At 46.4% G+C, this 144,179-nt stretch overlaps 1 protein-coding gene and 2 pseudogenes across 1 annotated transcript; 1 reads left to right on the top strand and 2 right to left on the bottom strand.

Moving 5' to 3' along the window:
- LOC100981857 (Y-box-binding protein 1-like) overlaps positions 1–815 on the bottom strand; it is a 3,600-nt pseudogene extending 2,785 nt beyond the window's left edge.
- Positions 816–40,204: 39,389 nt separating this feature from the next.
- On the bottom strand, positions 40,205–88,301 carry PARP1 (poly(ADP-ribose) polymerase 1). The gene is made up of 23 exons (XM_003814928.5): positions 86,903–88,301; positions 81,306–81,471; positions 71,275–71,390; positions 69,485–69,699; positions 67,731–67,830; positions 65,393–65,509; positions 64,571–64,747; positions 62,103–62,250; positions 60,137–60,277; positions 59,006–59,248; positions 58,656–58,724; positions 58,225–58,357; positions 56,180–56,375; positions 53,305–53,433; positions 49,516–49,599; positions 47,279–47,401; positions 46,560–46,688; positions 45,036–45,134; positions 44,108–44,260; positions 43,049–43,176; positions 42,210–42,271; positions 41,089–41,203; positions 40,205–40,743 (listed from the first exon to the last, which is right to left on the bottom strand). The coding sequence occupies exons 1-23, from the start codon at positions 87,020–87,022 to the stop codon at positions 40,662–40,664; spliced, it is 3,045 nt and encodes a 1,014-aa protein (XP_003814976.1). The 5' UTR covers positions 87,023–88,301; the 3' UTR covers positions 40,205–40,661.
- Positions 88,302–117,722: 29,421 nt separating this feature from the next.
- LOC100982528 (small ribosomal subunit protein eS1-like) lies at positions 117,723–118,539 on the top strand (annotated as a pseudogene).
- The last annotated feature ends 25,640 nt before the right edge of the window (positions 118,540–144,179 follow it).

Genomic DNA, 144,179 nt, shown 5'->3' with positions numbered 1-144,179 from the left:
GGTCTTGCTTGCTGTTGCCCAAGCTGAAGTATAGTGGCCTTATCATAGCTCACTGCAGCCTAGAACTCTTGGAGCTCAAGAAATCCTCCTGCCTCAGCCTCTGGAGTGGCTGGGACTAGTGTGTGCCACCATGCCTGGCTAAATTTTTTTTTTTGTAGAGACAGGGATCTCATCATGTTGCTTACGCCGGTCTTAAATTCCTAGCGAGAGGTGAAGCCAGCACGCCTTCCGGATGGGGTGGGCACTTGGAGAACCTTTCTATCTAGCTAGAGGATTGTAAATGCACCAATCAGCACTCTGTGTCTAGCTAGAGGATTGTAAATGCACCAATCAACGTTCCATAAAAATTGACCAATCAGCACTCTGTAAAATGGACCAATCAGCACTCTGTGAAATAGACCAATCAACAGGACATGGGAGGGGCCAAATAAGGGAATAAAAGCTGGCCACCCGAGTCAGAAGTGGTAACATGTGTTCTGCCTTGTTATTTTGCTCTTCAGAATGATTCTTGCTGTTGCTTACTGTTTGGGTCTGCGCTACTTTTAAGAGCCGTAACACTCGCTACAGAGGTCTGTGGGTTCGTTCTTGAAGTCAGCAAGACCACGAACCCACCGGAAGGAAGACACTGTGGATATATCTGAAGGAACAAACTCTGGACACACCGTTTTTGTGACTTTTTAACACTCAACACCAACGTCCGCAGCTTCATTCTTGAAGTCAGTGAGACCAAGAACCCACCGGAAAGAACCGACTCCGGACCCGCTGGCCTCAAGGGATCCTTCTGCCTCAGTCTCCCAAAGTGCTGGAGCCGCCATGTTCAGTCCACTGTACAGGGTTTCATTTTGGGGTGATGAAAATGTCTTGTAATTGGCCGGGTGTGGTGGCTCACGCCTGTGATCCCAGCACTCTGGGAGGCTGAGGAGGGTAGATCACTTGGGGAGAGGAGTTCAAGACCGGCCTGACCAATACGGTGAAACCCTGTCTGTTTTAAAAATACAAAAATTAACTGGGTGTGGTGGTGGGCAGCGGTAATTCAGATACTCGGGAGGCTGAGGCTGGAGAATCACTTGAACCTGGGAGGCAGAGGCTCAGTGAGTTGAGATCGTGCCACTGCATTCCAGCCCGGGTGACAGCAAGACTCCGTCTCAAAAAAAAAGTCCTGAAATCAACCGTGGTGGTTGCACAACTCTGTGCATACAGTAGTCCCCACTTCTCCAGAGTTTCTCTTGCCGTGGTTTCATTTACCCATGAACAACTGAGGTCCGAAAAGAGATGAGTACAGTATAAGATATTTAGAGACACAGTTACAATATACAGTAACTTTTATTACAGTATACATTTGTTACAGTATATTGCTGTGATTGCTCTGTTTTATTATTATTTTTGAGACAAGGTCTGTCATCCAGGCTGGAGTGCAGGGGTGCAATGACGGCTCACCATAGCCTGGACCTCCCCAGGCTCGGGTGATTTTGCTACCTCAGCCTCCATAGTAGCTGGGACCACAGGCATGCATCACCACACCCAGCAATTTTTGTATATTTTATAGAGATGGGGTTTTGCCATGTTGCCCAGGCTGGTCTTGAACTCCTGGGCTCAAGCAGTCTGCTTGCCCTGGCCTCCCAAAGTGCTGGGGTTACATGCGTGAGCCACTGTGCCCAGCCTGTTCTATTTTATTATTAGTTATTGTTGTTAATCTCTTACTCTGCTAATTTACAAATTAAACTTTATCGTAGGTATGTATGTATAGAGAAAACAGTATATATAGGATTCAGTACTATCGTCAGTTTCAGGCATCCAATGGGGGTCCTGGAATGTATCCCCCAGGGTTAAGTGTCAACTAGTATATACTAAAAACTATAGAATTGTGTATTTTAAATAGGTGAATTATGGTCTGTGAAGTATAACTCAATAAATGTGTTACAAGGAAAATCTTGTTTTCAGACTAGGTTTTATCCCAGTCTTAAAATCTTTGGTAGTCTTTTTGTGCTAGACCCATTCCTAGGCACTTAATGAAGATGTGAAGTCAAAGAGGCACTCTACTAGGCAATTTTATTTATTTATTTATTTATTTATTTTTTGAGACGGGGTCTCACTCTGTTGCTCAGGCTGGACTGCAGTGGCGCAATCACAGCTCCTGCAGCCTCAACCTCCCAGGCTCAAGCCACATCCTCCCACCTCGGACTGCCAAATAGCTGGGACTGCAGAGGCACGCTACTACAGGGGCACACTATTTTTTGTAGAGACAGGGTTTTGCCATGTTGCCCAGGCTGGTCTAGAACTCCTGAGCTCAAGCAATCCGCCCTCAGTCTCCCAAAGTGATGGGATTACCGGCACTTGGCCTGTTCAGAATTTCTTAAATGAATTAGCACATATAAGCTAGAGGAGCCCACCAGCCCAGGCTACCCAAGGAGGAATACCTTGTCATCAGAACTGCCCAAACCAGAAAGATTGGATGACTCAACACAGTGCAGATTTGTGAATTCTAACCCAGAAAGATTGCCCCTTCAGGACCTGTATGTGTCCAAGGAAACATTACGAGTTTAATAGCCTGGGCAACATAGTCAAACTCTGCCTCCACAAAAATTAGCTGGGTGAGGTGGTGTGCCCCTGTAGTCCCAGCTACACAGGAGGCTGAGGTGTGAGTATCAGTTGGGCTGGGGAGGTTGAAGCTCCAGTGAGCTATGATTGCACCACTGCAGTCCAGCCTGGGAAACAGAGCAAGACCCTGTTTCAAAAAAAAAGAAAAGAAAAGAAAAGAAAAAGGTTTATAGTCATCAATTCTGCTGTCTTTTCATAACCCCTAGTATTCTAGGCAATTTAATAGGGTACGATTATCCAGTAATTGGCCAGCAAATACTTATTAATTAAGCACCTACTATGTGGCAGGAACTAAGGTTGCAAAATTCAATGTGACATAGTGCCTTGCAGAGCTTTCAGTCTAAGGGAAGACACAGACACATTCCATAAGCAATTGCAATAGTTTGACAGTAGCTGTCCTAGGGCTGAAGTCAAGATACTGTAGGAGCATAGTGGAGTGCGGGATGTAGGGGAGGAAAAGAAATATTTTTTCCTTGATCATCACAGGGTTTGTGGCTGAAGCCCCTATAACAAAAGATAGTTTAACAAGAAAAGTATACACATTTATTTATTTAAGTTTCATGTGACATGGGAGACTTTAAAAGGAAATGGCCGGGTGCAGTGGCTCGCGCCTGTAATGCCTAGGGAGACTGAAGTGAGCTGATCACCTGAGGCCAGGAGTTTGAGACCAGCCTGGCCAAGATGGCGAAACCCAGTCTCTACTAAAATTACAAAAATTAGCCGGGTGTGGTGGCATGCGCCTGTAATCCCAGCTACTTGGGAGGCTGAGGTAGGAGAATCACTTGAACCCGGGAGGCAGAGCTTGCAGTGATTCAAGAGCAAGCCACTGCACTCCAGCCCAGACAACAGAGCAAACCTCCGTCTCAAAAAAACAAAAAAAGGAAATGGCCCAAAGAAACAGGTAAATCTGTGTATATTTTATGCTAGGTTTGATGGAGAAGTGGAGGGTCCTGGAAAAATATAATTGGATAAAAAGTATGCTCTAATGTTAATAAAGTGTGAGGGGACCACTTAGCAAGACCTATGTGTTCCGATTTGTCTTTGTGTCTCTGTGTGTTCAGAGATAAGGATGTCCCTTTCCTCTAGGTATAGGGAGGGACCTCTCCAATGAGGTCTCATGACCTGCTTCAAGGGAGAAGGCTGAGAGGAAGATGAGAATGACCTACTTGCTTCTGCTGTTTTCTCAAATACCAAAGTGCTGTATTTGTGGGTAGCATGTCCTGAACTCAATCAGAGGTTGATAGGGGGTGAGGTAGGAAATGTTTCCCAGTCTTTGAACTGAGACCTGAAGGCTGAGTAGAAGTTAGAGAGAGGAAGTGGAAGAAGAAAGTACTGTGATTGGCAGAAAGTCATGTGCAAAGGCCCAGGGGAAAGAAAGAACAGAGCTTTTATCCCAGGAACTTTAAGTAGTTGAGGATAGTTGAAGAGTTTAAAATTAGATGTGGCAAAAGCTAAGACTCAAGAGATAAACAGGGGCCTCACAAGTGTAGAGGGCTTTTGAAACCTTTCCTGAAGTGGGTTTTGATACCTATGGAGGTGCACCACTGCTAGTCAGGGTTCTCTAGAGAGAGAACCAACAGGGGATGATTAGATAGACAGATAGATACATATACAGACAGAGGAGAAGGGATTTATTAGGGAATTGGCTCACATGATTCTGGAAGCTGAGAAGTCCCATGACAGGCCATCTGCAAGCTGGAGACCCTGGGATGCTGGTATTGTGGCTCAATCCAAGTCAAAAAGTCTTAGAACCAGGGATGCCAATGGTGTAATTCTCAGCCCAAGCCCCAAAGCCTGAGAACCTGGTGGGGTGGGTGGTGCTCATGTAAGCCCTAGAGTCTCAAGGCTGGAGAGCCTGGGGTCCTGATATCCAAGGACAGGAGGAGAAGAGTAGGTCCCAGCTCCAGGAGAGAGAGGAAATCCTTTTCTCTTCTTTTTTTGTTCTATCTTGGCCCCCAGCCAATTGGTTGGTGCCCAGCCACATTGAGGGAAGATCTTCCCCTCTTAGTCCACTGACTCACACGCCAGTCTGCTCTGGAAACCCAGACAGACACACCCAGAAGGAATGTTTTACCGTCTCTGTAGGTGTTCCTTAATCCAATCCAGTTGACACCTTACCTTAACCATCGCAGCCACTGAGATCTCCAGCCTCCAACTGCTGTCGCTAAGCTCTGCCACAGTATTCATATCAACACCATGCTCTCCCCAAGCTACTCCTAGCCAATAACTGCGCATGGCAGAGCTGCTCAAACCAGGCCATTCCATGCCTCCTCTAATGGGCTTTCTTGGCTGTGGGGGCTCCTGTGTGGTCTGGTCAGGATAGGCCGCACGCTTACCTGTAGAGCTGCCTGGAGCCTGATGGTGACCCTTGGCCAACACTATGGAATATATCAAATGATGTTCTGTAACCATCGGTCTGTGGATTGTTTGGGGAACAGGACATACCAGCCCATCAGCACTGTTTAATAATTGTTTCTTTGATGGAGCCTGGAGGATTTCAATATTAAGGCTGGTCATGGAGCTAAAACATGCCTATGTGACCAGTTCACTCCAAGAGATCCCACCATGAGCGAGCTTTGGACTTCCTGGTATGTACACACATGACGGTTCAAGACCTGAACGTGTAGCACAGGCAGTGGGAGTCAGCAGAGACAGAACAAAGAAGCCTGTGCCTGAGATCTCTAGCCCCTTCTTTGCATAACGTTGCCTGCTATTACCATACTGTATCCTTTGCCTGTTAAAAACTGATATGTGAGGGCTGGGCTGGGTGGCTCACGCCTGTAATCCCAGCACTTTGGGAGGCTGAGGAAGGTGGATCATGTGAAGTCTGGAGTTCAAGACCAGCCTGGCCAAGATGGTGAAACCCTGTCTCTACTAAAAATACAAAAATTAGCTGGGCATGGTGGTGCACACCTGTAATCCCAGCTACTCGAGAGGCTGAGGTGGGAGAATTGCTTGAACCCGAGAGGTAGAGATTGGGGTGAGTCGAGATCTGCCACTGCACTCCAGCCCGGGTGACAGAGTGAGACTGTCTCAAAAAACAAAACAAAACAAAACAAAACTGGTCTGTATGAGTATAGAAACTGTTGGAGTCCTGTGAGTCCTTTCAGCAAGCAAACATGGAAGGTAATCAGAGCATGATGAACACAGCCTCCCATTGGCCTAGCTGTCTCTCTGCTTTATCCCTCAAAAGCATTTCCCCAAATAAATAAATCTATACATCTGATTGTGTCCTAGCCTCTGTTTCTCAGAAAACTTGAACAGGAACAGGGTATCAAGAGTGGCTGGAAAAGCACACAGTTTAGGATTGACTAATTTCTCACCTGGCTGGCAAGGAGTATCCCATCCCAAGTGGAATGTGGGGCACGGATAATGCCTGATTCAAGGTGGCCCAAAATATCCGAGTGGAGGGGAACACCTTTGCTGGTGAGATGATTCAGGCATTGAAAGACAGGGGAAAGACACTGCTTAAAAACACAGTGGAGTTGGCTGGTTATTAGTGCCCTGTATAGGAATAATGAAAAGCGAGAGTTAAACACATACCAGCTAAGTGGAGAGCCAGAGCCCTCATTGGTAGCTTACAAAGAGGCCATCATTGCCTTTACGAAGAGTGAACACAGCTAAGAAGCAAACTCAGGTCTTAATGTTACTGAACAGAATTGGGGTCCGCTTACCTGGTGCAATAAGGCCAAAACAACCACACTGAGGTTTGCAGCAGGAGAAAGGAGGGAGTTTATTTGCAGGGTGCCAAGTGAGAATCAAGCAGCTCTTGCTTAAATCTTGACCTCCCTGATGGGTTGAAAGTAAGGACGTTTTGTTTTGTTCTTTGAGACAGGATCTCGCTCTGTCACCCACACTGGAGTGTGGTGGTGCAATCATAGCTCACTGCAACCTCAAACTCCCAGGGTCAAGCGATCCTCCCATCTCAGCTTCCCAAGTAGCTAGGGCTATAGGCATGTGCCACTATAACTGGCTAGTTTAAAATTTTTTGTAGAGATCCGGGGCAGGTGTGTAGGGGGGTGGGGTCTTGCTATTTTGCCCAGGCTGATCTCGAACACTTGGCCTCAAGAAATCCTCCTGCCTCAGCCTCCCAAGGTGCTGGGATTACAGACATGAGCCACTGTGCCTGGCCTGAAAGAAAGAATTTTTAAAGGCAGGGGTAGATTTTAGGAAAGCAGAAGTTACAGGCAAAATCATAAATCAATACATGGAGATTATACACTGTTTTGGCCTAAAAGGGTGGGATATCTTGAAGTGGGGGCTTACAGGTCACTGATAGACTCAAGATTTTCTGATTTGCAATTGGTTGAGGATGAGAAGTTTTGTTTAAAAATTTGGGGTCAGCAGCAAAGAATGTTAGCTCTGGCTTGTGGGCATGACCTCCTCCAGGCCCCTCAGGAAGAAATTGAGAACAAAGAAGTCCAGTCCTCAGCTCCCTGTTCTCTGAGGTCTAAAGTGCCAGCAGATCCATTTGATAGGGGTTTGAGTTCCTGAAAAATAACCCAGTGACATATGTTAAGATGTTATCTTTAGTTTCTGTAGGGGAACCAAACATCCTGTGATTCTAACTACTGTTTTAAACTACCATTACCTTCTTGCTTATCAAGTTGCTTATTTACTTCTCAGGAGTAGCTAGGAGCCTGGAATTTCCCTTGAAGGAATTCACCATTTTCCTTTATTTCCATGCTCGAGGTGCCTGAAGGCTCAAAAAGGGGGGGGTCCCTGCTCCCTCTCATTAATAGTTAAAGTCATTGAGTTCCAGAGGCATTTAAATGGTCAGCCAAGGCTGGGCACGGTGGCTCACACCTGTAATCCCAGCACTTTGGGAGGCCAAGGCAGGCAGATCACTTGAGGTCAGGAGTTCGAGACCAGCCTGGCCAACATGGTAAAACCCAGTCTCTATAAAAAATACAAAAATTAGCTGGGCATGGTGGTGCGTGCCTGTAATCCTAGCTACTGGGCAGGCTGAGGCACGAGAATCACTTAAACTGGGGAGGCAGAAGTTGCACTGAGCTGAGATCACACCACTGCACTCCAAACCTGGGCAACAGAGCGAGATTCCATCTCAAAAAAAAAATAAGTAAATAAGAATAAAAAATAAATGCTTAGCCAAGACAAGTTGTTTACACAACCTCAGAGCCCTGGTTGAGGAAGCCTGGGACCCGGACACACAGGATGGAGACATCTGGGATGTGCCCTAAAGGATTCGTCTCTGCAGACTCAAAGGTCACATACAGAGGTATCCAGCCTCCTCCCCGGCCCGGCGCGCTGGCTCACACTGTAATCCCAGCACTTTGGGAGGCCGAGGCGGGTGGATCACAAGGTCAGGAGATCGAGACCATCCTGGCTAACACGGTGAAGCCCCGTCTCTATGAAAAATACAAAAAATTAGCCGGGCGTAGTGGCGGGCACCTGTAGTCCCAGCTACTGGGGAGGCTGAGGCAGGAGAATGGCGTGAATCCGGAAGGCGGAGCTTGCAGTGAGCCGAGATCGTGCCACTGCACTCCAGCCTGGGAGACAGAGACTCCGTCTCAAAAAAAAAACAAACAAAAAAATTGAAACATACAATTCAGTAAAGTGCACAAATCTTTAGTGTATAACATCTAGACAATTTGTTTCTTTTTAAAATCAACTATTATTGAGATAAAGGTTATATATAATAAAATGTACCTATTTTTAGTGTATGGTTTGATGAATTTTGACATCTATGTATATATCATCATAATTAAGATATATAACATCTCCATCACCAACAAAATTTTCCTCATACTCCTTTGTAGTCAGTCCTACCCCTCCCAGTACTAGACAAACACTGGTCTGCTTTTTGTCACTATATAGTACTTTTTCCTGTTCTAGGACTTTATATTAAAAAATCCTACCATATACATGTATTATACACACACACACACACACACACACACACACTTTTTCGGATCTGGATTCTTTAGCTCATCAATAAAGTTTTCAAGATCCATTCATGTTGTTGTGTACTGTGTCTATCAGAAGTTTGCTCCTTTTTATTGCTGAGTAGTATTCCCTTGTATGGACAAACCAATTTGCTTATCTATTTGCCTATAGATGGATATATATATTTTTGAGATGGAGTTTCATTCTTGTCGCCCAGGCTGGAGTGCATTGGCATGATCTTGGCTCACTGCAACCTCTGCCTCCAGGGTTCAAGGGATTCTGCTGCCTCAGCCTCCCAAGTAGCTGACATTACAGGTGCCCACCACCATGCCCAGCTAATTTTTGTATTTTTAGTAGAGACGGGGTTTCACCATGTTGGCCAGGCTGGTCTTAAACCCCCAACCTCAGGTGATCCGCCCACCTTAGCTTCCCAAAGTGCTGGAATTACAGGCATGAGCCACCTTGCCCGGCTAGATGTGTATTTGGTTTTAATACCCATCCACAAATATTCATGGCAGCTATTATTAATAAAACTATTATTAATAAAGCTGCCATGAATATGCATGTACAAGTCTTTTGGGGCTCATGGGATTTCATTCTCTTGGGTAAATACCTAGGAATGGAATGGTTGGGTCATATGGTGGGTACATATTTAACTTTATAAGAACCTGCCAAATGGATTTCCAAGGTGGCTGTGCCATTTGACATCCCTATCAATTCTGGCCGCTCTATATTCTCTTCAGCGGTTGGTAATGTCAGATTTTTGACTTTTTTAAATGTGTGTGCCCTTCTGATAGGTATGTAATGATATTGATTTCTAGATTCTTTTGTGGTCAAATAAAATATTCTATATTGTGGGCCAGGAGAAGTGGTTCACAGCTATAATCCCAGCACTTTGCAAGGCTGAGGCGGGCAGATGATTTGAGGTCAGGAGTTTGAGACCAGCCTGACCAACATGGTGAAACTTCCTCTCTACTAAAAATACAAAGAAATTAGCTGGGCGTTGTGGTGCACACCTGTAGTCCCAACTACTTGGGAGTCTGAGGCAGGAGAATCACTTGAGCCGGGAGGCTAAGGTTGCAGTGAGCTGAGATCGCGCCACTGCATTCCAGCCTAGGCAACAGAGCAAGACTCCATCTCAAAAACCAAAACCAAAACAAAAACAAAACAGAACTCTATATTGTGACAGTCTTTTTCACTGTAAGATTTGTTTCATGCCCAGGACATGGACTGTCTTGGTGAATGTTACATTTGCACTTGAAAAAAAAATGTGTTTTTGCCTTTTTTTTTTTTTTTGAGACGGATTCTCACTCTGTTGCCCAGGCTGGAGTGCAGTGGCACGATCTCGGCTCAATGCAACCTCCGCCTCCCAGGTTCAAGTGATTCTCCTGCCTCAGCCTCCTGAGTAGCTGGGACTATGGCATGTGCTGCCATGCTTGGCTAATTTTTTGTTTTTGTTTTGTTTTGTAGAGATGGGGTTTCTCCATGTTGCCCAGGCTTCCATCCATTTATTCTTTTTTTTTTTTTTTTTTTTTTGAGAAGGAGTTTTGCTCTTGTTGCCCGGGCTGGAGTGCAATGGCGCCATCTCGGCTCATCGCAACCTCCACCTCCTGGGTTCAAGTGATTCTCCTGCCTAAGCATCCTAAGTAGCTGGGGTAAAAGGCATGTGCCACCATGTCCGGCTAATTTTGTATTTTTAGTAGAGATGGGGTTTCTCCATGTTGGTCAGGCTGGTCTCGAACTCCTGACTTCTGGTGATCTGCCCGCCTCGGCCTCCCAAAGTGCTGGGATTACAGGCGTGAGCCACCTTGCCTGGTCCATTTATTCTTAATCTGTTGTCTTTATATTCAAATTAGATTTCTTTATAGAGTATATAGTTTTGTCTCACTTTTTTTTTTTTTAGGGTCTTCCTGTGTCGCCCAGGCTGGAGTGCAGTGATGTGATCTTGGCTCACTGCAACCTCCGCCTCCCGGGTTCAATTGATTCTCATGCCTCAGCCTCCCGAGTAGCTGGGATTACAGGCATGTGCCACCACACCCGGCTAATTTTTGTATTTTTTAGTAGAGATGGGTTTCACCATGTTGGTCAGGATGGTCTCAATCTCTTGACCTCGTGATACGCCTGCCTCAGTCTCCCAAAGTGCTGGGATTACAGGCGTTAGCCACCGTGCCCAGCCTCATTTTTTTTTTAAAGGTCAATGAGATACAATTCGTTAAGAATAAAAATATATTGTTTCGCCAGGTGCAGTGGCTCATGCCTGTAATCTTGGCACTTTGGGAGGCCGAGGTGGTGCATCATTTGAATCCAGGAGTTTGAGACCAGCCTGCCCAACATGGGGAAACCCCATCTCTACTAAAAATACAAAAATTAGCTGGGTGTGGTGGTGCATGCCTGTAGTCCCAGCTACTCAGGAGGCTGAGGCACGAGAATCGCTTAAGCCTGGGAGGCGGAGGTTGCAGTGAGTCGAGATTGCGCCACTGCACTCCAGCCTGGGTGACACAGCAAGACACAGTTTCAAAAAAAAAAAAAAATTAGCCAGTGTGGTGGCCTGTGCCTGTAATCCCAGCTACTCGGGAGACTGAGGCAGGAGAACCGCTCGAACCTGGGAAGTAGAGGCTGCAGAGAGCCAAGAGGGCACTGCATCCAGCCTGGGTGACAGAGCGAGATTCTGCCTCAACAAAAAAATAATAATAATAATCAATAAAAATACATCGTTTCAAACTTAGAATAATTTAATATTCTCTTTATTATTTCACATGTATCTGGAAATGGAATAGATACCTGTTCTCATCCTGTCCCGAGGCAGCGTTCCAGCAACTGGTACACGGTTCCCAGATAGAGTCAAAGTGACTTTCCTCTTGCAACCATTTTCATTGTCAAAAAAAAATTTGTTTTCATATATTTCAAGAGTAGCTTCAGATTAATACCTCTCAGAACAATCTCGTCCTAAAGGCCAACTTGGTTTAGAGCCTTTAACTGCAAATAATTTCCAGGCGACACTGACGACCAACATAAGGTAAATAACATATAGGCACATTTCAGTTCTATGGATTTCACTTTCATATTTTAAGTCTATCACTTTATACCTTCAGCATCAACATTAAAATAGAACCTAAGAAGATTTCTGTTTGAGCAACATTCTATATAAGTATCTCCACCTCTACCCCACTTGCAATCAGACTAGATTAATTTGCTTTCAATTATAATAACTGATAACTTTAATAGATTTTTAATCTAATAAACAGCTTTTAATTATAAAACTTATTCTCAATTATAATTTATAATTTTTTAAATTTAATTTTTTTTTGAGACAGGGTCTTGCTCTGTCACCCAGGTTGGAGTGCAATGGCACCATCACAACTTACTGCAGCCTCAACCTCCTGGGCTCAATCAATTCTCCCACCTCAGCCTCGCCAGTAGCTGAGACTACAATTGTATGTCATCATACCTGACTAATTTTTTAAATTTTTTTGTAGAGACAAGGTCTCACTATGTTGCCCAGGCTGGCCTTGAACTTCTGGGCTCAAGTGATCCTCCCACCTCAGTCTCCCAAAGTGCTGGTGTTACGGGCATTAGCCACTGCACCTGGCATGTAATTTACAGTTAAAAAGACTAGTTCAAGTACTTACGTTGATGAATCCCATACAACGCCAAAACAAAGGAAAATTATTTTCAATATAATTAACTGCAGATACATGGCTTAGTAAGACTACTAAAACAGCTCATGCCATGTATTTAAAAACAAAAACAAAAACAAAACATGCCTGAGGCAAGGAGATTGCGGCTGCAGTGAGCTGTGATTGCCCCAGCCTGGGTGACAGAGTGAGATACTATCTCTTAAAAACAGAAAAAAAATATGAGAAAAAAAAAGCTGTACTGAGATGGATTTTAAAATAATCTCAGAAAATAGAAAAATTATTAATAATCTTTACAGCTTTTGATTACATATCTTCATAATGATAATTTTAATCACAGGTCTCAAATTTTGTTGCAAATATATTGCCATTAGGTCTCTAATCGTAGATTATCTTTTGTTGAATATTCTGCTGATAAATAAACAACTGCTTAACATTCCAATCAAATGTATTCTCACAATTAACTACAAGACTGGTGCCACTACTGGGAAACGAGCTGAGTTAATCAGCAGTTACATCAAATGTAATGAATCCCAAATCACTTCTTTCTCTCGGTCCGTTGAAGTCATCTACGTTTTTCAGCTTGATCGGCGAGTCATTGCCACCACACCGGGATGCTTCCGTCTTTGAAGGCAGTGGTGATGGTGAAAGCAGCTAAATATGAGCGCCACCATCAGGCTGAGAAGCGGCAGAGAGTTCACCTGCGACACCACCGCATTCATCTCCCACGACCCTGTGTCCACATGCACGCTTGGGCTCCTGTTTCAGGAGTGTATCACATATCTTTAAATATTGTTATGCTACTTTACATATCATGTGAGAACCTTTTAATAATGCAACTCCATTTTCCCTTTGGAACCTTTGTGCTATTGTTTTAAGACATTTCATTTCCATTTCCATTAGAAAGTCCAAAATATATTTTTATATTTGCTTTAAATGGTCAATTATCTTTTTAGAGAAATTCTTTTAAATGAAAAAAGTATTTTATATTTACAATGTATTTACATCTCTTTCTTTCTTTTTTTTTTTTTTTTTTTTTTGAGTTGGAGTCTTGCTCTGTCGCCCAGGCTGGAGTGCAGTGGCACAATCTCGGCTCACTGCAAGCTCTGCCTCCTGGGTTCATGCCATTCTCCTGCCTCAGCCTCCCGGGTAGCTGGGACTACAGGCGCCCGCCACCACACCCAGCTAATTTTTTGTATTTATAGTAGAGATGGGGTTTCACTGTGTTAGCCAGGATGGTCTCGATCTCCTGATCTCGTGATCCGCCCGCTTTGGCCTCCCAAAGTGCTGGGATTACAGGCATGAGCCACTGCGCCAGGCCACATCTCGTTATTTCTTTGTGTAGATCTCATTTTTCTATCTGTCACCCATGCTGGAGTGCAGTGACACAATCACGGCTCACTGAAACCCCAAACTCCTGGGCTCAAGCAATCCCTCTATCTTTAGCCTCCTGAGTAGCTGGGACTAAAGGTGTGTGCCATCATAACCAGCTAATTTTTCTCTATTTTTGGTAGAGATTGTGTCTCGCTAGTTGCCCAGGCTTGTCTTGAACTCCTGGCCTGAGGCAATCCTCTCCCTACTGCCTCCCAAAATGCTGGGATTGGCTGGGTGCAGTGGCTCATGCCTGTAATCCCAGCACTTTGGAAGGCCGACGGGGGCAGATCACTTGAGGTCAGGAGTTCAAGACCAGCCTGGCCAACATGGCGAAACCCCATCTCTATTAATATAAAAAATATTGAAAAAACAAGGCAACAACAAAAAGCCCAAAGTGCTGGGATTACATGCATGAGCCACCGTGCCCAGCCCAAAAAATATTTCTTATAATGCCATTCTCTGGAAATGACCTCACAGCTTTTATTTATCTGAAAATGTCTTTCTTTTCTTTTCTTCTTTTTTTTTTTTGAGATGGAGTCTTGCTCTGTCATCCAGGCTGGAGTGCAGTGGCATGATCTCAACTCACCGCAACCTCTGCCTCCCAGGTTCAAGTGATTCTATTCTCCTGCCTCAGCCTCCCCAGTAGCTGGGATTACAGGCGCATGCCACCATGCCTGGCTAATTTTTGTATTTTTAGTAGAGACAGGGTTTCACCATTGTTGGCCAGGCCGGTCTCAAACTCCTGACCTCAAGCAATCCGCCCACCTTGGCCTCCAAAAGTGCTGGGATTACAGGCGTGAGCCACTGCACCTGGCCACAACATTGGTACTTTTGATATTTGTCCTTTTTTTTTCCTTCACACTCACAGACTCAGGTCGCAACTTTTGACATTTGGATTGACAAAGGCTTGGCACTTGTTGACATGTCCTTGTTGTGGAGGCCTTTCCTGTGCACTGTAGGATGTTTAACAGCATCCCTGCTGCTATGGTCTGAATGTTTGTGTCTCTCCCAAATTAATATGTTGAAGTCTAACACTAATAGTATTAGAGGAGGTGGGGCATTTGGGATTGGTGTCCTTATGAAAGAGGCCCCAGAGAGCTGCCTTGTCCCCTTTCGCCATGTGAGAAAGCAGCGAGGACACATTCTCTAAACCAGGAAGCGGGCTCTCATCAGACACCAAATCTGCCAGTGCCTTGATCTAGGTCCTCCCAGCCTCCAGAACTGTGAGAAATACATTTCTGTTATTTATAAACCACCCAGTGTTTTGTTATAGCCACACAAATGGACTAAGACACCTGGCCTCTACCTTCTAGACAATGGTAGCATCTTCCCAGTCATGACAATATAAATTATCTCCAGATATAGCAAAATATCCTCTGGGGAGTAAACTTACCCCTGGTTGAGAACTGCTGTTCTAGGTCTATTTCAGTTCTACTCCTAAGGTGTAACCCTTCACGGATCTTTACCACATATCCTGAGTGTTTAATCAGGTCTCTTCACTCAGAGTTGGAACTCAAACATACCCCAGTAGTGTGTGGGCTCTGGGAACTGTCCAACTTACATTTCCCCATAGTGATTTTTTGCTTGGCTTTGTGGAGTTTCCTGTTAGAGATACAGCTTAATATTTAGCACAAGACTCCAGGGCACTGTTATGCAGATTTCCTGGGCTCTTTTCTGGACTCTTTTCTCTGTGTTACTTTGCCTTGCAAATTCCAGCCACCTTAGCCTCCTGAAACCAATCTCTGTCCTTCAACTTGGTGAAACGACTATATTCTGTTTAGGTTCCCTCTTCTTGCACCACAGCAGTCTGGGAAGTATCTCCAGGCAGACAGCCTAGGTCATTTTTGGACTCATTCCATTTATTTTCCTTCTCACAGTCTTGAATTGCCTATAGTACATGTATGCACATTTATAGTACGTGTATGAACATTTGTTTCATATACTTTGCCCAGTTTCCTTATAGCAGGAGGGCATGTTTGGTACTTGTTACTCTGTCAGGGCTAGAAACAGAAGTCTCCCTCAATAATTACATTTTTAAACATTTCATCTACTAACATGCCCTGTTGATGTTGGTCTTCCTTCCTGTCACTCTTTACTACTTATCTTTTCTAAACACATAATTACTGAGTAGGCCAAGAAAGACATTTTGAGTAAATGCTACTTTGTTTTCTTTGAGATTACCTTTTCTAAAATGCGTCAGATCTCTATTTTGCTTTTGGGCAATCACATTCATCCTTGGGTAAATACTGACCATATCCATTATTCGCTGTACCCAAGGCAGATACACTTGCATTTCAAATTAGAGGTAAGCAGAATGGTCCTCTGTTCATTGATATAGGAAAATGATGGGCCAGGAAAATGATTAGCCAGGTGTGATGGCTCCCACCTGTAATCCCAGCACTTTAGGAGGCTGAGGCAAGAGGATCACTCGCATCCAGAAGTTTGAGACCAGCCTGGGCAACAAAGTGAGACTTTGTCTCTACAAAAATTAGCCAGGGATGGTGTTTGTACCTGTAGTCCCAGCTACTTGGGACGCTGAACTGGGAAGATCAGTTGAGCCCAGGAGGTGGGGGCTGCATTGAGCCATGATCATGCCACTGCACTCCAGGCTGGGTGACAGCGAGAGCCTGTCTCAAAAAAATAAAATAAAATAAAATAAAAATAAATAAAATAAAAGACAGACTTCAGATTGAGATAGACCCCTATCCCCTTCCACCGTTTGAGGACATAACAAGAAGGTGGCATCTATGAACCAGGAGACAGGCCCTCACTAGATACTGAACCCGCTGCATCTTAATCTTGGTCTTCCCAGCTCCAGAACTGTGAGAAATAAAGGTCTGTTGTTTATCAGCTACCAAGTCCACGGTATTCTGTTATAGCAGTCCAGACGGATGAAGACGATAATAGTAGTAGTTAACATTTACAGACTACCCACCACACACCAGTCACTAGTTCACACTTTACCTACACGTTTCTCAGTTATCCTCACAACCTTTTGAGAGGGCCAGCCTTATTATCTCCATTTTACAAATGTACCAAGAGTTGAAGCAACTTTCCAGGGTCACACGGCCAGCAAGCAGCAGTCAGGTGGCTCATGTTCCTCACCACGGCATGGCTGTGACAGCTCCACTGTCTCTACAACATGGGCACTAAGCTTTACAAAGGCTCCCTCTTTCAGCGAAGCTTCTACATGGTGCCCGTTTATTAATTTAAAAATGTAAAAGTCCCTAACATTGAAATGAGTGATATAAGAATTGTATTAGTCACTCTCGAGCTTTTTCATACATTTTTCTGTTTGAATGGAATAATTTGCATTTTTTGAAATGGAAAACAATTAGTCACACATCAAATTCTACTGCATCACTAATACACTGTCTCACGAGCATACTACTAGGAATTACTTGGCCTGCCACGGCTGCCAGGGATCTACAATTAAGAATTCACCCACCATGTTGTCTTTAAGTCTCATTGCATTTCCTATGCCCAGATAAATCCTCTGTCCCTAGTTGATTCATGAAATATTGATTGCATGCATCTTGCATGCAGGATAAGTACTCTCCGGTTGTTGTTGTTGTTTTTTTTTTTTCTGTTTTGAAAGCAAATCTTGTACTTTGGTTGCAAGCGTTCTTAAATTTATTGTGTCACCTGCATGAGCAAGTGTATTTAGTATTTAGTAAATACAGACTAGGTATTTAGTAACTATCTGTGCATTCACTGACTCCCACCCCTAGTCCTGGAACTTGTTCTTTCTCCTACTACCTTAGTTCTTTAATTCTAATCCTTCCCCTGGGCCTCTGTGTTGAGGAAACCATATTACATCTCCATTAACCATCAGTGTCCTTAAGTTCTCAGTTATTTAGTACCTCCTCTTAATTTGTTCCTGTATCATTCTCATTCTACTTCTAAAGCATAATTTCCTCTCAAACTATATGGATTTTTCTCTATATTTAGCTCTTGGTTTTTCTAATCCCCTCCCCCTCCCTTCCCCTCATGTTTTGCTTCGTTTGCTCCTCACACATTCCCATTCCTGTTCCTTTAGGGAGAAAACTGACACACATACACACTCACTGAGGCCTCCCTCCAGTAGGGATTTTTTTTTTTTCTTCTGAGACAGAGTCTTGCTCTGTCACCCAGGCTGGAGTGCAGTGGTGGGATCTCGGCTCACTGCAACCTCCGTCTCCTGGGTTCAAGCAATTGTCCTGCCTCAGCCTCCCGAGTAGCTGGGATTACAGGCACGCCCCACCATGCCCAGCTAATTTTTGTATTTTTAGTAGAGATGGGTTTCACCATGTTGGCCACGATGGTCTTGATCTCCTGACCTCATGATCCGCCCACCTCAGCCTCCCAAAGTGCTGGGATTACAGGTGTGAGCCACCGTGCTTGGCCCTTTTTTTTTTTTTTTTGAGACAGAGTCTTGCTCTGTCACCCAGGCTGGAGTGCAGTGGCATGATCTAGGCTCACTGCAACCTCTGCCTCCCAGGCTCAAGTGATTCTTGTGCCTCAGCCTCTTGAATAGCTGGGATTACAGGTGCATGCCACCATGTCTGGCTAAATTTTGTATTTTTAGTAGAGACGGGCTTTCACCATGTTGGCCAGGCTCGTCTTGAACTCCTGACCTCAAGTGATCCACCTGCCTCAGCCTCTAAGAGTGCTCACACCACCACGCCTGGCTTTTTTTTTTTTTTTTTTTTTTTTTGAGACAGGGTCTTGTTCTGTCACCCAGGCTGGAGTGCAGTGACGCAATCATGGCTCACTGCAGCCTCAACCTCCTGGGCTCAAGTGATCCTCCCTCTTCAGCATTCCAAGTAGCTGGGACTACAGGTAACTGCCACAACACTGACTATTTTTTGTAGAGATGGGGTTTCATCATGTTGCCCTGGCTGGTCTTGAACTCCTGGGCTCAAGTGATCCACTGCCTCAGCCTCCCTAAGTGCTGGGATCACAGGTGCATGAAACTATGCCTGGCTAATTTTTAATTTTTTGTAGAGATGGGGTCTTGCCATGTTGCCTAGGCTGGTCTTGAACTTCTGGGTTCATGCAATCATACAGGCATGAATCACTGCACCCAGCTGGGAAATCTTTCTAAAGTCCTTTATGTATTGAGAATTCTTCACTGTATCAGTTATACCTTGTGTTGTAAATAACAGAATCCCCTCACTTGAATGGATTTGGTTTCAGGTAATGAGAATCCTGGAGGAGGACGTCTTCAGGTTGGTGGATGTGCAGTTTGGGGAGGCTACCAGGGACCTAGGTGTACTCTCTCCTTACTCTCCCTTCCCCCAGCACATCAGCTTGTCCTCGGGAAAGCTCTTCTCAAGGCACTGATGGTAATGACACATCTAGGAATCCCGACATCAGCATGCCCTTATTGAACCATCTCAGCTCACTGGAGCCTAGACCTCCTGGGCTCAAGCGATCCTCCCATCTCAGCCTCCCAAGTAGCTGGGGTCACGGGCACATGCCACCATGCTCGGCTAATTTTTTAATTTTTTTTTTTTTGTAGAGACAAGGTCTCACTAGATTGCTCAGGCTGGTTTTGAATGCCTGGGCTCAAGTAATTCTCCTGCCACAGCCTTCCAAACTGCTGGGATTACAGGCATGATGAGCCACCACACCTGGCCACATGCACTTTTTTAACTAATGCACTAGTAAGGGCGATGGGACAACCATGATTGATTTAGACCAGAGGGGTCAAGTTAGCAACCAAGTGCCGGGGGTATGTGGAATCACCTGGGTAGCTTTAAAAACCACTGGTGCCTGAGTGTCCATGCCCTCATCATCCATTTTCATTGGTGATATGGTTTGGCTGTGTCCCCACCCAAATCTCATCTTGAATTCCCACATGTTGTGGGAGGAACTTGGTGGGAGGTAATTGAACCATCGGGGCAGGTCTTTCCTGTGCTGTTCTCGTAATAGTGAATAAGTCTCACAAGATCTGATGGTTTAAAAAATGGGAGTTTCTCTGCACAAGCTCTCTCTTCGCTTACTGCCATCCATGTAAGACGTGACTTGCTCCTCCTTGCCTTCCACCATGATTGTGAGGCTTCCCCAGACACATAGAACTCTAAGTCCAATTAAACCTCTTTCTTTTGTAAATTGTCCAGTCTTGAGTATGTCTTTATCAGCAGCATGAACATGGACTAATACAGTAAATTGGTACCTGTAGAGTGGGGGTGCTGCTGGAAAGATATCTGAAAATGTGGAAGTGACTTTGGAAATGGGCAACAGGCAGAGGTTGGAACAGTTGGAGAGCTCAGAAGACAGGAAAATGTGGGAAAGTTTAGAACTCCCTTTAGTTTAGACTTGTTGAATGACTTTGACCAAAATACCGATAATGATATGGACAATGAAATCTAGGCTGAGGTGGTCTCAGATAAAGATGAAGAACTTGCTGGGGACTGGAACAAAGGTGACTCTTGTTATGTTTTAGCAAAGAGGCTGGCAGCATTTTGCCCCTGCCCTAGAGATTTGTGGAAGTTTGAACTTGAGAGAGATGATTTAGGGTAGCTGGTGGAAGAAATTTCTAAGCAGCAAAACATTCAAGAGGTGACTTGGGTGCTGTTAAAGGGTGCTGTTAAAGTTTTATAAGGGAAGCAGAGCATAAAAGTTCAGAAAATTTGCAGCCTGACAATGTGATAGAAAAGAAAATCCCATTTTCTGAGGAGAAATTCAAGTTGGCTATAAAAATTTGCAAAAGTAATGGGGGGCCGAATGTTAACCTGCAAGACAATGGGGAAAATGGCCCCAGGGCATGTCAGAGGTCTTCACAGCAGCCCCTCCCATCACAGGCCCAGAGACCTATGAGGAAAAAATGGTTTCATGGGTTGGGCCCAAGGTCCCCATGCTGTGTGCAGCCTAGGGACTTGGTGCCCTGCATTCCAGCCACTCTAGCCATGGCTAAAAGGGGCCAAGGTACAGCTTGGGCTGTTGCTTCAGAGGGTGGAAGCCCCAAGCCTTGGCAGTTTCCATGTGGTGTTGAGCCAGTGGGTGCATATAAGTCAAGAATTGAGGTTTGGGAACCTCCACCTAGATTTCAGAGGATGTATGGAAACACCTGGATGTCCAGGCAGAAGTTTGCTGCAGGGGCAGAGCGCTCATGGAGAACCTCTTCTAGGGCAGTGTGAAAGCGAAATGTGGGGTCGGAACCCCCACACAGAGTCCCTACTGGGGCACTACCTAGTGGAGTTGTTAGAAGAGGGCCACCATTCTTCAGACCCCAGAATGGTGTATCTACAGCTTGCACCATGTGCTTGGACAAGTCGCAGATGGTCAACAACAGCACATGAAAGCAGCCAGGAGGGGGGCTATACCCTGCAAAGCCACAGGGGCAGAGCTGCCCAAGACCAAGGGGACCTACCTCCTGCATCAGTGTGACCTGGATGTGAGACCTGGAGTCAAAGAGATCATTTTAGAGCTTTAAGATTTGACTGCGCTGGGTGTGGTGGCTCACGCCTGTAATCCCAGCACTTTGGGAGGCTGAGGTGGGCAGCTCATGAGGTCAGGAGTTTGAGACCAGCCTGCCCAACATACTGAATCCCTGTCTCTACTAAAAATACAAAAATTAGCCAGGCGGGGTGTCGGGCACCTGTAATCCCATCTACTCGGGAGGCTGAGGCAAAAGAATTGCTTGAACCCAGAAGGTGGATGTTGCAGTGAGCCAAGATCATGCCATTCACTCCAGCCTGGGCGACAGTGCAAGACTCCATCTCAAAAAAAAAAAAAAGATTTGACTGTCCCAGTGGATTTTGGACTTGCATGGGGCCTGCAGCCCCTTTGTTCTGGCCAATTTCTCCCATTTGGAATGGCTGTATTTACTCAATCCCTGTACCCTCATTGCATCTAGGAAGGAACTAACTTGCTTTTGATTTTACAGGCTCATAGGTGGAAGGGACTTGCCTTGTCTTGGGTGAGACTTTGGAGTGTGGACTTTTGAGTTGATGCTATAATGAGTTAAGATTTTGGAGGACTGTGGCTGGGCGTGGTGGCTCATGCCTGTAATCCCAGCACTTTGGGAGGCTGAGGCGGGTGGATCACGAGGTCAGGAGATTGAGACCATCCTGGCTAACACAGTGAAACCCCGTCTCTCCTAAAAGTACAAAAAAATTAGCCAGGCGTGGCAGATGCCTGTAGTCCCAGCTACTCTACAGGCTGAGGCAGAAGAATGGTGTCAACCCAGGAGATGGAGCTTGGAGTGAGCCGAGATCACACCACTGCACTCCAGCCTGGGCGACAGAGCTAGACTCTATCTCAAAAAAAAAAAAAAAGATTTTGGAGGACTGTTGGGAAGGCATGATTGGTTTTGAAATGTAAGGAGATGAGATTTGGGAGGGGCCAGGGGCAGAATGATATGGTTTGGCTGTGTTCCCCACCCAAATCTCATAATGAATTCCCACGTGTTGTGAGAGGAACCTGGTGGGAGGTAATTGAACCATGGGGGCAAATCTTTCCTGTGCTGCTCTGGTGATAGTAAGTCTCATGAGATGTGATGGTTACTATAAGGGGGAGGTTTCCTGCAGAAGCTCTCTTTGCCTGCTACCATCCATGTAAGACATGATTTGCTCCTCCTTGCCTTCCACCATGATTATGAGGCTTCCCCAACCACATGGAACTGTAAGTCCAATTGAAACTCTTTCTTTTGTAAATTGCCTGGTCTTGGGTATGTCTTTATTGGTAGCATGAAAATTGACTAATACAATTGGTTTGGGATGTGCCTGGATTGGGGGGGAGGGATTAAAAAATCTCCCCAGGTGATTCTAATGTATAGCCAAGGTTGAGAATCATTGGCTTAGATTCCTCAGGATTTACCCTGAGTTGAGAGGGGTGAGGAGTAAATATCAGGAAAGAAATGAGACCAGGAAGGACAGAAATGATTGTTGGGACAGATGAAAAATAGTGTCTGCTTCTCTCATGCATCTTTTTCAAAAGTAAAGTATGCTTCATACATTTTTTCATTGATTCCTTTCCTCTTTCAGTATTTTTGGGGCTTCTACAATGTTCGGGAGATGAGAAATCAAAGGACACTGTTAGGAAATTAGAAGAAGTTATATAGGTCAAATAAAATAGAAAAAGTATACTGCCCCCAGGCAAACACAACCCCAAGGCAAGGGACTCGACTAGGGAAGAAAAGGCTGGATTTCAGCCCTCATTCCCTCCTTTGACTAGGCATCCTCATGCAGTGTGCAAACTCAGCTGTGCAAGGAAGCCAAAAGCATCCAAAGATAAACAAGACACAGGCCCTGCTTGTCAAGACCTCATCATCTGAACCAGGGAAACAACAGGTAAACATACCAACTGCTTTTGATAGTTTAAGATCCATCCTAGGGGTAGCCATAGAAAGTAGAAGGCATCTGAAAGTTATATTGTTAGATTACATCTTGTGGTTTTTCAGGAGACAAATGCTTTTAATTTTTTTAGCCAATTTTCTAACAGAAGAGTGATTATATACGCATATATATTTTAGGAAACAGGTTCTCACTCTGTCGCCCGGGCTGAAGTTCAGTGATGTAGCGGGGCGATCATGGCTCCTTGCAGCCTCAACTTCCTGGATGCAAGAGATCCTCCCACCTCAGCCTTTTGAGTAACTTGGACTACAGGTGCTCACCACCACACCTGGATAATGTTTTAACTTTTGTTTTGTTTTGTTTTGTAGAGATGGGGTCTCACTGTGTTGCCCAGGCTGGTCTTGAACTCCTGGGCTCAAGTGATCCTTCTGCCTTGGCCTCTCAGAGTGCTGGGATTACAGGTAGGAGCCACTGTACCCGGCCTTGCATATCCTTATGTAATGACATCCTGCACAGCACTAATTCATTAGAAGGTTTTTTGTGTTTTTGAGACAGGGTCTCACTCTGTCACCCAGGCTGCAGTGCAGTGGTGTGATCTCAGCTCACTGCAACCTCTGTCTCCCGGGTTCAAGCAATTCTCCTGCCTCGGCCTCCTGAGTAGCTGGGATTACAGGTGCGTGTCACCACGCTTCGCTAACTTTTGTATTTTTGGTAGAGGTGGGGTTTCGCCATGTTGGCCAGGCTGGTCTTGAACTCCTGACCTCAGGTGATCCACCCACCTCAGCCTCCCAAAGTACTGGGATTACAGGCGTGAGCCACTGCACCCAGCCCCAGTCTTAAAAAATAAAATAATTTTTAAAAATTTAAATGTTAAAAAAATGAAAACCAAAACTTTTCACAGTATTTTTTAAAAGTCTTTCTTCTCCCTGTTCTGAGGGTACTGAGCATGGATGCATCTCTGCCAAGGAGAGCTGGCGGTGTCGCCCACCCAGAGCCATTGAGCCTAAACAAGTGCGGCGATGGCACAGCTCTCAGCCAGTCCCCTGTGCATTCTGCCTGGTTGAGTGAGTTCTGCGGCTCTCTAGCTTCTCTTTTTGCATTTGTTTTGTCTCTGGCAAGTAGTTCTAACCCACGAAGGCTGGCTGTAGAAGTAATAGGGCTGGAACTATTTCAGAGAAGCTAAGGGAAAATATGTTGGATTTTAACAGAGACTGAAGGGGCTTGCAAAGAAACAGTCCAGGAAGACAGATAGGCAGGTGAGTGAGGATTGTGAGAGTGCTCTGACTTCATGAAGGAAATAGAGATGTCACTGCCCCTCAAGAGAACTGACAGGAAGAATTATGGCTTCAAGTATGATATGGTTTGACTCTGTGTCCCCACTCAAATCTCATGTTGAATTGTACTCCCATAATTCTCACATGTTGTAGGAGGTACCTGGTGGGAGATAATTTGAATCTTGGGGGAAATTTCCTCTGTACTGTTCTTGTGGTAGTGAATAAGTCTCACAAGATCTGATGGTTTTATCAGGGGTTTCCACTTTGCATCTTCCTCATTTTCTCTTGCCACTGCCATGTAAGAAGTGTCTTTCACCTCCTGCCATGATTCTGAGGCCTCCCCAGCCATGTGGAACTGTAAGTCCAATTAAACCTCTTTTTCTTCCCAGTCTCGAGTATTCCTTTATCATCAGTGTGAAAACGGACTAATACAAAGCATGTCCATGACCTCAGGAGATTTGGAGAGAAAGGACGAGCAATTGGCAGTGGCTAATGCCCAGAACACCAGCAGAGGCCTGCACCAGCAGGGACTACTCAGAAGTGATTTGCTTAATGCTCCTATTTCCAGAAGTGCTAAACAGAATATGCTCTAGCTTTTGCCAGCTAATACTTTCCTAGTAGCAAGAATTAGTTCACTCAGTTAACATGGGTTTAAAAAAAAAAAGCAAGGGGCTGGCATGGTGGCTCAAGCCTGTAATCCTAGCACTTTGGGAGGCTGAGGCCGGGGGATCACCTGAGGCCAGGAGTTCAAGACCAGCCTGGCCAACATGGTGAAACCTTATCTTTACTACAAATACAAAAACTAGCCAGGCATGGTGGTGCACACATGTAGTACCAGCTACTTGGGAAGCTGAAGCAGGGGAATTGCTTGAACCTGGGAGGAGAAGGTTGCAGTGAGCCGAGGCCATGCCACTGCACTCCAGCCTGGGCAACAGAGCAAGACTCCATCTCAGAAAAAACAAAAAACAAAAAACAAAAAAAGAGTAAGCCATAGAAAAGCTAAGTCTTGATAGGGACTGGGGAGCTGGGAAGGAAATTTGAAAAAAACACAGGTCACCTGCCACACAGATGGGAGCTGAGGTAGTAGATTTGGTCTCCATATAAAATAAATTTTTCTGGCCAGGTACGGTGGCTCACTCCTGTAATCCCAGCACTTTGGGAGGCCGAGGCGGGTGGATCACCTGAGGTCAGGCGTTCGAGACCAGCCTGGCCAACGTGGTAAAACCCCGTCTCTACTAAAAATATAAAAATTAGCCAGGTATGGTGGCAGGCGCCTGTAATCCCAGCTACTCGGGAGGCTGAGGCAGGAGGTCGCTTGAGGCAGAGGTTGCAGTGAGCCGAGATCGTGCCATTGCACTCCAGCCTGGGGGACAAGTGTGACTTCGTCTCAAAAAAATAAATAAATAAAATAAAATAAAATAAATCTTTCTGTTTAACAACAAACGGAGCCTTATAAGGTATGATTATTAGAATTATTCAATTATAACTGACCTTATAAGGTATGATTATTAGAATTATTCAAGCAGTGTTGGTTTGACCAACACTCAAGGAAGCCATGCAAAGGAGTCACACACTGGCTAGAAGGCTGGCCTATATCCAGGGTTCTTACCCCTGAGACCCCAAAGAAAGGTAAAGTCCCAGCTGGATGCAGTGGCTCAGCCTGTAATCCCAGCACTTTGGGAGGCCAAGGCGGGTGGATCACTTGAGGCCTGGAGGTTAAGACCAGCCTGGCCAACATAGTGAAACCCCATCTCTGCTGAAAATACAAAAAATTAGCTGGGTGTGGTGGCACACGCCTGTAGTCCCAGCTACTCAGAAGGTTGAGGCATGAGCATTGCTTGAACCCAGGAGGCTGAGGTTGCAGTGAGCCAAGATTGCATCACTGCTCTCCAGCCTGGGTGACACAACGAGACTCCGTCTCAACAAAAAAAAAAAAGAAAGAAAAGAAAAAGAAAAACAAAGGTGAGGACCCTTCTTTTCCTCTGAAAAATTCACATACTTATTGAATTGATAATTCATTGCTGCATAATAAATCACCCCAAGAACATAGTAGTTTCTTATCTCACAGCTTCTGTGGGTCAGGAATTTGGACGCAGCTTAGGTGGGTGATCCTGGCTCATGAGATTGAAGTGAATGTCGACCAGGGCTGCAGTCATCTAACACAGCAGCTGTCAGCTGGGGTAGGGGGGTGATTTTGCCCCTCAGGGGACATTTGGCAACATCTGGAAACATTTTTTATAGTCACTAAGTTGGGGGAGTATGCTACTGGCATCTAGTGGATGGGGGCCAGGGATGCTGTGATGGCTCCTACAGCATACAGCACAACTCCCCGCAACAAAAATTATCCAGCCCCAAATGTCAATAGAGGCACCCTGATCCAAAGGCTCAAATAGGGCTGAAGGATCCCCTTCTGAGAAGGCTCACTCACACGGCAGGTAAGGGCTGCTGGTGTGCTCCCAACATGGCAGCTGGCTTTCCCCTGAGCAAGTCAGCTAAGAAAGAGGGCAAGGGGGCTGGGCGCAGTGCCTCACGCCTGTAATCCCAGCACTTTGGGAGGCCAAGGTGGGCGGATCACCTGAGGTCAGGAGTTTGAGACCAGCCTGGCCAACATGGCGAAACCCTGTCTCTATTAAAAATACAAAAATTAGCCGGGTATGGTGGCGCATGCTACTGGGGAGGCTGAGGTTGGAGAATCACTTGAACCCAGGAGACGGAGGTTGCAGTGAGCTGAGATTGCGCCATTGCACTCCAGCCTGGGTGACGAGAATGAAACTCCATCTCAAAAAAAAAAAAAAAAGGGCAAGGGCCAGGGGGCGTGGTGGCTCACACCTATAATCCTAGCACTTTGGTAGGCTAAGGAGGGCAGATTGCCTGAGGCCGGGAGGTCAAGACCAGCCCGCGGAACATAGTGAGACACCTGTCTCTACCCCAAAAACAAAAACAAAAACAAACAAACAAACAAACAACAACAACAAATATATATATATATATAAAGAGGGCAACGAGGAAGCCTTTTATGATGAGTTTATTAGAAGCAAGTTACTGAGTACAGCCTTCACTGAAGGGACAGGACCTGGCTTCCACCAGTTTTTTTGTTTTTGTTTTGTTTTTCAACCCCTCTCCCTTGGCTTCCACCATTTGAAGAGGGAATCATCAAAGAATTTATGGACATTTGAAAACCAGCAACCCTATCCACAACACAATTCTACACATTAAGTTCAGTGTCACAGATTCCAGAGCCTGCCCATGGAATCCCTAAATTAAATAACTCAAGGTTCCTTCCAGCTCCAACAGATAAAATCTAATAACTTCCGATCAAGACATCTTCAAAGACAGGTAAAAACTAACAAAGCAGCAAAAACCTCAGGATTCTATCCCCAGCCCCTGTGTTCACATTATACCCTTCCTTTCCTCCTCCTCCTGGCTCTCCATCCAAGGTCCTTGCAACTTACTGTGTCACTGTATTTCATTCCAAAGCAGGACTGAGGGGCTGACGTTTACGCATGAACCTTGAGACTCCAAGAGAAAGATTAGCTGAGGTTTCAAGACCCCCCCGCCCACTCCCACCTTTTAGACTTAATGCAAGTAGGACTGACAATGTTGCAAGTAAAGGTAGTTCTTATTGTCTGGTTAGAGGAAATGAGGTACAGCCAGGTTCAGCAATGGACCCATTCATGGATGTCATGGGTTGATTCCCTGAGGCTTTATTTAATTTCAGTCCATTCATTTACTTGCTTTCCATTAATCATGAGCAATATCCCCCAGGAATGGTGGTCCTAAGACGGTTCTTGGAAAAAGAAAGCAAAGTCCATTTGATTTTTTAACTTAGTTCTCAAGATTTTCTAGAGAATCATTTCTTGGTAATGATTTTCTGTTTTCAGAATGGAGAAGGAGATGCTTATAGGCTTCTGGGTGTAAAATGGCTTCCTCAATCCAGCGCTTTGATGGATCAAAGGGAGACAGTAATAGACTATTCCGTGACCCGCCCTTGAAGCGTCAGGCGAGCTCAGCTGAGCACTTGGGGAAAAGTACTGATGGAGCAGAGGGTTTTTAAAAACAGGGCCCAGGTGTTTTTCCTGGCCTGGAAATGCTGCCAGTTTTACTTCTTGCCACCCCTTTGATCACCTTTGGAACAAGCAGGGGCTGTGAAGAGAACAGTCAGGCTCAGGCACCACCATCCCTTGCCTTAGAAGTCTGAGTGTTACTGGGAGGTGCTGACCAAATGGCGTCTGTGTGTTGGGGTGGTGGGGGGGCCTCCCTTCCTGGGGCCTCTCAGGATGGGAGAGGACAGTGCTTTGTGGCGTGAAGGCACTGCGGAAGGGGAACAACGAGCCTACTCCTTGGGAAGCAGATACGACCTGTGGGTCTGTCACACATGGGCAACGAAACCTCTGTGTGTCCTCGCCCCTGGGGCTCACCTGCTGCAGGCCCCATTCATCACCCGAGAGTGAAAGAAAGGACAGAGCACAGCATGGCCAGGTGGGTTCATTGCACAAACAGGACCCAAAACAGAGAGGTCCCGGGGTTTATTTATCAGTCAGGGTCTCGCTCTGTCACCCAGGCAGTGGTGCAAACACTGCTCACTGGAGACTTGACCTCCTGGGCTCAAGCAGTTCTCCTGCCTCAGCCCCCCGAGTAGCTGGAACTTAAAGGCCTGTACCATCATGCCCGGGTAATTTTTTTTTTTTTTAGATGGAGTCTCGCTCTGTTGCCCAGGCTGGAGTGCAGTGGTGCGATCTCAGCTCACTGCAACCTCTGCCTCCCGGGTTCAAGCGATTCTCGTGCCTCAGCCTCCCAAGTAGCTGGGATTACAGATGCTTGCCACTACGTCCAGCTAATTTTTGGTATTTTTAGTAGAGACAGGGTTTCCTTATGTTGCCCAGGCTTGTCTTGAACTCCTGAGCTCAAGTGATCCACCTGCCTCGGCCTCCCAAAGTGCTAGGATTACAGAAGTAAGTCTCCGCGCCCGGCCTCCGGCTAATTTTTTTAATGTTTTTATTTTTTGTAGAGACAAGGTCTCGCTATGTTACCCAGGCTGGTCTCAAATTCTTGGCCTCGAGCCATCTTCCTGCCTCAGCCTCCCAGTGTTGAGATTAAGGCATGAGCCACTGCACCTGGCGAGATCCTGGGTTCTAAGGAAGACTTCTCGGGGTTCATTGAGGGTGTGGGGTTGTGCTGGGAACTCCACCCTGAACTTTGCACTCCTTAGGCCCATCCTGCCTCCTTCTCTCCTCTGCCGGAGGCCCTGACCCAGGCCTCCACCCACGCTTCGCCTCCAGGGCTGCAGCATGGGGCTCAGACTCCCCTGCTTCCCCTTCTCGTGGCTATTAAAGGCAAATAAACAGACCCTTTTACAACTCTAGAGGTTTCCTGCCTGTTGTTACAGGGAGCAGGCAGCTGTTAGCAATCAGCAAATGTGGGCAAGTTCCTGAGGTGCCAGAACTGTACAGCGTTCTTATGGGGAGCCCTGCTCCGCAGGCCGCTGCTCCCTTATCTTCAGTCAGCCGGCAGGTTTCCTGATTTCCTTATCTCAGAGCCTACCTTTGGCCAAGGGGACCTTCTCCTCCACAAAACCCAACGTCCCAGTCAGAAATGACAATAAGCCCTTTGGAAGTGATTCAAGCAGAAAAATAAGTGCCGCTTTGTTTCTCTCCAGCGGGTAATTATGCTCCGCCAGGGGATGAGGCCTGAAGAAAGTTTCCTTAGAAACCGAGGCCAGCAGCAGTCTTTCAGGTGTGCGTTCTGGGAGTAAAGGCCAGGAGCTTCTTGGAGGTAACCGGCACTGGCAACGAGCTTGGCAACCTCGATCTGGCCAGTGCTACGGAGCCGGAAGAACCAGGAGAAGCTTGCTGTGGAGAGGAGGCACCAGCAGAAGCCACCCCTGGTGCCCACGTCCCCAGCCACAGTGCCTTCCATCCAGGGCTGAGGGCACCACAGTTAACAAGGGGAAAGTGAAGGGACTTGGGGAACCCAAGCCCAGTGCTTATGTGTGCTAAACAGTAGGGATAATGAGAGTGTGACAGGAAAATAGAGACTTCCCAATCCTATTTAAAAGGTTGATGGTTTTTATTATCTGATTTTACAGGCTTATTGTAAAAAAATGTGAAAAACCCCAAAGATTAAAATTACTCTTATGTTTACCACATACAGACTACTACTTTTCCATTTTGGGGTTTTCTTCTCAATCCTTTTTTCTAAAATGCATATATATATATTTTTTTTTTTCTCACAAAATTGCATCATGCATCAGGCAATGATGTGCCTCGCCAATTTTTATATCTTTTTAGTGGAGATGGGGTTTCACCATGTTGGCCAGGCTGGTCTTGAACTCCTGCTGGGATTACAGGAGTGAGCCACAGCACCTGGCCTAATTTCCAAATTTTATCAAATTAATGTATGTACATATAGTGTGATAAGCAAGTGCAGTAGTTGAAAGGTTTAAAATAGAACAAGGGGCCGGGTGCTGTGGCTCACGCCTGTAATCCCAGCACTTTGGGAGGCCGAGGCAGGCAGATCACCTGAGGTCAGGAGTTGGAGATCAGCCTGGCCAACATGGTGAAACCCTGTTTCTACCAAAAATACAAAAATTAGCTGGGTGTGGTGGCATGCACCTGTAGTCCCAGCTACTTGGGAGGCTGAGGCAGGAGAATCGCTTCAACCTGGGAGGCGGATGTTGCAGTGAGCCAAGATTGTGCTACTGCACTCCAGCCTGGGCAACGGGACGAGACTCTTCTCAAAAAAAAATAAAATAGAATGAGGGCTGGGCGTGGTGGCTCATAGCAGTTTGGAAGGCTGAGGTGGGAGGATCCCTTCAGTCCAGGAGAGAACAGTGTGGGCAAAATAGTGAGACCCCCCCGGCCCCCGGCCCCTGCATGCTGCACACACGGTCAAGGCTCTTGGATGGAGAAGGCCCCCAGCTGGGCTGACTCAAGTAAAGAGGAAACTTTATGAGAAAGTGACGAAGACTCTGGGTATCCAAAAGAAAGAAGCAGAGGATCAGGTCCGTGGGAAACAGGAAGTGGAAGCAGAAAGTCCCATCTTCTCTCCCCTGAGGTGGGAGGGGCATGGCCTCTGGAGAGCTGCTGGGCTCCCTCTTCCCTTTGATGACTTCTACCAACTCACTATGCAGAGTCTAACTTGGTCCACCTATGACATCTTAGCTCTAATTTTTTTTTACCACTGAGGGGCAGGAGTTGATGTTGTTTTTTGAATGCCATTTAAAATCAACTTTTATTTATTAAGGTGTGATTTATCTTCAGTAAACTATCTAAAGTGTGCGACTAAATGGATTTGACATCATAATCGACACGCACATTTCCATCACCCCCGAAAAGAGTCCCTGGAGGTGCAACAATTTTTTCTTTGTACAAATTGCTGAGCGTATTGACTGCTGGCTTTGGGTTATGTGAAGAGAGTTGTCACTTGGTCCACTCAATAAGCAGGATTTGTGTAGAGGCCAGGCAAGGAAAGGCCCATCTAAACAGTCATCTACTGTATGACCTTGGGCAGGTTAGTCCCGCTGTGCCTCAGGTTCCCATATGTAGACTCAATCATAATATCCCTCATGGGGTTGGTGTGAGGATCAAATTTAAAAATGTGCAACAGAATGATAAAATCAAAGTTGTGGCCAGGCACAGTGGCTATGCCTGTAATCCCAGAACTTTGGGAGGCTGAGAAGGAGGATTGCTTGAACCCAGGAGTTCAAAACCAGCCAGTCAACATAGTCAGACCCCATGTCTATAAACAATAAAAATAAAAATTAGCCTGGTGTGGTGGCATGCACCTGTAGTCCCAGCTACTGGGGAGGCTGAGGCAGGAGGATCACTTGAAGCCGGGAGGCAGAGGTTGCAGTGAGCCAAGATTGTACCACTGCACTCCAGCCTGGGCAACACAGAAAGACCCTGTCTCAAAAAAAAGAAAAAAAAATTGAAGTTTTAATGGAGACTTCGAGATAAAATACGTGAAAAGAAACAGTCTGCGAAGAGCTCCGTGATTTTTGGGAGCTTCAGCTAGGTGGGAGATATAAAAGGGCCCAGAGCATGCAGAGGGAGGGAGCATTTCCTAAGAAGGCTGTCCTAGGCCAAGAGCCCATGCTCCCCCCACTAAGCAGAAGGGAGTGATTATCTCCTTGGAGTTTATTGGTAACTCCTCAGCGGCAGGTGTGGTGGTCCAGGGTCAGTCCCGTCCTCTGGGAGACACAGGACTAACTGCTTTTTGGGGAGCAACTGGAGAGCTATGTGGGGACTGGCCAAGCTCCCGGAGATGGTCAGGGCCAGGGGATGTGTGAGTGAGTCCTGTGGACCAGGTGTGGGTGTCCAGTGGGAGAGAGCAGGGTCTTGTCCAGTGGAGACCCCAGCAGCAGGGAGCTGGAGTAAGTGCCTAATCACTAAGAACTGCACAGGGGGCTACTGCAATAGGCACCTGCCTGGTTTAAGGGAGTGCCCTCTGAGAGACCCAGCAGGTACCCCCTGAAAAGCTGATGAACGTACCCTAAGGAAGAGCCAGTGACACATGCCTGCCAGAGCTGGATTAACCGGGTGCCAGTGCAGGGAAGTCCTTTCCTATCCCCCAGTGGCTCCCTCCCTTCACCTTCCCTGAAACTGCCTAGAAAGTAGGACAAGAAGAGGAGAGGCTGAGAAATGGAGGAGAAAGCAACTTTTTTCTTTCCTACCGCAGGCCTCCAGCCCAGGGAGAGAGAAACGTTAATGCTAAATCAAGTTCAGAGATTTGACTGTTACCGTGGACTAGACATCCCAATTACTGAGCTGGAAGTGTCTGAATCTGAGAGTCACCAGGGGAAACTGTCTTTTACAGAAGGGAAGGCCTGCAGAATTTCCTTCCAGTGGCAGGGGAAGGCGTCTCCTCTGAACAATTTTAAAGGGCCAGTGGGAGAAAAATAAATGGTTTGTTCACACGTTGTGTTTGTTCAACATAAGGTAGTTAAGACATGTTTTGTTGAGTGTCCGTTAGTTTATCAGAGGTGTCCTGCATTTCATCAGTGCTGTCACAAGCCAGGGCCTGCCTGGAGATGATCCCTGCCCTGGGGACCAATGCGGGAGATGCCCAAGACGACCACACTGCAGTTCACTGGGCTTGTTCTTAGGGAGTTGCTAACCCTGCCCCGGAGATCTCAGAGGTCCTCACAGGCCCTCGGGCTGGTCCTGGTGTCCTGGGCACCACTGTGGTTGCCCATCCTAAGAGGGAGTGGAACTGCCACCAGTATAACTGGAATCCAGTAACTGCTCAGGCAAAAGACTGTGGCCCCAGTCAAGGAAAGCAGGACCATCCCCTGGGCAGAAACATGAGTTCACAGCAAAAAGACAAGCTAGGGAGGAAAAGACGTTTGGTTGACAATGACCTCCGCAGTGTCATCAAAGCCTGGCTGAGCCTGTGAGATTAGCACTAAGTACCGCCACTTAAACTATTCTGGGCAACTGTTTCTATTTCTGTGATGGTTTACATCTTTTTTTCACAAAATCAAAGAACGTTAAGCAGCTGAGGGAACCTTAGTGATGATCTGCACCTGAAGTTCTAAAGACCTTGAGCTCATGGGCCGCTGAGAATCTGATGGGCTTATGGACCCACTACCCACAAAAGTGCCTGTGTCTCAGCTTCTGTGCACAATTTCTAGGGCATGACACGCTCTCAGGCCACATTCTTCACTCCCTTTGTCCTTGCTGACATCCTGCACCATGCCTGATACTCTAACTCCAGCCTTCCTGCAGCTGTGGGGCACAGGCATGTGCCCCAACCCCTAGGCAATGAGATGAGAAGACAGGACTATTGGGAACAATGGAGAAAAGTTTTTCTCTCTGGTAAAAGATGAGGGGGTAACTCTCCTTTCCTGCCTCTGGATGGTGGTGCTAGGTGTCCAACTGCCATCTGGCAACCATGAAAAGCCAAGAGAAACAGAGAAGCAGAATTAACCAACACTGCAAACATCAATTTTTAAAAATTTTTATTAAAAAAAAATTGAGACAGAATCTCACTATGTTGCCTCACCCAGGCTGGAGCACAGTGGCGCCATCTCAGCTCTCTGCAACCTCTGCCTCCTGGGTTCAAGCAATTCTCCCACCTCAGCCTCTCAAGTAGCGGGGACTACAGGCACGTGCCACCCTGCCTGGCTAAATTTTTGTATTTTTACTAGAGATGGGGTTTCACTATGTTGGCCAGGCTGGTCTCCAACTCCTGACCTCAGGTGATCCTCCCACTTCAGCCTCCCGAAGTACTGGGATTACAGGCATGAGCCACCACACCCAACCTTGTTTTTTTAGTCAGGTCTCGCTGTCATCCAGACTGGTGCAGCGATGTGATCACAGTTCACTGCAGGCCAGAACTCCGGGGCTCAAGTGATCGTGATCCTCCCACCACAGCCTCCCTAGCAGCTGGGACTACAAGCACAAGCCACCATGCCTGGCCAAGTTTTTAAATTTTTTGTAGAGACAGGGTTTCATTATGCTGCTGGGCTGGTCTTAAAACTCCTGGCCTCTGGAGATCCTCCTGCCTTGGCCTTCCCGAGAGTTGGGATTACGGGTGTGAGCCACAGTGTCAGGCTCCCACTTCTTGAAATGTGGCTTTCCTTTTTATTTTTTAAGCTGAAAGCAGCTCAACTGACAAACAGATTCCCCAAAGACCACCCAAACCATCTTTTAAGAGTTCATGGACCCAGTTTAGGAAGCATGACTAGTCTGGTCTCCTCATTCTACTGTCTTCTCTGGTCAACTTGCTTCTGCAACTAGAAATTAATCATGGAAAGGTGAAGGCAGGCTGGAATGTGGCTTTCCGAGTCACTGTGTGTTGTCTCTGAACTCTCTGGAAGAACTGGGATGAAAGGCAGCCTTCACATATGAAGAACAATAAGGTAGAAACATCACAATGGAAAAGACACGTTCTCAATCTGGCTCAATCTCAGCCTCTCTTGGGACCTCTTACCTCTCTGAGCCTGTTTCCACATCTGCCTACTTCACATTAGGTTGTCTCGAGGGACTGCACATGAAAGTGCCAGAGTAGGTTCTTGCTGGCATCTGGCTGACTTCTTCCGGACCACAGTCGTTCCACAGCATGAAGATGCAGCCTGCCACCCACGAGTGGTTCAGAGGATGATCCAGGAGGCTGAGTTGGCTGCTGCCTTCTTTCACTTTGGCCAGGAGAGCAGTGAGAGCACAGTGCACCCGGGATACTGAGGCCCTGCCACCCGCTTGTCATCAGGGAGAAGAGGCAGGAGCTGGTGCCACCATCTGCTTCTCACCACCCTCCATCAACACCCTGCTGGCTTGACTGCCTGCTGGCTCCATAGCTTGGGTTCTTGTTGGTTCACAGAAACAAAATCCTTTAAAATTATATTTCTGGAATCTTATAAAGTGCTAGGCAGACACAGAGATCACAACAACTCCAAACTTTGTTATTGGCTCTAAACCAAAGTTGCACACTGGCTTATTCAAATCTAAAAAGCCCAGCCTGGTCCCTGGGTGAGTACCACATGGCTAAAATTAGCCTGGCCATCTGCTGAGACAGCAGCTGGGCTATTCTGAGCCCCAGCAGGCCTGCCTGAAGTGGAACTGGGCCTGGGAGTAAGTGCTGGAGAGGCTGGACACTTCACAGTTAAGGGGACTACAGGGAGGGACATGGAGGATGAGGCCACACTGAGAGGGAAGGCCAGTGTCATGGTGATGGTTTCACAGGATAGAAAAAACATAGGATGGTTTCTGTGTCCTGTTCTCTAGTTTCTCCTCTTACCTGGAGCTTCCTTTTTGGATTCAGACTTGAGCAAAACCACTCTTTGGGATTTTAACAATAATGACTAAGATTTATGGAGCACTTATTATAGGTCAGGAACCACACGAAGTACTTTAGGAGAATCAGCACACACACTCTCAAGACAATTCTAAAAGGTAGGTACAAGATCTGGGGGATTCATCATGGCCTGATTGTTCCTTTTACAGAGCCCATGAGAAAGAGGTTTGGTTGAAAGCACCAGACAGGCATGAGCCCTGGCTCAGACAACCCCAAGAATATAGGGATTCCCTTCTGTGGGCCCTGACCCCTGCCTGCCTTCATCTCTGGAAAGGACCAAGAGTATCCTCAGAATCCAGAATCCACTGAACTAAAGGGCAGGACTTTTAGGGGTACAAATGTGATGTACACATTTATAGGTACCCTATAATAAAGAACTCAATTTGAGTGTACGCATAGCCATTGTAACTCACCATCAGAAACCCTACACTCAGGCTAGACTTGTTCTGTGGCTTAAAACTGCAGCGTCTCAGCCGGGTGGAGTGGCTCATACCTATAATCCCAGCACTTTGAGAGGCCGAGGCAGGTGGATCACTTGAGGCCAGGAGTTTGAGGCCAGCCTGGCCAACATGGTGAAACCCCATCTCTACTAAAAACACAAAAATTAGCCGGGCGTGGTGGTGTGTGCCTGTAATCCCAGCTACTAGGGAGGCTGTGGTGGGAGAATCCCCTGAACCCGGGAGGCAGAGGTTGCAGGGAGGTGGCGCCACTGCACTCCAATTTGGTCTGGGCAACAGAGTGAGACTGTTTCAAAAAACCCCAAAACACAACAACAAAACCCCCTAAAACCTGCAATGTCTCTGCCCCTCTAACTGGCTGCTTTGGTCTTTTTTTCTGTAATTGGTCATGAAGCCATAGTTGACATCTGTGACGTTCCTTCTAGTACCCATTCCTTATTTCCTTTGCCCTCAGCCAGAACCTGTTGACTAGTGACCCAAGCCTTCGTTCCTGAAGGGTCTGAATTTTCCACAGTGCTGTCATTTTTTGGAGTTGCAGTGTTTTTGGTTGCTGTACTTCCCCTTGCCTTTACCACTGGACATGGTGGCACTAAAGCCCTCCCGAGAATCTCCTGGGCTCTAGACATAGTCCTGCTTGCCTCCCTGTGCAGCATCCCACTTTCCCCTTGGTAATCAGGATCAGTCACTTCTGCCAGCAAGGTCACCCCCTCCTCTGCACATTGCTGCAGTGGTAGAAGGAGCCCCAAACAGCCATATGGTAGCCTCATCTTCTAAGTCGATGAAACCATAATTGTGTTGTCTGCTAGAAGCATCTCTCCCTTAGGGACTAAGACCTCCAAACACAAGCCCTGTGAGGGGGTATCAGATGTGGTGACAGCAAGAGGAACTACTCCCACCTCACCCACTGGTTCCCAAACCCATGTGCTTTGGCTGGGGGGGAGACACCAAGTTGGTCTCTGATTTCAAGCCTCTACTGCATCCGTAAGATGAAACCCCATCCCTTCAGGACGCTGTCTCACAACTGGCACCATCGTGAGCCATTCTACTCTTCATTTAGGTCATTTCTGGGTGATGGGGCATGTGGCAAAACCAGTTAATTCTAAGTACAAGCCTGATGCTGAACTCTGTGCTGTAGAATGAGGTCGCTGATCAGAAGCAAAGCTATACAGAATGCCACAGTGGTGGGTAGCATTGAGTGCTCTGAGTACACATGGCCCATAGGACACACACCAGCTGTCCCTATTACCAGCACTGTTCCCTAGTCCAGTGGGCAACATTTTTCACATAAGGGCTAATTCGCTGAGGAGGAAGGTGTTTACAGGCCACATTTTCTTTACTTTTGAAGTCTCCAAAATATATCTTATAACCTAGATGACCTACTCTAGAGAACAGTAAAGAGAAATGAGAAAACCAACACTGACCTCTTAAGCCATACAAATGGGCATATTTGGCACATGCCAAAGGGAAGCTGCCATCTAACCTTCCATGCTGAGGCTGAATGGCAGAAGTGAGGGGGCAGTGGGATGCTAAGCACTGTATCAGACCTCCCTAAACCTCAATGGCCTCAACTTAGACTCAGTTTGGAAGGCCCTGCCTGATGAAATGGTGGAAACACTGCCTCATGAAATGGTGGAAACACTGCCTCAAAAAAGCAACCACCAATCTTTGAGGAGTCAAAACAGAATTTAAGGGAAAGACAATGACACCACTTTGAGAAATGTGAACTCCTAAAGCACCTGGGTGTACTTCATAGAGCGGAATAAAACCAGCCCAACAGGTCAGAGGTGAATGATTCCCAATGTTCAGATCTTAACAGTTAAGATACAAGGTTTCTGAAGGCCAAAAGACAATGCAGCTTCCAGGCTTTTGGTGTAAACAATTAACACTGAGTACATACGATGCCCGCACCAGGGACAAGGCCACCATTAAATTTCATTCCTAAAAGCAGTACTTGAGGTTTGCCCTAAGGCAAAGTTCTAGGCAAATCATTCTATAGCAGCTTCGCCTTAGAGCTCTGGGACGCTTGAAGGAATGGTTCTTCACCTCTTGTGTAGCGAGAGATAACCACCGATGCAGAATTCATTGGCTAGCACATTGGCTAAAACACCACTGTGTACGTAGCGCATCTTTTATAGATGTATGCATGCACCACTGTGTGCAACAGTGTGCTCTGACATGTGAGCCCAGTACTGCCTTGGGCAACTACTGTTGGCCAAGGGCACTTCCAGGCACAAAGGCAGGAGGAGGGCAGCTCACCAGGAGGGGCAGAGGGCTGTACCTCTCTCTTCTCTCATGGAGCACCCCGAGTTTCTATGCAAGGTTGGCTTTAATTTTTTTTTTTTTTGAGACGGAGTCTCGCTGTGTTGCCCAGGCTGGAGTGCAGTGGCACGATCTCGGCTCACTGCAGGCTCCAACCCCGGGTTCACGGTTGGCTTTAATTTTTAAATTAAATTCTCACATTTTAGTTGCTACCCTGAGATAGGACTTGAATTTTTTTTTTTTTTTGAGACCGGAGTCTTGCTCTGTTGCCACACATGATCTCAGCTCACTGCAACCTCTGACTCCCGGGTTCAAGCGATTCTCCTGCCTCAGCCTCCTGAGTAGCTGGGATTCCAGGTGCGCACCACCATGTCTAGCTAACTTTTGTATTTTTAGTAGAGATGGAATTTTACCAGTTGGCGAAGATGGTCTCCATCTCCTGACCTCGTGAACCGCCCGCCTTGGCCTCCCAAAATGTTGGGATTACAGGCGTGAGCCACTGCACCCGGCCAGGACTTGAATTTTTTTAAAGTGAAGGGAGAAAAGCAGAATGTGTATACTAAAACATAAAGTGCTAATTTCTCTCTGTTGAAAGGAAAATAGATTGAGAAATGTGAATCTTCCTTAAAAAAAGAAACCAGTTTTGATTACAGGGAACTCACTAAGTAATCACTCCAACCTAAAAATACTTATTTAATCAGGTACTGTGAGGGTAAATTGCCTTTCTCTGTGCTGATAAAAAAAAAAGGTAAAGAGTGCAGAATACTCAGGAGCCCAAGAGCCGAACAGCCTGGATTGCTGGACGATCAGGAGAGGGTCTCCAGGTCAAAGGTGCTGGTCTTGAACTCCTGGCCTCAAATGATCCTCCCACCTCAGCCTCCCAAAGCACTGGGATTACAGGTGTGAGCTACTACCTCACTTGTCCCCTTCTGTAAAAGGTCAGAGGTGACATAAGACACTGGCCCTGCTTTCAGGCAATTGAAACGTAAACATTTTAAGTATGATTCTCAAATGTAGAGTAGTTGTACAAGGCAATGTGGTGTATGAAAGGCAGTCCTCCAGAGAGCAGGATGAGTTGATCACCACAGTGCATCTGATAAGCCAAAAAAAAAAAAAAAAAGTGTCTCCTATGCCTGGTGCTTGGCCCACCCTTAGGTGGGGCATTCCCATTAAGCAATGCTATTTGCTGCCTGGCACGTTCTGGGGTTTCACAGATAAGGGTAGAAACAATCCCCCCAAAGTCTCTTGGGACCTTGCACTGTGAAGATTAACCATATCTGTAGTTAGAATGAGACCAGACACGCAATACACAAATAGAGAAGGCATCTGCATTTTTAATCGAGTATTACTATTAGCCCTTGGGTAAGTATACTTGCGGTAGAGTTTTAATTTGGAAGACAAAAGTGCCCATAAGAAAGTCAAGAATTTCAAATGCAACTTTTAATACTACATATTTCAAGAGCTCCCATGTTCAGTATTCCTGGAGAAGGAAAGCTCTTTTTGTTTCTAAGTATGAGAAATTGTTAGCGTTCCTTCCTTTGGTCTTCCCACACCCCTCACCACAAGAGGCAAACAAAAAAACTAAAAAGTGGACAATAAGTGCAAGATAAAAAAGAAAATCTAAATAGTATGAAATTAGTTTTTATTTTTAACTAAAAATAAATGCTTAACATCTTTCCAAAATCAAAACTAAAGACGAACACTTAGAAAAAAGGGTGGAAGCGTATTTTTCCTTCCCTGGGGAAACCAGTAAGGCAGACATTCTAACGAAGCTTGGTTTTTTCCACAGGACTAGTCTATGCAACAGAATCTCTCTCCAGCCTTTTCTCTATGTCAGTTTTATCTACCTGGCAAGAAAAAACAAAAACAACCCCAAAACAACCCCTCCCCACAGACACAACACAAAACAAGGGACTTGAGAAGTTAGAGAAAACCTTTAACACGTTTCTGTAAAATCCTTTCTGAGGAGGTTTAGTACAGGTACTACCCATCAGCAACTTAGCGGCCAGGTGAGTTGGTACAGAAGCGCTTCGGGTGAATTCATACCAGAGCCACTGGGTGTGACTCGGCTACCTCTCCCAATTACCACAGGGAGGTCTTAAAATTGAATTTCAGTTTCAGCAGATACTTCAGATTTACCTGAGCAATATCATAGACAATGTACCTGAGGGGAAGCTTATTAAGGAGCCAACAGCCATACAACAGAGGGTACATGTGCCTCATCTCCCCCAGGCTGGCAGGACGCTCAGTGCCAGCCTGAAAGTTACTCTAAGTCTTCTTCAGGCAGACTGAGGAGAGGAGATCATCTTCTGGAAACTGGGGGAAGGCTCACACCCTGTAAGCCAGGCTATGCACAGGGAGGGACCACAGAAGGGAAACAGTCACCATGGGACACACTACAGGACAGCCTCTAATCCTTGTCTGCCCCGGGTAATCTGACAGCACATAAGTGACTCTGTAGCTCCAGAACATCCCTTTGTTCTCACACAGCATACTCAAGAAAGGATACTCGTTATATAGTAGAGAGGTGTCATTCACACCAGATGAAATCCCGGTCCCAAGAGGAATGTCTACACCATCCAGACTAATGTTAGCTGAAGGATCAGGGGTAGTTTTGCCCAAACCTGAAAAACAGAAGTCACAAGTGACATGAACTGTGAGAACAGATGTGGCAAAGCTTCCAGGGAGATGAGCTCTATTTGATGTTGAGTCCATGTGGTCTTTCTTTTTTTTTTTTCCTTTTTGAGATGGAGTCTCACTGTCGCCCAGGCTGGAGTGCAATGGTGTGACTTCAGCTCAGTGCAACCTCCGCCTCCCGGATTCAAGCAATTCTCGTGCCTCAGCCTCCTGAGTAGCTGGGATTACAGGTGCGCGCCACCACACCCAGCTAATTTTCTGTATTTTAGTAGAGACAGGGTTTCACCATGTTGGCCAGGATGGTCTCGAACTCCTGACCTCAGGTGATCCACCACACCCAGCCTCATGTGCTCATTTTAAAGACATGCTCTATCTTTCTTCAGATATAAAACTAAGGCAATAAACCAAAGTTCCCAGGGCATCAACCTTCACTGAGTTTAATGAGAACAGTGGCAGTACCCTCCCTACAGGATCACATTTCGGCTCAATAGAATTTCAAAGCGGCCACTTCAACCAGGCAGTGGAAGGTTCTAAATCGTATGCTGCAAATTCTAGCAATCCAAGATGCTCCAGGCACTACTATGTCACGAGAGGTCCCTCACTGCTGTAGCTACAAGTTAGGTTAAAGCAGAAACCCATGCACCTGGTTACTGGTGCCTGCACCAAGATTCTCCTGTGGCATCTGTGATACCAGCTGCAGCCACAGAGAGTGAACTGTTTTTAAAAATGAACCTCCTGCTATAGAGCTTCCCTATTTTTTTTTACAAAAATAAATAAAATGAATCTCCAATCATGGTCAGTTGCAGCATATTAACCACCACCACCACCCCCCAAACAACAACAACAACGCACACATACCCCTCGAAAAGATAAAATGAATCTCCAGCTGTTTGACAGCCAGCCACAAGGCAGCCTTCTCAGGACAGCAAGCCCCCCGCTTCTGTGCTGTCCAGGGTGCCTCGGGCTGTAGCAACAGCTTTGGAAACACTTTACCTTTGACACTGTGCTTGCCCTTGGGTAACTTGCTGATATGTGAAGCGTGCTTCAGTTCATACCTATTCAAAAGAGGACAGTCTCAGAAGAGGCCTTCACACTGGGCTCTCGAAACCAACAGTTTGATTAGGAGAATAAGATCAGATACAGAGATGAGATAAAAGTCCACAAAACCCAGACCATCTTAACCGCTCAGGCTCCCTCCTGAGTTTCTGGAACTGTTCCAGAACCTGAAACTGCAGTTGCGGCTGAACATAGTTTGTGCCCAGCGATCACTGCTATGGGGCCATTTTCAAGGCAAGGCCCTATTTGGAGTGGTGGTCAGCAGCTCTGGGTTTCCGTCCACATTCCACAGTCCCCAGACCCCTGGCCTTTTACATGACCTTGTGCTTTTGGTTACAGTTCACAGGACTAGGGTGGATGTCCAAATCAAGCTGGACTAATCAGATCTTTCTCTATGGAGAATCTGGAAGTGGAATTAAAATTCCAGTTCCATTTGGGTTGGTCTAAGAAAACTGAAACACTGGTGAGTGGAGGAGGTGGCCTGGGGGATCATCCTTTGTGCAACTCAATCTCTCTGCTTCCTAGTCCATGGAGAGAAGACACTGCCAGCTCTGGAGGCCTGGCTGTGTTCCTGCCCTTGCATTTCCTGAAGTATCCTTGTATCTCCCTTGTTCCCTTAACTTGAATTGGATTCTGCTACTTAAAAGAATCCTAATTGGTGGGTCCAGTAACTGCAGTGTGGAATTTCTACTCTCCCAGCCAAGGGGGGTTCTGCCTATAACCCATTCCACCTGTCCCCATGAAATGCCATCAGTCCCAGAGCCAGGTTTACTCACATGTTTCCAAGGGCAACTTCTCCCAACAGGATTAAGCCTATTGGGTCTCCCTGAGACGTATGGCAGTAGTTGGCACTCTTGGAGACCATGTCAGCGAAATAGATCCCTTTACCAAACATGTAGCCTGTCTGGAAGGTTGGAAAAGGGAGAGCTGAGAATCTTCTGATGGGAAATTAGGAGCAGCTGTTCACTGAGTGCCAACTTGAGCAAGCCACCCAGCTAAGTGCTGCAATCCATCACTTCTAATTCTCACAATGCCCATGGTGAGGAAATACCAAAGTTTTAGCTCACACGCCAGGCTGTCAGATCCTAGCTCTGCCAGGTGCCAAGGAGCTGCAAGAAGCTACGTAACCTCTCTGGACTCTACTTGCCTCTTTTCTCAAATGGGGAACATAATCTCATGGAGCTGCCATGAGGACGGAATGAGCTCATCAATGTTACTTAAACTAGCGCCTGTCAACACCCAAGGAATTCAGGCTGGTATTTTTATTCCCTTTTGTAAATGAAACACGAGGTTCACAAAGGGTAGGCCATTTGCCCGTTATACACTACTGCACAGCCCCAGAGAGAGTCATTTAAACTTCTCTCCTCCTCATTCTACAACTGTGAAACAAGAGGCTTAGAAGGCCCTGTCCAGGTGGACCCATCTAGAATCCAGCAGGTGGCATCACAATCCCTCGTGTCTAGGTAAAGCCTTACTCATTCATCGCTACGTCTTCCTGCTGAAGACACTGACACTCAGAGGTGGCCCGGCTGGGAAGTGGTAGAGGTAAGCCTGGACTCAGCTTGGCCTGTAGCCACGTGTCTGTTCTTTGCTTGTCAACACACCCGATTAGCATCTGCAGCAGGCCCTGGCCTGGATGCTCTGCCTCCTTTGTTCCAGAAACTGTGTTTGAAACCCCTGACAGGGTTAGGGTCAGGAGGATAAAAGGGTGAAGGCCCAAAGAAAGGATGTCTGGCAGAATCCCCCTAAACCAACTAGGCCTCTTACTCAAAGTTCTTTATGGAGACACCTGCAGAGACAGGCGTTGTCCACCCCTTGCCAGGCCAGGCACATACCACGGGCGCTTCAGGTGGGGCTATCCGAAGACCCTGGGACAGGATCCCAGCGAAGTTGGTGGTCCTGGACCCGTGCCACAGCAATCTTCGGTTATGAAACTGCTTAAAGGGCTTGTAACGCTGGCATTCGCCTTCACGCTCTATCTTAAAGATCTGGTTGGAGTAGTAAACAAAGGGAAGGACAAAATAAGCCATTTGTTACTCTGGTTGACTGAAAGACACGACTGGATACAGGAGAAATGACTGGCTGTCCCTAAGGCTAGAAGACTTGAGGTCTGCTGCAATGTAAAAAATGTTTTCCACAAGGCTGGGATGGAAGGTCCAGGTCCTGCCCAGCAGCGCCCAGCCATTGCTGGTTAGTATTACTGTGCAGCAGATGTGCACTTGAGGAACTTTATCTTGGACCTCTGATAATCTATGTTCTGAGACCAGGTTTGGGGACAGGAAATGTCCTTTAAAACAGAATAAAAAGCCATCCCCAAACTACTGTATAAGACTGCTAATTTTATAATCCCAGCACTTTGGGAGGCCAATGCAGGCGGATCATCTGAGGTCAGGAGTTCAAGACCAGCCTGGCCAACATAGTGAATCCCTATCTCTACTAAAAATACAAAAATTAGCAGAGTGTGGTGGCTCACGCCTGTAATCCCAGCTATTCTGGAGGCTGAGACAGGAGAATCACTTGAACCCGGGAGGCAGAGGCTGCAGCGGGCCGGAATTGCACCACTGCACTCCAGCCTGGGTGATAGAGTGAGACTCCATGTCAAAAAAAAAAAGACTACTAATTTTTCTGCTGAACAAATGAGTCACTTCTTTGGGTTATTTAAAGTAAATAAACTGCTCTTTTCTACCCAGGCCCAGGATGGAGGAGTGGGCAGGGAAGAGCTGGTAGGACACAGAAGGAAGTGGGGGAAGAAGGGATTCTTACATCGATGACTTCCAAGTCATACGCATTGTGTGTGGTTGCATGAGTGTTCTTAACATACTTCCTGATGATCTCGGCTTCTTCAGAATCTCTGTCAACCACCTGGATAAACAGAATCTTGGGATTAGCACAAAAGAGACCCAGGAGAGCTACAGAGGAGGAATGCTCAGGCTCAGTCAATGCATAGCTCAACACCACACTCCTCAAAGGAAGCCGGGCATGACCGAGAGCCTGTGTCCCAGGCCTGTGGGCTGGGCAGATCCTGGGCCAGTGGCTCTACTTCCCTAAGCCTCCACCTCTTCATCTACTTGGGCCGCTAGAGAATGTCAGGGTTCCTTTTTGTCTTAAAATTCTATGTTTTGGGATATCAGGGAAGCTAGAATGTGGGGTTCACTGTCAGTGAACAGGGCATCTCCAGAACAAGCAATTGGCTCCTGGAAGAGAGTCCAGCTCAGCATGAGTTAAAACACAATGGGCCAGAGGAAGTCACAGCTATGATGTGCAATGAAAATTATCCCTGGCTCAGAGCACAGGCCTAACAAGCATCTGTCAAATAGCTGATGTAATCTATGCTCAGTAAGCCTGAGTATTACGGAGGAGACTAGTTGTTTTATTTTCATATTTATATTCAAAGTTCAGAAAACCTAGAATGCTGGTCTACCTCCCTGTCTTTTAATTAAAAGGCTTCAGAATTGTAAAAAGAGAATAAGAATCCCTTCACGAAGAACCACACCTACAGTTTTCCCATCAGGAAGGTGCTCTAGGGACAAAACAAATGACATGTGGTGTCTTACCCTGCTTGGACCCATAGGTCTATACTTTGTCCTAGGAAAGAAGCCAAGGCTCTTTCTTTAGCGATGTAAACACCTGGTACCAGACTCAACATACTCTCGCCCACCCAAACCCCTGCAACACTGCAGGGAATGGGCTGAGGACAATGGGGCACATGAGTGTGGAGATAGGCTCAAGGACCGGGCCATCGAGAAGCTGAGGCAAAAATCCCTCCTCTAGTTGGTCTAAGCGGGGTGTTCAGAGACTGTGTGTGCCAACACAGGCCACTTCAGCACCAGAGAAAAATGAACCCAAGCATTGTGTTTTTATTACAGCTGCCATCAAGCATTTCCATTTCTGAAATGGACACCGGTAATAAGCCTTCTAAAAGTTCACGCTACAAGAGTTTAGAAAAACAGAGCTCCTCTCTAGATTAAGGAGAGGAAACAAACAAACAAACAAACAAAAAAGAACTTTTGGTAAGACCCTCAAAAATCAATTTGTACGCCAAGCTGAGGTGCTGGCTTGGAAGGCTGCCTTGCAAACAAGGTGCATTATCTACATGTGAAACGCCCAAAGGTTCTCAAAGGACCACGAGCAGCAATGTCCGGGAACTTGTTAGAAAAGTGAATTATTGGGCGCCAGCCGCCTGTGTTTTAACAAGCTTTCCAGGAGATCCTAACACACATGGAAGTTTGGGACCGCTGCTCTCAGGATGAGAGGTTAAGACGCTTGAGGAAGGCCTGACCCTGTTACCTTAATGTCAGTTTTGAGCTTCTCATAGTTGACATCGATGGGGTCCTTGCTGCTATCATCAGACCCTCCCCTGAGCAGACTGTAGGCCACCTCGATGTCCAGCAGGTTGTCAAGCATTTCCACCTTGGCCTGGAGGAGCAAAAGAAAGCCCCCAACTTAGGTATCATGGTGCATGAGACAGACTCACCCAGGTGGCAGAAAAAACCTACATGCAGAGAAGGCCCAACACAGTGAAGGGCAAACCCTCCTGCTGGTCAGGGCAAGCCTGTTACCTGCTGCACATATTGAGAGCTCATAAGGACTTTCTGGAATGTTAACAAGGCCTTGTGGCCTGGGGGAGTTGAGAAGTGGAAGAACTGTCTTTCCTCTCATGTATGCTGACATTTGGGACCTACAGTGAAGGTACTTTAGACAAATGGGTCCTGAGCCAGGAGCTCTCTTAAAAGGCAGGGAGGGAAAATGGGGAGGAAGACGCTGTTATGAGGGAGAGGCTGTCCCTCTCCAACAGCTCTTTCCCCAATGGATTTGGTAGAACAGGGGCAGGAAAAACAGCTCTGCCTCCGTCAATGTGGGTAGAAACCCAACTTCAAAACAAGGGCAAGAGGGTGGCCCTCCCAGCATTGGTGCTGCCCTCAGGGATCATGATGGGGAGGGACGGTTGCAAGGTAGTCACACCCCAGCCCAGCAGACCTGCAGTCCCTTCTGAACCTTTGCGCTACCTGCACACTGTCTGCATTGTTCAGGACCGGAGGCTTCTTCATCCCAAAGTCGTGGGGGATCAGGGTGTAAAAGCGATTTGAGAGATCCAGAATCTGAGAGTCGCTGCTGCCCTGAGACACCGCCTGGAGAGGAGGGGACAGAAGGAATGCAAGACTGAGGGAGCAGCTCCAAGCCCCCGGCCAGGCTTTCTCTTCTAGCAGGTGGGTGCTGCAGCAGGTCCAGAAGTAGCGTGGTATGTGCACATGCCAGGACACATGGGAAACGACCAGAAGACCACCTTCCTGTTAAAGAGCAGGGCAGGACCCCCATCCTCTAAAAGCACTGCTCAACACGTGATGGGCTTCTCCCATGAAGTTTCATTTGTACAAAGAACTGTGTAGTTACAGACATTTGAAACCCCGCCACAACTATGCAAAATGTTAACTGTAAAATCTAGGTGGTGGGCTAATGACTATTGCTGTAAAATTCCTTCAACTTTTTGTATGTTTGAAACATTTTCATAATAAAATGTTGGGAGGAGGTTGCCCATCGCTATAAAATTCAGTCAGGCTCCCTGCCTCCACTGACCTTCATTGGAATTAGTTTTTACTGTACCTGGAGGTTGAAGTGGCCAGGCACAGAAAGGCTCGGCAATCCTTACACTCACTGCCAGTGTCACTTGGTGCTCTATATGCAAAGGGTGCACAAAAAATGCACAGAGATGGAAGAGCAGGGCCACTGGGATTCCAGGAATTTGGCAGACAGCCTAGGTGACCACAGGAAGGTCAAGGGAATATGAAGTGGCACCCAGCAGGTCCGAAGCCCCATGCCTGCTTCTCGCTGTGACATGGACTTCACCAAGTTGTACAACTTCCATCTGTGCTGTCCAGGTGGCTCTGGCAATGGGTAAGGATGCTATTCCAGCTCTTCTTCCTGAAGACTATTGCATGGGAAGAAGCTGGGGCCGAGGAAAGCCTTGTAAGTTCTCAGTCAGTAAGGAACAAGGAGAGAGGTTCACTGCTCAGAGCCAGCTGTAACTGAAGTTGACAGATCTGGTTCAGGGCCTTTTCTCCAGCACCAGCCAGAAAGCCCGCTGCCTGGGCCCACTTCTGCTTCCCGTGTGCTTTCCTTCTTTCTATAGGCCAGGCCTGCACCCACCCACAAATATAAGCGGAACCCTCCAGCCTCTCCAGGATGTAGCTGGAAGGCTCCGGGACTGGGAGACCTTGAAAGATGCTCAAAGAATGTCGAAATAACATGAATGTAAGAGGCTTCCATTTGATGACTTCCTAGTAACTGCAAAATAAACTCTGCCTAACTCTTAAGGACACATAAAATAAAAACCACAACACAGGTGACCCTTGAACAATCGATTTGAAGTATGCGGGTCCACTTATACACAGATGTTTTCAATAAATACAGTTAGCTCTCTACACCTGTGGGCTCTGCAGTTGAGAATTCAACCAAACTCAGATAAAAAATATATTATTCTCAGGCCAGGTATGGTGGCTCATGCCTGTAATCCCAGCACTTTGGGAGGCTGAGGCGGGCGGATCACTTGAACCCAGGAGTTTGAGACCAGTCTGGCCAACATAGTGAAACCCCACCTCTACTAAAAATACAAAAAAATTAGCCGGGTGTGGTGGCCCATGCTTGCAACCCAGCTACTTGGGAGTCTGAGGCACGAGAACCACTTGAACCTGGGGGTGGAGGTTGCAGTGAGCTGAGATTGTGCCACTGCACTCCAGCCTGGGGGACAGAGCAAGACTCTGTCTCAAAAAAGAAAAAGAAAAGAAAAATCCCACCAAAAAAAAAAAAAAAAAAAATCTCAGGATGCGAGACCCACAGATGTGCAGGGCCAACTTTTCTCCTCCATGGGTTCTGCAGGGCACTCTAGGACTTGAGCATGAGTGCATTTTAGTGACCCTGAGGGAGTACTGGAACCAATCCCCGAGGATACAGAGGGATGACTTCACTTTTAACAGAGAGGGTAACCAATGTCTTCAAGTTTATGGTCAGTTTACTAAGTATCTGACAACTGAAAAATGTTGCTCTTCATTAGTTTTGTGATAAACTTTTGTAAGTAGCAGGCACTTGTCATTTATTGAACTGAAAAAAATCGAAACCCTTGTGAAGTGCAGTTCAGTACTTCCAGTTTCTTAACCTTGAGTAAATGTTACCCCTGCCACCCCCAGGTCTCACCCCCTAAGTCGGCCAGAGGAGGGTTCCAGGGGGCCCCTGGTGGCCCTGTGCTTACCTGCTGGACCTCACTGAGGATGGAGTATGCGGTCTGGATCTGCCTTTTGCTCAGCTTTCCCAAGGGCATCTTCTGAAGGTCGATCTGAGGAGACAGGGGATTTCGCTCTGAAAGCTGGGCACTGTGCAGTGTGATCGCAGGAGAGCTGGACCAGGCAGCCCACCCTCAGGCTCCCAACAGGAGCAGTCAGGAGCCTGCTGGGATTTCCTGAGGACACCAGTGACCCAAATCCAGAGTCTGTAGCCCCACCCCACCATGAGGGATGGCAGTGTGTCTGAAGATTCTTGCTCACTTCCTTTACGGCTGGGCTTAGCCAACCATGTCTCCTCTGCCCCTATGCCCAGTTTCAAACAGCCCAGCACGTCTGGACGAAGATACGGCATAATTCCCATCCAATTCTGATGTGCAGATGAGGGCTCATAAATCATGCTGACCACCCCACCCAGCGGCCTTCCCTGGGGTCCCAGAGCCAAGGCAGTTAGTTAAGTGCACCCCTGGGTTCCCAGCTGGAAAAGAACCAAGAGTTTTCAAGTGTTGAACACTATTTTTAAAAAGGACACACTCCTGAACTTACGGACTTACATTCAAATCAATGCTGTCCCTTTCAGATCAGTCACCTCCAACAAATATTGCTACTGCTCATATCTTGGGAACTGCCTGCCATCAAGAGAAGCTGCAGTGGAAGAAGCATGAGATCTGCAGCCTTCATTTTCCATTTGTTAAGTGGGGCCACCTTCCTTAAAAGGCACTCACTTCCTTTTGCGAGCAGCCCTGCCTATTTGGCTCAGCCCCCGCGTGGAGACACCTGTGTACCAATGGGCCCCACACTCTGTATCCTGAGACATCGTCTCTGGGGCTTTGCCAATAGACCCTTCTGAGCTCCCTGGGGGCCGCGACTGCGCCTTTCCATGTCTGCATGTCCAGCACTTCCTGCAGTGCTTGGAACAAAGAACTGAAAAAGAATCTTAGAAATGGAAGTGCTATGGTGATAAAATTAAATAAAAGGATGTGAAAAGTGCTCACAGCTCATCAGATATCTACCAGGAGCCAACAGCTTCTAATAACATCCACAAGCCCTGGCATGGGCTTCCCTGTACCCTCAACACTGCAAACTCCATCCTAAGGGAAGATCTGATTTCTGGCAAGAATTAAGTAGCCGGAGCCACATCTGGGGAAGAAGGTGGATAATCTATTTCAAGCCAAGAACAAGGTACAATAAAAGAACAGAGTGACTTTGGTATGGACCCTCAATCAGCTCTGAAAGCAATTCTCAAGAAGGAATCCCAAAAGAAGTTCTGTAGGCAGAGCATGGCCAGAGTGAGGGCAGAGCTCTGAAGGGCGCGACATTTTCCACACTGTATAATTCTGGTGTTTATGTAGAAAAAAGAAAATACCTAGTTTCCCTAATTGTACACCCCTCAAAACATACGCACAGACTAAAAATAAGAGGTGGTCTCCATCCACACAGGCCGCCCTCACTACTGGAAAAGAAACTCAGGCACAGCGCTGGACAGCGGGCTGGGAGCAGTGGCTCCACAGCTGCCCAGTTGAGAGAGAAACAGAAAAGTGGGAGAAACACCTTGGCACTGGGGACCCACAAGCCCCAGCTGCAGCCAGGAGGAGGCTCCTAGGGCTGCAGCCTGGAACCCTGCCCCCCGCCATGTGTCCTGACTGCCCGGAACCCATTCCCTTCTGGACTCAGGATGTGCCCTCCTCACAGGGAGAGTCAGGTTCCCCTGGTGCTGGGGATGAAGCCCCGAGGGCCACTGTGTCTACTTCTCCACATGGTTACCCCAATCCCACATGGACCCCGCTGAGCTCAGGAGTGGGCACCCCGCTTTCCACACACTTCCAGCTAGCTGCCTTTTAGCTTGTTTCAGCAAGCAGCGCCCCTGTCCCTTTTCTTCCTGCTACACTAGTTACCTGTCCAGTGAAAAACATTAAAATGTCATTTCAGGCTGGGTGCCATGGCTCATGCCTGTAATCCCAGCACTTTGGGAGGCTGAGGCAGGTGGATCACCTGAGGTTAGGAGTTCAAGACCAGCCTGGCCAAAATGGTGAAACCCCATCTCTACTAAAAATAAAAAAACAATTAGCCAGGCACAGTGGTGCACGCCTGTAGTCCCAGCTATTCAGGAGGCTGAGGCAGGAGAATCGCTTGAACCCAGGAGGCAGGTTACAATGAGCCGAGATCGTGCACTGCACTCCAGCCCAGGCGAAGAGAGTGAAACTCCGTCTCAAACCAAACTAAACCAAACCAAACACAAAACAACAACAAAAACAACATTTCACAGGAAAGGACTTGGGTTTGAGAATAGCTGAGAACTTCTATGAATCACAGATAGACCAAGGTGTGGGAGACTGGAAATGATGTTCAGGACTTCAAAACGTGAATGAAACGAGCCCCTCTTCTTCCTTACCGTAGCACCTCTCAACCTTTCCCTCCACCTCCGTCCCTCATTCTCAGTGAGCCCACCCATAAGTTGTTCACACTAGTGACCTCATAAACAAAAGTCAGATTACACAGCGATTTCAACAAGCACAGCGAACAAGCCCTGGCCATTTTTTAAACCCGTTAGAGGATGTAACTCAACACTCCACTCTACAACAGCACAGGCATGAGCATTCCTGCCAGGCTGAGCTCTTGGCAGGGAGATACTGGGTTGGCCCTGATGTCCATGGGGCTTAGGCTGCCAGTGGTTTATACTGCCCAGTTTTGACCCCCTGTCCTCCCAGCTCTAAGGCAGGCCAGGAGGTTCTAGGAGGAAGGACTTGGGAAGACAGCAGAACGTGAGCGTGAAGGGAGCAACCCCATGGAGAAGGGTGGAATGCTTAAGGCTGATCTGAGACTCTCAACCTCCACTGGTTCCTAGGAGCCTAGAACAAAGGGAATAACCAAATGCATCACAGCTGCTTGTTTTTCAGAGCAGCCTGAAGCTTCTGGGTTCAGCAGCTAGGGTAGAGAGGAGAGGGTGTTTGCTGGCCAGGTGGGACCATCTCTGCTCTGAAGGCCCCCAGGGTCAGTACTTAAGAGCTCTGATGCTAGGAGCAGCAAGAACAAGGGGGCCGCCCTTTTGCACTCATCTCCCGGGCGGAGAGCGGAGATGAGGAGGAGGACAGACAGGAAACACGGAGCCTCTGCCTGTAGTCTCTGCCATTCTGCCCTGGACAGAAGCATGACTAATCCAACAACCACCACCCCTACCCCACTGCCAACCTTTTAAAAACTGGTATGAATTTTATCTTACGAATCAAGCGTCACAGCAATTTTCTTTTACTCTAAGTGGGCTGTCTTGCACTTCCCATGGTAACTCCAGTTGGTTGGTTGGTTGGGCCACAAAGGAAGCATGGCTAATACACCTTGCCACAGCATGAAGAAGGGGAAAAATACAAAGGGTGGGCCGGGCACGGTGGCTCACACCTATATTCCTAGCATTTGGGGAGACCAAGGTGGGTGGATCACTTGAGCTCAGCAGTTGGAGACCAGCTTGGGCAACAACATGGTGAGACTCTGTCTCAAAAAAAAAGTACAAAGGGGACTAGGGACCAGGGAACAACTCTCTCCAAGACAACACATGCTTCACTGCAAATCAAACAACCTCCACAAAAGTGCAACCACTCCAGGCCCCAACACTCACACAATTTAAGATTGAAGGACAGGTACAAGAAGCTGACAGCCAATGTATTGTTTTTGAAACAGAAACAAGAACAGGCAGACAGCTCTTCACTAGCTCAGCAAATAATCATCCACAGCAAATGCTCACAGATAAAATGATAAAGCGCAATAACCTCATACTCCACCATGGCTTTCTTCATACTTTCCACATCAAAGATCATCTTGATGAGGTCCTGAACTGGCTTGGGGAGCTTGGACTTGGTGCCAGGATTTACTGTCAGCTTCTTCACTGCCTCTTCATCCTTCAGGAAAAAAGCACATTGCTAAGAGACCCAAATCAACAACTCAAGCAAGTTATCTGCGTCTGTGGGGCTGGACTGCAGACAAAGGACACAGGCTAGAGTGCCACCAGCAAAAAAAGCTGAGTGTTAATCAAAAAAGTGTGGAAAACAGTGGCCAGGATGAGTGTGCCTGATGCTGCACATGGGTCAGACTCTTCCTGTGCCTGCCCTGAAGTTCTCTTGGCTGCTCCAGATTCTTATTCTAATTGCCACTGCAGCATCTGCATGGGCTGACCCACCCTGGGGTTGCTGGTCCCTGCCTGGGAACCTGCCTAGTGCCCACTCATGCCCAACCTGGAAGTGCTCGGCAGCTGTAGAAGCAAACTTTGGAGCAATGGGACATGAAACTGATGGACAAATTCTTTCTCTTTTCTCTTACACTTCCTCACACAAGGGCCAGTTGCAAGACTAAGTTTATATAGCCTTCTCTAAATTCCCAAAGTACCAAGCAACCAGTCCCATGCGCTGCCAGCCAGCCTGACAGTGTTAAAGCACATCGTAGCATTAGCTGTCCGTCCTCTTCCTACACTGCCTAATAGACGGACTCCACCCCCCACTGTCTGAAGAACCCAGGTTATATCAAGATCACACTGTACTGAAACTGCTTTAACTCTTTAGACTTGAACTGTATGAGGGCATAGACTGTGCTCTGTCCAGCACAGTGTCCCTAGCAACTAAAACGGAATTTGGTATTTGGAGTGAAGGGAATTGGCATTGGGCTTTGAACCTGGAACCAGACTGGCTTACCCAAGAGCTAACTTGTGTTGTCAGTGTTCATGGCTGCTGCTGTCACCTTCATAGTAGACCTACTCTCAGTGTTGAAACACCATCTTAAATGTACTCTGTTATCTTCTGGGTATAACTTCATTGGAGGGCAAAGTATCTATGTGTTCAAAACCCTTATTTAAGTGCATCTACCTTACGACCCAGTAACTACTTGTAATGACAACAATCACAGAGGCACACAAATATTTAAATGTATATCAGCATCATTATAGTAAATGCCCAGAATCAATCTAAATGACTAACAGGAGGCAGGAAGCTGTTCTGATTAATGATGAAATCCAGCCCACGCACAGGATGGGATTCAATGCAGCCTTAAATAATACTCTGGATTGGTGCAGCCAGTGGCCAATACAGTCGCCACTGGCCAAACTGAGGTGTGCTGTAGGTGCAAAATATACACCAGATTTCAAAGACTTAGTAGAGAAAAAACTAAAAGGGAAATTTTCTCATTAATAATTTTGTTGGTATTGATCAGCTGTTGAAATTAGAATATTTTGGATATATGGGGTTAAAGAATACCAAGATTAATTCCATTGGCTTCTTGCTTTTTAAAATGCGGCTGTAAAAAACTTTAAATGTATTGAAATGGCTTGAATTACAATTCTATTGGACAGCACTGCTCTAGAAGACATAAGGAAATGCTCCTGGTACATTAGGGCAAAAAGCAGATGGTTGTAACATGGTACATATGGTGGTGGGAAACGTACATATGCAGTGAAAGCTGACTTAAAAAGATATCTACCATTACTTTAACTGTGGTTAATTCCGGGCAATCTTAGTTTTTTGTGCCTTAGTATTACTATTTCTCAAAAATTTTTAAAATATTTAACTCAGTAAGGGGCGCTACCGAGTCAGGCCAAATCTGTCCTGAAAGTCTACTGTCTGAGCCTCATCATTGTATAAGCAAGATGTAAATCCTATTTTTAATATGGAGAGTTCATGAGGCCCTCTGTAAACTAAAGAATTCCCCCTATGAGACATGCTAGGCCTCAAAGATTTAGAATTAAAATCTCTACTCACCTACAGATCTTTTTGTAAAATAAATGTTTTCTTTTATCTGATTAAAAAAGCGATAAATTTTCATTTTTAAAAAGGCAAGCATTTTGCAAAGAAAAAAGACAAAACAGAAAAGTTAAAAATGTCAACCAATAGACAAATGAATGCTGTGTGCTAACAGATGTAAGGAGACGCCCAAAACTACAGAGATAGCACTAGGAAATAATTTGGGACTAATAAAGTGTGACCTAGCAGAGCAGGTCAAGTTACTATAATTCTGTCATGACAGACCAGTCACATGATCAAGGGTGACCATGGGTTCAGATAAAAAGCCTTATCTGGAATCTCTGAATTACGTCCTATTGTTTCAGGAGTAACTGAAAAGACTGTTCCTCCTCGATATCTCAAAGATGCTACCACAATTCTCATTTAAGCTCTATCTCATACTTCAAGGTGTTGACTGTATTAAATGCTTTTTCTGCCATCTACTGAGATGATCATGTGGTTTGTCCTTCATTCTATTCATATATTACATTGATTTTTAAATGTCGAACCAACCTTACATTCCTGGGATAAATCCCACTTGGGAGTGGTGTATAGATCCGTCTATGCTGCTGGATTCAGTTTGTCAGGATTTTGTATTTCTATTCATAGGGTTTCTGCATGTCTATTCACAGGAAACTGCTCTGTAGTTCTCCTGTGCTGCTTTGGCTCTGGTATCAGGGTGGTACTGGCCTTCATGCAATGAGCTGGGAAGTATTTTCTTCTATTTTTGGGGGAGAATTTGTGAAGGACTATTATTCTCCTTTCAACATTTGGTAGTATGTTTACTATGATGCCATCTGATCCACGATGTGGATTTTCTAGAATAAGGTGTCCCTTCCTTTTCCTAGAAGCAGACAGTGTAAGGGCATTATGTGGTTACCTGGCCATAGTCAATCTCCAGGGGGTAGAACTTTTTGGGATATTTCGTGAAATTTTTGGAGTGCCAAGCGTTCCCGGTTTTTTCTTCATATAATTTCATGAAGTGCTCAATGGCATCCTCCTTGGACGGCATCTGTTCCAGTTTGTTGCTACCGATCACCGTACCCACACGGCCCCAGGACCTGAATATCCAATACCTGCAGTGGGAAGGAGGGTGTCAGATACACATGTGTGGGTCAGCTGTCCCATTTCAGGAGTTCCCCTTTCCTGCCATTACATTCAGGTGGGGAAGAATTTTACACACCCCAAAAGGATGGTGATTAACAGAACAAACAGAACTGCTATAACAATAAAGGGTCTTTATTTTACTTCTCATTAAACTTTCAAATCATATTGACTACAAAAAATGCCAAAGAATAGTTTAAACTTGGTTCTGGCAGCCAAGCCTGAGGACTGAATCCTGGAGTCTGTAGACCTTTGCATAAAAATGATTCTAGTCCTCTCCCCAAAGAAATACAAAGTACTATCTGGAAGTCATGTGTTCAAGGAGTCAACCCTTATAGCTGTACCCTAAAAATAATGAAACTTTCAACTCAGATCCACGGCCAAGACATGATGAAATGAGGGGGGCAGTGGCAATGGCTCCTCAGGTCCAGTGACCTAGAGATGCAGGCTGTCATGTTCAAATTCCATCTCAATTGAGGGTACACATCACACATACCCAGCTGCTGTGCTGCTCAGCTTTGGATGAGCTAATTTTTGATTAACTCAAAGCAGAGGTAATGCAAAACTTAATTATCATTTCATAATAAATATATATATATATATATCATAAACCCACATACAAGATGTGTGTACATTTAAAAGACGGAACCACAGATTTCAAAGAAAATTTGGGACTCCCTGGCCATTCTCTGGGCTACTGAACAGGGGTATAAAAATTCATTCTCTGCTTGGTTTTTCCTGTGAAAATTTTTGAGAAGCACTACCTTGATCTACGTCGAAAGTTTTTTCTGACCCTAACAGCCTACACCACCCTTTCACTTAACATCAGGAAATCTAAGCCACCAGAAAAATGTCCACATCCACAATCAACGTTAGAATTTAGTAAGAGTTCCTTCCACATGCCTTTACACTGACACATAAATCCTATTTTGTGGTGGCTGTACTGAGGGGCAATGAACTCACTAGATAAGGACCACTCTGCCTAGAAACATAAGGACAAAAGCCAGCCCACCCTCTCACCACCTCCCAGCTGCTGTACCCCACCATCCAGACTCCAACCTTGCCTGTCTCACCATGTTAAAAAAAAAAAAAAGGCAAATCCAACCTCTTTAGTTACTAGGGAGTTTGAACATTAAAGAGTAAGTTCAACGCTTGCCAACCTTTATTTGCTTCAAAGTTTTAAAACATATGTAAAATCAGAAAATCTTGATTCAAGTAGCTGACAGAAAAGCCAGCTGGGGCTGGGTGCAGAGGCTCATTCATGCCTGTAATCCCAGCACCTTGAGAGGCTGAGGCGGGAGGATCACTTGAGTCCAGGAGTTTGAGACCAGTCTGAGCAACACAGCGAGGCCCCTGTCTCCATAAAAAATAAGGCATGGTGGTGCGCACCTATAGTCCCAGTTACTCAGGAGGCTGAGGTGGGAGGATTGCTTGAGCCTGGGAGGTCAAGGCTCCGCTGAGCTGTGATTACGCCACTGCACTCCAGCCTGGGTAACAGAGCGAGACTATTTCAAAAAACAAAACAAATAGTTGCAAAACAACAACAAAAAACAAAACACCAAACAAAAAGAAAAGCCAGCAGAAGAATACGTGAAACCATACCTTGGGACAACTGTACAAGGACAGCAACGCTACTGGTTAGTAAGTGGCTTCTTTCTCCCCTTTAAGCAAAGGCCTTATAATTTGTTTTTGATCTCTGTGATTAGATTTCATTCCCCAGGCACTGGGCCTAACGGGTTTCACAAGGCTGATGGCACAGCACTAACCAATGCAGGACGGGCCCATGTCTCTGCACAACCAGGCTACACCTGCAGAACTCACCTGTTTTCCTTGTCGTCCTCCAGAAGCTGCAGCTTGTAATAGGAGTTGGTTCCTTTAACGATGTCCACCAGGCCAAGGGTGGCACTGAAGACCTTCCCGCCTTTCTCCAGGACATGCGCAGAGTGTTCCAGTCCTGTCCCGGAGGAAAAGCACCTACAGTTTTCTCTCCTTTTGAGGCGCTAGCGCTCTCACGGAGAAGGGATCTGCAGGCCTGAGGTTCACGCCTCTTGGATACACTACCACCACCCTCGGGAGGCTCCCCACAAATGTGTGTTCTTAGGACTGGGGGAGTTGGTGAAGGAGGCCTGAGTGAGGACAAAGGCACGACCACACTGCCCCAGGTATGCTGCAGGCATTCGGATGTGTGCTCCTAGTCAGCTGGGGGTTGGGGGGCGGCACAGCCCACTTGGCTGGCAGTCCTGTTTGCTTACCAGAATCAGGATCCACAGCTGCTCCTCCTTTAAGAGTTAATTTCATTCTCTTTTCAGATTTGTTGATACCTTGGAAGGGAACAGAAAAATGTAAACATGAAGTTAAATGTAACTAAAAAGTAAGGGGAAGGTAGAAGGCAAATGAGTTGTTCTCATTCCCATCATCTGTCAACTCGGCATCTATATACACACTCCTCCCGCCACCCCCAAAGCACCTGCCATTCTGTGTCCTGCTCTGCAGCACTCAACAGGCCATGTCAGGGACACAAAGGGAGAGGTTCCGTGCACAACAACCTGGCCACCAATGTCCCTGGCTTTTGGCCCTGGAGGGGGCAGCTTGGGGCCCTCACCTTCCTCCTTGACCTGGCCCTTGCTTTTTTTGGAGAGCGCAGCCCCTGACTTCCCTCTTGGGGCCACAACTTCAACAGGCTCTGCCTTCACCTCTGCCCCCCAAGGGGACAAGATGTGCGCTAAGAACAACTCCTGAAGGCTCTTGGTGGAGGCAGAGACGTCCTGGAGGAAGTCCTCAGACACAACTCGGATGTTGGCTTCCTTTACTTCCTCCATCTTCTTATTCATCTTTTCCACCTCCTCTGTTCAAATTGAAAGGAAAAAAAACCAACAAAACTGAAACCTCAAATTACTATAGTTATATTTAGTGTGTACTTCCAAACCCTCAGCATTCACAGCTCTCCTTTGCTTCCAAGTCTAATGCTCCCAAGAGTGTTTTTATCAGCAACATTCCCCCTTTTCTAAGGTATGACGAGCCAGGGCAGCCTTCTCCAAACCATTCTACAGCACGATGTTAACAGACACTCCAAAGAAAAAACACCCTGATGTCAAATATGTATGGGAAATCCTGTATTCTATTTCTCTGGTTCCTGAAGACCTACAGTGGTAATCAGCATAATAAACCCACACAGAAACCTGTTTAGCTTTGTTTTACCCTACCTTTTCCAAACATACTTGAACCGTGAACTTCTGTTTTGGCAGATATCTATGCACATCTTACAGAGCAGTGCGAAGTGATGAGAATACAGGTTGAGCAGCTTCCCTTATCCGAGATGCTTGAGACCAGAAACCTTTCAGACCTTAAAATACTTGCTTCATATTTACTGACTGAGCATCTAATCCAAAACTCTGAAATCTGAAATGCTCCAATGAACATTTCCTTTGAGCATCATGTTGTCACTCAAAAAGTGTTGAATTTTGAGGCAATTTGTTTGGACTTCAGGACTAGGGAGACTCAACCTATAGGAGCTTACCGTCTTTAGTTGAGAACATGCAACGCGCATGAATCTACAGTACAAAGCAGCAACACTGAGAGCAAATACTGGTTTCCCTTCATAAAGAACCACAGCGATGATGATGTTAAGATCCAGTTTTTCAGCGCTGTGTTCGACTCTTCCTCACTGACTCGTCATCACAATCATAAGATACAGAAGCACTGTCCCTGTTGCACAAATTCAGATTCAACTCACTTTTGGTGCTGATGCACAGGGAAGCCTTGTTGGCCGTCCCCGTCAACTTCCCCCCGAGTTTCTCAATCATGGCCTTCACTTCATCCTTGTTCCGGGACAGCTTCCCGAGAGTCAGGATCTTCATGTTGGATAATGGCTTATCTGGGATGAAAGGAGAGAATCATTCAGCAAGGCCAGCTCTGGTGCTGCTCCCCAGTAAGGGGAGGTGGAGGAGCAGGTGAGCCAAGCAGCGAGCTCCTGGGAAAAGCCTATGAAAATACACTCGCGAGAAAACAGGACAGGACAGCAAGCTGCCACCTGAGTACCTACAGATGTCCCTCAGCACAGAAAGGACTGGGCAGGGAGCAAGCCACAGAATGCCACTCCATGGCCAGCCCAGCCTTGCGGCGTGAGCCAGGCAGCTGTGGGTTACCCTAGGTCCGCGCCAAGGTCAGGCTAGGAAGGCTGCATCTGTGGACGAGGGACCAGGAGGCTGGAGTCGGATGGGAAGAGGGGTAAGGTCACATGAACCCCCAATTCCTTCTGTTATTCTCCCAAACAAACTGCAATTCTTATGAATTAACCCCATTTTAAAATGAGACATGTCCATGATAGTCCCTCAAAGCAGTGGCCAGCACAATCACACGGAGCTGAGCTAACTGATTCTAGGAGAAAAGCAGCAGCCTGGTGTGCACTGACCCAGGCCAGAAAGGCCTAGACAGGGGTGTGCCTTCTGTTCACAGCAAACAACACAGTGCAGGTGACACCCTTCCAGAACTGGAGGTGCTGCAAGGAAAAGTCCTTCCTGCCTTCCCTGTGAGGGCAAACAACTAGGAAACACTGACAGTTTAACTGAAACTGCTGAGGTCTCCAGAGAACAAAATTATTGACTCATGCTGAACTGCAAGTCAGGGGAAAGCAGAGGAGGGAACACTCCATGGAGGGGTCAGAATGCCAGCCCCCAACTGGCCCTTCATGTGGGCACCTGGACCCAGGCTGCCAGCAGCACAGTGGACTTGGGATGACCACCAGCACACACTGCAGTGACCACTGGTCCCCTCTCAGGATATGAAAAGGAAGTCAATAACAGGTTTATGTTCAAGGAAGGAACCCTCATCCTCCACCCACCAAACTGTGACCTTCACCAACAGACTATGCCACGTCTCTGAGTAAATAAGCAGCGGGTCACTTCTCCTGCCAAAAAAATACATTGCTCTCACTGTCTTGGTTGGCTTGGGGCATTTCTCACTAGTGCTGATTAGTAACTCCCTCTGCATACAACAGAGACCTGAGCATCACACCAGGGCCCGGATGACTGGTGGGCGCAGGGAGGCCTGGAGAGTGAGGCCTGGGATGCTCCTCTGCAGTGCAGTCAGGCAGGAGACCCTGCGCCCAACTCCAGGTAAGGCTGTCGACCTAGCCTTTCTTAGGAGCCCCTCTCCTAGCCTCCCAGAGTAAGAGTTGCTTGTTCTTTTACAATGTTTATTTTATTTTTAGAGATAGGGTATCACTCCGTCGCCCAAGCTGGTGTGCAGTAGCGTGATCATAGCTCAGTGCAGCCTTGACCTCCCAGGCTCAAGGGATCCTCCACCTCAGCCTCTTGAGTATCTAGGGCTAAAGGAACATACTCGGATTAATTTTAAACATTTTTGTAGAGATGGGGTCTCGCTACATTGCCCAGGTTGGTCTCCAACTCCTGGCCTCAGCAATTCTTTTGCCTCAGCTTCCTAAAGTGCTGGGATTACAGGTGTGAGTCACTGCTCCCAGCCTATGCTATGTTCTTAACACTCTCCCACCTTGCTGTGGTCAGGGGTGTAACAAGCCAAGAGAAGAGGCCTATCCCCTGCAGGGCAAGGCTTCCCCATGGTGGGGTCAGCAAAGAGAGACTCTTGACGGATACTTTCTTCACCAGCTCCACACCACCAGCAAGTAGTGGGCAAACAATTCCTGCAAAGCAGCTCTAAGACCGGGGTCCCAAATGCTGTACCTGCTGAAGCAGAGGAGTTCACAGCAGCAGGAGCCGAGGCTGTGGAGGGCGGAGGCGTGGCCGCCACGGAGGCGCTGGTTTCTGGGGGGAATATACGGTCCTGCTTTTTAACCTTCAATTTCTTGAGGTAAGAGATTTCTCGGAATTCCTAAAAAATATTAAGTTTTAGTTAAGAAGCCAGCTCTCCCTTGAGGTAACCACCCCATAGACCAAAGAGGATTTGGCTTGTCCAAATTAAATAATCTCTTTTTTTCTTCTTACAATAAAGAGTAACAAAAAATAGAAAAATGTGAGGCTTTAAGGATGAAAGACAGTATTATTGCTGCTACAGTACTTATTTCTGGTACTTTTACATTTATAATAGGGCTAATATTGTGGCTGCTTTAAGAGAAAAATCTTTCCCTAAAAAAAACAAAAACAGAAACCAGTGGCCAATTCGGTCAGGGAACCACCACTGGAACTGCTGTATGACTACAATCTCCCTGGCCTCATTCTTGAGTTGCTCCCTTCGAGAGTTAATAGGCCTCTGTGGGATCACATGCCTACTCCAGAACTCCAAGAGCCCGAATACTATATACACACTGGGAGATTATTACCCAAAAGGAAATCACAGTATTTGCTTTCCTTTTTAGAAGAAGGAAAAATGAATGCAGAGAGCCCTATGGTATTCACTATAAATTCTTCCATCAGCACAATTCACTCTTCACTCTGACTGATTTACAAGGGGCCTTGCTCTAAATGGTCACTCAATAAGTACCAAATACATGAAGCTCAGGGAAAGACACTGTGCTCCCAGGTCTTCATCCAATCAAGAAACTGCCCTTTCCAGCTATGCCTGTGTTCAGGGTGTCAGTTAGATACAAGAGGTCACAGATTGCTTCCAACACACACAGACCACCTAATATGTGCTACCAACCATAGTCTGGTTAAAAAGACAGTTTCTGCTCTTCAGAAAGTATCTCATTCGTGACTGAGCATCAGCTATAGGAAGGTGAACTTTAACAAAGGAGCTAAGCTATGCCAGAGGTGTGCCAAGGTAATGTGAGACAGGGGATGCTAGCATGCACTTGGAGGCAGTGATCTGCTAAGCCCACTGGGAGCTGAAAACACAGGGGACTGCCTAAGCACAGCCATCTGAGTAGCACACGGTGGCATGCGGGGTGCCCTGGCTAGGCGCCCTATTGCTAGGTACTCCTAAAAAGAATGAGCAAGACTGGCGGTGGGGTGGGGAGAGGGGTATGTGAGAAGGAAGAAAAGGGTGGCAGAAAAAGGCTGCAGAAGGCCAGCAAAGCCGCATCACAGAGGGCTCTGAGGACAAGCTACGGAGCTGGCCTTGATTCTGTGGGACAAGTGCCTGGGGGCAACAGTGTCACTGCCTGGGCAGCAAGCACTGCCAGACCGAAAACTTGTCTCACACATGCACATAACCTTTAAAAATGTATATAGATGCTCTACAATTGATATATAAAATACAAGGAATGGCACATTGCTTATTGCCATCTTACTATTTCCCCATCAAATATAGTAAAAGAAATACAAATACCACGTAAGGGTCTGTAAGATTTGCATACCCAGAAAAATCGGGGAATCAGTCTAAGATTTTAAGGGTGGGGGAAGTGACAAGGTCAGATTTATTTTAGAGGAAGCACTCAAACGCACAGAGAGAAAATTAGGAGGGATCATGCAATCATGGCAGTGAACAGGTGAGCCAGGGGCCAGTGGAAATGGAGTTCAGTTGTAGGTGCAGAGCGAGTAATGTCGATTATTACTCAGGTAACGATTCCTGAGTGTGTACTGTGTGCCGCTGTTCCAAGTGCAACAGCGAGGGAAGCAGCTTGGTGAGTGGCAGAGCTCTGCACCTACCCAGGCTGCTGGGCCTGGATCCTGCTGAGTCTGAGGGAGCACAGGCAAAGGCCTCGGAGCAGCCAGCCCCACAAAGATACTGCTAGAACCCCACCAGCCGGCTCCAAAGGAGGCTCCCCATGGAGGTATTTTGCGTTGAGAATTCCATAAGCAGTTCCATTAAAAAAAGAGAGAACGTGCGATACTAGGAGATATGTGAACCCTGGATCCAATTCTCCTGCTAGCACTAAGGCAAGGAAATGTCCTTGAAAAAACCTTGTGTCAGAAAGCAGGAATTACTATCCATTTCTTCACCATATGTCCCTCAAGCCTAGAACTGTGCCTGGCACATAGGAGGCATTCAATAGATAAAAACTATTCATGGTCTTTGCAAGCAACATTTTACACCAAATGGACCTCTACTCCATACTTAGAGGAGCTTTGGTTCTACATTTGCGTAGTTTGCAAACATATAATTTTATATTCTGGTAAACAGGATGACACAGCTGTAAAGAAGTCTGAGGAACATGGCCCTGCAATCTCAGGGACCTGAAGTATAAACAAGCGCAGAAAGTGGGGCCAGGTTTTTCTCCCAACAGATCCCAGGATCTTCCCCTACCCCTTACCTTTGGGGTTACCCACTCCTTCCGGTTGGGTGTCTGTGTCTTGACCATACACTTGGTCCAGGCAGTGACGTCCCCAGTGCAGTAATAAGCATCGCTCTTGAAGACCAGCTGACCCGAGCATTCCTCGCAGGGAAGGAGGGCACCGAACATCATGCCATCGGCTACTCGGTCCAAGATCTGCAGCCAGTGGAGAAACACGTCAGAGGGCAAATGCGGGACTACAAAAAAGGACACTTACTAATGTGGGATGGAGGAACTTGCACAGATTCCACTCACTACAAAGAAGAGAGGCTTCTTGCTGTGGGCTTGCTATGGGGCTCTTAACACCCCACCCCTCCTTGGTTTACAATGGAGCTTGGATTCTTGTAGGAGACCTTATTTCCAAGTGTTCCTGCAGCGCCCCCATCCCTCAGTGATTTAGAAATGAAGGGAAAGCAACCACTGGCATTGCAGAAGGTACAGTGCCAAGCCAACTCCCAAGAATGACAGCAGAGAAGGGCCAGCTGGGGACACTGATGGGAAACCATCATGCCACCCCTCAGGAGGGGGCTCTCCTCTCTTCACAGGCCTGGCACTCTAGAGCAAGCACTAACATGTGGAAGATGTCTGGTGGGGCGTGTGAATGCCGGCCCCATCCACCCCGGAAAAATGGTGACCACGATGGTGGTGATGACCGTGCAACACAACCACGATTTATACTCCTTGCAATTAATACCAGCAGGTGTTCACACGGAGGGCCTCCCACACTCCATTGGGACAGTCACTCCACAACGACGGGGTCGGCCTCACATGCGTGTCCCACTTAACACAAAGGCAGCTCACCGCCGACTCCCCAGAAGGCACTTGCTGCTTGTTGAAGATGAGTAGCTCCTTCAGGTCATTAGTTGAACACACTTTCTTTAGCTCGTCCTTGATGTTCCAGATCAGGTCGTTCTGAGCCTATGGACAAGACCCAGTGGCTGAGAGGCTAGCTCTTTTCAAAGGAAGAATCCAACTGGAGGAGGAGCCCTGGTCATGCTGAGCCTCCAGTTATATACCCTTGTGCACCAGCGAGCCGCCCCTGCAAATCTGGGTGATTAGCACAGGATTTGACTCCCAGTCATGCTCCTGTGGACACCAAATTAAACCTGCTGTGTGGTCTCTGAGAGAATACTGTGGAAGGTGATGAGGAAGCCCTAAGGGTGTGGGGGAGACTGCACCAAGGCTCCTGGAACCAACCCTCATAAATCAATCCCCAGAAACACCAGGTAAGAGCCTGGAAGTGGTAGGCTAAGCCCACGGCCCACGTTTATCAGCAACTAGAGGAGGCAGGGTATGGCCATTCTCCACCAATCTTAGAGTAGGAATGATTCGCAAACACCAATTTCCTTGATGGTATATTATATTCAGTATCATGCAGGAATGTATTTAAGCTCTTCTGAAAATGGAAGTTTTAATCTTTATTAAGTGCCTACTCTTGGTTGGATGCTTTTACGTGTCATCTCACTTATTTTTTCTTTTTTTTTGAGATGGAGTCTCACTCTGTCGCCCAGACTGGAGTGCAATGATGCGATCTCAGCTCACTGCAACCTCCACCTTCTGGGTTCAAGCAATTCTCCTGCTTCAGTCTCCTGAGTAGCTGGGATTACAGGTGTGCACCACCACGCCCAGCTAATTTTTATATTTTTAATAGAAACGGTGTTTCACCACGTTGGCCAGGCTAGTCTCAAACTCCTGGCCTCAAGTGATCCGCCTGCCTCGGCCTTCCAAAGTGCTGGGATTACAGGCGCTCAAGCCACTGCACCCAGCCTCATCTCATTTATTCTCATAACAATCAAGCTTGCTGAGGAAGCTATCAGCCTCTCCATTTTAAAGGCTGAGGTGAGTCTCCTCCTTCCCCAGGAAAATGGGCAAGTTATTCGCCATCTCTGCTCAGATTCCACCTCTGCAAAATGGAGACAAAAATGCCAGCCCTATCACATCCTATAGGGTTGCTATTAGTATCAAAAGAGGATTTTAACTCCACTGGCAAAGGTACAGGCACACACGTCTGCACCTGTTTCCCAGCTTCATTTTTAAGGGGTCTCTCGACATCTCCTCTCCATCACACACAGCATACACTGGGACACCAGGAATGGAGACATGAGAGGATGAGGAAAAGGTCTAGTGATACAGGGTTAAATGGAAGAAGTACAACAATGTCACCTAGGTGACCAAGGGGGGAGAGCCAACAGACACAGATGTGCCACAGTGGGAACGCTGAGAGGCATTTTAATTTTCTGACTCTCTATACATCTCTGATACCACTAGGGAAGAGAGAAGGACACTAATCTCACCAAATGGCCAATGTGAAGTGGCACCACAGTTCTCTTGCAGCCAGTTTTGGTGCATGACAGACACTTTTTTACCATAAGACAATTGAACAAAATGTGTGATTCTTATTTAGCAACTAGAACCATATCAGAAACTGCTTTTAATTTTAGTACCACTAGTAAAAACTGAATACTCATAGAAGAGACACAAGCAGATGGCTCATGGAAATCATGTTCTCAAGAGAGACCAACTGTTCTCCCCCAATTTCCCAGACATCCAGCATTTTCTGATTAATAATTTTTGCTTTGCTTCAACACGTACATAATCAACACAGGGATGAATCTTTCTGGTCAAGGACCACTGATTTAACGGATAGTTTTCTTCTGTCATTATCAGTCTATTCCTTTTTTAAAAATGAAGATCTTCATTTAAAAAATGTGGAGACACTTGATCTCTTCAAGCCATTTGTCTATGCTAAGAATCTTTAGCATCCTCTAAGTATTCAGTTTCCAAAGTTTGCAAGTGACCACAAAGGTGCAGGGTGTACAGTAGTGCATAATTTGGCCAAAGCATGAATCTCTGTCATCCCAGTATGAGGCTGGTGAGCGGAAACAGAGCACTCAGTCCTTGCTCAAGCCTGGCGGCAGGTCAGACACCTACAGCCTAATGTGGATTCTCTTCCAAATAAAAATGGTTTCTTTTGGAGGAGGGAAAACAATCTGGGGAAAAGCCATGCTATTTAATAACTGCCATCAATTTGCTAAAGGTCTTAATAAGTGGGACACAATTCCTTGAATTGTCTTCCCAGAATGAGAAAGAGAATCCAGACAGCAGAATGTCGAAAGGAGACACAGAGCTGAGAACTCACCTTTAGGGCTTTTTCAAGCTTACTGTCCTTGTCTTTTTCTTTTTTAGATTTCTTCTTCGCCACTTCATCCACTCCATCCACCTCATCGCCTTTTCTCTTTCTGAAGGAGACACAGGATATGAGAGACAGCCAGAGCCATTAAAAGTCTGACACCCAATGACTTGCGGTGATGCAGTATCTTAATGTCATTCTATCAACTCCCTGTAGGGCCTACTCACACTTGTCACTCCCTAACCCCTGCCCCACTCAGTGCCCTTAGGCGATCACTGTCTACTCAGGGAGTACTTGCAGCCAAGATGGCAGAAGACATCATCCAATTCAGAACATACTCTCCCAGCCAGGGAGAGGGGCTAGGGTTGTTCCAGGGACTCAGAACAACCCATTACAAGAATCCAGGGCTCAGGCCCCGTCTGAGGTTAAAAAAAAAAAGAAACCCATGTATCTCCTGGCCTGGAAGGTTCTAGCAGGGACTAGGCTAGAGGTAAGCCCATGGCTAGGGGGTAGGGATTGCAGAAAGACAAAGCACAAGTCCAGGGAGCTAGGCCTTTCGAGCTAAAACACAGAGCAAGGGAAAGAGGCTGCTCACAGAGGTGGGGCTGTACTGCCATATAAAGCCCTGACAAGAAGTGACAGTCAAAGCAGTGCTAACCAGCCTGCCCCAGCTGGCTCAGCAAACACAGCTCTGAGGCTATCACCTGCCCCCAAAATACAGGGGCAGGACAGCCGCAGTGGTCTGTCAGTCTCAGCTATCACATAGACCTGAGCACAAACCCTTGCACTTTCCTCATCCATAAAATAGGGAAAAGAATACCATCTGCCTCACAGAACTCTGGTGATGGGCAAATGAAACAGTCCAAATACAGGGCTTCATATAGTGTCTGGCATACGAAATGTGCTCAACACATTCTGGCAGTTATCATGGCATAAGTGGGAGCTGATGAACTCCAACACCTATATCACGTGCTGCAATGCCCTGTGGGCTTTTTGACCCATGGCCTGATTTTTCAGTTTTCTTCCACATTCTAGAGCCCCATGTGCTGCTGCAATGAACAGGCGTTATGAACTGAGATAATGTGTGATGGCTGCTCGATGGTTGCCCAGTCACCGTCCAAGGAGCAGGGTGCATACCAGGCTCTGCCACACCACCCCTGGTGTGCTTGTTAACAAGCAGTTCTCCAGACTGAGGCTGAGGGACCAGCAGAGGGTAAACTGGAGAGACCAAGAGGTGTCCATGGATTCAAGACAGTCACTGATGGTCCTTCCCATTCTAAATTTTAACACCATGCAAAACCCTTATCATTCTCAACTCTAAGCCAGGAAAATTATCCACTGCCCATCCCCTAACTAAAAATGGTCACGATTCTCCCAGCATTGTTCCGAATAGTGATCAACCCAGGCACAACAAATACCCAGGGAAGGACGGTGGTCTTTTAAGTATCTAAAGGGTTGTGGTGGGAAAAGTGTAATTAGCCTGTCCATGGAGCTCAGATGTTGGAAGGGGAATAGACCACCAGGAAGCAGGTCTCACAGGGGAGAGGGCTCTCAGCAGAGGCCATGGGAACCCCTGGCTGTCTTTCCCTACCCTGTCCTTTGCCCCCACATTTCTGCTGTCACCATTCCTCAGTTTGCATCTCCCTGGCTTACTGACAGTCAGCGAAGGGAAACAGAGGAGTGGTATGGAACCTGTAGAGCCTTTGGGCCTCCCTCGAACCCCTCACTGAACCCCCAGGGCAACCCCGCAGCGCTCCACCCACCCTTCACTCTTGACTCCTGGGAGCTGCTTCTTCAGGGCTTCTTTATCCTCTGTAGCAAGGAGGCTGAAGCCCTTGAGCTGACTCGCACTGTACTCGGGCCGGAAACCCAGCTCCTCCCTGTTCTTGACAAAGCAGCCTGGGTGGTACCAGCGGTCAATCATGCCTAGCTGTGGCTTCTCCGGGTCCAGCATCTTCTTGGACAGGCGCACCTGGCCCTGCAGGAAAAACCATATGTGGTACCAAGGGAGCGACAAGCAAGGATAGTGAACATGATATGGGCAGCCTGTGCTCCAGCCAGTGAGGAGCTGAGGGTCCAAGCCAAGGCCTGCCCGCCAACTTGAAGACTCATGAGCTTTTGAGAGGTTTAGCTCTCTCAGGTCATCAAGGATTGTGTGTTACCCACCCTCAAGACTCAGGGTTCCTTAAATTCCAAATGGCTGGCGACCTACCTACCTGCCTGGACATGTGAAGAATTGCTAACATTCCCCTTAAGATGTTTCTGCTGACCTGGGGCAGGCATAAAAACACATGGTATGGTGTGCTGGGCAGAGCTAGAGCCTTGCACACCTGCGTGGGCTTCCAATGCAGCACTTTTTTTTTTTTTTTTTTTTGAGACAGGGTCTTGTCTTGTTGCCTAGGCTGGAGTGCAGTGACTTGATCTGAGCTCACTGCAACTTCTGCCTCCCAGGCTTAAGTGACCCTCCTACCTCGGCCTTGCCTGGCTAATTTTTTTGCAGAGATGAGGTCTCACTATGTTGCCCGGGCTGGTCCAGAACTCCTGGACTCAAGCAATACTCCTGCCTCAGCCTACCACCCCACCGTGCCCAGCCCCCAATGCAGCACTTTTGTACTAGCAGGGACTTTCTGTCCACTCCCACCCTCCTATGGCCTCCTTAGTCTCTTTACAGATGACACCCCCTAAGGAGTAATAAACCCACAGGCAAGAATCCAGTCCTGCCAGCCTGCCCAGGTCCCCAGTCCCCAGGCCTGATATTCCCAGGAGAATTCCAGGCCTGGGAGGCTCAATCCAGAGAATGCAGCAGGAGGGGTTCCTGGCATTACATAAAACCAGTAACCCAGCAGCACATACCATCCGGCATTCCCCTTGAGGTAAAGAGGATCTTAATGTTTGCCTTAAATTTTTGGTGGTTGAAGGTAGCTGGAGAAGATATAGCAATTCCATGTTTTTCTTTTCTAAATACCCATTGGCTCACCTCAGTTTTCTGTACAATACCTCCGGGAGGCAGAGACTTTCAATTAATGCCTTAAATGAATCAATTAATATGTGCATGTCACATTAGAGAAGGGTGAGAAGGCTGCGGGGCACAAGCCTTCCCTTCTACCTGTGTCTCCATCCATTTTCTCTGACTGGCTGTCAGCCTTCAAGGGCTAGAACTGGTGAGAAAGCCTGGTTAATGAAGTTCCTTTGATTAAACAGAAGGCTGGAGGCTCATAACAGGGTAAACACACTCCTTATACCTAATTCTACCATAAAACACAGACAAACAGTCTCTCCCCAGCCACTGCTGGGTCCAAAAGAGACTCCTTTTGTTAACACTTTCCAAGAGCAGATGCATACATACATGAGAACTGGACCGTGATAAGGAGGACCAGACCTGTCTGGAAGTCACTGACGTATCTGGTCAATACTAATGTCGTCACTTTATTTTTAATCACTTACGTTGAGCTAGCACCCTAAAGCCCCCATTTCTTCTTTTCTCTTGAGATAGCCAATAACATCAATGCAAGCAATCCATAAAGTTCAGGGATCTGGGTCCCCAAGATCTTACCTTTTCTATCTTCTCCATACACCCCTTGCACGTACTTCTGTTGGACTTGGCATACTCTGCTGCAAAGTCACCCAGAGTCTTCTCTGCCTTGCTACCAATTCCATCCTGGCCTTTGCCTGGAGAATCAAACAGACAGCAATGCTCATCTCAACAGCCCCAAAATGCAGCTCAGAGGAGCCCCCTGTCCTCTTCTACCTCCCCAGGATCCTTCCACTAGGACACCTTATGCCTTGGGAGACTACGATTGGTCCATCTCATCTGTCTGTTTGTAACAACCGTGGTCAGCTAATAGAGCTTCTTTTCTGGAGATAAATGACCCTTCTCAGACTGAGCTCCTTGAAAGAGCAGCATATCAGGGGGTGGTCAGCTGTCTGACATTCCATCTCCTCCCCTTTCTTTGGAGGCCCGTCCCACACTTTAGAAAGCACTTATTAGGTGCTCACCTTAAGAGCCTGGAAGCATACTGACGTCTCACTAAGGCTTCTAATTTCCATTATACTTCTATTTACCAAAGTGTTGAATTAAAGGAAATATTTTGATATAAGTCAGACACAAGTATATGTAAGAATTAAATATGTACTAAAGGTATCATTTCAAATTAGTGGGAAAAGGTTGAATTATTCAATAAAGAGTTCTGGGGATCACTGGCTAGCCATTTGGGACAAAAACTGGATTCTTCTCTTATTATAAAAATAAATTCCCAGGTTGAATGTTTCTTGCCTAAGATTAGGAATAAGACGAAGCTATCTTCCCGTCACTTCTATTCCACATGGTATTGGAGGTTCTAGTAAGTGCATTAAGGAAAGAAAAAGAAACACAAGGTGTAAGTTTGGAAAATAGTAAGTAAAGCCATCTCTACTTGTAGATGATTCCATTTGATATTCCTAAGAGATATCTTAAGAAATCTATTTTAAAACCTACTAAATTAAGTGAATTTAGCAAATACACAGGGCACACTGTCAATATACAAACATACAAAAATGTCTAATACTAGCAATAAACATACTGGAAAAGGCAAGGACACTGGTATTTAAACAGCGTTAAGATACATAAAACACTTAGATAAATTTAACAAAAGATGTGCAAGATCTCTACACTAAAAGCTGTAAGACTTTGCTGAAATCAAAGAAGACCTAAATAAATGAAGAGATGCATCATGTTCATGGACTGTTAAGATGTCAATTATCTGCAATTTGATCCATGGATCCAGTGAGATGCCAATCAAATTCCTAGCAGCTGTATTTGTAATAGCCCCAAACTGGCAACAACCCCAAAGTCACCTACAGAAAAATGGATAAACAAATGGATATATCCAAACAAAGGACTACTCCCCAGAAATAAAAAGAACTAATGACACACAAGATGACCTGGAAGAATCTCACAGGCATTGCTCTGAGTGAAGAAAGCGTGTAAGAGGGTATACAATTCCTTTTCTTCCTGAAATTCTAAATCAGGCAAAATTAATCTATGGGGATAGAAATCAGAACAGTGGTTACCTGAGTCAGGGAAAAAAGACTAGAAAAACTACAAGGGAACTTCACGGGGTGACAGAAATGTCTATAACTCAACGGGGTATATGCTAGATATGTATAAGCATTTGTCAAAACTCACTGAACTGTATACGTAAGATCTGTGCATGTAACTATGTAAATCATTTTTAATATTCCAGATATAATACCAAAGACACACCACAAATGAGAAGACAGACATGACTACACAAACGTTAGTGAAAGATGAAACTTTAATGAGGCAAAAAATACAACAGACAAAACTAAAAGAAAATGTCAAACTTGGAAAAATATTTGTAAAATGTTATGACAAAGAATCAGTATCTTTTACATTTCCTTAAGAAAAACACAAGGCCAGGCATGGTAATCCCACCTCACACCTGTAATCCCAGCACTTTGCGAGGATGAGGCAGGAGGATCACTTGAGCCCAGGAGTTCAAGACCAGCCTGGGCAACATAGAGACCTCCTCCATTTAAGGAAGAAACAAACAAAACAACCAAACCCCAGCATGGTGGCGCACGCCTGTACTCCTAGCTACTTAGGAAGCTAAGGTAAGAAGATTGCTTAAGTCTAGGAGTTCAAGGCTACAGTGAGCTAGGATCGTGCAACTCCACTCTAGCCTTGGGTGACAGAGTGAGACCCTGACTCCAAAAAAAGGAAACACTTAGGAATGGTATGTTAGTAGAGAAATGGGTATATTATATACTGCTGGTATAGTATGTGCAATTGAAGCAACCTTTTCTGGAAGGCAATTTGGCACATACATAGAAAGCCTTAAAATTGTTCATCTCTTTGAACAGTAACTGCACATCTTAGAATTAAAGAAATAACTGTACAGGTGCATGGGATGTACAAGAAGTTTGCAGCAGCTCTATGTGTAATATAACTAAAAGGTTAAAATTCTAGTCTCAAAGCAAGACAGGGCTGGGTGCGGTAGCTCACGCTTGTAGTCCCAGCTGCTCAGCAGACTGGAGGATTGCTTAAGCCCAGGAGGCCAAGGCTGGAGTGTAGGCTGTGATCGTTCCACTGCACTCCAGCCTGGGTGACAGAGCAAGATGTTGTCTTGAAAAAAAAAGAAAAAAAGACAAACTGGATTTGAATCCTGGCTCAGGAATTTACTACCAGTATAATCTTGGGTCAGTTACCTAACTTCTCTGTGCCTGAACTTCCTCACCTGTAAAAACTGACAGACGACACGATTAAATTAATATGTCAAGTACTTGGAATACTGGATGAAATTTAGCAAAACCTCACTAAATGACTACTGTGCACTTGAATCTGTAACTTTTAACATGAGAAGAGTAAATATCAAGTTGTAAAAGTACTAACAGGTCAACATCACTAGTCGTTAGGGAAATGAAAATCAAAAACCACAGTGAGATACTACTTCACACACATTAGGATGGCTATTATTTAAAAAAAAAAAAAGTGTTCATAAGAATGAGGACAAATTGGAACCCCCTTGTCTTGCTGGTGGAAATGGAAGAGCTGTTGTAGAAAACAGGATGGAGGCTACTCAAAAAATTAAACATGGAATTACCATGATTCAGTGATTTCACTTCTGGGTATATACAGCAGAGAAGTGAAAGCAAGGTCTCTAACATATATCTGTATACCGATGTTCATTATAGCATTATTAATAATATTCATTATCATTATTATGAATATTATGAATACCATTCATAACAGCCAAAATGCAGAAACCTGGCCGTGTGCAGTGGCTCACGCCTGTAATCCCAGCCTGGCCCATGTGGTGAAACCTTGTCTCCACTAAAAATACAAAAAATTTAGGTGGATGTGGTGGTGCATGCCTATAATCCCAGCTACTCGGGAGGCTGAGGCAGGAGAATTACCTGAACCCAGGAGGTGGAGGTTGCAGTGAGCTGAGATTGCACCACTGCACTCCAGCCTGGGCAACAGAGTGAGACTCTGTCTCAAAAAAACAAAAAACAAAGTGCAGAAACCACCTAAATTTCCACAGACATACAAATGGGCAAATGAAATATGGTATATTCATGCAATTAATGTTTATTATGTCTTTAAAAAGAAGGAAATTCAGACACATGCTGCAACACGGATGAACCCAGAAGAACTATGCTGAGTGAAGTAAGCCAGACACAAAAGGACAAATACTGTCTAACTCCACTTACATGAGGTGCTAGAGTTGTCAACTTCACAGAGACAGAAGCAACAGCGGTCATGAGGGGCAGGGAGAACAGGCAGTTATTGCTTAATGGATTGGGAGTTTCAGTTTGGGAAGATGGAAAAGTTCTGGAGCTGGATGATGGTAATGTTTGCCTAACAATGTGAATCTACTTCATGCCACTGAACTCTACACTTAAAAATGGTTAAGACAGGCCAGGCGCAGTGGCTCACGCCTATAATCCCAGCACTTTGGGAGGCTGAGGCAGGTAGATCACCTGAGGTCAGGAGTTCAAGACCAGCCTGGCCAACACAGTGAAACCCCATCTCTACTAAAAATACAAAAATTAGCCAGACGTGGTGGCGCACACCTGTAATCCCAGCTACTTGGGAGGCCGAGGCAGAAGAATCGCCTGAACCCGGGAGACAGAGGACGCAGTGAGCCATGATTGCGCCACTGTACTCCAACCTGGGCGACAGAGCAAGACCCTGTCTCAAAAAAAATTTTTTTTTAAAAAAGAAAAGGGTTGAGGTAAATTTTATGTTATGCCTATTTTGCCAAAAAAAAAAAAAAAAAAAAAAAATCAAGTAAGAAAAGTGATACTTAGAGTAGGATCTCAATTCTGCAGGAAAGAAAGAAAATCAAGCACACTCACAAGCAAATTAGTATTTTCTATGGAGATATCCCACATGTTAATAACTCATTTCTGAATTAGAGGATTTCGGATGAATTAAACTTTTCATATATCTAAAAATAGTAAGTTAGGCTCTCTGGATGAAAAATCCCTGGACAATTAGTAGGTAGTATCCTAACTGTATGGTTATGATGGTTTCACAAAAAGACACATTTTCAGTAAAATCATTATGCCTTTTCATATTATAAAATTATACTTAGGTCGGCCTGGCCAATATGGCAAAACTCCATCTCTACTAAAAATACCCAGCCAGGTGTGGTGGCACACACCTGTAATCCCAGCAACCCGGGAGGCAGAGGTTGCAGTGAGCTGAGATGGCACCACTGCACTCCAGCCTGGGTGACAAGAGATTATCTATGTACTTACGTATATTTAAATTATAACTAGATATAACATATCTATGCCCCTAAACCTACAACTTCCCCTATCCTGAATACAAAAGAGAAAACAGCCACAGAACAACAAAAATGTCAGCCAGGTGTATTTGCTCATGCCTATAAACCCTGTGCTTTGGGAGGCAGAGGTGAGATCGTTTGAAGCCAAGAGTTTGAGACCAGCCTGGGGTCTTGCCAAGCAAGATCCCTTGGGCAACACAGTGAGACTCTGTCTCTATCTTAAAAAAAAAAAAAAAAAAGTTAAAAAATTAGTTGGGCAACTGTAGTCCTAGCTTCTCCAGAGGCTGAGGTGGGAGGATTGCTTGAGCCCAGGAGTTAGAAACTGCAGTGAGCTAAGATCATGCCGGTACATTCCAGCCTAAGCAACAGAATGAGAGCTGTCCTCTGTTAAATCTGACATACTCACCCTCTGAACCCTTTCTTGGCAAATTTATTTACTTTTTAAAATTCCCAATTCTGAGCCGTTACTAATCTGTTTGCAGCAAGCAGCTAGTCAGACATACCAACAGCTGCAAGGACCAGCTGCTGCAAGAAGGGCAGACAGTGATATGGTTTGGATCTGTGTCCCCACTAAATCTCCTATCAAATTATAATCCCGAATGTTGGAGGTGGGGCCTGGTGGGAGGTCACTGGATCACGGGGACAGATTTCTCCCTTGGTGCTGTGTCACGATACTTGTGAGTTCTCCTGAGATCTGGTTGTTGAAAAATGTGTAGCACCTCCCCTTTCACTCTCTTCCTCCTGCTCCGGCCATGTCAACTGCCGGCTTCTCCTCTGCCTTCTGCCATGACAGTAACAAGGTTGGAGGACTGACACTACCCAACCTAAAGACTTACTATGAAGCCACAGCAGTCAACACAGTGTGGTACTGGCAAAAGGATAAGTAGATCAGTGGGACAGAACAGGGAACCCAGAAACAGAGCCACACAAGCACAGTCCACTGATCTTTGACAAAAAAGTAAAGGCAAAAATGGAGAAAAGATAGTCTTTTCAACAAACGGAGCTGTAACAACTGGACATCCACATGCGAAAAAAAAAAAAAAGAAAAAAAATAAAGGAATTTAGACACAGATCTTACACCCTTCACAAAAAGTAACCAAAATGGATAACAGACCTAAATGTAAGACACAAAACTGTTAAACTTCTAGAAGAAAATCTAGATGACCTTGGGTCTGGTGATGACTTTTTACAAACAACACCAAAAGCCCAATCCACTAAAGAAGTAACTGATTAACTAGACTTCACAAAATTAAAAACTTCTGCTCTGCGGAAGACCAGCCACACACTGAGAAAAAATATTTTCAAAAGACATATGACAAAGGGCTGTTATCCAAAATATACCAAGAACTCTTAGGACTCAACAGTAAGAAAACAAACAATGTGATTTTAAAAAGAGCAAAACCAGGAGTTTGAGACCAGTCTGGGCAACAAGGTGGGGCCCTGTCTCTACAAAAAATTTTAAAAAATTAGCCAGGCATGGTGGTGCGCACCTGTAGTCCCAGCACTCAAGAGGCTGAGGTGGGAGACAGAGGTCAAGGCTGCAGCCAACTGTGATCACACCACTGCACTCTAGCCTGGGCGACGGAGCAAGACAGTCTTAAAAAAAAAAAAAAAAGTGGGGGTAGGGGCAGGCAAAAGACATTTCACCAAAGATATACAGATGGTAAATAAACATATGAGAAGATGTTCAAGATAATTACAGTCTTAGGGAAATGCAAATTAAAACAATAATAAAATACTATATATCTATTAGAATGGCCAAAATCCAAAACAATGATAACACCAAATGCTGGCAAAGATGTACGATGATACGAACTCTCATCTATTGCTGGTGGGAATGGAAAATGATTCAGCTTTTTGAAAGACAGCTTGGCAGTTTCTTACAAAACTAAATATACTCTTACCACATGATCCAGCAATTGTACTCCTTGATTACCCAAAGGAGTTGAAAACTCATGTCCCCATAAAAACCTGCACATGGTGGATGTTTCTAGCAGCTTTGTTCATAATCACCAAAACTTGGAAGCAATCAAGATGTCCTTCAGCAGGTCAATGAATAAACAAACTGTGGTAATCCAGACAATGGAATATTATTCAGTAATAAAAAGAAATGAGCTATCAATACGACAAGACATGGAGGAATCTTTTTTTTTTTTTTTTTTTTTTTTGAGAGGGAGTTTCGCTCTGTTGCCAGGCTGGAGTGCAGTGGCATGATCTCGGCTCACTGCAACCTCCACCTCCCAATACAACCAATTCTCCTGTCTCGGCCTCCCGAGTAGCTGGGACTACAGGTGCACACCACCACACCCGGCTAATTTTTGTATTTTTAATAGAGATAGGGTTTCACCATATTGGTCAGGCTGGTCTCGAACTCCTGACCTCTTAATCTGCTGGGCTCGGCCTCCCAAAGTGCTGGGATTACAGATGTGAGCCACCGTGCCCGGCTCCACATGGAGGAATCTTAAGAGCACACTGCTAGTGAGAGAAGCCAATCTGAAAAGGCTACCTTCTGTATGATTCCAACTATATTATATTCTGGAAAAGGAAAAACTATGGAGAAAGCAAAAAGATCAGTGGTTACTGGAGGTTAGAGGGGAGGGAGGAATGACTAGGCAAAGCACAGAGATTTCCTAGGCAGTGAAAGGACTCTGGAGGCTACCATAAAGGTACATGCATGTCAATGTATGTTTGTTAAAACTGACAGAATGTACAATGCAAAGAGTGAGCCCTCATGTAAACTACAGACCTCGAGGGATAACGATGTGTCAATGTGGCTCATCAGTTATAACCATGGACCACTCCGATAACGATGTGTCAATGTAGCTCATCAGCTATAACCATGGACCACTCTGGTGGCGATGTTGATTGTGGACAAAAGTCTGTGTATGTGTGGGGTGGGTAGGGCTAGCGGGTATATGGAAACTCTGTACTTTACTCAATTTTGCTGTGAACCTAAAACTGCTATAAGAAAAAAAGTCTACATACAGAAGAATGTCATGAACCTGGGAGGCGGAGCTTACGGTGAGCCGAGATCGCACCACTGCACCCCAGCTTGGGTGACAGAGCGAGACTCCGTCTCCAACAACAACGAAAAAAGTTTACATATAAAAAAAGGTTAAACAGACAATGGAACAGAAATTTTTAAAAGGACCCCAAAATACAGAGATTTTGTGCATGATACAAGACACCTCTCAATGGGGGAGATGAATAAGCCAATAAACAAAGTACAAAAAATTAGCTGGGCATGGTGGCAGGCACCACGCTACTCGGGAGGCTGAGGCAGGAGAATCGCCTGAACCCGGGAGGCGGAGGTGGCAGTGAGCCAAGACCATGCCACAGCACTCCAGCCTGGGCAACAGAGTGAGACTCCATCTCGAAAACAAAACAAAAACAAAAACAACAACAAAAAAACAAAGTAGGGAAACTAGATCATCATCTGGAAAAAAATAAAACTGGAGTCACGCCTCACACCACACATCAGCACACACCGGGATAACTTTCAAATAGAGTAAACATTTAGATGTTAAAAGAAATAAGGAACCATAAAATTACACGTACTGGATGTAGTTCATCTGTACCCCCAGGGTGGGCTACCTGACAGTGGCTGCTGGTGCCACAGCCTTGTTCCCTAGCACTGTCACTGCCTCAGGGTAAGGGCCACACCCTGGCATACCCACCCTGTAGTGACCACCACAGTAACAAACACAGCACTGTCACCAACAGGCCAACTCTTTCAAAACCAGGGACTGAGAGTCCTCCCGCCACTTCCAGATCTAGAGGCAGCTCCGGCTGCAGGGCGTGACTGTGCAGAGGCCAGGAACACAGTCTGGAAGTGCAGAGAACCACAGCACCTCCGGCGAGCTAAAACCAATGAGAAACAAGAGGCAGAAAGAACCAACGGATAATGCTGCTCCCTTCCTCCTGCTCTGAGGGACTTTTCTGAAGCTTAGTGGCAAAAGACTTGCGTGAGGGCATCCTGCATGACCAAGCCATTGGCTGTTTCTCATGAAGCCATGGCCAGCTTGACAACGTATGGCACTGTGCTTGCCCTCCTGCCTCCCCTTCCTCCCTCTCTCTTGCTGCCCTAGGATTACATCTCCTAATAAAGCTTTTAATAGCTTTGCTTTCTGCTCTGCTATGTCACCTGACGTGACCTGTACTAAGACATGGGAGAAGACATAAAAGGAGAAAACTGTGGAGACAGTAAAAAGAGCAGTGGTTGTCAGGAATTAGGAGGGATAAACAGGGGATTTTTAGAGCAGTGAAACTGATGCAGGGCAGGCCAGCCCTAAATTGGGGATTGGCCTGGGCGGGTCATTGGCTTCGCTCTGGAAAGCATTTAAGAGCGAGCTGGTGGTAGAAGAAAGCAGCTTTATTGAGGCAGCAGTGTTATGGCTCTGTGACTGCTCCTGCAGAGCAGGGCTACCCCACAGGCACTGTGCTGAGAGCAGCAGCTCAAAGGCAGTTCTGAAGTCATATTTACACCCACTTTTAATTATATGCAAATTAAGGGGCAGACTATGCAGACATGTTAAGAAACGGGGTGGTAACTTTTAGGTCATCAGATTGTTGTCACAGAAAGGGGTGGTAACTTCCGGGTATTGCCATGGCAATGGTAAACTGATATGGCACACTGGTGGGTGTTTTATGGAAAGCTGCTTCGTCCCTGTCCCTGCTTTAGTTAGTCCTCGGTTTGGTTTGGTGTCTGAGCCCCACCTCCTACCTCATTCCCCTCTCAGAGATGAGCTATTCTTCCTTAATCTTAAGGGGGCTGCAGAAGGGTGCAGGTCTGAAACTACTCTGTATGATACTATAATGGCAGATGCATGTCATCATACATTTGTCCAAACCTATAGAATGTAGAGCATCAGGAGTTTCTGGACTTTGGGCAATAATGATGTGTCAGTGTAGGTTCCTCAATTATAACAAATGTACTACTCTGGTGGGAGGTGTTGACAAGGAAGAGCCTGTGTGGTGGGACGGGGAGGGGGTACTGGAAACTCTTTGTTCTTTGCTTACTTTTGCCATGAACAAAAATAAAGTCTATTAAAAACAAAACAACTTTAAAGGCTACATTCCAAGCATCTGGAAAAACAAAATACCAAATATCATGCAACAGATGATGCTGAGTCCAGGAGGTGTTGCTGAAATAACATGGGCACCATACGCTTGATCTGCACATGTGGGAGAGGGCAAGCTGGGGGAGGTTTGCTTTGCTCTCTGAGACGAGGCCCTCCTGGGAGCTTCAGGGTGGGGGCTGAATGCCCATGCTGCCCCAGTATGTACACACCTGTCACTCCTCCAGCTTCCGCTGTCTTCTTGACTTTCTGCTGGTCATCCCACCGAAGCTCAGAGAACCCATCCACCTCAACGTCAGGGTGCCGGATGGAGTGGCCCACCTTCCAGAAGCAGGAGAAGTGGTACCAGTGTGGGACTTTTCCATCAAACATGGGCGACTAGAAGGAAGAGAAACAGAGGGAAGTAAGTAAGCAGTTAACTTTTGGCTTAGACCCACTAGACCTTGACCTCGACCTCGACCCCAGTCCCAGCCCCAGCAGTGGGATAGCACATGAAACCTTTGTTCTCCTATCTGTGAAAGGAGGACAGCCTCCGCCCTCACATGAAGAGCTGCAGCATCCTTCTCACGATCTTCCCCAAGGGTCAGAAGACTGTAGCCCACTGTTCTTGAGCTCATTCTCTTAGGACACCAAACACAGCCATGAGAAAGGTGGCCTTTTACCACTGAGCTCTGCCCCACGTCCCTTTTGACCACACACTGCTACATTTAGTGGTGAGCTGCCTCATGGCCTAGTGAAACGCACAGAAGACACTTGTGCAGAGTCACAATCCTGCAGCATCTGCTGGGAATGGCCAGACAACTGCTCCAGGCTTGCCTGGACTCAAAGGGCCTGTGTGCCCCAGAAAAGGGCTCTTTAAGTGCCTCTGCAGTTAAGAATAACAAGGAACAAGACCCAGATAATGAGCAAAGCAGAGAAAGTGTGTCAGAAAAAAGTGTCAAGCTTGCAGCAGCCACACAGATGGGAGTGGAATGAATGGAGGTCTTTGAGGCAACTGTGACAGCGGATGGTTCGGGGCAGCATGCCTGGAGCTGGAGTCAGCTGCTCACTGGCCTTCTGGGGCGCAGTTTCCCAGGCGTAGGACCTGAGAAGTCTGGCCACAGGGAACACAGTTCCCCTCTCCAGGTGGTTTGCTTCCCACTAGGCCTTTCATTGTGACAGGGTCAGGTTCTGCTCCCAGGCCTCGAGCACTGTCTGGCTTTGTTTTTGAGACCGAGTCTTGCACTGAGTGCAGTGGTGCGATCTCAGCTCACTGCAACCTCTGTCTCCCGGGTTCAAGTGATTCTCCCGCCTCGGCCTCCTGAGTAGCTGGGACTACAGGCACGTGCCACCCGTGCCTGGCTAATTTTTGTATTGTTAGTAGCAATGGGGCTTCACCATGTTGGCCAGGCTGGTCTCGAACTTCTGACCTCGTGACCCGCCCGCCTCGGCTTCCCGAAGTGCTGGGATTACAGGCATGAACCACTGCACCCAGTCCTGGCTTTACAGAGTGGACGGTGACAGCGATTGGGAAGAAGGGGAAGACACAGTATGTAGTGTGGGTCCCTGCTCCTTTCATAAGCCATCCTGTGTAATCCCACAATCTGCCTCTGGGTGGGAACCAGCCCTTTCATTCACAGATGGAGACAGTGGGGCTGGAAATCCTTGCCTGGGGGGTTGGGAGTCACAGAGGCAGCAAATGAATGATTTGACACCATGATTCCTCCCACCACACTCCACTGCCCGGCAGGAAGAGCTACTTAAAAATATACCAACTGTGATCTGACTAAAGTAAGGGAAGTCCCAAACATCTGCTTTTATAGAACATAAAGCTAAATGTCACACAGATGCAATAAGACTATTAAAACAGCATTAAAAGTAAATGTGCTGAATTTTTAGGATGGAGTTGTGGGGACAGGGAAAATACTCTGGAAAAGCAATGATAAGGTGCCCCACTATCTCTCTCCACTGTGAGTGGCCTCTTTCTGGATGTGATGTATTAAAATGCACAGCTAAGACTATGGCAGCACAAGGACTCCTCAACATCAGCTTTCCCCTGGGTCTGGAATGCTCTCAAGCCTTGTTCAGAGCACTCCCTCAGATCTTCCAATGCTCCTTCCACAGCTCCCCTCACTAAGAACTGTGCATTTGGTGATTATTTCATAAGGGCCTATCTTGCTATTCTCTAGCAACATCTGTCACAGAGGGCACGCAGTGTTTGCTTAGGGCTCCAAGTCAGATGGAACAAAAAAGGAAGGATGGGGAAATTCCTGCTGTAGAAGAGACAACAAATGGCATTTCTGAGAGCATACTCATGTTCCAACTCTCAAACGTTCCACCAGATCTCAATTAGGCTGCTGATACAGATCCCTAAGCATCTGGCTATCATGGAATATTTGCAATGGCCTCGACCTGGCTCTGCCTGCTTGTCTACCCCTTGTCTACCCTTCCTGTGCAATGTTCCAGTTACCCTTGTATAAAGAGCACAGGTAATGGCTGTGGCACTTCTTCCTGGCTCTGCCAGGGGCCCCAGACCTGCTGCCCTTTGGTCTGGGTGCTGTCTCCCCCAACCACCGGCACAGTGCTGGACACCCTGGAGGTGCTGCCCAATGGTGCAATCACAGCACAAGCTTAGAGGACAAGAGCCTCAGCAGAAGCACCCCTGACCAAAGCAATGCTTTGCCCTAAACTCAGGACTGAGAATGATGTGGCAGAAAGGCACCAAACCAAGGTCACAAGACTATCGACTCCATTTGTTAGCTGCCCAGCTGAGGCAAGGCGCAGAATCTTTGGCTGTGCACCCAAGCAAAAACTGAGCACCTAACATACCAGGGTCCTCACCCAACCAGCAGCTGGTGAACTGGGTTCCCTTCTGTGCAGAACAGGCCATGCTACCTGTCCACCTACGCCACAGAGAGAATGAACTGACCTCACTGCATGCCTCCAGGTGCTGAAACCCTCCCAGGACAGAGCAACTCAAAGGTCTACCGCCATCCTCCTCCCACCAAAATGCTGGAGGGCCCAGCTCATCCCTCCCAAGATGCCCCAGGCATGACGGCTAAAGTATCAGGTATCAGATACTCAGAGAACAATACTCCCATGTAAATGTAAAAGAAGGTATTTAAATTCAAGCAAGTGAAAAGGCTTCTTTCTTTTTGGCCTTCACCAGCTCAGCCTACCAGACCAACTTTAAATTCTGAATTAAAACTCTGAATCCACCCTTAATCACCATTACATAAAAATCACAGTTACTTTTAATAATAAAGAGTTTCTTTCACTATCAAGTATACCAAAGGAAAGCCCAGAATGTTGTTATTACTATTTTTTTTTTCAGACAGGGTCTGGGTCTGGGTCTGTCGCCCAGGCTGGAGTGCAGTGGCACTATCTCAGCTCACTGCAACCTCCACCTCCCAGGCTCAAGCAATCTTCCAGCTTCAGCCTCCGGAGTAGCTGGGACTTAACAGGCATGCACCACCACGACCCGCTAATCATTGCATTTTTTGGTAGAGACAGGTTTCACCATGTTGGCCAGGCTGGTCTCAAACTGCTGAGCTTAAGTGATCTGCCCACCCCAGCCTCCCAAAGTGCTAAGATTACAAGCATGCGCCACCAAGCCCGGCCCCAGAATGTTAAACTTGATCAGGTTCAGTTTCCTCCATCTGGCCTCCCCCACAGTTAAGCCTCCTCTAACTTCCTCCACAGCGGTGTTGTTCTAGCCTCAACACAGTCTGGACTTGGGTTTTGTTTGTCTTTCCACCGGAACACGGTACTCTGCCCACCTGTTAAGGCGCCTGGATGTCCCTTTCTCAGAATAACATTTAAAAATGCGTAATAAAAAGGCTCGCAAATAGCCAGTCACGGTGGCTCATGCCTGTAACCCTAGCACTTTGTGGGGCCGAGGTGCATGGATCGCTTGAGCTCCGGAGTTTGAGACCAGCCTGGGCAACATAGTCAGACCCCATCTCAAAAAACAAAACAAACAAAAAGGCTCGAAAAGGAAACACTGAGATAATTATCAAAACATTTGAAAGGTAATTTGGGTACAGTAACCCGTGAGCTTTTAAGCATTAAATAACAAGATCTAGTACAGCCTCTAATAACTGTGATTTTTGTAGCAATGAGAGTAAATTATATTTTGAAAAACTTCCAACTGTAAAGTGATATGAAAATATCTGTAATTATCACTGGTGAAAAAAAAATAGGGACTGCTAATATGCCTTTGCTTTGCTGCTTACATTTATGATTAGAGGAAATAATTTTATCTAGAGGTTAGTGGAGATGGAGATATCAATTTTTTCTTATCTAAACTCATGGACCTCTTGCCTTCTACCTACCATCCCACAGACCCTGGGTTAAGAGCTCCTGCACCAGGAGTGAGAACTTCGTAACAGGCTGCCTTGTATATTCAAAGTAAGTTCTAGGTTCCTTAGTGGGCAACAAGGCTCTTCAAATTGTAGGCCCTGTCTACTTCCCTATCCTCATCTTTCTGCTCCACTTCTGTGAATTAACGACTCCTAATCAAGCTTCCACCCTTAGCTGGGTCATCGCGGACTCCTAGGCACACAATGCCTAGAGCACAGCTCCATCAGGTGGCATCCATCCCCTCTTACGGTAATGTTTGTTTACCTGTCAATTCCCGTTTAACCAAACTGGAAATTCCCAAAGGTGGATTCTGTGTCCTTAAAACCTAACAGAGTGCTTAGAACTTAAAAAATGCCTACCAAATAAGCACTGTGTGCCACGTACTGACTTAGGTATGCCCCGAGGACACCAAGATGACAGGCATATTGTGAAATAAGATAACGGAAGTACACCTGGCACTTGGGTATCCACTCGGTAAATGTCGCCCTCCCTTGTACTAAGTACTGAAAATCCACTGAGGGATATCTGGTCATTCCTAAAACACATTACAGCTCATGGAAGGGAGGAAAATCAAGCTACCTTGACCATGAGCACTAAGCTTGGGTAATATGTTGGAAGCGAGGAGGAACAGGGCAGGTGAGAACCAGGATTATTAATACAAAGGTAGACATCGGCAAACTGGAAGCTGGAGGCAGGAGCCCCTGGGAAATGACAGGGGCCTTCAAGCCCACCACCTCACAGAAGGCTCAGGAAACCTCAGAAGGGGATTCAATCTATCAAAAAGCCCACATGAGAAACCCCCCTGGAGCCACTCTTACTCAAACCGGACAGCTGCAAATGCACCAAGAGAACGCGTCTGTGAATCTGGAAAATTTGGGGAAAATGTTACTTTAAAGCACAAATTAGGCTCAAAGTGAATGTACTGTACAGAAATGACACCTTTCTGCATAGTTCTGCCTAATTAAAATAAAAAATGAGGGTGAGCGTTTAAATGACGTGTTGAAATGACTGCCAAAAATAGGTTTAACAAAAAAAAAAACCCCCACATGTCAGTCGCCACCATCCATGTAGAACAAAAACCCTCCAGAACAAGATAGGTCAAAATCAGATTAGCTTAAAGAGACCACGTACAATTCCCCCCCAACCCCTGAGGCGAACGGCAGTAATAAAACACCACCACCCAGAAAGGAGAAGAGAAGAGGCTCCTCGTTTTCACAAAGCGAAAGGCAACACCAGCTGCAGACTTTATTTCCCGGGCTTTTCCTGCAACATCAGCAAAACCTTCCGGAAGGGTCGGCCGGGCCGCTCGGGAGGAGGGGCGGCCGCGGCCCCATAGGCCCCAAGTGCCGCTTCGAGGGCCCGGGCCCGGGCCCGCTCGCTCCCTGGGCCCGCCCTCCCCCAGCCTTCCCGGACACAGTTAACCCGGGGCGCCGCGTCCCCGCCCCGCCGCCCGCACAGCGGCCCGCACCTGCACCATGATGGCCATCCGGAGCGAGTCCTTGGGGATGCTCTCGCTGCATTTCTTGCAAGAGGCGCGCCCGCTCTTGGCGTACTCGACTCGATAGAGCTTATCCGAAGACTCCGCCATCCTCCCCTAGCTGCCGCCAAAGCTCCGGGAGCCCGACGCCACGACCTAGAAACACGCTGCCGCCTCGCCGCCCCGCGTGCGCTCACCCAGCCGCAGGCGCCTGAGCGGCCAGAGCCGCCACCGAACACGCCGCACCAGCCACCGCCGTTCCCCGATAGATTGCTGATGCCTGGCCGCGGGAACGCCCACGGAGCCCACGTCCACGGGGCGGGGCCGGCGGCGCGCGCGCCCCCTGCCGGCCGGGGGGCGGAGTTTCCCGGACGCCTGCGGGTGGAGTTCCGCAGGCCGCTGCCCTGGGGGCCGAGGCGGGGCTTGGGCTGAGCTAGTAGCTCTTTGGAGGACTCGGCGCCACCCCTTTGATTGTTCTGTCCCAGGAAGTCTTACTTGTTTTCACAACTAATTTTACCCCCAACCCCTCCCCCTTTTATTTTTGAGACTGAGTCTCACTGCGCTGGAGTGCAGTGCCGCCATCATGGCTCACTGCAGTCCGGAACTCCTGAGCCCAGCGATCCTCCCACCTCAGCCTCCCGAGTAGCTGGGACTACAGGCGCTCACCACAACTGGCTAATTAAAAAAAAATTTTTTTTTAGGGACAGGGTCTCGCCAAGTTGGCTAGACTGGTCTCAAACTCCTGCTACAAGTGATCTTCACGCCTCAGCCTCCCGAAGTGCTGGGATCAGGGGCATGAGCTACCACGCCGGCCCCAAACTCTTAAGTGTGTCCTCTCTCCCCTGAGGGCAGCTGGGTCCGGGAAGCGCAGGCCCCCGCCTCGGGAATATAGTTGATTGGCCCGAGGTGGACCCTGCAGTGCTAGGTCCACCCCCCTGGCTTGGACGGGCGTTCTAACCTGCCGTCCACAGACCGTCGGGACAAAATACCAACTGAAACCTAGCATTTCCTTTATTATGAATTTGACTACAAATCCCAGGAGTATTAGCAGTACCTGTGACTTTGTGGGCAATAGTCATCACAGACGTTTTCATGTTACTTTACAGTTGTTGGTGATAACTCGAAATATTATTAAGCTCATCACTACTCGAAATTGTGGTAATGACTGGACCTGTTGCTATCAGATATTTTTTGTGTGTGTGTGTAAAGAAAGAGATGGGGAATCTCTCCATGTTGCCCAGGCTGGTCTTGAACCCCTGGCCTCAAGCAATCCTCCCACCTCGACCTCCCAAAGTGCTGGGATTACAGGCATGAGCCACTGCACCTGGCCTAGATCTTGTTGTTTAATATAGAACTATACTTTAAAATATAGTTTATTAAAATTGGTTTCTTTTCTAATCCTATGCATTTTTTTTTTTCATTTCAAAGATTGTAACATGAGTGTGCTGTATTTGAAAATATTCAATTCTGGTATAGAGGATAAGAAAAATAAGCAGATGAATAAAACTCATAAAAAGTGTTAACCATAGAGAAGAAGCTAGCGGCTTAAGAGACAAGGATGTTGAGTAAGCAAGAAGGTTGTGAGACATAGGCCGAATCCTAAAAGTTAGTAACCAGTTAGATACGTTGAAGGTAGGCTGGGCACAGTGGCTCATGCCTATAATCCTAGCACTTTGGGAGGCTGAGGTGGGCGGATCCCTTGAGCCCAGGAGTTCAAGACCAGCCTGGACAACATGGCAAAACCTTGTCTCTACAAAAATTAGCTGGGGGTGGTGGCAGGTGCCTGTAGTCCCATCTACTTGGGAGGCTGAGGTGGGAGGATCACCTGAGCCCTGAAGGTTGAGGCTGTGGTGAGCCATGATAGTGCCACTGGACTCCAGCCTGGGTGACAGTGTGACCCTGTCTCAAAAAAAAAAAAAAAAAGATATTTTGAAGGTAAACAGAATAAGTGGAAAATATGATGGAACAAATAAAAGTTTTACTTAGAGAATGACCAAGTCAAAAGGCATGATCATGCCTTCTCTGGGTTGACAACTATATCATCCCTAAATGGCCACTCATTGGTGATAAGATTATGGTCCCATCCTGGCACCCATATGCTCTGCCCCAAAAATGCAGGTAAAGTTCAGGTCTGTTCAGCAGGCTGATTGGTGAGCTGCAGCTGTGGCTGAGTGTGCTTGCACTTGTGTCTCTCTGATAGTGCAGTGTGAGTTGCTCCAGGTACCCTCTGTTGAGCCGCCTTGAGCATCCTCAACTCTGTCAGTGGGACAGGCTGATGCGGCAGAGAGAGGGAAAACATATCAATATTAGCCAGGTGCAGTGGCTCATGCCTGTAATCCCAGCGCTTTGGGAGGCTGAGGCGGGTGGATCACCTAAGGTCAGGAGTTCAAAACCAGCCTGGTCAACATGGTGAAACCCCGTCTCTACTAAGAATACAGAAATTAGCTGGGCATTGTGGTGTGTGCCTGTAATCCCAGCTACTCGGGAGGCTGAGGCATGAGAATCGCTTGAACCCAGGAGGCGGAAGTTGCAGTGAGCTGAGATCACGCCATTGCACTCCAGCCTGGGCAACATAGTGAGACTGTCTCAAAAAAAGAAAAGAAGAGAAAAGGGGAGGGGAGGGGAGGATGGGAGGGGAGGGGAGGGGAGGATGGGAGGGGAGGGGAGGGGAGGATGGGAGGGGAGGGGAGGATGGGAGAGGAGGGGAGGGGGAAGGGGGGAGGGGTGGGAGGGGAGGGGAGGGGGAAGGGGGAGGGGAGGGGAGGGGAGGATTTCCTAATTCTAGGTTCTGGTGGTGTGGTCCATCTGCCTCGCCTGTACCCTATCCTGTGTATGTTATGCACTCCATCGAGTTCTTGCTGTAAGTGGTTTTAAACTGATTCAATAAACCCTGCAATTCAAGCATCATAATTTGGTCTGTGAGGCTTTCTGTTTTGTAACTTGTGGGATAGTTTGCCTGATAATGTACCTAGAAGCTACTATTGCATTAAGGTAGGTTCCTCCACAATATTTATTCTGGAAAGGGCTTCATGGACCACCAAAGGGGTCCTAGGCACACACACAAAAGGTTAAGAATTCCTGCCCTAGAACCTAAGGAAAGCCAACTATCACCTACTGCCTTCTCAATATTTCAGTTTGGATGGCTTATATGCATCTCCATGTATGTCCAAAACTGCCCTAGTGCTTCCCATCTCAGGAAATGGCCCACCATTCTTTGCATTACTTAGGCCAAATGCTTTGTAGTCAACTTGACTCTTCTCTTTTGTCCCATGTTCAATCCATCCCCGAATTCTAACTTCCTGACTTTGATCCTTTCTCATGGCCCAGCTGCCATCCTTTTTGGTGGCTCTGTATCCCTCACCAGAATGTAAGCTCCATGAGGGCAGGAGCTTGTGTCTGTTTTGTTGCAATAGCCTCAGTGCCTGGAACAGTGTCAGGCACTCACCAATATTTGTTGAATGAATGACTGAATCCCACAGTTGGCCCTCCCTTCGCACAGCCCAACAGTTTAATTAATAATGTTACTTCACATTTGTATATAACTAACTTATACTGTGCTTTAAATTTGAAATTCCCATGCTGATTTATAACCCCTATAGTATACCAGGCAAAGTTGGTGGCTATACAAAATACCACCAGGACAGGGTTGTCTGAAGAATTACTTGATAATTCTTGTTAATAATACAAAAACGGAAAAAGAATGTCATCATGCAGTTTACAAGTAAATCTTAGGTGGCTTTACATTTCAATTTTTTTCTTTAAAAGGAATGAGCTGTGTCCAGGTAGGTTAAATGCTTTATAGACAAGAGAAAAAAAAAAAAAAGCTGCCATAGAACCACCTTATTTGTCATTATCATCGACTTCATTTTTTATTTTCCTTACCTTCTCTGTCTTTCTCCGCTTTGTTTTTTTTTCTTGCCTTTTTTGGCCTTGACAGCATCATTTTTGCCACATCAGCTTTCCTTTGGCTGGATATGCAGCATTCTGCTCTTGGTACTTTTCCTTCAGTCGAGAAGCCTTCTTTTTGGGCTGCTTGCCATCTGCAGCATGGTCACTCATGTCCCGCCCAGGTTCTTGGCATCACTGCCAGTGGACAGACCGGGATCTCCTTTGATTTGAGGGCAGTACTCAGAACACAAAGTGAAAGCCCAAAGGAGGCCTTTTGGGTGCATTAGAATCTCTGAATTTCTGATTTACTTCTCTTTTAGGAGGGATATCAGTTTTCATTTCTTTTTCATAAAGGGCCTTGAATACTCTTGGCCATGCCTCCAATTTCCTTCTCTTTAGCAAGTAAGGTTTTCCACCTTTCTGAACATGTTAATGAACATTCTGAGAAGATGAATGAAGTATCTGGTTGCTTCTCCTGTATCCTGGCAAGTGTGCGCAGAATGCCCGTGATGACATTTTGTCCCTGGGATCATTGGGCTCTCCTTCGCCCATGTTTAGTTATTTTTGCTCAGTGAGGCACAGAATCACTCAGTGTCCACTTGGCCCTCACTTACCTTGGCAGTGTCTCTAGGTAAGGAGTTCTAGATCAGCCTGGACAACATAGCACGACCCTGTCTCCACACACACAAAAAAGTAAATAAACTCACAACAAACATTTGGTGTAAGGTATGGGTCCAGCTACATTCTTCTGCATGTGGAGATCCACCATCTGTGGAAGAGACTGTCCTTTTCCCACTGAATGATCTTGGCACCCTTGTTGAAATCATTTAACCATATATGTTGAGGGTTTATTTTTGGGCTCTCTATTCTGTTCCATTGGTCTATATGTTTGTCTTTATTCCAACACCACATCATAGTAAGTTTTGAAATCAGAAAGTGTGAGACCTCCAACTTTATCTTTATTTTACAAAGTTGATTTGTCTTGGTTTGGTTTTATATTTTGTCAAGATTGATCAGGAGTGGAAAGAAGAGATGGTGGCTCGTGCCTGTAATCCCAGCACTTTGGGAGGCCAAGGCGGGCGGATCACAAGGTCAGGAGTTTGAGACCAGCCTGACTAACACGGTGAAACCCTGTCTCTACTAAAAATACAAAACAATTAGCTGGGCATGGTGGTGCATGCCTATAATCCCAGCTACTCAGGAGGCTGAGGCAGGAGAATCCCTTGATCCTGGGAGGCGGAGGTTGCAGTGAGCCGAGATTGCGCCACTGCACTCCAGCCTGGTCAACAGACCAAGACTCTGTCTCAAAAAGAAAAAAAGAAAGAAGAGAGACACACAATTCTGACTGCTGGTGTATGTGTGTGTGGTGGTGCGGGGCGGGGGGGATGTCTAAAGCCCCACACCAGGGATTTCCTGTTAAGCAGGTGAGGCAGAAGTTGCACAGAGGAGCTGGGCTCCCATTTCACACCTAGAGACAAGGGAGATGGGAGTGCAGGCTAGCCTATGTCTGGGAAGAAGGCAGGGACACATTTCCGTGGACAACTAGCAGTGTCTGCCACAGTTGTATCTTACATTATTCTTCTTCCTCAGGACTAAATGGCCCTGCAATCCAAAAAATCAGATCTTCAGATGTGGGGACACTTTTTTTTTTTCTATCATTGATTTGACTATTTGCTTTGCTTCATTTTTAGAAATACCCTCCCAATTTCATAATGTTCTGTTTATCTCTTTAACTTTTTGCGAGTTAATGAGAAGCTGTCTCAGCTTAATTTCTCGGGTCACTGACAAAAGCTTCTGCTGTGTCCATCTTTCATTAGATTAACAAATTTTAGCCATTACATGTTTTACTTTCCAGTATCTTGAGCTGATGTTTAATGAATGTAATATAGTCTAGAAGTTATTGCTCTCTTAATGATATGTCTTTAATTTTTAGGTTTTGTCATTTCTGCTGAGTTTGGTATAGTAAGACCCTTCCATAATGTCGTGTTCCAAAACACAAATGGTAAGATGTGGGGTTGTGTAATTGTGAGGTTAGTGAGAGGATTGCTCTGAGCCTCCAACTATAGCTGGTTCTCAGGATGTGGCTGTGGGTCCAAATTCATCCTGGTCATGGCTGTGGTTTGATACTCCCGGGTAGCAATTTTCCACCCCAGCTTACATATTGATGGGTTCAGTTTGGGGTCTTGTGGCTTCCTGGGACTTATGGAGAGCAGCAGCGTTTTCAGGAGTCTCCCCTGTTTGTGGCCTGATCCAGGGAGAGTAGATCTGGAGAATCTTTGGGACAAGAAGGACCGTACCACTTCCTCCCACTTCTGAAGAGGGTCACGTGTTATTTCCCTACCTGGATGTGCTCTCTTCCATGCTCTCCTCCGTTATCCCCTTATCGCATGACACGATTTATCTTGCTCCTATTTGAAAATGAGGTGTGGGGGAAGAAGGACGCCATCACCAGTCACCGTAACACTGAATCCGAGCTCACTGCGTTTATTGTAGGTGTCTTTCACAGTGTTGACGGTCTTCAACCATTCAGTGGTTCTTGCTTATCTGCTCATTTGTGTATTTGAGACGATCTTGATACCTATCTCCTGCTTTCTTTCCACAGCTACGTCTGGTGACTTTGTGTGTGGGGAGGTGAGGGTGGGTGTGTGCCCCTGCGATGGGGGTGCCAGTGGGTTGTCTCTGGCTGTGGGAGTTCCATCTTCCCCAGGGGTTGGTAGCAGCCTGGAGCCACAGAGCCTCCCTCATCCCCACACTGGCTGTGCCCACACCACCTTGACAGATGCCAGGACCCCCTCCTCCTTGCCTGGGTTTGCAGTTTCCTTACTCGCTCCTGACTCGGCAGCAGGCCCCTCCTTGGCTGCTATCTGGGAGTCTCCCACATACACCTAATCCTGTGTGCTGTCCATCCTGCAGGGCTTCCTGATATATAGGTCCACTGCAGATTGTGAGGCCTGTGATTCCATCCTTGGGCCTCACAGGGCCTAACATGAATTCCCAGGCACTAACTAGATATTTCCCCACCCAGCAGGAAAGGCTCCCCGCCAGCCGGTTCCCCAGTCAACTGGATCAGCTGTACCCTACCTACCTAGACCCCAACTTAATGGATTTCACCTTCCTGCCAGCTGGGCAAAAGATTCAAACAAGCCAATCGCATCCTCATGTGGGATCCAAGGGTCACCCCACCATCTTGTCACTACAAAGCCTGCCTCCCACAGTCCCTGCTGGCTCACTCTGCTCCCCACGGCAGCCCCTATGTGGCCCTGCAGGGTGGGCGGTGTCCTTCTCCCCCAGACTCTGAGCAATAAGCTGCTGCCAGCCTCTTCTGTCCAGTGTCAGGTACCATGTCCTTGACCATCACATGCTATTGAGGGCGGGAGATCCCTCCTCCACCAATGGGGTGAATAGGAAGTGATCCAAAAGCACTGATGGCACACTGTTGTATGCCTTTCCTGTACTATTAGGGATACATTAGTTTACTTTAAGATATTTCTTCTCTGACTTCATGGGATTTGGGACATGAGGGGTGTTAAATGACATGTGCTCAGTCTATCTTCCCATAAGTTACTTGGTTTTAAAAAAAAAATTAGATTGTTTTGGTTGTTTCCTTTTTTTTTCTTTTTTTTCTGTTAAAAAACGTGAAAAATAGGCCGGGCACAGTGACTCACGCCTGTAATCCCAGCACTTTGGGAGGCCGAGGTGGGAAGATCACCTGAGATCAGGAGTTGGAGACCAGCCTGGCCAACATGGTAAAACCCCGTCTCTACTAAAAATACAAAAATTAGCCAGACGTAGTGGCCCACCCCTGTATTCCCAACTACTCTAGAGGCTGAGGCAGGAGAATTGCTTGAACCTGGGAGGTGGAGGTTGCAGTGAGCTGAGATCACACCACTGCATTCCAGCCTGGGTGACAGAGCGAGACTCTGTCTCACAAAAAAAAAAAAAAAAAAAAAAAAAAAGTGAAAAATAATGCTGTCATTTTCACCCTTCTACATTTGTCTTTGTATACCTTTACTATGATTTCTTTGAGATGGATTCCTAGAAGCTGGGTTGCTGATGAGGTGTGTACATTTAAAATCTTTAGAGATTCTGGCAAATTGCCCTTTGGAAACGCTGTACCCGTTTATACATCCACCAGCAACACACCTGGGATTATAGGTGTGAGACTAACAATATCCACAGCTGTGAACATATGTGGAAATGCACAATCCTTTGAATTTTGAGAAGTAAATGGTTTTCTGCTTTTATTTTATTTTATTTCATTTTATTTAGACAGAGTCTCACTCTGTCGCCCAGGCTGAAGTGCAGCGGTGTGATCTCGGCTCACTGCAACCTCCACCTCCCACATACAAGCAATTCTCCTGCCTCAGCCTCCTGAGTAGCTGGAATTACAGGTGTGTGCCACTACGCCCGGCCTGTTTTATTTTTTTTGAGACAGGTTCTCACTTTGTCGCTCAGCCTGGAGTGCAGTGGTGCCGTGGTGGCTCACTGCAGCCTTGACCTTGAGGACTCAAGCGATCCTCCCGCCTCAGCCCCCAAGATAGCTGGGACTAATTTTTGTATTTTTTGTAGAGATGAGACTTCGCCATGTTGCCCAGCTGGTCTGGAACTCCTTGACTCAAGGGATCCGCCCACCTTGGCCTCTAAAAGTGCTGATATTACAGGCATGAGCCACTGTGTCTGGCCGATTTTCTAATTTTATTTGTAATGATGTTTTTGAAGAATAACATACATACAGTGACGTGTGTGTACCTGGAGTGTACAGTTTGATGAATTTTTTACTGAGGGATTCACCTCTATGACCACAAGCCAGGTCAGAGTGTTGAACACTCCCAGCTCTTCCCCAGCCACAGTTCTGACTTCCATTGTTATAGTTTTGCTTTTGAGCTTTTTATAAGTAGAATTATATACTATGTGATCTTTTGTACTTGACTGCTTTTACTCAACATTATGAATGTGAGGGTCACCCATATGGTTTCGTGTGGGTGCACTTTGTTCATTCTCATTGCTATGTACTATTTCATTGGCTGACCAGTCATCAGTTTACTTTCCATTCTTTTGCTGATGGAGGTTTGGGCTGTTTTTATTTTTTGGGGGCCATTTCAAGTTTTTTTGCTATCCACTTGAAGGTACATACCTTTTGGTTCACTTTCATATCAGTTTCGGTTAGATGTTTATTTGGGAGTGGGATTACAAAGTCATAGGGTTTGCATATGTTTAGCTTTGGTAGATTCTGCCAAAGAGTTTTCCAAGATGGTTGTATCAAGTCACACCTTCAAGAGCAATATATGAGAGTTCTAGTTGTTCCACAATTGATACTTAATATTGTTGTATTATCAATTATTTATTTATTTAGAGACAAGGTCTCAGTCTGTCACCTAGGCTGAATGCAGTAGTGCAGTCATAGCTCACTGCAGCCTCAAATTCCTGGGTTCAAGTGATTCTCCTGCCCCAGGCTCCTGAGGAGCTGGGACTACAGGTGCACACTATCATACCCAGCTAGTTTTTTTTTTTTACTCTAGAGATGAGGTCTTACTCTGTTGCCTGGGTTGGTCTCAATCTTCTGGCCTCAGGCAATCCTCCCGTCTTGGCCTCCCAAAGCAGTGGGATTACAGGTGTGAGCCACCATGCCTGGGCTGTATTATCAGTTTTTAATGTGTGTTTTCTTTTTTGAGATGTTTTTTAGACAAACATCCTCAGGGTGTGGTTTTTGGATGGGGGGAATTTGCAGCGTCTCCTTCCCTCAATTATTTTTTTTTTTGGGAAGGACAGTGTCTTACTCTGCCCCCCAGGCTAGAGTGCAGTGGCGTGATCTCAGCTCACTGCAACCTCAGCCTCCTGGGCTCAAGTGATCCTCCCACCTTAGCCTCCAGAGTAGCTGGGACTACAGGCTCGTGCCACCATGCTTGGCTAATTTTTTCTCCATGTTGGCCAGGTAGACCTTCTGGACTCAAGCAATCCCCCCTCCTTGGCCTCCTGAAGTTCTGGAATTACAGGCATAAGCCACCATGATATTTTTATTTATGTAGATTTTGGTTGGCAATAAGGTTGAATATCTTTTTATGTTTCATTGGCTGTTGCAATTTCTTCTGCTGTGAATTTCCTGTATCACCTTGTGCCCATTAAAAATAATTCAAAATGTTGTTTACTTTAAGCTTCACAGTCTTTTTAAAAAAGTGATATAAACATGTCTTACTTTATTTCCCTTGTTTGCTCTTAACTTCCAAATGCTCTTTAATATGCATTATGTTGCCTGGTTTATTAAAAGAGTGAGACTAGAGAAAAAAGATGTTCTCGCACGATGAAGGAAGAAAGAAATGCTTAAGGGAGCCTGTGGTGGGTGGATTGAAGCCAGAGGCCTGTGAGGTGTGAGAGGCAGAGGGGGCTTGGTTTCCATGGCTGCCTCTACCACATACCGCCTCCTCTTCTTTTCTTTTTTTCCTTTTTAAAAAAAACCACAATGTAAACAGCCTTGTCTATTTTTCTGATTATATAAATAATGCACAAAGTCTGTGAAAATAAGACAAAACCACACTCTTTTGAAGTATAAAGAAGAACATCTAACACCTGCAATCCGACGCCCTTAACGCTTTGGTGACTACCCCAGAAGGCAGGCATCCTGCAGGCAGGAGCCCTGGGTCTCATTCTCATTCTTTACTGTAACCCTCAAGCCAGGAGCAGAGCTTGGCATAAACATGACCGCATGGATGACCCCAGAGGTCTCCCCTTGCTTTGATGACTGCTTCCCAAGCCTCTGCAAGGGAGAGATGTATGGTTTGCACTAAAGGAGCATCTTGGGCACAAAACCCTCCTGGGGCTCAGGGTGGAGGAAAGGGTATAGCCATGAGATTCTTTTTTTTTTTTTTTTTTTGAGACGGAGTTTTACTCTTGTCACCCAAGCTGGAGTGCAATGGCGTGATCTTGGCTCACTGCAACCTCTGCCTCCTGGTTCAAGCGATTCTCTTGCCTCAGCCTCCAGAGCAGCTGGGACTACAGGCGCCCGCCACCACGCCCAGTGAATTTTTGTATTTTTAGTGGAGAGATGAGGTTTCACCACATTGACCAGGCTGTCTCAAACTCCTGACCTCAGATGATCAGCCCACCTTGGCCTCCCAAAGTGCTGGGATTACAGGTGTGAGCCACCATGCCTGGCTCTTTTTAAGTGATTGACAATACTTGAACATAGATCTATTCCAAAGGGACAGCTGGGACAGGCTTCTTAGAAAAAACAGCCTCTCCAGAGAAGAAATAAGCAATACATTAATTAAAGGCAACCCTCTGTAACAGTCCTTACCATGACAATTACATTTCCTTATTCCATTAGAAATTCTTTGAGGACTGACACTTTCTGCTCGAGAGTCTTACTCATTTTATATCCTCACTGCCTGGTGAATGAATGTATAAATGAGAAAATGAATGAACAGCACAGCCCTCCTACTTGGCAATATAGGTTAAGTTTTAACATGTGAAGTCTTTTGTATTCTTAACACTTAGCCTAGTACCTGGCACAGGTACTAGGTTGGTACTTAGTAAACATTTGTTGAGTGAATGAATGAATGATTGAATATGTATATAAATATGTCAAACCAATTTTTTGGACTTGCCTTTAAAAAAGTCAGGGCAAGTCCATTAGGGCATGATGAAAGGCAGAGCCCCCTGGGTGGCATTGAGTTAATTCAGTTCAGCTGATGCTGGTTGACTTTGCCACGTGCAGAGCGCTCTGCCTGGCACCACCGCCGCAATTCTGCCCACGTAGACCAGTTCTACTGAGTACATTTCTCACTGAGCAAATAAGCCCAGTTATTTTAAAACATGAGGCCAGCATACAGAAACTTGCAATTGCCTCCAAAAATTATGTTCCCTCCAAGCCCACGCAATTGTCCTGGATGCTGATTTTCTGTCAAGAATGGGGCTTTGTTGTGATGGAATGAGACACCCTGGAAATAAATGCCAGGAGACCACAGCTTGATCTGTAGGGCTGGGGCTGGGGCTGATGCGGGAGCCTCAGCGGCCACAGCCAGCTGACTTCTCAAATGACAGCAAAGCCATGAGAAATGTAGATTTTTAAATTTCCTTGATTATAGTTTGAGAACCTTTGTCCTTGTTTTCTTAATGACTGAGTGGATCTTATTTTACTCCTTTCTTCTTTTAAACACACCATAAAGGAGGAAAGGAAAGAAAATAAAGCTATAGATAGTTTACCAATCCAAGAGGGAAATAGCATCAAGAAACCACATTTGCATTATGACCCAGCTGGGCATCTTTGCTTTTATGAAACAGAGCTGCTTTGGAAATTGTTACATAATTCTAACCAGAGTGCAGATTTCCTGACCATATTTACACAGAAACTTTTTTCAATTGTTATGATTTATTTTTCAATAACTCTTCTTTAAAAAAAATAGCATCAAAATTCCGTGATTCTTCTTTCTCTACAATTTCAGGGGGCAGAAAATTCAGCTAGAACTAAACACAAATAATTTAATGTTTTAAGATTTGATTTTTTTGAATTACAGTAGAACCCTATTGTGGTAGGATTTGTTATCTGACATATTGAAAAATAATTGAGTTGAATTTAGTTCTCTAGTATACAATTACATGTGCCAAAATCCTCAGACTTTTTTTTTTTTTTTTTTTTGAGACGGTATTGCTCTGTTGCCCATGCTGAAGTGCAGTGGTGTGGTCAATAGCTCACTGTAGCTTCTAACTCCTGGGCTCAAGTGATACTCCTACCTTGGCCTCCCAAGGCGCTGAGATTACAGGCATGAGCCACTGCTCCTGGCCCAAAACCCCCAGACTTTTAAAACAGTGAGGGTTTGTGGAGACACGCCTGGTCTGCTAGATTTACAGCTGAGGCCAGAGGTAATTGCTTTTCCAAAGGTCACCCAAGGCCTATGCCTTCCTCACACTGGCCCAGCAGAGACAATTAATTTATGAGTTGAGGGCTAGTGTTCTGGAAAGAGGCATTCCATAATCGTGAGACGGTAAATGGGTAGGGATCTAAGGAGGTAGCCACGAGCAAGCCTGTGATGATTCCAGCTCAGGAAGCAGGGTTGACCCAAGACAGGGTTGGTCACCTTGATGATACCACAGACAGGCACAAAGCACAAGGCCCCTATTCAGAATCAGCAATGGGACTGTGTCCAGTGGACATGACCCAAGAGGCCCTTCTCTCAAAGCTGACCAGCCAGCTATAGTTAAGAACCCAAGACAGTGCATTGGCATTTGCGCAGAGCCGCCTAATCTAAACTCACAGATTTTCCCCTGCCATGCACTGAATCCTTTTTTTTTTTTTTTTTTTTTTACAATAATCTGCTCATATATCTGGCTTTCCCATCTGTCTTGGTCTGTTTGGGCTGTAATAACACAATACCATAGAACAGGTGGCTTACAAACAACAGAAATTTATTCCTCACAATCTGGAGTCTGGGAAGTCCAAGATCAATGTGCTGGCACATTCAGTTGCCACTTCCTCATAGATGGCGCCTTCTCACTGTAACCTCACATGATGAAAGGGAAAAAAACTTGTATTTTTCTTGTAGAGATGGGGTTTTGCCATGTTGCCCAGGCTGGTCTGGAGCTCCCAGGCTGAAGCAATCTGCCCATCTCGGCCTCCCAAAGTCCTCAGGTCTCTTTTATATATGGGCATTAATCCTATTCAGAAGGGCTATGTCCTCACGGCCAAATCACCTCCCAAAAGCCCCATCTCCAAACTGTCACTTGGGGGTTAGAATTTCAACTTATGAATTTGGGGGTAACATAAACATTCAGTCCATTGTACCCTCTAACCTGTGAATTCCTTTATGACAAAGGCAGTATCTTGCTCATCTTTCAAACCCTAATACCTAACACAGTGATTGGCACAAAAATAACTCAATAAATGCTTGCAAAATAAATGAGCAGTGGCAACTACCCCATGTAGAGCCCAGGGGAGCATAAAATCATAGCCAGCCATTGCTTAATAAATGCGAACTTGATCGTCCTTTCTGAACTGTAATTCCAGCTCTAGGTTTATCCTAGGAAGGCTTTTCCAGGGGCACCAGGAAGACAGGAAGATTGCCAAAATGTTTATAGTAGGATTGTTTATAAGAGCCCCAAATGGAAACAACCCAAATACCTACAAACAGTAGAACAGATAAGTGTATTGTAGTATAGTCATTCAATAGAATACCATATGTCAATGTAAATGAATGAATTACAGCCCACATGTCAATACATGTGAATCTCAAAACACAAGCCTAAGTGAAATGAGTAATTCAGAAAATAATTCATTTAGTGTGGCTCCACTTATACAAAATTCAAAGTCAGGAAAAATGAAACAATACTCTGTTTAAAGTTGCATACATATATTGTAATACATTAAAGAAAAGCAAGGAAATGATTAACATACATTTTCAAATAGCGGTTATTTCTGGGGTGATGGAGGGAAATACAACTGGAGAAGAAAATTCAGGGAGCTCCAAACTTATTGGTACTATTCCATTTCTTAAACTTGATGATGAGTACATGACTATATTATTACTAATCTTTAAAAGGGTTATATATAATATTCACATTCATATATTTAATAATAAAAGGGTTTTTTGTTTGTTTGTTTTTTTGAGATAGGGCCTCACTCTGTTGCCCAGGCTAGTGAGCAGTGGCGGGATCTCAGCTCACTGCAGCCTCAACTTCCTGGGCTCAACTGATTCTTCCACCGCAGCCTCCTGAGTAGCTGGGACTACACGCACCCACCAACACACCAGGCTAATTTTTGTATTTTTTTTTTTTTGTAGAGACGGGGTTACACCATGTTGCCCAGGCTGGTCTCAAACCCCCGGGCTGAAGCAATCCACCCATCTCGGCCTCCCAAAGTGCTGGTATTACAGGCACGAGCCACTGTGCTTGGCCCAATTTCACAATAAAAAGTTTCAAACAACAAACCAAGAGCAGACAAACCCAGCGGAAGCTCTCCGCAGCACTTCTGCCCTGGGTCTGTCTTTGGAGGTGGGAAGCAACATGTTGCGAAGCGCAGGGCTCTCGGGCAGTCTGATTGTCCTTGCAGTGAGTGAGTCTGCTGGAGTATGAAGCAGGATCCATTGCACTGTGCCCATCTGCTTGAGGGGTCTGCCTATAGTGTAAGCAAGGGCCATGGAAGGGCAGGTGTCCTTGGTCCAGGGAACAGTGTCTCTCCATAGGATCACTTCTTTCTGGGCATCCTTAAAGGGGAAATAAATTAACAGCCCTACCCTGTAACCGCAAACTATGGTTTCCCAAGGGTCTGTGCCCAGTGGGTGCTAGTGCCCATTAACAGACAGCTTCTTTGGGGCCACTCATCAACAGGACCTTGTTAAAAGTAAGGGTTGAGCCTCTGGGAGATTACAGAGCCAGCCATTCAACAAGTCCAGCTTATAGTTTTCTCGGAAAGTAAGGGAGGAAGAAAGCTTTTGACTAGGTCCCTGACAGATAATCTAGGTCCTCATTCCAGAGTCACACAAGGCATGCTAGTTAAATTGCCCAGGTTGTGAAATCCCAGGAGGACCTGCCTCTTGCTAGCTCTGTGTCTATAAGCAAAGTTCTTCATCTCTCTGGGCCCATCTGCTCACCTGTAAAATGGAGATAATAGTAGTATGTACCTAGGAGGCCAATGTGAAGATTAAGAAAGATAATGCATGTTAAGCCTCTAGTGAGGCCCACAGAGGAAGCTCCATAAATATTTGATATTAAATGAATGCTCTCTTGTCAAGACTTGCCAGCCTGAGAAGAGGCCATGCTCTGAGCACTCACATTCTTGAGATGTAATTGTGATGGTGACAAGATGGCCATTCCACAGGGAGGCCAGTTGACTGGTGCTCAAGGAATGACCAGGTGGCCTGACCTTGATGGGCTCACCATGTTCTAGGGTCTGACACTGAGCTTTCTTAGTCTCGTAACTCAAATTTGTACACGTATCCAGAAGGAATCCGTTGGGAACCCATTGGGAGATTGATATGAAAATCAGGACACCAATTTATTAATTTACCATGGGAAATAGCAGTGCTTGGGGGCCAAGTGTGGTGGTTCACAGATGTCATCCCAACACTTTGGGAGGCCGAGGCAGGGGGATTGCTTGAGGCCAGGCATTCGAGACCAGCATGGGAAACACAGAGAGACCCTGTCTTGACAAAAACAATTTTTTTTTTCTGAGGCAGGGTCTCGCCCTGTTGCCCAGGCTGGAGTGCAGTGGCATGATCTTGGCTGACTGCAGCCTCCTCCTGTCAGGCTCAACTGATCCTCCCACCTCAGCCTCCCAAGTAGTTGAGGCTACAGGCATGCGCAGGATGCTGCAAGCATGCCAGGATAATTTTTGAATTTTTTGTATAGATGGGGTTTCACCATGTTGCCCAGGCTGGTCTTGAACTCCTGAGGTCAAGCAATCCCCTTGGCTTGCCCTCCCAAAGTGCTGAGATTACAGATGTGGGCTACCACACCCAACCATTCTACAAAAAATTTTAAAAAGTTAGGTAGTCATGGTGGCATGGGCCTGTAGTCCCAGAGGTTGAGGTGGGAGGATGGCTTGAGCTCAGGGCTGCAATGAGTTGTGATTGTGCCACTGCACTCCAGCCTGGGTGACAGAGTGAGACTCCGTCTCTTAAAAAAAAGACAAAAGAGAGAGAGAGAAATAGCAGCGCTTGGTAGACTGAAATTTGAAATCTGCTAGGCAGGGCTGTTGTCCTTTTAGGAAAAGGGATGGGAAACCAGCTGAGAATCTGAAGCTACAGGGAGAGCAAGGAACCAGCATCTGGGGTGTGGACAAAAGGATCTTAACGGCCAAAGTTACCTCTATTTAGCACCACCCCACTCCTCCTTTCCCTCTGGCCTATTGGCAGAGTGGAGCTTCTGAAGCAGGCTGCAAGTTGCCTTTGACTCTGATCTTGTTATGGGGTCAAGAACAATCTTTGCTTTTAAAATCTGGCTACTTATTAAATCTTTGAAGTTCGAAAGATTGACTAGGGCTTGGGGAGTTCATTCCATAGCCTGGAAATAAATTGCCCTATTGTCCACTAGATGGTGTTCAAAATACACACACACACCCAGCACAGGCATCTCTGGAAACACACAAATCAACCTAATGAGGTGTGATGTTGATGAAAGAAACCCGCAAGATCTACTCCAGCCTGGGTTGGTTGTCTTGTTTAATTTGCCGGCAGCACACTTGGAGAAGAGATTTGGAAACTGGCAGGAGAGGAGGAAGATGCGCCTTTTAGACAATCCCTCTGGTTGCATTGTGAGGAAAGCTGCAAGGCTGCAGGCAGAGAAAATTGGGAGCTGTTGGAGCCATCCTGGTGAGAGGTGATGGTGGCCTGGAACAGGACAGTGGCAGTGGGAGGAGAGAAAAGGATAGTCCTAGGAGGCAGAAAAGGCAGGGGTTTGAGGGCAGACTGGATATAGCACTCTTTGAATTTGCTAGTTTCAATTTTTTTTTTTTTAAATTTTTTGTTGTTTGTTTTTTCCGCTGCAAGTTGTAAGCTCTGAAAGAGCAGAGATGTGGGCTTATCAGTGTATTTCCGCTGCTACACAGAGTAGATGCTCAATAGACTTTTTGGATGACAATAACAGAGCTAACATTTTTTGCATGATAATGTGAGCCCTTCTAAGCACTTACATGTATTAATTTCATTTATTACCCCTCAAATACACACTTGGGCCCTGGCCCAGATCCAAATCTCTGGGACAGATAAACCTAGGCCAGTGTATTTTGAAAATCCTCCACAGGAAATCCTTTTCTTTTTAAATTTTTAATTATTATTTTTAGACATGGGGGTCTCACTATGTTGCCCATTCTGCAGTACGGTGATTATTCACAGGTGCGGTTCCACTACTGATCAGAACGGGAGTTTTGAACTGCTCCGTTTTTGACCTGAGTCAGTTCACCCCTCCTTAAGCAACCTGGTGGCCCCTTGCTCCCAGTGTGTCCGGAATTGGTGGGTTCTTGGTCTCACTGACTTCAAGAATGAAGCCGCGGACCCTCGTGGTGGGTGTTACAGCTCTTAAGGTGGCAGGTCTGGAGTTTGTTCCTTCTGATGTCCGGATGTGTTAGGAGTTTCTTCTTTCTGGTGGGTTCGTGGTTTCGCTGGCACAGAAGTAAAGCTGCAGACCTTGGCGGTGAGTGTTACAGCTCATAAAAGCAGTGTGGACCCAAAGAGTGAGCAGTAGCAAGATTTATTGCAAAGAGCGAAAGAACAAAGCTTCCATACTGCAGAAGAGTACCCCAGGAGGATTGCCACTGCTGGCTCCGGCAGCCTGCGTTTATTCTCTTATCTGGCCCCACCCACGTCCTGCTGACTGGTAGAGCCCAGTGGTCTGTTTTGACAGGGCGCTGATTGGTGCGTTTACAATCCCTGAGCTAGACACAAAGGTTGTCCAAGGCCCCACCAGAGTAGCTAGATACAGACTGTCGATTGGTGCACTCACAAACCCTGAGCTAGACACAGTGTGCTGATTGGTGTGTTTACAAACCTTGAGCTAGAGACAGAGTGCCGATTGGTGTATTTACAATCCCTGAGCTAGACATAAAGGTTCTCCACGTCCCCACCAGACTCAGGAGCCCAGCTGGCTTCACCCAGTGGATCACGCACCGGGGCTGCAGGTGGAGCTGCCTGCCAGTCCCGCGCCGTGCGGCCGCGCTCCTCAGCCTTTGGGTGGTCGATGGGACTGGGCGCCATGGAGCAGGGGTGGCGCTCGTCAGGTAGGCTCGGGCTGCACAGGAGCCCATGGAGGGAGTGGGAGGCTCAGGCATGGCGGGCTGCAGGTCCCGAGCCCTGCCCCGCGGGAAGGCAGCTAAGGCCTGGGAGAAATCGAGCACAGTGCCTGTGGGCCGGCACTGCTGGGGGACCCAGTACACCCTCCGCAGCTGCTGGCCCGGGTGCTAAGTCCCTCATTGCCTGGGGCTGGCAGGGCCAGCTGGCTGCTCCGAGTGCGGGGCCGCCAAGCCCACGCCCACCGGAACTCTAGCTGGCCCGCAAGCGCCGCGCGCAGCCCTGGTTCCCGCTCGCGCAGCCCTGGTTCCCGCTCGCGCCTCTCCCTCCACACCTCCCTGCAAGCTGAGGGAGCCGGCTCTGGCCTTGGCCAGCCCAGAAAGGGGCTCCCACAGTGCAGCGGTGGGCTGAAGGGCTCCTCAAGTGCCGCCAAAGTGGGAGCCCAGGCAGAGGAGGCGCCGAGAGCGAGCGAGGGCTGTGAGGACTGCCAGCACGCTGTCACCTCTCACCAGGAGGTCACCATATTGATGCCAGACTTAGTGTGGACACCCCACTGGCATAGCACACTACAGCCCAGAACTCCTGGGCTCAATCCACCCTCTGGGCTCAAGCAGTCCTCTTGCCACAGCCTCCCAAGTAGCTGGGACTACAGGTACACGCTTCTGTGCCTGGCTCCACAGGCAGCCCGGAAATCCTTCAGACTGCTGCCCGTGTTCTCTTGTGTCCTTTCTCCCTTTCTTCACGGAACACTGCAAGCCCCACACAAGTCTCCTCATTCCTATCCCTCCTGGGAATTGTGCCCATCATGGAGTCAGCCCTGGTCCCTCATGCACAGAAGCCCTGCCCACTAGGTGGCCTCCAGGGAGGCTGTCCTTGGCACCCTGGCTCCTGACTCTCCTTGCAGGGTGGGTACCTGGCCTCTGACCTTACCCCTACACTTAGTCCTCAGGCCCACTGTTGCACATCCTGGCCTTCCTTGTACCTTCTTGCAGTTCACTTTCTTCAGCGTCCACAGCGGCCCCAACTTCAGTCCCTTTGGGCCTCATTTCAGCTACCATGTGCTCTCCTACCAGTGGTCGGAGCACACAAAGTCCAGACAGCAGAGCGGTGCGGGGACCTGGGCCCACAGGGGCCCACATATAGAGCCATTGGCAAGGCCTTAGCTCTTGCTGTTCCCTCTCCAACAAAAGTGCAAACCGTAATTGCATTTAGTTCAGTTCAACAGTCATTCATCAAGTACCTACAGTACACCAGGCATAGTAGTAGGCCCATCACCTATTACCAAAGTGAATAAGATACCTGGTTTGCACCCAAGCACCTCACCTCTGCAGGTGCAGCCACATAGGCATCTAACTGTTACAAGGCACCTGCTAGAGAAAAGGTGCAGCATGTACAGGGAGAAGGAAGATATTGATTAATCTGGGGAGCTCCATGGTCCTTTAAAACTCAGCTCAGGCTGGACGCAGTGGCTCACGCCTGTAATCCCAGCACATTGGGAGGCTGAGGCGGGTTGATCACCTGAAGTCAGGTGTTTGAGACCAGCCTGGCCAACATAGTGAAACCCCGTCTCTACTAAAAATACAAAAATTAGCCAGGCGTGATGGAACACACCTGTAATCCCAGTTACTCGGGAGGCTGAGCAGGAGAATTGCTCGAGCCGGGGAGACGGAGGTTGCAGTGAGCCGGGATCATGCCACTGCTCTCTAGCCTGGCCGACAGAGCGAGACTCTGTCTTAAAAAAAAAAAAAAAAGAAAACTCAGCTCAAATGTCATCTCCTCCCAGAAAACCTTAAAGCCCCATAGGCAGAGCCCAGGGTTGATGAAGAGCCCCAACATTGGGCTCCCAGGCCCTGAGAGCATTTACTGCACTGTAAGGAGTGCATGGTTCCCGGGGGTCACCTGTCTGTGAGCAGCTTCGGGTAGGCCCCAGATGTCTCCATCTTTCCCTTCCCAGAAACCAGGGCATGGCGCATAGTTGGTACTCTGTCTTTGCTTGTGGAGTGAAAAGGAGGTGCCATTTAAGAGGAGTCTTTGTGAACAGGGAGGATTTAGAAGGTGAAGACAGTGGTAGCGGTGCAGGGAGCAGGGTGAGATTAAGAAGGACAGAGGCAAAGGCATGAGGCCTGGGCTGTTTTGGTGTCCCCTCCCTGCCTTATTCTCTGGGGCATCTGAGCAGGAGGGACCCCCACTCTGCCTCCAGAATGCTGAGTTTTCAGGGACACCCTTCTCACTTAGAGCCAGGTGCACACGCCCACGGTTTACGCCACTGTGCCCTGGCTCTCTGCTGCTGGACGTTTGCATGGCCTTGAAGGGCAGGTGTGTGGTCAACCTAACATTGCTTTGCCTAAGTGTGTTCCCATCCTTTCTCTCCCTCCCCAGCAGCTGTAGCTGAGCCTGTTGGTCTCATCCCTGTGTGAACTTTAGAATCACCAGGGGAGCTTTTTGAAAATACAGATGCTTTATTTAATTGGTCTGGGGTGGGGCTCAGGCATCATTAATTTTTAAAGCTCCCCAGGTGACTCCAATGTGCAGCCAGTGTGGAGAAGCACTAGGCTAGCGCCGGCCTGGGGCAGGACTCTTCCTACCCGCACCTCTCCGCCAGCACTCTTTGATCTCTCCAAGCCTCCTTTCCAGTAGTTTCATCTCAAGCAGTGTCTCCCTGGGCTCCTTCGTGTCCGCACATCCCAGAGCCCTCTCAGCACTGAATTATACACATCCCAGCAGACAACTGCTGTGTGAATTACTGAGGGCAGAGCTGTAAAGACATCTCCTGGCAAATAAATTAAAGCGTTCAATCATTCAGCCAAGAGCCAAGGCAGAGAGACGCTGAGCCCCTAGAGAGAAGGGAGCTGGGGAGAGAGCGTGGGGGAAGGGGAGAGGGAGTGAGAGGCTGTCTCACTGAGAGAAGCCACAGGGGTCGGGGGAGGGAGGAGTGCAGGAAGTGTGCTGGGGGCACATGTCACAGCGAGCCAAAAGGGTCCTCCCTCCCTTGAGTCACCTCTTTGGAAGGCTGGGATGAATGACACATGTCTGGGACAGGGAGGGAGGCCCAGGCAGGCAGCCGCCGGTGTGCCCACTGCTTGGGGGATGGACTAACTGGGCACAGTCACTTCTCCAGGTGGGCAATGTGCTGTTAGCCAATTAACAGTGGGGTGTCTGGACTGAGTATGGTGGCTCTCAGCACTTTGGGAGGCTGAGGCAGGGGGATTGCTCGAGACCTGGAGTTTGAGACCAGCCCGGGCAACATATGAGACCCCGTCTCCACAAATAATACAAAAATTGGCCAGTTGTGGTGGTGCTTACCTGTAGTCCCAGCTACATGGGAGGCTGAGGCAGGAGGATCACTTGAGTCCAGGAGTTCTAGACCAGCCTGGGCCATAGAGCGAGACCCCATCTCAAAAAAAAAGTGGATGTCTGGAATGCCGCCCTCCTTGCCAGGCAGCCTGTCTATTCTCTGCAGCCATTCGGGGCCTGAGCCAGAAGTTTCTTTCCTGAGGAACAAGGATCCTGCCTCTCCAGGCCTAGGACACAGGCCAATAGGACTTCTAGGGGCAGGGGCTCCTGGGACCTCACAACCCACTCTCGTTTAATGCACTGCTAAGTGACACCCCCAACAGCAGCACTGGCTTTGAGCAGAGGACTGGGACATGATCAGACGGGATTGGCTCCTCAGCCTGACACCCATGCACCAGGCACTGGGGGCTCAATGCTGATGCCTTGACCTTGAGGAATGACGGCCTCATGATAGAGGCCTGGGGATCCCCGCGGGGCACAGGGAGAGCAGAAGTGGTGGTGGCACATTTGCACTCACTGCAACACATCATTACAGCATGCCTGTCTTTCTCTGTCAGCAAGTATCTGGGGCCTTTGTCCAGGAACTGTCATCAGGGAGTCAGCTACTGGCCATAGATCTGTTCCACAAGGCTGTCCTGTCTGCAGACTCTGCCGGGCAGTGTGGTGAGAGAGCTGGCGAGGCATGGTGACCTTGGGATGGGTGCCCCGGAGCAGTGCTGGCTCTGTTCCTTGACCATAGATGGTACCTTGGCTGGCAATTCATCATCTATGCCCTTGGTGGTCGTGGTGGGGTGCTGAGCCAAGCCTTTTCCACTCACCAGACAATCAGATGCCCAAACACACCGTTGCAGGCCAGGAGCTTCATTGTAACACTCTAAGGGCAGCTTGGTTCTGGTTCTGGAAGGCCCTCAGCAGGCAGTGGTAACCCCAGCACGAACAGGAATTGCATCCTAGTGGGGGAGAGTTCTGTGAAGTCACTGATAGACCAGCTGCTCGGTTAGGTGGCTGGTGGGTGGCACTCTTAAAGTTTCATGGTTACAAAAATTAGATGATCATGGTGGTGGACGCCTGTAATCCCAGCTACTCGGGAGGCTGGGGCAGGGAGAATTGCTTGAACCCGGGAGGCGGAGGTTGCAGTGAGCTGAGATTGCGCCACTGCACTCCAGCCTGGGCAACAGAGTGACACTCCGTCTCAAAAAAGAAAACAAATGTTTCATGGAGTATTTGCGAGCTAAACAATGGGTACATGTGGACACAGAGAATGGAATAATAAACACTGGAGACTCCAAAAGATGGGAGTATAAGAAGTGGGTAAGGGCTGAAAAATTACCTATTGGGTACAATGTTCACCATAGTGACGGGTTCACTAAAAGCCTAGACTTTACCACTATGCCATATATGCAAGTAAGAAACCTGCACTTTTACCCCCCAAAATGTATATATTAACATTCTACAATTCACTTTAAACATGTGTAACTTTTATTTGCCAATTCTACCTCAACAAAACTTTTTATTTTTTATTTTTTGAGACAGTGTCTGGCTCTGGCTCTGTCACCGTCACCCAGGCTGGAGTGCAGTGGCACAATCACAGCTCACAGCAGCCTCGATCTCCCAGGCTTCAGCAATCCTCCCACCTCAGCCTCCCAAGTCGCTGGGACTACAGCCATGTACCACTAGGCCTGGCTGATTTTTTTTTTTTTTTTTTTAAGTAGAAATGAGGTCTTGCTGGCTGGTCTTGAACTCCTCAGCTCAAGTGATCCTCCCACCTCGGCCTTGAAAAGTGCTGGGATTATAGGAATGAGTCACTGTGCCTGGCCAAAAAATATATATATATTTTTAAAAACAAGCAAACAAAGAATTTCATGGCATATATGCCTAAGTTTGGATTGGCTAATTGTTAAATTAAGTCAATACTTTGCTTGGACCATGTTTGAGTTTAAATATACATATGTATCTACAAAGAACACAAACAAATTTACAAGAAAAAAACAATCCCATCAAAAAGTGGGCGAAGGATATGAACAGACACTTCTCAAAAGAAGACATTTATGCAGCCAACAGACACACAAAAAAATGCTCATCATCACTGGCCATCAGATAAATGCAAATCGAAACCACAGTGAGATACCATCTCATACCAGTTAGAATGGCAATCATTAAAAAGTCAGGAAACAACAGGTGCTGGAGAGGATGTGGAGAAATAGGAACACTTTTACACTGTTGGTGGGACTGTAAACTAGTTCAACCATTGTGGAAGTCAGTGTGGCGATTCCTCAAGGATCTAGAACTAGAAATACCGTTTGACCCAGTGATCCCATTACTGGGTATATACCCAAAAGATTATAAATCATGCTGCTATAAACACACATCACACATATGTTTATTGCGGCGCTATTCACAATAGCAAAGACTTGGAACCAACCCAAATGTCCATCAATGATAGACTGGATTAAGTAAATGTGGCACATACACACCGTGGAATACTATGCAGCCATAAAAAAGGATGAGTTCATGTCCTTTGTAGGGACATGGATGAATCTGGAAACCATCATTCTCAGCAAACTATCACAAGGACGAAAAACCAAACACCGCATGTTCTCACTCATAGGTGGGAATTGAACAATGAGAACACTTGGACACAGGAGGGGGAACATCACACACCGGGGCCTGTTGTGGGGTGGTGGGGGGGATAGCATTGGGAGATATACCTAATGTAAATGACGAGTTAGTGGGTGCAGCACACCAACATGGCACTTGCATACATGTGTAACAAACCTGCATGTTGTGCACATGTACCCTAGAACTTAAAGTATAATTTAAAAATAAAATAAAATAAAAACAGACTATTAAGCAATATTAAAAAATATATATATATGAAAATAAAACATTTAAATCCAACTATAAATGGGAAGTAAGTGGGCTGTCCATATCTCCTGGTTAAGAATGTCATGCTGCTCTGCACAAGCTGGAATTGCACAGGAATCATGGTGGGGGCCTAGAGGGTATGTTTGGTGTTGCTCCCAGTTTGGGCAACTGGACACACGGCCCTGCTTGAGGATCCAAGTCCCACAGTCTGCCGGCAGAGCCTGTTTATCCCTCACAAAGAGGTTGTCATCAATTTCCAATTAGCTGGAAGCTTGGCGGGCAGCTTCAGGCTCCAGACTCCATCATACTAAGGAAGGCGGGGCCCCTGCTGGAGACAGCGCTGAACGAGGATGGAAGTCAAATTAGGTTATTCCTATGGAGGGATATCCAGTCTTTGTTTTGGGGCTGCTGGCTTACCTCTGGAGGGAGGGGAATTTCTCTGGACTCGTAGGGTGAACTCGACCCAACATCTTCCTCTGGGCTGGGGTGCTGGGAGTGAGAGGTGAGTGAGCCTCAAGGCTCTGTGTCTTCCTTCCAGAGGGGGCAGGCAAAGCTGAGGACAGAGCTGTGGCATTGTCTGTTGCCTTGGACTTGTAGCAAGGAGAAACACTGGGGTCCCTGAGCCTGGGGGAAACGCCTAGAGGGGGGCTGCATCATCTGTCCATGGGCAGATGAGGTGAGGGGAACTGGGAATGGCTTCTCCTTCGGAGTGACGGGGGTAGCCCAGACTCCATCATGGGGAGCTGACTAAACTTCAGGCCCTAGGTGCACCGACAGGACGGGGCCTGTTTGCAGTGGCAGGAAAGGAGAGGCCAGAGACCTTCATTCTCTAGTCGGCAGGCTGAAGGGTGGCAGCAGGCTTCAGAGCTGTTGCTGGGGAGTCTGTAGGAGCAGCTGCGCTCCCTTCTTCACAGGCAGTGCCCTGGGAATACCAGGTTTCCTTATTGATTTGCCCTAGTCTGTCAGATGCAAACAGGCTTTCATAGAATCCAAGGAAACATCTGCTGAGAAGAATTACAGTGGGCAGTAAAGCATTTCTCTGGGGAGCTTGTGTGCTCGTTCTTTCCTCCCCCTTCTCCTCCGGCTTCTGGGAGGGGTCTGAGATATGGAGAAAGACCATTCTGAGCTCCCTCATGGTGGACCGAGGGTCAGGACCAGCCCTTTGCCTTCTTGCCATGGATTCTCAGGAAGGCGGAAACAACCAGGTGCCTTGATGGGCTGCGACCTAGCAGAGGGGCAGGCACGCGGCTCATCCTGACCCCATGCTCAGCGTCGGGGTCTCCACCTCGGGACCCCCATCAGCCTCCTGTGTGCTGAGCATGTCCAGCACTACACAAGGGGATTATGGGAGGAAGGGGGAAATGCAGGACAGAACTGAAATAATACTTCTTCAGTGAAGACTTGGGGCTAAAGAGCCAAGGCCTGGGACCTGCATGCACAGCATGTGAGATGGGCAGAGGGGCCATGTCCCGTTGGCTCCAGCATGGAGGCTCCTGAGTGGAGCCATGTGTGTCCACAGGCATGGGGTCAGTGGCCTCCACATACGTGATCTCCTGCGCCCTTCACAGAACCCCTGCTGGCCAAGCTGGTCAGGCATCACCTCCACGAAGCAGAAGGGTTGCTGCCAATGAAGTCATGGCAGAATAGGGACAGGAAAGGGGAGTCCATCATGAAACCCCATGCTTCCTACACATGTTGCCTGATTCCAGTGGTTCTCAATCTTATTCTTATTTATTACTTTTTAAAGAGATGGGGGTCTCTGGGAGTTCCAGGTTATAGTGAGCTATGATCACACCACTGCACTCCAGCCTGGGTGACAGGGTGAGATCCTGTCTCTAAATAAATAAATTCATTAATTAAAAAAAAAAAGAAAAAAAGAGACAGGTTCTCACATCTTATTCTGTTGCCCAGCTGGAGTGCAGTGGCATGATCATGGCTCATTACAGCCTTGACCTCCTGGGCTCAAGCAATCTTCCCACCTCAGCTTCCGGAAGACCTGGGATTACAGGTGTGAGCCACCATGCTTGGCTTGTTCTCAATCTTTAGAGCCTAGAAGGATCATGAGATGTAAAAATGAAATTCCTAGGCCTCACTCCCGTAGATTCTGATTAAGAAGGTCTGGGGTAGGGTTCAGGGATCTGCCTTTTAACAGAAGGGGGCAGATGAAACCATAATTGGAGAAGCATTCTCAGTCCAGTAAAACTAACAGATATCCACAAAGATCTGCAGTTGCTTTAAATTCACCAAGAGGCTTAAATTAATTAACAAGCATTTTCTGAGAGCCTATAATTATGTCCCCAAATTATTAGGGCCTGCTTCATGGGTGAGCGCATTGCACAAGGCCCCACGCTTGAGGTTTAGTGCTCTGTGGTGGCTGTCCTTGAAATTCTCCATGATTTAATCTTTGCGTTTGTGCTTTTTGAGATGGAGTCTCACTCTACTGCCCAGGCTGGAGTGCAGTGGCGAGATCACGACTAGCAGCCTTGACTTCCTGGGTCCAAACAATCCTCCCACCTTCCCTCCCGAGTAACTGGGACTGTAGGCCTGCTTGGCTAATTTTTACATTTTTTTGTTGAGATATGGTCCTGCCATGTTGCTCAGGCTGGTGTCAAACTTTTGGACTCACATGATCCTCCTGCTTCAGCCTCCTGCTTCAGCCTCCCAAAGTGCTGGGATTATAGGTGTGAGCCACGATGCCTGACTGGATCTGTGCTTTTGTAAGTGAAGTCTAATGGGACAGTGGAGCATATGAGGGGTCTTGGTGCCTGGGCCTCACAACCGTTGCCTCTGGCCTGTGGGTTCTTAGCCTCACTGTTCTCAGCCCACCCCAAGATCGCAGCCACCAGCATTCCCAGCAGGAGTCTGGGCCCAGGCAGGAAGAGCCAGTGTCTGGCATGGGTACCCCATGGTGTCTTAGAGCGGGCCATGGTGGCAGCTGGCCAGCCTACCACCCCTGGCCCCAGGTACTGATGTGTTCTGGTGTGCAGATCTACACATCCTAGGGGTCTCCTCTCTGCCAGGCTGGAGCAATGGGTCAGCGGGAGAGGCATATGCCTGCCTGGACTTCCCCAGGCCTGGCTTCCTGACCTCTAGGAGGTTACAACTGACGTAAATGGAGAGGAAGGAAGCTGGCATTGATTGAACGCACACTCCTCTCTAAGACTCATTTGCTTTTCGCTGATATATCCTAGTGCCTAGGACATTGGCATGTGGGCAGTGCTCAAAAACACTCAGGGAAGGAATGAATACATGGAGAAACTCTTTGAGGTCGATTTATATTTCTTCCATTTTACAGATTAGAAATTAAGGGTTAAGGAGGCTAAACAACCTGCTGGAGGTCTAAAATCAGTAAATGACAGAAATAAGATTTAAATGCAGGTCAGAATTCCAAAGCCTTTGCCCTTTCTATGTCACAAGTCTAAAGACATGGCTTAAGCACACTGGCTGCTGGGCCAGGATTTGGCCAATGATGCCAGTACTGACCCACCAACTGTCCAATCGCCACCAAGTCAGAGCTTCTCCTAGGAGTGGTTTCCTGGTTGTCCCTGGATGTCCGAGGAGGAGAGGGATTCTGAGCCCAGTAAGAGATTTGTGATTTGGATTTTCACTGGTTCTGCTCTTCATGGACCATGTCTCAGTCCAAGGAAAAGAGAGGACTAAAGAGATATATTCATGAAAATCCTCTAATTCAACTGACTCAATTAGGACTTTCCAGTTGCTCAAATTGAAAATCTCAACCCAAAATGAGCTAAAACTATTTAATCTTATTTCATGTAACGGAAAAGTCCAAGCCTGGGTAACAGAACTTGACCCCATCTCTACTAAAAAAAAAAAACAAAAAAAAATTATCTGGGCACGGCAGCATGCGCCTATAGTCCCAGCTACTCAGGAGGCTGAGGCACGAGGATCACTTGAGCCCAGGAGGTTGATGTTGCAGTGAGCCATGATTGTGCCACCTCACTCTAGCCTGGGTGACAGAAGAAGACCCTGTCTCAAAAAAAAAAAAAAAAAAAAAAAGAAAAGAGGAAATTCCAGAGCTAATCAGACTCCAGGTGAGTTGATTCCAGGGCTCACCAAGGACCCAGGCTCTTGCCATCTCTTAAAGTTTCATCCTCAGTGTTGGCAGCTGCAGACGTGACATCTAGAGGAAGTTATTGGGACTGGGCTAGACTATTCATCTGGGGCGGAATGGATGTTGAGGATCAACTACAATGTCACCACATCATCAGTGCACAAGCAGCCCTGCTTCAGGACCTCACTGGAAAACATCCCAGGAAGAAACTGTCCATCCTACATTGCCACAGACCACTGCCCAGCCCAGGCAGCCCGAGGGGTCTAGCATATCAGTCACACCAGTGGTGGCAGTACTGGTTGTACCAGCAGAGCTAACTGGGTGCTGGTGGTGCTTGATCCCAGAGGAAGCTGCAGTGTACTTTCACAAGGCTCGGTAGTCAGCCAAGGTCCCAACAGCAGCCATCACCAAAGGAGGCTGCACCTGGACAGCAGCAGTAGGAGGAAGAGTGGTAGTTGGCACATGACACCCAGGACTTGTCTGTTAACACATCTGAGATGCCCCTGGGGAACTGCAGAAATAATTGAAGTTCCTGCAGGTGGCTGGCATCCGAGCATAACAGATGGGGCAAGGTGAGCTAGCGAAGCTTGGCTTTTCTTGCTAAAGGAACTCTGTCAGCCCCAGACACTGGTTATGTGTACAATGCCTGAGAGAGCTGGGTGAGAGAGCCTCCAGCGTAAGGCTCCCGTCAGCTCTGCTCCCTCCCTGGGTGGGAGTTATCACAGCTTGGACACAATTCCAGGGGAAACCCGGGCCAAACTCTTCTCTTTGAGTGTGCCAATGGTCACGTAATGTTAATGCTGGTTGTTCCTGGGTGGTGTGATTAGATTACTTTTTTTCTTTTCCTTTTCCTTCCCTTTTTTCCTCATTGATTTTTCCCTTTCCTCCTCTCCCCTTCTTTTCTTTCTTTCTTTCTTTTTTTTTTTTTTTTTTTTTGGTAATTTTCTGTACTACTAAATTAAAAAAATGTTTTATTAAACTTTTCTGAGTAGATTCTACATCTCATGGTTCAAAACTAAAAAATTACATTTAGAAAGTAATCAATGAATCAGAAGCCACATGTAGGGCTTGTAAATGAAACAAACAAGCAAACAAACAGTGAAGAATCTTCTTTACATCTCTATCTGCCCAGTTTCCCTTCAGCCCTCCTCTTTTCCATTATATTCTTTGGTTTATCCTATAATAACATGTGTATGCTTGCAGAGTTTCTTTATGCATATACAAACAGGTGAAAATATATTTTTATTTTCTCCCCCTTTTTTGCACATATATACTGCTGTATACCTTACCTTTTTCACCTAACAACATACCTTGGAGATCTTTATCAGTACATAAAAAAATCCTCACTTTCTTGTATAGCTGCCCTTTGTGATAGGGCATGATAATAGCACAATTTTAAAAAATCGTCTGCTATTGATGGGCCTTCAGTTTGTTTTCAAACTTTTGCTAATCCAAATGATGTTGCATCAAAAAAACTTGTGCATACATTATTTTGCATATATGTAAGTATTCCTGTGGGATAAACTCCCAAAAGTGTAATTGCTAAGTCAAAGGGAGTACGTGGTTGTGATATTGACTGATTTGGCAAATTGCCCTCTATAAGTGTTGCACTAATTTATACCACCACCAGGAGTATCTAAGAGTGTCTTTTCCCCACAGCTTTGCCAACAGAGAGTGTTATCAAATTTTTGGAATTTTGCCAGTCTGATAGGTGAAGGTTATCTCGGTGTGGTTTTAAAGTCATCTTTACTGGGCTATGATTTTAATACAACAGAATGGACTCATTTTAGTCATACAGTTCAAAGAGTTTTGAATCAATCAAGGTATAGAACATTTCCATCACCCCAAAAGATTGACTTGTGCCCCTGACCAATCAACACCCTTCCCATCCTGTTGGGAGAAACCACTACTGTGATTTTTATCACTATAAATTAGTTTTGCTTTTGGCTCTCTCAGCTCTTTTGGCTCTCTGAGCAGCACCATGGCAGTTGGCAAGAATAAGCACCTTAAGAAAGGTGGCAAACGGGGGGCCAGGAAGAAAGTGGTTGATCCATTTTCTGAGAAAGATTGGTATGATGTGAAAGCACCTGCTATGTTCACAAGAAATATTGGAGAGATGCTAGTCACCAGGACTGAAGGAACCCAAATGTATCAGATAGCCTCAAGGGTCGTGTGTTTGAAGTGAGTCTTGCTGATTTGCAGAATGATGATGTTGTATTTAGAAAATTCAAGCTGATTACTGAAGATGTTCAGGGCAAAAACTGCCTGACTAACTTCCATGGCGTGGATCTGACCCGTGACAAAATGTGCTCCATGGTCAAAAAATGGCAGACAGTGATTGAAGCTCCTGTCAATGTCAAGACTACCAACGGTTACGTGCTTCGTCTGTTCTGTGTTGGTTTTACTAAGAAACACAACAATCCGATATGGAAGACCTCTTATGCTCAGCATCAACAAGTCCGCCAAATCCGGAAGAAGATTTTGGAAATCATGACCTGAGAGGCGCAGACAAATGACCTGAAAGAAGTGGTCAATAAATTGATTGCAGACAGCATTGGAAAAGACATAAAAAGGCTTGCCAATCTGTTTATCCTCTCCATGATGTCTTCATTGGCAAAGTAAAAATGCTGAAGAAGCCCAAGTCTGAACTGGGAAAACTCATGGAGCTTCATGGTGAAGGTAGCAGTTCTGGAAAAGCCACTGGGGACGAGACAGGTGCTAAAGTTGAACGAGCTGACGGATATGAACCACGGTCCTTGAATCTGTTTGAAGTTAAGACTTACAATAGTGGCAAATAAAAAAGTCTTATTTGTGAAAGAAAATTAGTTTTGCCTGTTTCAGAATTCACAGAAATGGAATCAAATAATGTGTACTCTTTTCTGACCAGCTTCTTTTGCTCAGCATGTTTTTGAGATTCACCCATGATGTTGCATTCCTTTTTATTGCAGAGTAGTATTCCATTGAATATTCAAATATACCACACCTTTTGGGTTTGTTTTTCATTCATATGTTGATGTTCATTTTTTCCTATAAACTTTATAATCAGTTTGTCTGGTTAAAAAAATGGTGTTTGTAATAGACTGCATCCCCTTTATCAAGTAAATTATGGAGAACTGAAGTTTTTATTATGTTGAGTCTTCCTCTCCAAAAACATGGTATATTTATTCCCTTTGTTCCAGCCTTCCTTTATGTTCCTCAGTGTGTTTTAAAGCTTTACCCAATTCTGGTTATAGTCATTCCTAATTGTTAGCAGGTGGCAGGTTTGGCTTTTTTCCCCAATTTTTCTTGCTTAAATTTAGAAAAAAAATGGAATATGTATACTTTTATTTTTTATTTTATTTTATTTTATTTTTTGAGATGGAGTCTTGCTCTTTCTCTCAGGCTGGAGTGCAGTGACGTGATCTCAGCTCACTGCAACTTCCACCTCCTGGGGTCAGGTGACTCTCCTGCCTCAGCCTCCCAAGTAGCTGGGGCTGCAGGAGCACACCACCGTGCCCAGATAATTTTTGTATTTTTACAAAAATACAAATTTGATGGATATATAATTTCCAGCTTGGGACTATTATGGATAAAGCAGTTATGAACAATAATGTACAAATATTTTTGTGTTTATATGCTTTCATGTGTCTTCAGTAATTTCCAAGAAGTGAAATTTCTGAGTAATATGATACAATGTATGTTTAACTTGGTAAGAAACTAGCCATCTGCTTTCCAAAGTGGTTGTACCATTTTATCCTCCCATCAGCAAAGTACAAAAGTTCAATAGTCACATATCCTTATCAATACTTGATATTGTTATTATTTTATATTTTGGTCATTGTAGAAAATATGTGGTGGTATCTAATCATAGATTTAATTTGCATTTCTGTGATGATTAATGATGTTGAACATATTTTCAAGTACTTATTGGCTATTCCTAATCTTTGGATGGTTGGTTGGTTTGTTTTCTTTGTGAGACAAGGTCTCTCTTCCAGGCTGGAGTGCAGAGACTGGTGCAATCATAGCTCACTGCAGCTTGGAACTTCTGGGCTCAAATGATCCTCCCACCTCGGCCTCCCAAGTAGCTAGAACTACAGGTGACTGCCACCATGCCTGACTAGTTTTTTAATTTTTTGTAGAGACAGGGTCTTGCTACATTGCCCAGGCTGGTCTTGGACTCTTGGCCTCAAGTGATTCTCCCATCTTAACCTCCCAAAGTGCTGGGGTTACAGACGTGAGCCACTGCACCCAGCTCTCTTCCTAATCTTTTGCGGAGTGTCTTTTCAAATCTCTTCCCCATTTTGTATTGAGTTATTTGTCTTTTTAATACTGGGTTATTGGAGTTCCTTATATAACTCTCAGTGAAGTTTGAATTTGCCTTCTTTTGTGATGTATGACATTGAGCATCTTTTCACATGCCTAAGAGCCGTTTGTATTTTCCTTCCTGTGAACTGTCTATTCATATCCTTTGCCTCTATTTCTATTGAGTTGTTAGTCTTTGTCTTACTGATTTCTAGAAAGTCTTTATACATTAGAAAGGTTAACCCTTTGTCTGAGATAGGAATTGCAATTATTTTCCCCAGTTGCTTGTTCACTTTTGACTTAGCTTATTGATGCTCTTTGCCATGCAGAGGTTTTAATTTTTATGTATTTGAACTTATCAATCTTCTGTGGCTCCTGAATTTCTGAGTATGGGTCTTCCTTATTCCAGGATTCAAAGAGATTCTATCATGCTTTATTCTATCATGTCTTCTCTCATGTCTTAGCCCAGATTACCTAGAAAACAGATCTTTTTTTTTGTTGTTTTTTTGTTTGTTTTTTTTGAGATGGAGTCTTGTTCTGTGGCCTAGGCTGGAGTGCAGTGGTGTGATCTCAGCTCACTGCAACCTCCGCCTCGCGGGTTCAAGCGATTCTCCTGCCTCAGCCTCCTGAGTAGCTGGGATTACAGTTGCATGACACCACGCCAGGCTAGTTTTTTGTATTTTTGGTAGAGATGGGGTTTCACATGTTGGCCAGGCTGGTCTCTAACTCCTGAGCTCAGGTGATCCACCCACCTCGACCTCCCAAAGTGCGGAGATTGCATGTGTGAGCCACCACGCCCAGCCGGGGAACAGATCTTAAAGCAAAGCAATAGAGAGATGAAATTACAGTGAAGCAAGAGAGAGTAAAAGGGGACGGAGAAGGCGAGGCAGGAAGGCACATGCAAGGTGGCTGGCCAGGCTTCACAAGAAACAGCAGGATGCTTCCAAACAGTTCTTTGGCCACAGGGGGAGGAAAGGAGGGGCGTTATCCATTGTTTCCTTCTATCTCTTTTCTACCATTGGTCCAAGCTTGTCCTGAGGCTGCTACTGCTCTGCCCTTCAGATATGGGCGTGTTTCCCAGTTCCATTTACTGACAAGTTCCTCTTCTCCATTGATTTGAAAGGTCTCTTTTGTTATACACAACATTTCTATTTTTTAATTTTCTATTTAAAATTTTCTTTTCTATTCCATTGGTCTTTCTCTTCAAGCTGTTTTATTTATTTATTTATTTATTTATTTATTTATTTATTTATTGAAATGGAGTCTTGCTCTGTTGCCCAGGCTGGAGTGCAGTGGCATGATCTCAGCACACTGCAACCTCCACCTCCTGGATTCAAGCGATTCTCCTGCCTCAGCCTCCTGAGTAGCTGGGACTACGGGTTTCTGCCACCATACCCGGCTAATTTTTGTATTTTGGGTAGAGATGGGGTTTCACTATGTTGGCCAGGCTGGTCTTGAACTCCTGACCTCAAGTGATCCACCTGTCTTGGCCTCCCAAAGTGCTGGGATTACAGGCGTGAGCCACTGTGCCAGACCCCAAGCTGTTTTAATTATTGAAATTTTGGAATATGTTTTAGTATCTGGTACGCCTCGTTCCTCATCTTCTTTATCAGTATTTTCTTAGGTATTCTTATTCATTTTTTCATAAACTTTATAAACAGTTTGTCTGGTTAAAAAAATGGTGTTTTTAACAGACTGCATCGCCTTTATAAATTAAATTATGGAGAACTGAAGCTTTTAGTATGTTGAGTCTTCCTCTCCAAAAACATGGTATATTTATTCCCTTTGTTCCAGCCTTCCTTTGCGTTCCTCAGTCGTTTCAAGGCGTTTTAAGGCTTTACCTGATTCTTGTTATAGTCATTCCTCGTGTTAGCAGGTGGTAGGATTGACTTTTTCCCCCAATTTTCTTTGCTTGAATTTAGAAAAATAATTGAATCTGTATACTTTTAAATTAAAACAATAAATAATTAATTTTTAAATGGTAAAATAAAGGGGAGAAAGGATAGTTTTTTTAAAAAAAATAAGAACATACTATGTACCTCATAAATAAGTACAATTATTGTATGTCAATTAAAAAATAAGATAAAATAAATTTAGAAATAAATAAAAATTATAAAACGAGAACAAACACCAAAACCAAAGTTTTGTGTGTTTTTTTTTTGTTTGTGTGTTTGTTTGTTTTAGAGATGGGGTCCTACTAAGTTGCCCAGGCTGGTCTCATACTTCTGGGCTTAGGTGATCCATCCTGTCTCAGCCTCCCAAAGTGCTGAGATTACAGGCATGAGCTAGCATGCCTGGCCCCAAACCAACATTGTACTTTCTCCGGTCTGGTGAGGCTGAGTTCTGGTAGCCTGAAAATGCTGACTCAGCCATTGACTGGGTTTGACCCAGGAGCTCTGAGGGGCCCTGAGAGCTCACAATCTGGCAGGGGAGGGTGGAACGGATGAGAGGTTGTTGCTTTTGCTCGGCTAATGTGGGAGTCCACATTAGTCTGAGGCTATTCCCAGGGCCACAGAATCTACTTTACCCACTGCCCTCATCTTTGGTAAAATGCCTCTCCCAACTGAAGAATAAACACACTTGCTTTCTCACTTACTCTTTATTTTTAATTTTTTCTTTCTTTTTTTTTTTGTAGAGAAGGGTGTCTCATTATGCTGCCCAGGATGGTCTCAAACTCCTGACCTCGACTTCCCAAAGTGTTGGGATTACAGGCATGAGTCACTGCACTCAGTCACTCTCTCACTCTAAGAACCTCCTTGCTCAACTAAATTTCTTTCTTTTGATGCCAGGAAGTCATAGGCTGGGAGCTGGCATCAGACTTGCTCTGGAATCTATTTTTATTACCTATGTATCACTATGTGAGTCAATGACTTTGCCTGCTGAGCATCAATCACAAAGAAACCGCTTTTCCCAGCCAGAGTTCTGGGTGGCGATCTGGGGGACAAAGGCAAGGAGAGGAAAACTTGGGAGGTTTTCTAGGTGTTAGTTTTGCCCTGGGGTCACACAGCAAGTTGCCTTCCTTTCCATGTGTCCTCTGTCTGTGTCTTCTCTTCTCCAGCCTCTCTGCTTCTTTAGCAGAAGACATCTGGCCGAATGTCACGGAAAGTGTTTCATTCAATGCATTTAAGAAATGAGATCAAAGTTTCTTTCTATAATTGGCTTACACACACTGTTGAGTCAGCTTTGCTTTTCCCTGTCTTTCCCTGTTTTATTTTTTTAATTTTTTTTGAGATAGGGTCTTCCTCTGTCACCCAGGCTGGAGCGCAGTGGCTCAATCACAGCTCATTACAGACTCGACCTCCTGGGCTCAAGAGATCCTCCCGCCTTGGCCTCCCAAATGTGCTGGGATTACAGGTGTGAGCCACTGTCCAGGCCTCCTCTGTTTTATTTATTCAAGTATTTCAAAGGTATTTCAGGGAATATTCGCATCTTATGACTTTGTTCTTCAGAGAAAGTTAAAGAGTCTTATCTGGGAAAGATGAGGCAGGAATCCAGGAGGGAGGGAGAGATGAGGTTCTGGGTGCCTCTGGAGCTGGCTTTGGCCAGTTTTTTAGAAGAACGTAATTCTTGCCCCCTCTCTTCAACCCAATGCCTGTCCCCGTCTCACCAGCACATTTACTGGAGGGACAATCTAATCCCAATGGCCAAGCCATTCTGTGCAAAACTCTTAAACTCTTCCCAGCACCAGTCTTATTTTATTACCTTTTTCTTTTCTTTTTTTTTTTTAAACTCACACCAAAAGCCACATTCAAAGCACCAGTCTTATTAACTCACCTTTTCTCTCTTTCTCCTTTCTCTTGTGGTTGGAGAGGCTTTATGGATGGGAAGGACTGAAGTGAGTTAGCTAACTAGAGATTTATTTGGTTTTGAGGGACCTTGTTCCACCTATTTTGGTTCAGAGTCTAGTCAAATAACTTTATTAAAGAAGATAAGCTTGTTGTGTTCCGCCTTAGGATACCAAACCAACATGCCTGTCTCTTCAAATGTTCCTCAAATGAGGTAGTGCTTCAGTTAGGTTGCCCGTGGCTGCAAGCAATGAAAAATACAGCTCTGCTCACTTAAACGATAAAGACAGCTATTGTCCTGTGAGGCAGTCAAGGTGCTTGGCCCCCTAAATCACTGACATGAGGCAGATTGACTAACAGGAGAGAAGACATATGAATTTGTTTAACATGTATACACAGGAAGCTTCAGAATGAAGACCCAATCCCCTAGTGGGGTGCAGAAGCTTATGCACCACCTTGAGGTTGCAGAGAGAATGTGGGCTCAGAGCATGGCCCCAGACAGGTTTCAGTGGCAACACAGGTTGTGGGAGGAAGAAAGGAAGTGGCTTGGCTAGCAGAGGCAGTCCTGTTGTGTAGATGAAACCTCACGGGGAGCAACCCTCAGAAAGAGCAGATGGCGGATGCTTCTTTTCAGACCTGCAGGTGTCAGAATCTCAGTTAATCTTTCCAGACAAGGGAAGGGCTGGCTGCATTAATGCAGAGTCTCTACAGATCTACAGGTGCAAATTTCTCCCGCAAAAGACAACCTTGCAGGCCACTTCAGAATATGTCAAAGAAATCTGTTTTGGGGTAAAGTATTAATATTTTGATTTCCTTCACCTGCATACTCAAGTCCTGAGGGGAGGTGGACGGCAGGATGGACACCACACAGGCCTCTGGCTCTCTTTCTCTGTCAGCCTCTCCCTCAGCCTCCTCTGGGCACACACTTCATCTTCAGGGCTGGTGCAGGATGGCAGCCCCAGTTCAGCCTCAGTGAGAAGGGGAATGTTCACAGGAAAAAAGTGCAAGTAGAAAATAAAATCCTAAGGCCCTCAACCAAATGAACAGACCCCATTTTGGCCAAGGGGATCCCAGATAAACCTTAAAAACAGTGCCCAGCTGTGACAGGACAGGAGGTCAGACAAGCCTCATTACATCCCCTCCCTTTTGCGGTTTAGACGCAACAACTGACCAGCATTAATGATAAAATAGAGATTACAAGACGGACAGAAGAGGCTTTTTTGGCAATAAGATACCAAATTATACATAGGACCTAAGGCCATGCCAGGTAAGGGTTAAGCGTGCACAGTTTATTAAAGAATAAACTATGTTCTCAGATGTGCGGGTGATCTGGCTGCGACACCTGTCACCCCATGGATCGTCAGGGTTGATTCGGCTGATCCGGCTGGCTAGGTGGGTATCCCCTTCCTCCCTCTCTCTCCAAGTACGTCCCTCCCAAAGCTGCGCACTCAAAGAGGATGACCATCCCCGATGGAGGAGGACCCAGCTTTGGTCAAGGATGTATGAGTAGCCATGCTCCCCTGCTAGAACCTCCAAACAAGCTCTCAAGAATAAGCTATGTTCTGTCACAAGGTTTTTCTTTTTTTCTAGCAGCTGAACAAGCAATGGCCTCAAGATAAGCAAGATGAAAATAATCATAGCTCCCCACCAGATGCTGACTGACCCTCTTCCTCCAGCCATAACTACAGCTTTGACTGGACAAGAAACTGATGGCTGTGACTTTCTCTTGATAAGAGACCACTGACCATGAGCTGGTTCTAGCTGGTTTACAGAGCCTGTGCACTTGAGTGCCCCCATATCTCTGCTTCACCTTTTGATATATAGGGCCCAACTGTAATACATTTACGTGTTAAGTCTCTGCCTCTAAATGAACATGGGTCATATGTAACATGCATGTTTATTCAGTATGCAGGTGTTCATGAACCACCTTCATGAATATTCATAGCTCCTCCTATCATCTGTTGAATATATATACTTGGCCAACCCATTCAACATAAATCCCTATTTCACCCTCCCCTCTTGAAGTGCCTACTTTCAGGGTCTGCTGGAGGCTACAGTTCCCAGCCTGTGGGATGGCCAGTCTACAGGTTGTGACCCCTATTATAAGAAATAAAGGCTCCTTTTCTAAATGTATAAATCTCAGGATTTTTTTCAGTTGATAAAATTGAGGCTAACTTCCTAAGAGCCATGCACCTCATTGGCTTGTATGAGCATGATAGCTGAACTAAATTGGAGTTCTGTCAGGAGTGGGGAATGCAAAATGGGTGTTGGGTAGGCGACCAGCAATGTCCACCAGAGATGGGCTCCAGATCCTTCTCATTCTTGGTTGCCCTTGCGAAAATAAGTAGTTCAAAATCTAAGCTGTTGGAACTCTAAATTATTTTGAGCCTTAAAGAAATCTGGCTGGACATGGTGGCTGTGATTCCAGCACTTTGGGAGGCCGAGGCAGGGAGATCACTTGATGACAGGAGTTCGAGACTAGCCCAGCCAACATAGTGAAGCCCCATCTCTACTAAAAATTCAAAAAATTAGCTAAGCGTGGTGGCACACGGCTGTAATCCCAGCTACTCGGGAGGCTGAGGCACGAATTGCTTGAACCCAGGAGGCGGAGGTTGCAGTGAGCAAGATTGACCCACTGCACTCCAGTATGGGCGACAGAGGGAAACTCGGTCTCAGAAAAAAAAAGGAATGTAATTATGGAGCCTGAGTCATGTGACAAGCAGCTGTAACCTTTGTTTCTCTGTTTATAGATGAGCCGGCTTCCTTAGCTGCATTATTTTGTAAAATGTACTGAATGACTAAAAAGCACCAGGGAAGATCCCCTTTCCTCTTCACTATCGATCTTCATTATAGATTCACTTCCATATTACCTTGCTTTTCTTTTCTTTTTTTTTTTTTTTTTGAGACAAAGTCTCGATCTGCCATCCAGGCTGGAGTGCAGTGGTGCAATCTCGGCTCACTGCAACCTCCGTGTCCCAGGTTCAAGCAATTCTCCTGCCTCAACCTCCCCAGTAGCTGGGATTACAGGCGCCTGCCGCCATGCCTGGCTGATTTTTTGTATTTTGGGTAGAGATGGGGTTTCACCATGTTGGCCAGGCTGGTCTCAAACTCCTGACCTCAAGTGATCTGCCTACCTCGGCCTCCCAAAGTGCTGGGATTACAGGTATGAGCCACCTGTTAGACATACCCTTTTAAATTGGAAAAGAAATGAAAACCAGATGTAGGGAAAAGAAAACAGACTGAAACTAATTAAATTGTTGTAATTCATAAACCAACCTTGAATAGAAAATGTAATCCTGTTAAATTTCTTTGTTTTCTGCCTATACAAGCAACCATGTAACTTTTAAATTTGGAACAGTGACCCTGTTTCTCTGGAGTCTGTGTCTCCTGAAGAGCCATTTCCAGTTTTTCCCTTGAATAAACCCTTTAAAATTGGAGTCTAAGGCCAGGTGGGGTGCCTCATGCCTGTATTCCCAACATTTTCGAAGGCTGAGGTGGGAGGATGATTTGAGGCCAGGAGTTCACGACCAGCCAGGGCAACATAGTGAGATCCTGTCCCTAAAAAAATTTAAAAATCAGCCAGATGCGGTGATGCACACCTGTAATCCTAGCTATTTGGGAGGCCAAGCCCAGGAGGTCAAGGCTGCAGGCAGCTATGATTTCACCACTGCACTCCAGCATGGGTGACAGAATGAAAAAAAAAAAGAAAAAAAAAGGATTCTGATCCTTTTGATTACTTCAGGTTGACACCCTCTTCTGCATCTTTTGTTAAAATCAGCCTTGAATGATGGCCGCAACTTGAATGCACAGAGAAGGAGGTAGAGAAGGGACCTATTGTGTGAATATGCAAGAATTTCTTAAGAAGTCTGTAGCCCTGTTGGAGAGGGTGCTCTGACCTGCAGAAATGACTATCTGACCACTAGACAAGCATGATTCATCTCACTTTTCCAGCTTGATGAAAATAAGCAACATGACTATCCAAGTTCATTCATCTTGTTTCATATTTACCCAATGGTCTTCTTAATTAAATTTCTACAGTAGATTTTCTTACTGTGAAGACAATATTCAGACTGGCCAAAGTAAATTCTCTAACCCTCTTGTCAATTAGATAGTAAATGTCATATTTCTCATTCTAAATTAATAACTAGTCCTTTTTGCTCCTTAAGCAATTTCTTTGGAATTTTGGTTTAATCAGTTTGTGGCCTGATCGCCCCTGGTGAATTGAGGACATGTTAATCTCCTGAACTAAAGAACTAGAGGAGGAAGTAACATGCCTTAGCATATCTAAAGAAGGATAAATGCATGCTATTATCATGATTGTGACTGTTGGCATTAGGTTCTTGGTGACTGTAACAGAGTGACAACAAGCTGGGTGGACTCATTCTAAAAACCGTTTCCGCTTTTTCTTTTCTTTTTTCTTTTTTTTTGGCGGGGGACAGGGTCTTGCTCTGTCGCCCAGGCTGGAGTGCAGTGATCTCTGCTCACTGCAGCCTCAACCTCCTGGGCTCAAGCGATCCTCTCACCTCAGCCTCCCAAGTAGCTGGGACTATAAGCTTGCGCCACCACACCCAGCTAATTTTTGTGTTTTTTGTAGAGACAAGGTTTCACCATGTTGCCTAGGCTGGTTTCAAACTCCTGGGCTCAAGCAGTTCCCCTGCCTTGTTTCTGAAAATGTTGGCATAAGCCACGGCACTGGGCCTGTTTCCTTTTTTTAATCTATACAAACCTGGTTGGCCAAGGTGACAATTAATAAATTAACAGGTAAGAAGACTGTGTGAGAGACATTTGGACATTTTCTAGGGACACGTTGCAAAGTGGGGAGGTGGTGTGGAAGCTGGTGTAAACTACAGTCCTTGGAACTCTGTCCTATGGCCTGGACCCATTCGAATTAGCTTAGCTGCCTTGTGAGGGCAACTGTGGGTATAGGAAAATGTGAGCTACTGTATACCACCTTTGCTTAGTAAGTAAATGAGCATTTATTAATCATTGCCTGTGTGAACATGAGAAAATATGGAAATAGCATGAATATACAAACATCATATTATCAGAACTTCTGGGTTTGACAGAAAAACCACACTAATTCCTTTAGAAATAGAATTCCTATTTGCTTATTTAACAGGTCTGTTGTTACTTTAGGCACAGCTAGATTCAGTTGCTCCGATAAGGTTCTCAAGGTGTCCTCTCCCTCTTTCCATCTGGTCTATCCCACCCCTGCTCGTATGCAGGTGCTATGGCTGCCACCTGGACTCACATTCTCCTGGCTTGACAACTCCAGTTGAAAGAAAACAAGTCTTAGTCTTACCCAATGTTTATAAATTAATTCCAGAGAAGCCTATGATTGGCTATAATTAGGTCACATGTCTTTTTCTAAACCAATCACTATAGCAGGAGCATGAGGTACAACGATTGGCCCATTCTGGGTCAGCCCTACCCAGACCATATAGGATTGTGCTAGAGGGCATGTTCTGCCATTATCATCCAGATCATTTGAATCCCTGTGCAGTTGCCTGCGGAAGATCTCATGCTAGTGATGTAGGAAGCCAGACATGGTCCCTGTACTCCACATGTTTACAAGCTCTGTCTTTGGCTGGGGGACTATGCGATTAGGGTCTGGTTTATTCCCCACTCGTGAAGGGGCTTGTTGAGAAGGGGGAGTTTGAAAAGCACTGAGAGACATGGCATTGCTCTTAGAGGTTTGGTTGTGTTCTAAGGGACACTAAAGTATGTTTGTGGAGAGGAAAAATAAGAACTGTGACACGACGTTGAGAAATAAAATCCTAAGCCCCTCAGCTGACTGAAGGGACCTCCTCTTGGCCAAGGAACCCCAGAGTAACCTTGAAAACTGAGTTCTCAGCCATGCTGGAATGGGGGACTCAACACCTTGTTATACTCCCTCCCTTGTTAATCACCATTAGGCTTTCTTCCGAGGGCTGAACAGAAACCAGCCCTTTCAAAAGATTCCACACTGATATCAACCAACCACCTGATGCTGCCCCTCTTTTTTTGCCTGATAAGAGACCACCAACCACAGAGTGGTCTTGGCCAGTCTACGGAGAATGCTCAGTGAGGGTCTTCATGTCCTCTGCTTCACCTTTTGATGTCAGAGGGTAGAAAACTCCACCCCCAGATCATGCTAACACAGCCATTTTTTTGTACATGGGTCCTACGAAAGGGTATGGAGCTCAATTGTGCGTGAGCACGTTTTTTCCTTTCATAAATATTCATGACTTCTCCTCTAGCTTACTGAATATGTATAATCAGCCACCCTGCTCAGCATAAATTCCTGAGCCCTCTGCCCCTCCCTTGGAGTATCTGTTTCTGGCTTCTGACTGGAGGCTATGCTTCCCAATCTGTCAGAATGACTACCCTGCAGGTTACAGCCCTTTATGAGAAATAAGGCTCTCCTTTCTAATTGCATGAACCTCAACATTCTTCAGTTGACAATACCAACCCATGAGAGCTGTCTGCATCCTAAGGAAGGGTATCTCAGCTACATCAATATATTAGGGTGGCCTAATTTGCATGTCTGCAAAACCCACCACCAGATGTGTGGGGGTGACAGAGGCAGCAAGCACAATGATCAAATCTAGGATCATTGTAATTAACTTTCACATACAACCCATCATAGCAAGGGTGTGAACAGCAGGACCCCTACAGACACCAATCTCAGAGAGGGAATCCCACCATAGCATATAAGAATGTGCAACTCTCATAGCTTGGTGGCACTTGCTCTCACTGCAAGATGCATGCCATCCTCTGCTAAATTAGCTAAACTAACACCTGAAGGTTCTGGACATTCTCTGAAGAAAGTCTTCATACCGGATCCAATGCACAGGTTAGCCTACACAGCTGTGGGGTAGGGAGAACAGCTGTGTTACAAGTGACCAAAAGGAACCCTTGCAGACACCCCCCTGGAAGTTAAGGTTCTGAGTGACCTTTCACTTTTATTCCTCAAAGGAATGTGTATGCATTTTAAATAAAGAGTTCATTTAGATAATTTTATACTGGAAATCTTTATGTTGAACAATCCTATAACAAATATAAGTACAGTCATTTGAAAAGCCTGCCTCTTGCTGGGCTCCACTAATTACTATGTTAAAGCCAGTGATTGTAGCCAGGGCTCCTGAAGGTTCACCTGCATCAGGCCCCTCTGATTTGACAACCCCCAGTTGGGGCCCCATGCTACATCCACTTGGCCCAGTGAGGGAGTGAAGAGGAGGATTCTTGAACTTCATCAGCACTCCCTGGGGAGAACAAAGGCTGTTAGGTAGGGGCTGGCTAGTTCACCCTCAGCACTACCCTAGAGTCCACACGTTCCCTGCGCAGGACGCCCAGCAATACCAAGTTCAAGGTCATTTATTTCCCCCAGTGTTCCTGGGGGCTGAGGGCAAAGCTTGACTTCCCTACCTGCTTCCACACACCTGGATAATGAAGGTCTGTACCTCCTACAGTTTTTCTGTTTGTTTGTTTTTATTGTAGAGACAGGGTCTTGCTGTGTCACACAGGCTGGAGTGTAGTAGCGTGATCATAACTCACCGCAGCCTCCAACTCTCAGGCTCAAGCAGTCCTCCTGCCTCAGCCTCTCAAGCAGCTGGGACTATAGGAATGCTACAGTGCCTGACTAATTTAAAAAACATTTTGTAGAGATGAGGTCTTGTTACGTTGGCCAGGCTGTTCTTGAACTCTTGGCCTCAATCCTCCCACCTTGTCCTCCCAAAGTGCTGGGATTACCGGCATGAACCATGGCACACCAGCCTCACAGTTTTTACTACTCTTCTCAGATGTTGCTCAGAAGAGATGGAAGCATTTAGGCCATCTGTCCCATTTGTCTTTCTCTCCAGGCCGTAGAGCAGGGTAAAGGGGCCATCATTTCAGATCTGAGGGCACTGAGGCACTGAAGGGGAGGAGCTGGGCCATGGTCACGGTCAGGTGGTGGTGATGGCTGAACCGAATCGCTGAGCCATCTAAACCTCATCACCCACCACCCAACAAAGAGAGAGGGAGAACTCCCATTTCCAGTGGGCAGTCTTTTACAGAAAGCTCTTTGTTGCCGAAGGAAGTTTCTGAATAGCAGAAAATAGCCTTCTGGACTTGGTCAAGACCTGCTCTCAGGACAGTGGCCCAGGGTGGGCTGACTTGGGGGAGTCTCCCTGGGCGCTTTATCAGCACTTCCCTGCACTGTACCCTATTAGCTCACGCTCTCTTACCGAGAGCAAATTACAGACAGCATACTGTGGAAGGAAAAAGGTTTATAGATTCTAGCACTGTAGAACCCCTTTTCTGTTTTTAATAGTATTAGGACTTAGAAAAGAGGATAGCACACTTCAGGGCTTGTTGGATTGGCTATTTTTACTTCTCCCTTGTTAGATTTTAAGCTTGCAGAACATTTTACCTTCGTAATAGTCATAATAATCCTAATGCCATCAGTTTGCCTGTGCGGGGTGCCTTTTCTTTTAGAGCAGCCTCACATTCATCGTCTCATTTGAACAATCCTGGTAATCCTCTCTGAAGCCTCTCTAGGGGATCTACAGCCAGCACTTCTGGGGCTCTTTGAGGCCCAGGAGGCAGGGCCTGGGCCAGGGTGGGGGATATGTAATTTGTAATTTGACAAGAGCAGATTCTTCCCTAGAGTTCTCTGCTCCAGCCCAGCACAGGGCCTCTGGCTGAGTGTTGGCAGCTTAACAAGCCAAGACATATCTTTCTTCTTATGTTCTTAAATCCTTCAGGGTAGGGGTTGTGAGGCTCCTGCCTCATGGTTTGGTAGATGATGTATCTATTCTGGGGGCTGAGTGTCTGTTACCATGTGAGGCTAGCTGTGCAGGGCCCACCAGGACAATGTCGCTAAGACCTTGGGCTGCAGGGGAAGAGAGGGTGAGGGGCCGGGGCAGGACTGCCCACCTGCCCACCCCTGCATACTCACTGCTGACGGTGGGCACAGGAGCACCCGATTGGAATAGTGATGAGACAGGCCTGGGCCAGGCCCTGACTCTGGGCCCTGTCAGGCTCCTAAGGGAAAGCCAAATGAGCAAGTTCAAGTAGAAGGTGTTGAAGAAATCGATGGAGAAAACAAAGAATTCTTTAAGGGCATTTTTGAAAGCAGGTAGGGTTGTTTTTTTTTTTTTTCTCATTTTTGAAAGTAGGTGGCTAGGGAGGCAAGTGCACTGGGAGACAGTGACAGGTTCAGATGAGGCTGTACTTGCTGGGTGATGGCCAGGATTCATGCACAGGGATCACAAAAGTGGCTGTCAGGCACATGGGGACAAAAGCAGGCTTTTCCTGGCCCAGGAGGAGGGGCAGGATTTGAGGGTGGGTGGGGAAGAGATAGAAGTGACTGTCTCAAAGCCTGTGAAGAAATACGCTAGTCATATGCAAATCAGGTACAAATGAACTCGAGACCTCATTTCACACACATCTTTGACCCTGGGGAAAAGTCTTAAATGAGATCAAGATTTTCTCTGGAGCAGAGGCTGGCAGGGAGGGGAGAGGGTGATTAAGGGGTGGTGGGTACCTCTGTGGTCTGCCCAAGTGGCTCCTGTCACTGGTCAGCTACAACTGGGCCATCGGCTGGGCTGGGATGTTTTCTCGGAAAATTTCATTGTTGGGTTAATAAAGGCCCATTCGTGTTCTGTTCTGGTTCCCCATTTGGCAGAGCAGCCGTGGCAGGGGAGGCCCCAGGCCAAATGGACAATAAGGCTCGTGTGTGTGTGTGTGTGTGTGTGTGTGTGTGCTGCACACGCGTGTGTGGCTATTTATGGTTACAGCCTGGTCTATACAGCTCTGTGCCCTGCTTGTTAGGCTGTGCTGAATGGTGCAAAAAACTCTTACTTAGGAGTCCAAATAGGTGGGCTGAAGCCGCAGTCCCATCACTTCTGAGCCAGACTGGGGCTGGCCTTTCTATCATGAGCCTGGCCTTTCTATCATGAGCCTGAATGTTTCAGGTAGAAGTAGACATAATGAGTCATTCCTTCCCTTGACAGCGTCTTTAAGGGATAAAGACTAAAACTGCCTCCCTTTCCTCTCCAACCCTTTTCCCCAGACGTTAGAGAGATTTGGGTAATGCATAAGAATACTTGAAGTTCTTGGAGAAGCTGTTATTACATTTCCTTTGTCAACTTCCATGTCTGCAAAGCACTTTAAGATAATAATAAAGACAGCAATAACAACTTGTACTTATAGAGGGCTTCTGCTTTCAGGGAACCTCTACCCTATTATTGCATTTTAAACAGTCACAGGATTCCACTAGATGACCAAGTTTTGGGATTTTTTTAAACCCACAGTTGATCTATTCAGCAATTGAAGAACATTTGGGTTGTTTCCAATTTTTTCTTTCTTTTATTATTATTTTAATTGATACATAATAATTGTACATATTGATGAGGTACAGTGTGATATTTTGATACATGTACACAATGTGTAATGATCAAATCAGGGTAATTAGCATATACATCATCTCAAGCCTTTATCATTTCTTTGTGCTGGGAACAATGGCAAGTTGTTTTGGGGAAGGGCCAGCAGTTCTGGAGGTTTACTGGGTCCCAGGCACTGTGCTGGCGCTTCACACGTGTTCTTATTTAATTTCCACAGCCTCAGACCTGGTTACCAGGATACCTGGACACCTCTCACCTGGTGTCAGGAGCCCAATTTGTCAGAGGTAGAAAATGAGATTCAGAGAGATTAAATGTTCTTGCCTCACCTCAAGTCACTTTTTTGCAAAGTGGCAGATATAATTAATCAATACAAATAAAAGCCACTCACCCAAGGCAACCTTGTAGAATCCTTGTAGACCCCCACAGTTCTGACTTGGAGCTGGGTCGCATCTGAAGACGCACTTACAGAAACAGAGTAAATAATTGAAGAGTAATTTTCAGCCTTGAATCTTCTGAAGAACGTGTAGGAGTATCCAATTTCTAATTCCCAGCTGTATCTCTAGTCACTCCCGTTTCACCCTCTAATTCCAGTCCCCTGATACTCTCTGGAACTCCACTTTCACCCCAAAACTGCTACCCTCCTCTGGCCCAGCCACCTTTTACTCCCCCTTTTTTCTTTTCTCTTTTGTATTCTTCTTTTTAAAATATTTATTTATTTATTTAATTTTTTTAGACAGAGTCTCATTCTGTTGCCCAGGCTGGAGTTTAGTGGTGCAATCTTGGCTCACTGAAACCTCTGCTTCCGGGTTCAAGCGATTCTCCTGCCTCAGTCTCCCAAGTACCTGGGACTACAGGCACATGCCACCATGCCCGACCAATTTTTGTATTTTTAGTAGACACAGGGTTTCACCATGTTGACCAGGCTGGTCTTCAACTCCTGACCTCAGGTGATCCACCTGCCTTGGCCTCCCAAAGTGCTGGGATTACATGTGTGAACCACTGCACCCGGCCAGCTGCGGTGTCTTCATGGAGGTGTTGAACATACCAACTGTGCGCCTGCTATGGATAGTGTAAGAGGGCCACACGTATCCTCTGCTGACCTGTTGCTGAGACACATCCCTCATTCCTCACCTCCAACAGCTGCCCCTCCAGGCAGGGCCGTGGATCTCCCCCTACTACACATATGCGCGTGCACGCACACACGGCCTCCACCCCAAGAGCCAAGCCTACCTTTGGAGGTCACCTTTTCCTTCTCTTTCTGCAGATTGACTTAGCCTCTCTCTCGCCCTCTGTCCCCATCTCCCAGGGCTTGTCTAGACTTTCTGGGTACCTCCTCAGATTCCTTCTGCAGCACAGGAAACCTCATTGCTAGCCTCAGGGACTGTCACAGAGAATGGCAGATTCTGCTGGCAATTACAGGCTCTCTGGGGCTTAGAGGAGGGGGCCTCTGTGAGGATTTCCCTCATCAATTTCAGTTGAGAGATTCATTCAAATCCAGATGTCTTTGACTTAACACTTAGGGTCTCCTCATTGTCCTCAGGACCCCTGTATTTATGGAGCAGCTGTGGTATGCTCAGTGCAGGCCTGGGAAGGAAGAAAACGGAGAAAGCAAGCCGCAAGAAGGACATTAGAAGGACATTGTTTCTTTTCTTTTCTTTCTTTCTTTCTTTTTTCTTTTTTTTGAGACAGGGTCTTGCTCTGTCACCCAGGCTGGAGTGCAGTGGCATAATCACGGCTTCGCAGCTCACTGCAGCCTCGACCTCCTGGGCTCATGGGACCACAGGTGCACACCATCACAACCGGCTAATTAATTTTTTTTTTAAGAGATGGGGTCTCATTGTGTTGTCCAGGCTAGTCTCAAACTCCTAGGCTCAAGTAAACGTCCTGCCTCAGCCTCCCAAAATGCTGGGATTACAGGCATGAGCCACCACACCTGGCCAAGACGTTGTTTCTGTTCTCAAGAATTTCCCATCTAGTTGGGAACCCAAGGCTAACACTGATGCGAATATAAATAAAAATAATCTCCTCTATTTGTCTAGCACTCCACAGTCTACAGAGTATTTTAACATAGTTCTGTTTTTCTCAGCCATTCCCCAGGAGCAGTCCCTAGTAGCCCAGGCACAGGATGGCAGAGGATGGTGATTTTTCTCTGAGGTGGTATCACCCAGTGCAGCTTGTGTGCAGGTTTCAAATCTCTTTAAAGTCTGCTGTTGTCTTAAATACTCGTGGGGATTTCTTGTTCTACTCCATGCTGAACCTGTGTTGGCATAAATATAATAATAATGTGCTAAATTGTTTTCCTTGGAGTAAAACTGAGGTTCCTGCTGATCCTTTAGTTTGAGACAGGAAGATACCCTAGCTAACCTCAGCCCAGGGCGGATGCTTACTACTGTTTGAGATGCACGTGATCGCCCAACGACTCCCTGGGTAAAGGATGACTCCTCCCATGTAAACAAGACAACTAGTTCGCAGAGCGAAGAGACCAGCTCAGTTCCCCTGGCTCAAAGGGGATGGGGCTGGCCGTTCAGTCCAGGTCTTCTGGTAGAAGGCTCTTTGCACGTGCCACCCAGCCTGATGGGCAGGGAGCCACAGCTCTGGTCTCGGTGGGTGTAACTAACCAAGAAGAGCTTTAATGTAAGGTCTGTAGGGGGCGCTGCCAGGGCTGCCATGGAAGAGGGCTCTTTTTTCCTCTGTCTAACACAGGAAGTTGAGCAGGGCATATTCTTTCGCTGAGTAACGGGGAGTCAGTGACTTTTTCTTCCGTGGTAAGGTACATTTGCAAAGATAAAAAGCCCTCAGCCATTTGGTTTTGATCATCTCAGGAGCTGCCAATGGGCTTCCAGAAGCTTGAGTGGCAGCCGTAGAATGGAGCCTGCCTCACTTTCCCCCCATGGCTCTGGCCGCCTGACCTTATCCTCTGCAGTCAACAACCCTCAGCCACATAAACAGTCCCAGGTGCTGGTTCACCAGCTGCTGGCTGGGCCCAACAACTGCTTCAGGTGTGCTTTTGTCAAAAGGCAACACTACAGCAAAGTTAGTTTAAAGATCTCAGCTGGCTTTATTTGCGATTGTAGAATCCATAAAATAGAATAAATGCCCCAATGAGTTGAGCAGAGGGGGTTGGTTTTTATGGACAGAAGAAGGACTGAAGGAAGCAGAAACAGATAACAAAAAGTGGATTGGCTGTTTCAAGGTTATTTTCCTTGTAAGGGGCAGAGCCAGACAGAACAATAGAGAAAGAACTGTCTAGTTAATAGCAGGTTAAGGACTAGCGCAGAGGGAACTTCGTTTTGCCCACTGAAGATTGAAACTGGCCTGCTTGGGAAATTGGCTGTTCTCTCTCTCTCCTCGTTTCTTGAAAGGTTAGATGACAACTTAGTTTAGGTTTGGTGACATGAAACTTTAGCATAGGTGACTCTATTTTGATTTTTAGTCTGGTCTGTTGGGGCAAAGTGCAGGAACTTGGTAAAAACTGATGTCCTCTTGGGAGCTTTTTAATTTTTAATTTTTAAATTTACTTCTAGAGACAGCGTCTTGCTCTGTCTTCCAGGCTGGAGTGCAGTGGTACAATCGTAGCTCACTGCAGCCTCAAACTGCTGGGCTCAAGTGATTCTCCCATCTCAGCCTCCAGAGCAGCTGGGACTATAGGCGGTGCCATCATGGCTGGCTGATAGGAGTTTTTGTTTAACACGTTCAAGGCAAATGTTTGGTGGAGGCCCTTTTACTCAACCTCTGCTTAGCACAGTCACCTAACTGACCTTCACTCCCAGGCCCACTGTAAAAGATAACTGCCCACAGCCTACTGGCACCTGGTATGCTTTTGCTTCCATAGTTGATATGAATTATTTCTTACCAAGAATTCATTGTTCCCAAACCTGATTATGCCAGTTGGACTTGTTCCTACACTTACATAATTTAATTGAATTAATATGTATAACGTGAGTGCAAAAAATTTTCTTGGAAAACTAACCTAAAAGCTTTCAGAGGATTTAATAAAGGCAAGTCAAATCACACACACACAAATTAGATGTGGATGAGAGAATCGAAAAGATTGGGGAAAAGATACTGAAAAACTAGGCTTCTGAACTGGGATTGCCTCACAAGTGTCTTCACCATTGATAGCGAAAAGGGCTTATTCTGCTCATTGCTCAGTGTGCCAATCACTGAGACTGTGAGTTTTGCAGCAGAGAAAGGGTTTATTCACAAGGCATCTGTGATGGCTAATATTAAGTGTCAACTTGATTGGATTGAAGGATGCAAAGTATTGTTTCTGCGTGTATCTGGGTGTTTCTGGGTGTTACCAGAGGAGATTAACATTTGAGTTCGTGGACTGGCAGAAAAAGACCCATCCTCAACGTGGATGGGCACCATCTAATTGGCTGCCAGCCCAGCTAGAAAAAGCAGGAAAAAGAAGGTGAGATGAGCTGGCTTGCTGAGTCTCCTGGCCTTCATCTTTCTCCTGTGCTGGATGCTTCCTGCCCTTGAACATCAGACTCCAGGTTCTTTGACCTTTGGACTCTTGGACTTACACCAGTGGTTTTCCAAGGGCTCTTGGGCCTTCGGCTATAGACTGAAGCCTTCCCTACTTTTGAGGCTTTGGAACTTGGGCTGAGCCACTGCCGGCTTTCTTGCTCCTCAGCTTGCAGATGGCTTGCTGTGGGAATTCAACTTGTGATTGTGTGAGACAATCTCCTTGATAAACTCCCCTTCATATATACATCTATCCTGTTAGCTCTGTCCCTCTGGAGAACCCTGACTAATACAGCGTCCAAGCAAGGAGGTGGGAGAACAGGTCTCAAATCCACCTCTCCAAAGATGGGGTTTTAGAGATATTTATGGGATGGAGCACCTAGGCCCTCTGAGGCATCAGAAATGGTGATGGGGGTAAGGCAAAGTGAGGTAATCGGTGATCTTCGCAAGCTTAGTGGGCTTTGTGGCTCTTCATAGGTTGCGTGTTCACAAATGGCATGATTAACATGATCTGAGGGAGGGTTTTTGGTCTTCTGATGTTAAAAGGTCACCCACCGGCCACTCACACAGGCCCAGCTGAAGGGTCAGTGGTCTTAGCTGGTTCGAACTGGACAAGAGCTGACCCCAAGTTTCTGAAAAACAACTTAATTACTGTGGCGACACATATGTCAGAGAGGTTATCTATAAGGAAGCTAGTGGGGGTTTAGATATATATTGTTTAGCTACATGACTTTTAGTTATATGGGTTTTTAAATCAACTAAAAGCAAGTGACTAAAAACAAAGGAGGCGCGTTTTTAAGTTCTGCAGACCCAACCAGGTTAGCCCTGGGTTTCACCATCTCCCTTTACTTTAAAGAAGCAGAGACTGGAAATCCTCAGGGATAAATAGTAGGTCTGCTACCCATGAGAAAGAGGACTCGTAACTCCACGCCGCAGATCTATGAGCAAGGAAGATACCCTTAACTCCACTCTGAAAGATTGCAGGAATATTTACACAAAAAATAATTTTTTTTTTTGAGACAGAGGCTTGCTGTCACCCAGGCTAGAGTGCATGGTGCAAATCTCACCTCACTGCAACCTCAGCCTCCCGGGTTCAAGCGATTCTCCTGCCTCAGCCTCTCGAGTAGCTGGGATTACAGGCACAAGCCACCATGCCCGGCTACTTTTTGTATTTTTAGTAGAGACTGGGTTTCACCATATTGGCCAGCTGGTCTTGAACTCCTGACCTCATATGATCCTCCTGCCTTGGCCTCCCAAAGTGCTGGGAGTACAGGGGTGAGCCACTGCACCCAGCAAAAAATAAAATGTTTAATGGATATATACATATGACACACACATATATAATTTTTAGTGAATTCACTCTTCGACTGTTTTGATTAACATACCAATTTCTGTATATGGTTGTGATAGATATGAGAGCTCCACTCACCACAGTTATGGGATGATGGGCTGCTGATCTACTGAATCACTGGACTTCAGAGAGGGAGGTGAATGGGAGCCTGGGAAATCAATGGTATGTAGACTTCGTGTTAAAGGAGGTCAGATCTGGGATTGTAATGTTGATGTTACACAACCATAAGCGAAACTATTTTCATATGTGTTTGCTCCCCATTGCATCTCCATAGTGCCTGGCACGTAGGAGGCTCTCAACTACCATTGACCCAGTGAATGAATACATGAAAGAGTCTTGTGAACATCAGAGAAGTTCCTGGGTTAGCTGTGTTTTAATAAGTCCAGATCTACATCCCCTGAAGGTAGAAGGTAGAACAAGAAGAAATGTTCTAAGGACTCTCCCTTGGAGCTGTCTGGGAGCTGCATGATAAAGTGGAATAGCTACTGATGTTTCACTTATCACATCTGGCAAATGGAGATGAAAAAAGAAAGTCACTTCCCCTTCCCCCGATTGAGCACGTAGAACATAGGAACTCACGCTGACCGAAGCCCTTTGGTCAATATGAAGTGTTAAACAAAAAGTGGAACACATATAAGGTATTGATATATTAAGTTATGGTGCAGTCCCCGACTTAAGAAAGCTCATATTTAAAAAAAAATCCGAGTTAAGGTACAGATAGACCAGGGAACAGTTGTTTGCATCACAAGAATGTCTTCACTTTGCAAATAAAGTCAACAGAGGTGATTTAAAAGTAATTTTGAGCACTTAAAAAATGCAGTGCAATTAAAAATAGTACAATGAAAAATCTTTTCCAAATTTAGAAATGGTTGTAAGGCCAAATCTCGTCAGGTCAATTGATAGTTGTGTGTGTGTGTGTGTGTGTGTGTGTGTGTGTGTGTGTGTGGTAGGTGTTCCTGCAAAGGCTTTTGCCTCACCTGACAAGCTTCTAGGGGTTATAGACTCGGTCTTACACATCTAGAGCGTGGATCATCTCCCACACAGCTGGTGTATCTGTAAAATGTGCATAACAGAATGATCTTGCAGCGTTCTTGGGAAGACATATGTGTAGTATGCTGAATAATGGCCTCCAAAATGTGCAGGTTGCAGGGATTAGGATCTGATACCAGATCTGATCTAATACCTGTAACTTGTAAGTTTTACTTTATTTGGAAAAAGGATCTTTGCAAATGTGATTAAGTTAAAGATGTCAAAATGGGGCGATTATCCTGGATTATCTGGGTAAGCCTTCACGCAATCACATGAATCTTCATAAGAGGGAGGCAGAGGGAGATTTGGCCACACGCAGAGAAGAAGGTGACGTGAAGACGGAGCAGACAAGATTTGAAGACTCTGGTCTTGAAGATGGGAATGATGTAGCCACAAGCCAAGGAATGCTGGCTTGTGGATTCTTTCCTAGCAGCTCTGGAGGAAGCATGGCCCTGCTGAGACTGTGATTTTGGCTGAGGGATACTGATTTCAAGTGTGTGGCCTCCGGAAGTATGAGAGAATACATTTCTGTTGTTTTGCTTTATTTTTAAAAAGAGAATGTTGTTGTTGTTTTGAGACAGAGTCTGTCTCTGTTGCCTAGGCTGGATTGCAAACCTCTGCCACCCAGGTTCAAGTGTTTCTTGTGCCTCAGCTTCCCACATAGCTGGGATCACAGGTGTGCGCCACCATGCCTGGCTAATTTTTGTATTTTTAGTAGAGATGGGGTTTTGCCATGTTGGCCAGGCTGGTCTCGAATTCCTGGCCTCAAATGATCTGCCCTCCTCGGCCTCCCAAAGTGCTGGGATTACAGGTGTGAGCCACTGTGCCCGGCCTACATTTCTGTTGTTTTAAACCATCAAGTTTGGGTTAATTTGTTGCAGCAGCCATAGGGAACTCTATATGATATGCAAATTAACGGACACAGTGCCTGGACCCAAAAAGTTTTTAGGAATCTGACCGATCTTGGTTTGAATTACCACTCCATCTATTGCTCTGTGCTTTGGGTAAATTACTTAATCTCAGTCTAAGCATTAGGTTTTTCACTGTAAAAGAGTAACAGCAACTGTTTCATAGGATTGTTGTGAGGGTTAAATGAGAAAATGTAAAGTGCCTAGGATAGAGCAGGATTTGCCAACCTTGGCACTATTGACATTTTGGGCTGGATGATTCTTTATTGTAGGGGGCTGTGCTGGGCATCGTAGGCTGCTTAATAGTCTCCTTAGCCTTTACATACTCAATGCCAGTAGGGTTCCTCACTATAGTGCTGATGGTAGGAAAATGTCTTCAGACATTGCCACCTGTTCCCTGGGGGCAACATCACTTTGATTGAGAAGGACTGGTACAGAGTTTGGCTCTTAGAAAGTGCTCAGCAGATAGTAACAATTATTCTTTACTGAATGAATGGGAGGCAGTAGAGTATGGTGCTTGGGAACTTGTGCTTGGGCCTCCGACTCCCTGGATTCTAATCCAATCTCTACCGCTTACCAACCCTGTGACCTCAGTTGTGTTATTTAACATCTCTGTGCCTCAATTACTGGTCTGCAAGAAGGAAATATAATAAGAGGTACTTCATAGGGTTATTGTAAGGATTAGATGAGATGATTCAGATAAAGCATTTATAATAGAATCTGCCATATTGGCTGGGTGCAGTGGCTCACACCTGTAATCCCAAAGCTTTGGGAGGCTGAGGCGGGTGGATCATTTGAGGTCAGGAGTTGAAAACCAGCCTGGCCAACATGGTAAAACCCCCTCTCTACTAAAAATACAAAAATTAGCTGGGTGTGGTGGTGCATGCTTGTAATCCCAGCTATCCAGGAGGCTGAGGCACAAGAATCACTAGAACCTGGGAGGCGGAGGTTGCAGTGAGCCTAGATCATGCCACTGCACTCCAGCCTGGGCAACAGAGTGAGACTCAGTCTCAAAAAAAAAAAAAAATCTGGATTATGTTACTGAGAAGAAGGGGATCATGGGTGCTGGGAAAGGCAATCAGCAGATCTTGTCATAGAGGGTTGAGTAAGTTTTCCAAGACAGGGGCAGTTTCTACTGCTAAATATTGTGATTTTACAGAAGAATTTTGAAGTCCAAAGTTGTAAACCAGAGGAGGTACATCTAGGAGATAACTGGGGAGCAGATGGTAGAAGGAGAGTAAGTGAGGCTATCAAGCTGTCCATATACTCTCCAGCTAGCCATTAGAAATCGACATTTCCCCTGTCTAACTGAGAGGTGACAACGGCTAGCAGCCCTTGCTTGCTCTTGGCACCTCCTGGGCCTTGGCGTCCACTATGGCCATGCTTGAGGAGCCCTTCCAGCCCGCAGCTGCATTGTGGGAGCCCCTCTCTGGGCTGGCCGAGGCCGGAACCGGCTCCCTCTGCTTGCGGGGAGGTGTGGAGGGAGAGGCGCGGATGGGAACCAGGGCTGCATGCGGCCCTCGTGGACCAGTGCGAGTTCCAGGTGGGCGTGGGCTTGGTGGGCCCTGCACTCTGAGCAGCCGGCTGGCACCGCCGGCCTTGGGCAGTGAGAGGCTTATCACCTGGGACAGCAGCTGTGGATGGTGCCCTGGGTCCCCCAGCGCCTCGCTGGAATTCTCACTGGGCCTCAGCTGCATCCCCGTGGGGCAGGACTCGGGACCTGCAGTCCGTGGCCATGCCCCGGCCATGCCCCGGCCATGCTCCAGCCATGCTCCAGCCCCGCTGTCTAGGTAAAGGATTGTAAATGCACCAATCAGCACTCTGTGCCTAGCTCAAGGTTTGTAAATGCACCAATCAGTGCTCTGTTTCTAGCTAATCTAGTGGGTACTTGGAGAACTTTTGTGTCTAGCTAAAGGATTGTAAATGCACCAATCTGTGTCTAGCTCAAGGTTTGTAAACGCACCAATCAGCACCCTGTCAAAGTGGACCAATCAGCTCTCTGTAAAATGGGCCAATCAGCTCTCTGTAAAATGGACCAATCAGCAGGATGTGGGTGGGGTCAGACAAGGGAATAAACTCAGGCTGCCGGAGCCCCCAGTGGCAACTCGCCAGGATCTGTTTGGGCACTGTATAAGCTTTGTTTTTTTGCTGTTTGTACTGAATCTTGCTGCTGCTCACTCTTTGGGTTCTCACTGTCTCTATGAGCTGTAACACTCATATGAAGGTCTGCAGCTTCACTCCTGAGGC

This window comes from Pan paniscus, chromosome 1, assembly GCF_029289425.2.
Source record: "Pan paniscus chromosome 1, NHGRI_mPanPan1-v2.0_pri, whole genome shotgun sequence".
In the NCBI taxonomy this organism is placed as follows: domain Eukaryota; kingdom Metazoa; phylum Chordata; class Mammalia; order Primates; family Hominidae; genus Pan; species Pan paniscus.
The sequence above is the reverse complement of the archived record's forward strand: the minus strand, read 5'-3'. Positions and strand labels throughout refer to the sequence as shown.

Coding starts and splice junctions, on each gene's coding strand:
- PARP1 (XM_003814928.5), bottom strand. CDS start 87,022: ATGGCGGAGTCTTCGGATAAGCTCTATCGAGTCGAGTACGCCAAGAGC. Junction 81,472..86,902: donor GGATGGCCATCATGGTGCAG/GTGCGGGCCGCT, acceptor TCTTCCTTCTAG/TCGCCCATGTTTGATGGAAA. Junction 65,510..67,730: donor AGCTTGAAAAAGCCCTAAAG/GTGAGTTCTCAG, acceptor TCTTGTCCATAG/GCTCAGAACGACCTGATCTG.